Genomic DNA, 144,179 nt, shown 5'->3' with positions numbered 1-144,179 from the left:
GTTCCGTCTTCACTAAGGAAGACATAAATAATTTGCCGGAAATAGCAGGGGACCGCGGGTCAAAGGAGTTGGAGGAATTGAGTGAAATCCAGGTTAGCCGGGAAGTGGTGTTGGATAAATTGAATGGATTAAAGGCCGATAAATCCCCAGGGCCAGATAGGCTGCATCCCAGAGTACTTAAGGAAGTAGCTCCAGAAATAGTGGATGCATTAGTAATAATCTTTCAAAACTCTTTAGATTCTGGAGTAGTTCCTGAAGATTGGCGAGTAGCAAACGTAACCCCACTTTTTAAGAAGGGAGGGAGAGAGAAAATGGGGAATTACAGACCAGTTAGTCTAACATCGGTAGTGTGGAAACTGCTAGAGTCAGTTATTAAAGATGGGATAGCAGCACATTTGGAAAGTGGTGAAATCATTCGACAAAGTCAGCATGGATTTACGAAAGGTAAATCATGTCTGACGAATCTTATAGAATTTTTCGAGGATGTAACTAGTAGCGTGGATAGGGGAGAACCAGTGGATGTGGTGTATCTGGACTTCCAGAAGGCTTTCGACAAGGTCCACATAAGAGATTAGTATACAAACTTAAAGCACACGGCATTGGGGGTTCAGTATTGATGTGGATAGATAACTGGCTGGCAAACAGGAAGCAGTGAGTAGGAGTAAACGGGTCCTTTTCACAATGGCAGGCAGTGAGTAGTGGGGTACCGCAAGGCTCAGTGCTGGGACCCCAGCTATTTACAATATATATTAATGATCTGGATGAGGGAATTGAAGGCAATATCTCCAAGTTTGCGGATGACACTAAGCTGGGGGGCAGTGTTAGCTGTGAGGAGGATGCTAGGAGACTGCAAGGTGACTTGGATAGGCTGGGTGAGTGGGCAAATGTTTGGCAGATGCAGTATAATGTGGATAAATGTGAGGTTATCAATTTTGGTGGCAAAAAACGGGAAAGCAGACTATTATCTAAATGGTGGCCGATTGGGAAAGGGGGAGATGCAGCGAGACCTGGGTGTCATGGTACACCAATCATTGAAGGTAGGCATGCAGGTGCAGCAGACAGTAAAGAAAGCGAATGGTATGTTAGCTTTCATTGCAAAAGGATTTGAGTATAGGAGCAGGGAAGTTCTACTGCAGTTGTACAGGACCACACCTGGAGTATTGCGTACAGTTTTGGTCTCCAAATCTGAGGAAGGACATTATTGCCATAGAGGGAGTGCAGAGAAGGTTCACCAGACTGATTCCTGGGATGTCAGGACTGTCTCTTATGAAGAAAGACTGGATAGACTTGGTTTATACTCTCTAGAATTTAGGAGATTGAGAGGGGATCTTATAGAAACTTACAAAATTCTTAAGGGGTTGGACAGGCTAGATGCAGGAAGATTGTTCCCGATGTTAGGGAAGTCCAGGACAAGGGGTCACAGCTTAAGGATAAGGGGGAAATCCTTTAAAACCGAGATGAGAAGAACTTTTTTCACACAGAGAGTGGTGTGAATCTCTGGAACTCTCTGCCACAGAGGGTAGTTGAGGCCAGTTCATTGGCTATATTTAAGAGGGAGTTAGATGTGGCCCTTGTGGCTAAGGGGACCAGGGGGTATGGAGAGAAGGCAGGTACGGGATACTGAGTTGGATGATCAGCCATGATCATATTGAATGGCGGTGCAGGCTGGAAGGGCCGAATGGCCTCTACTCCTGGACCTAATTTCTATGTTTCTATGTTTCTATGGCAGAATAGACTTGATGGGCCAAATGGCCTTATTCTGCTCCATGAATTTATGAACTTATGAAGGCAGTGGGTTGCAGTGGAAGAGTGTTATTCTGGCTGGAGGCCTGTAACTAGTGGAGGGCTGCAGTGATCTGTGCTGGCTGGGACCCCCATTGCTGGTGATATATATAAATGACTTGGACACAAATGTAGATAGGTTGGTAGGCAAGTCTGCAGGTAACACCATCAATAGTAGAGTTGCGATCAGTGAGGAAGACTACAAAGTATACAGTGGGATATAGATCAGCTACAGAGACGGGGTTTAATCAGAGCAAGCATGAGATGTTGGGGAAGTTAAATGTAATGGGAAGGTATACAGTTAATGGCAAGACCCTTAACAGATTTGATGTGCAGAAGGATCTTGGGGTCCAAGTCCATTGTCCCTTGAAAGTGGCAACACAAGTAGGTATAGAGTGGTGAAGATATGCCTGCCTGCACAGTTGGGGCACAGAATATGAGTCAGGATGACATGTTGCAGCTTTATAGGTTAGGCTGCATTTGGAGTATAATGTGGAATTCTGGTTTCCCCGTTACAGGAAGAATCTGGAGGTTTTGAGAAGTGTGCAGAAGAGGTTTACCAGAATGCTGCCAGGATTAGAGGGTATTTGGTACAAGGAGAGGTTGGACAAACTTGGATTGTTTTCTCTGGAGTGTTGGACCTGATAGAAGTATATAAAATTGCGAGAGGCATGGAAAGAGTGGACAGTCAGAGGCTTCTTCCCAGGGAGTCGAAGATATCAAAGACTAGAGGGCATAGTTTAAGGTGAGGGATGAAATTTAAAGGACATGTGCGGGGGCAATTTTTTCACACATAGAGTGATGAGTGCCTGGAACCGTTTACCAGGGGAGGTGATGGGGGTAGATATGATGGTGGCATTTAAGAGGCTTTTTAATAGGCATATGTATATGCAGAGAATGGTGGGATATGGATCACATGCAGGTAAAGGGGATTAGTTTAACCTTGCATCATATTCAGCATGGATATTGTGGGCTGTGGGGCCCATACCTGTGCTGAACTATTCTATGTATCTATGAATAAGCTGACAGCACTTCAAAGAGTTGATTTCCTCTAAAAGAAAAGGTTTTTGTGAATAAAATGGAGGTGGAACCATATGCTTTGTCTGGGTGATCATGGTCAGCATGGCCCCGGTGAGCCGAAGGGCCTGTTTCCACACTGTATCTCTAAAATTAACTAAAATTAACGATTTTGCATCAATAAAGTTGTCCTTGTAAGCCCTAACATTTCCTGCCTGATTAAATTAATATGACTGAGGAAATAGCAACAGCTTCATGCCGTTTAACATAGCTGGAAGTCAGGTAGACAGGGAGGGGTTATTTTTGAAGTGTTGGAAGAACATTATGACTTGAAGAGTAACCTCATGATTCTTGCTTTTAACAGAGCATCTGCACTCACCAAACGTGTTGTTGTGTCACATTTCCATGTAATTAACTGACTTGCCTCCCTCACTGCTGTGTCTACCACAGTGTTTGAATTCACACACTGAACATCCTTGCAGGAGACGGCACTATGCTGTACAGCTTGTTAAGACCAACTTACTTCATGAATGAACACACAGCCCAAGAAAGTTCACATCTTCTTGAGTTTCAATGCATGTGATATCATTCTTGCAGTACTTGTTTTATAGTGCAAGGGCCCTCATTTCTGGTGTATATTTGAGGTGGATCTCTGGCATAATTTAATCCATCTCAGTCGGTTCAAGGTCCATTGATCTTGAAACTTTCCAGTTCAAAAGCATTTAATCTAAAATTGCAGGATGCTAAATATCTACTTAAAGTATAGATAGTTTTTCACTTGCAAATACAGGTTTGGACGTCACGATTGCAATACCGAATGTGCAAATCTCATACATTGACAGTAACACATGAAACTGAGAGCGATGTTTGCTATCTGCCCGTTTGAACATACATCTGGGATTGAGAAATCGCAATCAGTGATATCTTGGTGCTAAATCTGCAAACTTTAGTTTGGTTTTGAGATACAGCATAGAAACAGGCTGTTTGCCCAATTAGTCCATTCTGACCATCGATCACCCACCCATTCATACTAGTTCTCTGTTATCCCATTTTCTCATCCACTTCTTACACATTAGGGACAATATGACAATTAGGACAAGGACAAAGGACAAAGGACATTTATTGACCCGAAAACAAACATCTCTGGGATGTGGGAGGAAATCAGGAATGCCTGGAGGAATGCCCTGTTGAAAATTAGTTATTAATTACCCTTCAATAAAGCACTGATGGAAAAACTACACCATTCTTGAACAACTAATTTTATATTTGGACTCAAATTTCCTGAGAAGAATTATTTCAAAATTCTGTGTTTTCTAAAATAATTTTAAATGCCATTATTTACATTATTAATGTTTGATTATGTTATTTGGCTTCTACTTTAAGCAAGTGAATGCCTCAAACTTCAATGCATTCTCTAAAACACGGTTAAAAAATTAATTTACAAATTAGAGCATTTTTAACTTCCTGATCAGCTGCGCATTTAGCTTGAAGGCCTCACTTTTGATGGAAGCCTGATTTCACCATATGATCTGAAGAATTAATATAACGTCAGGAAAATTGCAATCCAAGCCACAAGACTTCTTGGGTCATTGTGTGCTGGTTTCTTTAAGATCAAGGGTAAATACCATCATTTAGCAGCTGAATGCAAAATCTGTGTCACAAACCCCAACTCTTTTTGTCATTCCCCCTTTCATGGGCAAGTTGCTTAAGGGATTACCAAGTTACTGAAGAAAATCTGACCCAAAGCAATAATTCTCTCCCTTTTTGTAACCAACTCTAACGTATCATAAAACATAGAACAGTACAGCACAAGAACAGGCCCTTCGGCCCACGATGTCTGTGCTGAACATGATGCCAAGACCATCACGGACTTATCTGCACATAATCCATTTCCCTCCAATTGTTGATTACCAAAGTGTCTTAAATGGTATCTCAACCACAGCATGTTCCAGGTACTCACCACCCTCATTGTAAAATAGTTGCCCCACAAATCTCTTTTAAACTTTGTCCCTCTCACCTCTCGCCTTCTAGTATTTGATTTTTTTTCTATTCTGAGAAAAAGGTTCTGACTCTATCTCTACTTCTCATCATTTGATATACTTCTATCAGGTCTCCCCACAAGCTCATCTCTGCATATTTATTATTTTCATTGTGGCAGCAACTCACCCAATCCTTAAGGAAAATAGCAAGTTTTGAAAATTGGTAATGGTCAGATTCTGTTCAACCCCGGCCAGTTTCCCCGGATCTGGTAGTATTAGTACCAAGGAAACATTTCCTTTGTAAGGAACCAGAATCACGGAACTGGACAGTTTGTCATCGTAATTCATTGCATATCTTCCTTTGCCTTTCATCATTTGAACTTTAACTGTTGTTGTATCATCGACGTGAAAGTCAGCTTCGTATGTGTTCAGGGGGTCGAAGGGTCTCACCCATTTACCTACAAACACAAAGACAGATCATGAAATACCACACGGAGCTGGTCACGCACTACTGTGAAAGACATGGGTGGCATAGCAGTGGAGCTACTGCCTTAAGGGCCTGTCCCACTTGCATGCGCTTGCGTGCGTTTGGCACAACCAACCGGAAGCGGAGTTCATGCGAAGTTCGCGCTAAGTACGTGTTAAGTTCGCGCGTGACGTCATTTACGTCGTAGACAATAGACAATAGACAATAGACAATAGGTGCAGGAGTAGGCCATTTGGCACTTCGAGCCAGCACCGCCATTCAATGTGATCATGGCTGATCATCCCCAATCAGTACCCCGTTCCTGTCCTCCCCATATCTCCTGACTCCGCTATTTTTAAGAGCCCTGTCTAGCTCTCTCTTGAAAGCATCCAGAGAACCTGCCTCCACCGCCCTCTGACGCAGAGAATTCCACTGACTCACCACTCTGTGAGGAAAAGTGTTTCTTCTAAATTCCTTCTAAAAGTACATCCCTTTAATCTGAGTCTGTGCCCTCTGGTCCTAGACTCTCCCACTAGTGGAAACATCCTCTCCACATGGTAATGCTTACCAATCAGCTGGGCAGGAGGCGGGCCGACTGAATTTGGGCGTTGCGCGGTGTCGGGCGGTGACGTCATCACGCAATGCCACACGCTAGGCATATGTCACCAAGACGCTGCATACGCCGTCAAAATGCTGCGTATGACATCAAGACGCCGCGTACGACCGCAATGGATTAAAGGCCGATAAATCCCCAGGGCCAGATAGGCTGCATCCCAGGGTACTTAAGGAAGTAGCTCCAGAAATAGTGGATGCATTAGTAATAATCTTTCAAAACTCTTTAGATTCTGGAGTAGTTCCTGAAGATTGGCGGGTAGCAAACGTAACCCCACTTTTTAAGAAGGGAGGGAGAGAGAAAATGGGGAATTACAGACCAGTTAGTCTAACATCAGTAGTGGGGAAACTGCTAGAGTCAGTTATTAAAGATGGGATAGCAGCACATTTGGAAAGTGGTGAAATCATTGGACAAAGTCAGCATGGATTTACGAAAGGTAAATCATGTCTGACGAATCTTATAGAATTTTTCGAGGATGTAACTAGTAGCGTGGATAGGGGAGAACCAGTGGATGTGGTGTATCTGGACTTCCAGAAGGCTTTCGACAAGGTTTCACATAAGAGATTAGTATACAAACTTAAAGCACACGGCATTGGGGGTTCAATATTGATGTGGATAGAGAACTGGCTGGCAAACAGGAAGCAAAGAGTAGGAGTAAACGGGTCCTTTTCACAATGGCAGGGAGTGACTAGTGGGGTACCGCAAGGCTCAGTGCTGGGACCCCAGCTATTTACAATATATATTAATGATCTGGATGAGGGAATTGAAGGCAATATCTCCAAGTTTGCGGATGACACTAAGCTGGGGGGGCAGTGTTAGCTGTGAGGAGGATGCTAGGAGACTGCAAGGTGACTTGGATAGGCTGGGTGAGTGAGCAAATGTTTGGCAGATGCAGTATAATGTGGATAAATGTGAGGTTATCCATTTTGGTGGCAAAAACGGGAAAGCAGACTATTATCTAAATGGTGGCCGATTGGGAAAGGGGGAGATGCAGTGAGACCTGGGTGTCACGGTACACCAGTCATTGAAGGTAGGCATGCAGGTGCAGCAGGCAGTGAAGAAAGCGAATGGTATGTTAGCTTTCATTGCAAAAGGATTTGAGTATAGGAGCAGGGAGGTTCTACTGCACCTGGAGTATTGCGTACAGTTTTGGTCTGAGGAAGGACATTATTGTCATAGAGGGAGTGCAGAGAAGGTTCACCAGACTGATTCCTGGGATGTCAGGACTGTCTTATGAAGAAAGACTGGATAGACTTGGTTTATACTCATAGAATTTAGGAGATTGAGAGGGGATCTTATAGAAACTTACAAAATTCTTAAGGGGTTGGACAGGCTAGATGCAGGAAGATTGCTCCCGATGTTGGGGAAGTCCAGGACAAGGGGTCACAGCTTAAGGATAAGGGGGAAATCCTTAAAAACCGAGATGAGAAGAACTTTTTTCACACAGACAGTGGTGAGTCTCCGGAACTCTCTGCCGCAGAGGGTAGTCGAGGCCAGTTCATTGGCTATATTTAAGAGGGAGTTAGATGTGGCCCTTGTGGCTAAGGGGATCAGAGGGTATGGAGAGAAGGCAGGTACGGGATACTGAGTTGGATGATCAGCCATGATCATATTGAATGGCGGTGCAGGCTCGAAGGGCCGAATGGCCTACTCCTGCACCTAATTTCTATGTTTCTATGTTTCTAACATGTTAAGTATCGGAGCAAAGAGGTCCTTCTGCAGTTGTACAGAGCCTTAGTGAGACCACAGCTGGAGTATTGTGCGCTGTTTTGGTCTCCAAATATGAGGAAGGACATTCTTGCTATTGAAGGAGTGCAGCGTAGGTTCACCAGGTTAATTCCCAGGATGGCAGTACTGTCATATGCTGATAGAATGGAGCGGCTGGGCTTGTACACTCTGGAATTTAGAAGGATGAGAGGGATTCTTATTGAAACATATAAGATTATTAAGGGCTTGGACACGCTAGAGGCAGGAAACATGTTCCCGATGTTGGGGGAGTCCAGAACCAGGGGCCACAGTTTAAGAATAAGCGGTAAACCATTTAAAACCGAGATGAGGAAATACTATTTCACACAGACGATTGTGAGTCTGGAATTCTCTGCCTCAGAGGGCGGTGGAAGCCGGTTCTCTGGATGCTTTCAAGAGAGAGTTAGATAGAGCTGTTAAAGAAAGCAGAGTCAAGGGATATGGCTCGAAGGGCTGAATGGCCTACTCCTGCACCTATTGTCTATTGCCTGTTTCCGCACTGTATCTCTAAACTAAACTAAAACAAGGACTTTTGCCAATGTTCATTTAAGGCTGTTATCAAATCTCATCTTGTTCTTACCCATCTTTAGATCTCTCTCGCAGTACAAACCATTATTATTCACAGGTGGAGATGTGTTCTTCGTTGTACATGGGAAATGCATTGTGCACTTGCAGCCAGGTCATGGATATCATGGACATTTACAGCACAGAAGGAAACTATTTGGCCAATCATATTCCTGCCACCCAAAATTCAAAGTCATGTTAACTCCAATTTGCAGCCCCTGCTTCAAAGCCCTGAAGGTTATGGCTGAAGATTGTGCTCATCTACAGACCATTTAAACATGGAAGAAATGTCTGCCCCAAGCTATAATTTGGGCAATGAAATGTTTACCACTTCAGTGTGATCATTTTATCTCAGTTTTCCTCTGAACCTTCTGCCAATTAACTTCGAGTTAAATTTAATACCCCCATTACTGACCTTCGCTAGGGGAAATAGATCCTTGAACTGTTTATTTTATCGACATTGAACATGGAACAAAGATCAGTACAGCACAGGACCAGGCCCTTCAGCCTACAACAAGATGCAGGCAGGCAGGTCTATTTCTGTAGGCCAACTTGGTCATATGGACAAGGTGGGCCGAAGGGCCTGTTTCCATAACTCTATGACTATGATTCTAAGTAGACTCTAAGGCATGGATGCTTGGATGCTTATGTTAGTAAAGAATCCATAAAAGCAGTTGCACCAGGAAGCGAGCGGGCAAGATCATCTCAGACCCCTCTCACCCTGGCCACAAACTCTTTGAATCACTTCCCTCTGGAAGGCGACTCCGGACTGTCAAAGCTGCCACAGCCAGACATAAAAACGGTTTTTATCCACAAGTAGTTGCTCTACTCAACAGCCAAAAATCTGTAGCCTCCCTTTGATCAGGTATTTTGTTGGTTCACATGCTTGATCAATGGTGTTTTATCATTAATGTTTTATTATTATTAATGTTTAGTGTTTTCTGAGTTATTCGTAACTGTCACTGTGTGTCATGTTGTTACTTGTGGGCGGAGCAACAAGGCAAATTCCTTGTATGTGAATACTTGGCCAATAAACTTACCTACTTACTTGGATTTCTAAATTTCCAAAGTTAAATACGGTAAGTAGCTGCCAACCTGATATGTCACCTATCCACAGATAGACACAAAATGTTGGGAGTAACTCAACGGGACAGGCAGCATCTCTGGAGAGAAGGAATGGGTGACGTTTCGGGTCGAGACCCTTCTTCAGACCTTAGTCTCAGTCCAAAACGTCACCCATTCCTTCTCTCCAGAGATGCTGCCCGTTACTCTAGCATTTTGTGTCTATCTTTGGTTTAAACTAGCATTTGCAGTTCCTTCACACACAGGTCACCTGTCCACGTTCTCCAGAGATGCTGCCTGATCCGTTGAGTTGCTCCAGCACCACGAGTCTTGTTTGTAAACCAGCATCTGCAGTTCATTGTTCCTGCCATTATATATTCTTTGCTTTGGGCAAAGCAACTGGGATTGAGGTTCCACCACACTTTGTTTTATATATTTGTTCCCACAGACTCCATACATGGCGTTGCATGAGGATGGATGGATTCCCTTGCTTACGTGTCACCAAATATTACTGGTCAATGGTGCATTTCCAATCACATTGCCCAAGGAGGGTTTTTTTTTTTCCTTTCTTGATGTAAGAAGACAAATGCGTTCTCTTAACTCTTTCAGATGGGAGCAGTAAGGCTGAGCTATCGAGATAAAACATTAATGTGTCTACGCTTCTTGGTATGTCAATATGATTTCTATCACGGTGAATTATTTAATTCCCACCTTACTAGTTCTCTCTTAAAGTGTATGATCTATCAAATGCTGCACCACAGAGAGCATATTAATGAATGGCATCTCTGTGTGGTATCTCAGCTGCACGGAGGCGGAGAGGAGAGCTCTTCAGCGCGTCGTCCACAGAGCGCGCAGAGGATCATTGGGACACAGCTACCAGCCTTGGAGGGCATCTACCACACACGGTGCCTCAAGAAGGCCGTCAGCATCCATAAAGACTCATCACACCCCTGTAACGGACTGTTCGAACTACTTCCCTCCGGCAGACGTTACAAGGCCATCTACGCCCGAACCTCCAGACTCAGAAACAGCTTCATTCCCAGAGCTATAGCGGCTCTGAACCGGCCCTGCTCAGTGCCCCCCCGCCCCCCCCCTGGACTCTCTCCCTCAGATGGTCACGGCACACAGCTTATTTATTTATTTTACTTTTGTTTTTCATCGGTTGGAAGCTGAAAACTAAATCTCGTTGCACTGACGTGCAATGACAATAATATATATATTATTATTATTATTATTATTAAATCAATAGGATGTGTATTTCTTATTGTTCCATTTATTCTGATCATATTAAAATAATCATTTACAAGATGTAGTACTGCCCATTTGGTAGCAACGACCATTGCTGGGAAAGTTTTCATGGAGTCTCACTCTAGTTAATATTCTGTTGGAATTACTGAGAAAGCATGTGTGTAGATCAGACAGTTTTATAAACCATGTCTGTAATATTCCTATACCTTGCTGAGTATTCCATGTGCCTGCAGCAATGTGCAAAGGAGGCCCTTGATGTAAATCTGATCAGGGCCATAATAAATGAAAGGTCTTCGGGCTAAATTTAAGACAATAGTTTTGTTGAAATGCACAGGGACATTGGGTGGCTTTGAAATATTCTCCTCTTCTCAGAAAATGTCCAGTTTCGATATAACTCACAGAATTAAAAATTCTAACTCCTGCACAACTAATGTCTGAAGAAGGGTTTCGGCCCGAAACGTCGCCTATTTCCTTCCCTCCATAGATGCTGCTGCACCTGCTGAGTTTCTCTGGCATTTTTGTGTACCTTTGATCTTCCAGCATCTGCAGTTCCTTCTTGAACACCTAATGTCTACAACTAACCGGTCTGCAAGATTGCCATCTTCCTTCTGCATGGATTAGAATTAATTCTGCTGTTGAATAGTGCCTGAGTGTTACAACTGTAGGTACTGGCCATTGTAGCTCACGGCTCTTGACAAAACATGGCAAACTACTAGAGCAACTTTTTCTGCCACAATCATGAAATACCCGGTTTAGGTGACTACATAGAACATAGCACAGTACAGCATAGAAATAGGCTTCTCAACCCATAATATCCTTGCTGAACGCAAAGCCCATTCACACTAATCTAATCTGCCTGCACGTGCTCCATGTCCTTCCATTCCTTGCATATCCTTGTGTCTATGGGAAAGCCACTTACTGTAAATGCCACTATTAAATCTGACCATCACAACCCCTGGTAGCATGTTCCAGGCACCCACCACCCTCTGTGTCAAACACTTGTGCCACACATCTCCTTGAACGTTTGCCGCTCTCACCTTAAAGCTATACCCACCTGTCTTTGACATTTCCACCCTGAGAAAAAGGTTCTGACTATCTACCCCATCTACGCCTCTCATAATTTTATAAACTTCTATCAGGTCTCCCATCAGCTTCCGATGCTCCGGAGAAAACATCGATAAATTGTCTTGGATATTCGTGAAATGCAGCTTCCCATTCTTTTCCAACAGTTCCTTATTCATTTTTGAGTTTGACTCCCAAAAAATAATCTGACCTACAAAAGAAAACAAATGAAACGGGAGCCATAAATGACGCAATGAAGGTAGACAAAATTGCTGGAGAAACTGAGCGGGTGCAGCAGCAATCTATGGAGCGAAGGAAATAGGCAACGTTTCGCGCCGAAAGCCTTCTTCAGACACAATGAACATCGTTTCAGCTGTGGGATTTCCGCTTAGATGCAATTGAAACTGCTGAGAGGAAACGCCTGAAATGTTGATTGGGATAATTTAGTCCCATTTCTGACCCATTATCAGATTGAAGTACCCAGTGAACGGTGCCTCAAATTCACAACTTGAGCTCCTGCGTTATTTAGTGACATTGAGCAGATTAGGACCTAATGCCTTGGAGCACAAAGGGCTGAAGGGGTGATCTTATAAAGGTGTTTAGGATTAGGATGGGAATAGATAAGGTGAAGGCACATAGACTTTTCCCCAGAGTAAGAGTATCAAGAACCATAAATCACAAGGTTAAGGTGAGAGAGAGAAAAGATTTAATAGAAACCTAAGGGGCAACTTTTTCACACAGAGAGTGGGGGGGGGTATATGAAATGAATGGCCAGGGGAGGTAGTTGGGTCACGTACTATAACAACAATTAAAATAATTTTGGACATGTATATGGATAGGAAAGGGTTTAGAGCGATATGTGCCAAATGTTGGCAGGTGGGATTAGAGTAGATGGGGCATTCTGGGCGGCATTGACAAGTTGGGCCGAAGTGTCTGTTTCTATATTGTGTGACCCCATGGCTATGATTCTAAATCTTTAAAATGAAGAAAGGTTTTAATCGTTTGGAGGCAGATAGAATATTTCCAATATGCAAAAGAGCACAACCAGAGTCTGGATTACTAGTCCACTAATTTAACCACTGCACAACCACCTTATTTTTTAATTGCAATGATTGAATCAATTTAACTAGTGATCAAATGAAGTGAGAGAGACCTCAGACATGGTGTTAACATGTTCTACAGAGCTAGGGAGAGCTAGAGGAGGAAGTGGTCACAGTGGGCAATAGATTTCATGTTTTATTTATTCCATCAATATGATAATCACAACAAGTCCTCAGAAAATTCCCAAGAAATTGTGTTACCCAAAGAGCAGTAGGAATGTGGAACTTGCCACATAGCAAGCAATTGGAGTTAATATCATGAATGTATTTAGAAGGAAGATGCATGAGAATTGGAAGGAAAAGGAAGGTTACATTGATAGGTATCAGTGAGAAAAGGCAAGGAAGGATTTTAACCGCAATATAAATGTTGGCCTGGACAGGTTGTAAGCGCTCTGAGTGAACCCGAGTCAGAGAATCATATAACAAAAAAAAAAGGATCTTCGGCCCACAGTGTCCATGCTAACTATCAAGTTTTGAGAGATACAACGCAGAAACAGGCCCTTCGGCCCACCGAGTCTGTGCCAACCAGTGATCCCCGCACATTAACACTATTCTACACACACTAGGGACAGTTTACACATACACCAAACAAATTAACCTACAAACCTGTATGTCTTTGGAGTGTGCAAGGAAACCGAAGATCTCGGAGAAAACCAACGCGGTCTTGGGGAGATCGTACAAACTCCGTACAGACAGCACCCATAGTTGGGATCGAACCCAGGTCCCTGGGTTCTCTTCTGTACTAATTCCATTTACCAACACTAGATCTGTAAGCTTCTATGTATTGATAATTCAAGTGGTCATCTTAAATGTTGTGAGTGTACCTGCTTGTATCCTCTCCTCAGGAAGTTTGGTCCAGATTGCAGATTGCCAGATTGCAAAAATCCTCCTCAAATTCTCTTTAACTACTCAACCCTCCCCTAAACCTATGCCTTTTGGTTTCAGACATCTGTATCCATTAAAATCAATATTTTATATAATAAATAATACATGTAATACCAGATACCCAGTACTCTTAAAGTTGCTAGAGAAACAACAAAAGCTCTAGTTCATTGATCGAGTCATAAATTGGAATCTCAGCTTGGAGCTGGGGATGTTACATTCCAGCACTATCTAGAATCTCAGCTTGGAGCTGGGGATGTTACAGTCCAGCACTATCTAGAATCTCAGCATGGTAGCTGGGGATGTTACATTCCAGCACTATCTAGAATCTCAGTATGGAGCTGGGGATGTTACATTCCAGCACTATCTAGAATCTCAGCATGGAGCTGGGGATGTTACATTCCAGCACTATCTAGAATCTCAGCATGGAGCTGGGGATGTTACATTCCAGCACTATCTAGAATTTCAGCATGGTAGCTGGGGATGTTACATTCCAGCACTATCTAGAAATAAGAAAAAGTCAATCCCTGTAGGTGGTAAATATGAGATTGCAAGATTATTGTTAAAACTCACCTGATTAATTGATGTTCTTCACATGTGGCCATAGAAAATACATGATGCCAGACCAACCAAAGTTGACTGTAAACTACCTTCTCATGTCAGGGATGGAGAACAAATGCCAACATAACCAGTGTTGACCACATTGAAACATATAAATAAGGTGCAGGAGTAGGCCATTCGGCCCCTCGAGCCTGCACCGCCATTCAATATGGTCATGGCTGATCATCCAACTCAGTATCCTGTACCTGCCTTCTCTCCATACCCCCTGATCCCTTTAGCCACAAGGGCCACATCTAACTCCCTCTTAAATATAGCCAATGAACTGGCCTCAACTACCTTCTGCGGGAGAGAATTCGAGAGATTCACCACTCTCTGTGTGAAAAAGGTTTTCCTCATCTCGGTCCTAAAAGATTTCCCCCTTATCCTTGAACTGTGACCCCTTGTTCTGGACTTCCCCAACATCGGGAACAATCTTCCTGCATCTAGCCTGTCCAACCCCTTAAGAATTTTGTAAATTTCTATAAGATCCCCCCTCAATCTTCTAAATTCTAGCGAGTAGAAACCGAGTCTATCCAGTCTGTCTTCATATGAAAGCCCTGACATCCCAGGAATCAGTCTGGTGAACCTTCTCTGTACTCCCTCTATGGCAAGAATGTCCTTCCTCAGATTAGGAGACCAAAACTGTATGCAATACTCCAGGTGTGGTCTCACCAAGACCCTGTACAACTGCAGTAGCACCTCCCTGCTCCTATACTCAAATCCTTTTGCTATGAATGCTAACATACCATTCGCCTTCTTCACTGCCTTCAATGCAAGAATAAATTAGAAAAAGAAAAAAAAACTATTGAAGTCATGGGTTACAATTATGGATGTCATAGAGATCTTAATTTTTCTATGTCCTCGTTTGTGCTTAAATATTTCCTGCAAATTGGCGTTAAATAAGCAGACGTCAAAGGTTAAAGGTTGGTTGCAATGGAATCATTGAGACATATGTCAAAAACGGGCCTTTCGGCCCATCCTATACATGTCACCCATCTGGTGTCAATTATACTAATCTGGTTTATCAAGTGAATCTACAAAATAGCAAATTTTACAATTACAGTAAAAATATAGATAACTGTTTGAAGGAACACAATGCAAATAGGATTTTATCTTCCCCGACATAGAGGTGTGTGCGTGTGTATGCGCGTGCGTGCGTGTGTGTGCGCGTGTGTGCGTGCGTGTGTGTGTGCATGTGTGTGCGTGCGTGCGTGTGTGTGCGCGTGTGTGCGTGCGTGCGTGTGTGTGCGCGTGTGTGCGTGCGTGTGTGTGTGCGTGTGTGCGTGTGCATGTACATATGCTGAATAACCACTTGTTCAAAATGTCTTTCCAAAAGTGATTGAATTTAAATTCCTGCGTTGACTCTTTTCTCAATATAACAGCAACCTATGAAACACAGATCCTTCTTATTTCCCCGAAGGCATTTTCCTTTCTTCCTCGAATTATTATTCCAAGGACTTGACCAAATGGCGAATAATTTAAAAACAGATATATCTCTTTTTTGTAAAGTTAACATCCTGAAACGTTTGCTCTTTTTCTCTCCAATCTGCTTTTATATCGGTCTCGTCTTTCATCTGATTGTCCAGGAGAGAGCGCAGAAGAGATGCACCAGGATGTTGCTTGGATTGGAGGACTTTAGTTATGGGAGAAATTGGACAGGCTAGGTGTGATTCCCTGGTGTGATGGAGGTTGAGGATGATTTGATAGAGGTGTATAAGATTCTAAGTGGGTTAGATAGGGTAGATAATCAGAATCTTTTTCTCATGGTTGGGGCGTATCAAAAACAAAAAAAAAACATGTTTGAAGTGCCAAGGAGCTTTAATGGGGAGTTGAGGCGAGAGTCTACATAGTTGCTGGTTGATATCAGGAACTCGCTGCTAAAGGATGTGGCAGTATCAGATCCAATAATGATTTTTAAAGACATTTTAGCAGGCACTGAAATACAAAGGCTAAGGAGGCTCTGATCTAGCATTAGTGGCCAAAACGATCGCTATGAATGTAGTGGATGAAAAGCCTATTTCTGTGCTCTATATTTTTCAATGATTCTAAATGATATTAATGGTGAATGTGTTTTGTTGTCATTTGCCTACAGGGAGCCCCCCCTCTCTGTAATTGGTGAATCTTATAGAAACTTAGGAGGGATCTTATAGAAACTTACAAAATTCTTAAGGGGTTGGACAGGCTAGATGCAGGAAGATTATTCCCGATGTTGGGGAAGTCCAGAACAAGGGGTCACAGTTTAAGGATAAGAGGGAAGTCTTTTAGGAGCAAGATGAGAAAATCATTTTTTACACAGAGAGTGGTGAATCTCTGGAATTCTCTGCCACAGAAGGTAGTTGAGGCCAGTTCATTGGCTATATTTAAGAGGGAGTTAGACGTGGCCCTTGTCGCTAAAGGGATCACGGGGTATGGAGAGAAGGCAGGGATGGGATACTGAGTTGGATGATCAGCCATGATCATATTGAATGGCGGTGCAGGCTCGAAGGGCCGAATGGCCTACTCCTGCACCTATTTTCTATGTTTCTATGTGAAGAGAGTCCATTAATGTTGCATCCTGAACTTAACTACAGTGATATCTTCAACAACATTGTGGTGGTGCTGAAAGATTTGACCAGTAATCCGGAATCCTTGACTAACAATCTAGAGAGCTGGGGTCAAATCCCACCGTGGAAGCTGTGGAACTTAAATTCAGGTAATCGTCTACAATTTGTTTAGTTTGTTTTAGTTTAGTGTCACGTCTACCCAGGTACAGTGAAAAACTATTTGCTGCATGCTATTAGGTCAGCGAAAAGACTATACATGATTACAATCAAGCCATCCACAATGTACAGAGATATCATCAACTAACCTACATAATGATAACTGGTTCACTGGTATCTTTCAGGGGAATAAATCTGTCACCCTTACCTGTATGTGACTTCAGACTCTCTCCATGAGGTGGGCTGTGACAAGGAGTCATTCATTCAAGGGGAATTTGATTAGTCAGGGGTTATGGGGAGAAGGCAGGAGAATGGGGTTCAGAGGGAAAGATAGGTCAGCCATGACTGAATGGTGGAGTAGACTTGATGGGCCAAATGGCCCAATTCTGCTCCTATCACCTATGAACCCATGAGATTGGAGTTGGGTTTTAAATGTTGGCCCTACCAGAGATGCTCAAATTAGGAAAAATTAAAAAGAGGAAACAAAAAGCAGTGTGTATGCGCTTGAAGTTAGCAGTAGTTACAGCTACAGAGAAAGGTTGAACAAGTTAGGGCTTTATTCTTTGGAATAGAGGTTTTTAAAATGATGAGAGGGATAGACAGAGTTGACGTGGAAAAGCTTTTCCCACTGATAGTAGGGAAGATTCAAACAAGGGGACATGGCTTGAGAATTAAGGGACTGAAGTTTAGGGGTAACATGAGGGGGAACTTCTTTACTCAGAGAGTGGTAGCTGTGTGGAATGAGCTTCCAGTGAAGGTGGTGGAGGCAGGTTCGTTTTTATCATTTAAAAACAAATTGGATAGTTATATGGATGGGAAGGGAATGGAAGGTTATGGTCTGAGCGCAGGTGTATGGGACTAGGGGAGATTATGTGTTCGGCACGGACTAGAAGGGTCGAGATGGCCTGTTTCCGTGCTGTACTTGTTATATGGTTATATGTTATATGGTTATAGTGGAGGTAAATACTACCATAACATTTAAAAGGAATTTGCACAAGTACTTAAATAGGAAATGCATTAGGCATACGGGCCTAACCCAGGCAGATGGCTTCAGCGTAGATAGGCATCGTGGTTGGCATGGATGAGGTGGGCTGTAAGGGTCCATTGTTGTGCTGTCTGATTCCATGATGATGTTACTATAACAATATACATCTGAAAGAGGTTATCATTGACTTTTAGTTTAAAACTTCTTCAAACATTGTGCTAAGACCTTATTCTTTCCCATTCAAATGACGTCCCTTGATTCTATGGCGAACGAGTGTGTATCATTTCTAAAAAAAAGGTCCTACCTTTGAACATGACATAATTGAGAAGTACCATTGTGGTGCCTGGATCCAGAGTTTTAATTAATTCCAGAATTTTGCCCTTTGTTCGTTTTCTCACGTAAGCGTTGATAATCTTTTTTGCTTTGTCAATTTTTCTGAAATCAACGTTCATCACCTCTGCATTGTAGAATTGTGTTGTGTCATCGTGGAATTTCTTTTGAAGAGTTAGTCCCTGCTGGATGTGGAGTGAGTTTCCCAGCTTCAACTGCAGTTCGCCATTCTCAGCGGTTAGGTCTTGCAAGAGGTATTTGAATGCTTCATGCACGTCTGCTGCATCATTTTGTGTCATATTACCGTACCCAAGGACCTGCAGAAGTTGATCTCGGGTGTTAACCCTTGCTCCCAGAGACAACATACTCAGAGCAGCAGAGACACTTATTGGTGAGAAGAAAATATTCTTGGAGACGGAAGTTGGTTGAGCGGCAATTTGTCTGTAAAGGCGTAAGGCAAAGTCTATGTTTGCAGCTGAAAGTCTGAGCACGGACATTTGTCTCTGCAGATTGTTCCGACTTTTTGTGCCAGTGGGTGTTTTTGGACTTGCAGCCTTCAGGGTAGAAATTTTTCCATCAACACTGGCTATTCCAATGAAGAGCACAGCGGCCAGTAACACAGCGACAGCAGTCAATTTGCCCATCTTTAACCTGTAAAAAACAAAGGACAAATTTGTAATGCGATGCTTCAAGATTGTTCAAAGTCTGAGCTCTCTTGACTCAAGTAACGCTCAGGCTCTGAACAGTGTTAGTTTGTTACATCCAGTCAATCACTGGTTCAAGGAGATTGCCAACTTAATTTCTAAAACAAGTCCATTTAGGAAGGAACTTCTTACTTGTCTAAAGTAAATCAGACTGTTGCCACTGTGGTTTTCCTCTCCCTTCTACATGGCCTGTACAACACCAACTTATACTGCAGCGAATGTAAACAGACCAGTTATGCATTAATCAGAGAGTGACCTTCACTCCGATGGTAAACATTACTTGCAATGATGTTTACATTGCAAGTGTGGTTCAAGCAACCTCAATAAGCTTCAAAATATGCACTTTGGAATATTCTTTTTGGTTATTTTTTCTTTCAAAAGAGAAAACAATCCTGTTTTAATGCCCATTTCTGTTGTCCGAAAAACTGTGTAGTTGTTCTGACCAAAATTCAATTAATTACCAGATAATGTCACGATTTAATTTGTTACTTCCCATAATCCTGCAGAAATTTACTTCTGTTATAAATATTCAACATTATAATTGCAATTAATTTTACACAAATGACTCATCTGGATATCGCACAGAATAATTAACAGCTTTGTGACAAAAAAATAAACCAATTGCAAAATTAATTTCCGTGAAAAAAATTGAGGATAATTCCTCTCAGACAGTACACCCACATATGTGTGTACACGCGCGCACACACACACACACATATACATTTGCACATAATATATACAAAGCAAGCTTCCACTAAAATATACCAGCAAAATGGAAAACACATAGCTAAACTTCCACAAACATTTTTACTTTTGGTCTTTTCTTGTCAGGTCGATATTAAAAATTGTCAAGACACTGACGTAATCATCTTTAGGATAAGAGACACACCCAACTGTGGTGACTACAAAGAGATCTTACTGCTAGGAATATTATTCACAAGGAATATTATTACCAGAGTCCTCATCCCAGCGACTGAAGAGTCCCTTCCTGTGGGGAATCAGCCCATCGAGAGACACAGAGAGCCTGATCTTCATGATGCAACCAGGCAAAGAGAGATGTAGGATTCAGCACCATCCACAGATGCTGCCTGACATGCTGAGTGTTTCCAATATGCCCTGTTTAAATGTAACCGTATGTGTCCTTTAACTCTGTCAAAGAGTAGGAACTATGGATTGTGCAGGGAGGAACTGCAGATGCTGGTTTAAACCGAAGACGAGCACAAAACGCTGGAGTAACACAACGGGTCAGGCAGCATCTCTGGACAAAAGGAATAGGTGTCGTTTCGGGCCGAGACCCGTCTTCAGACTGAGAGTCAGGGGAACGGGGAACGAGATACATAGACAGCACTGTGGATTGATTGATTGATTGATTGATTGGAAAATACAGCATGGAAAATGGCCCTTCAGTCCATCGAGTCCATGCCAACCATCCATCATCCATTCATGCTGGTTCTACATTATCTACTTTCAAATCCACTCCCTGCACACAGAGATTTTTATAGAGGCCGATTAACCTATAAACCAGCAGGTCTTTAGGATGTCGGAGGAAACTGGTGCACCCATTGAGGACCAGAGGACATTGGTTTAAGGTGAAGGGGGAAAGATTTAATAGGAATCTGAGGGGTAACCGTTTCACACAAAGGGTGGTGGATGAATGGAACAAGCTGCCAGAGAAGGTAGTTAAGGCTGGAACTATCCCAACATTTAAGAAACAGTTGGAGAGGTAGATTGATAGGACAGGTTTGGCGAGATATGACCATATCCGGGACAAGTGTATCTGGGACCTGTTGGCCAATGTGGGCAAGTTGGGCTGAAGGGCCTGTTTCTACACTGTATCACTCTATGACTCTATAACCCAGAAGGGAATGCACATGGTCACAGGGAGAACATGTAAACTCCAAACAGATGGCACCTGATGTCCGGATCAAACGCGGGTCTCAGGCGCAGTGAGGCAACATCGCTACCAGTTGTGCCACCCTGTGCATTCTGCCAGATTCATATTTGCATTCAGATTCAGATTAGTTTATTGACATAAACACTGGGGTGCAATGAGATTCCTAGCCCGGCATGAACCTCCAAGAGTTAGTAATAAAAACAATGTGCAAGAATAAATCCAATGACAAATACAAAGCAGCAGATTGATGCATTCATTGCAGTGCAACCTGATGTAGTGTAAAATAAAAGTTCACAAGTGAAATAAATGAGGGAAGTAAAGTTAAGAATAGGAAGGCACTACAACGGGTGGTGAAAACCACGCAATACATCATCGGTGCCCCGCTCCCTGCCATGGATGCCCTCCACCGAAAACGGTGTCTGAGACGGGCCGGGAAGATCATCAAAGACCCCTCACACCCCAACCATGGACTGTTTGCCCTCCTCCCATCAGGGAGGCGGTACAGGAGCCTCAGGTCACGTACTAGTAGGATGAGGAACAGCTTCTACAACAATACAATCACATTGCTGAACTCAGAGTCCCACCGATAGATTTCTCCGGTCCCTCCGTCCCCATTGTTTAATTATGCTGTATTTCCTGATTATTCTGTATCTTCTCTCTTTCTATTTTTTTATTTCTTTATGCACAACTACTACGGACTGACGCAAAACTGCATTTCGTTGTACTCATACTTGTATTTGTGCGATGACATTAAAGTTGAATTGAATTGAATTAAGAGTACATGGCAGCAACTCCAGGAAGGGAATGGGAAGGAGGAGATTGGTTCTGGAGTCTGAGAGCCATGCGGAATAAGTTGTTTTTTCAAGGTTTTCAAGTTCTTGCATCTGCCCCCAGAAGGCAGAACAGAGAAAAGGGAATGTCCGGGATGACAGACATCCTAGATGATACTTCCACCCTTCTCAATGCAAGGCAGCATGAAGGTAGACTGGATGGAAGGAAGTGATGGACTGGCCTGTGTTCCCCATGCCCTGCAGGGACACGTGGTCATAGAACATCAAAACTACGGCATAGCGATAGGCCCTTCAGCCCACAATGAGCCCAGCTGTTGCGATGCCAGGGTGATTTGCATCAAGAACAAAATACCTTTGATAGCGCATCTAAAAATGTTTGAGGGAATCCTCTTGGAAATGTAAATTTTTAGACATCTAAGACTTCTAATAAACATCATGCTTATAGCAACGTGACTAAACCTGAACACAATACAAATGATTGTGTTTATAATTTGTTTGGTTGTTTTGTTTGTCTTTTTGCTCAATAGTCCGTGAGCATTGCCACTTTCATTTCACTGCACATCTCGTATGTGTATGTGACAAATAAACTTGACTTGACTTGACTACTCTAAGTGCACCAATATCTTTTCCCAACTTCTATACTCAATACCATTACTACTGAAGGCCACAAAGCCTCTTCAACACCAATATGCCTGTGTCACCACTTTCAAGAAACTATGTACATCTACAGGGCATTCAGAAAGTATTCAGACCACTTCACTTTTTCCACATTTTGTTACGTTACAGCCTTATTCTAAAGTGGATTAAATTCATTTGTTTTATCATCAATCTACACACAATACCTCATAATATAAAAGCAAAAACAGGTGTTTAGAAATATTTGCAAAGTGATTAAAAATAAATAACTGAAATATCACATTTACATAAGTATTCAGACCCTTTGCTGTGACACTCAGAACTGAGCTTCGGTGCATCCTGTTTCCATTGTTTATCCTTGAGATGTTTCTACAAGTGGATTGGAGTCCACAAGTGGTCAATTAAATTGATTGGACATGATTTGGAAAGGCACACACCTGTCTATATAAGGTCCCACAGTTGACAGTGCATGTCAGAGCAAAAACCAAGCCATGAAGACGAAGGAATTGTCCGTAGACCTCCGAGACAGGATTGTGTCGAGACACAGATCTGGGGAAGGGCATAAAACAATTTCTGCAGCATTGCAGGTCCCGAAGAGCCCAGTGGCCTCCGTCATTCTTAAATGGAAGAACTTTGAAACCACCACGTCTATTCTTAGAGCTGGCCACCCAGCCAAACTGATCAATCGAGAGAAAAGGGCCGTGGTCAGGCAGGTGACCAAGAACCCGATGGTCACTCTGATAGAGCTCCAGAGTTCCTCTGTGGAGATGGGAGAAAATTCCAGAAGGACAACTATATCTGCAGCATTCCACCAATCAGGCCTTTATGGTAGAGTGGCCAGACGGAAGCCACTCCTCAGTAAAAGGCACATGACAGCCCGCTTGGAGTTTGCCAAAAGGCATGAGAAACAAGATTCTCTGGTCTGATGAAACCAAGGTTGAACTCTTTGGCTTGAACGCCAAGTGTCACGTCTGGAGGAAACCAGGTACCGCTCATCACCAGGCCAAAACCATACCTACGGTGAAGCATGGTGGTGGCAGCATCATGCTGTGGGGATGTTTTTCAGTGGCAGGAACTGGAAGACTAGTCACGATTGAGGGAAAGATGAACGGAGCAAAGTGCAGTGAGATCCTTGATCCCGTGTGAACATGGGACCCAACGGGTCCCACTTAGTCTAGTATATATTACATATATATATATATTACATATATATATATTACATATATATATATATATAGATAGATATAGATATAGATATAGATATATAGATAGATATAGATATAGTTATATAGATAGATATAGATATATAGATAGATATAGATATAGATATAGATATATAGAGATAGATATAGATATAGATATAGATATAGATATAGATATATATATATTAGGCTGGATAGACTATATATATATATATATATATTGTTTTGGCCTTATTCACCTACTTGGTTACTATGGAAAAACTCAATCAAATTTGTAAGACACGATTTCCCAGGCACAAAGCCACGCTAAACATCTCTAATCAACCTTGTCTTTACAAACGCATGAATGTATATATATATATATATATATTAAAGCCAAAATATCCAAATCAATTGCAATACTGAATAATGCCAGAGAGCTACTAAATCAAGCCTCCCTGTATATGTTGTACTGCTTCCTCATACTCCCATACATGATCTACTGTGTGGACGTATGGGGGGAACACATACAAAACAGATACACATCCAATCTTCATCCTCCCAAAAAGAGCAATATGAATTATACATGAAACCACCTACAGACAATCAACAAAACCATTATTTATCAGACTAAAAACATTAAAATTTCAAGATCTGACAGATTATAAAACTATCCAAATTATGTTCAAAGCAGCTAATCAGCAATTGCCTTGTAATATCCAGGGGTTGTTCCAAGGGAGAGAAAGCAAACACAAGCTGAGTGGAACCTATATATTCGAAAAGCCGGCAATAAGATCTAATGCAAAACTCCATTGTGTTACAGCAAAGGGTGTTGGTCTCTGGAATAACTGCCATGATGAGCTGAAAAAATGTAAGACTCTATTCAAACTAAAAACACTCTCCAGAAACACAAGATTGAATGGTTATGAGCTAGACCAGTGATTTTCTTTTCTGTTTGGTTATTTCTTGTTTGTGGACTGTTCAACAGATTTTGGGTCCATTTTGTTTTTCCATGAAAATGTATAGAAAATAAGAGTGGGTAGAGGACCAGAAAAGTTTTCAAACTTCTCCTTACCCCTTTTGAATATGAACAATATTATTTGTATTATTTGAGTTACTATTATGTAAAAGAATATGTGTGTTATGATTGTGTTTATAATTTGTTTGGTTGTTTTGGTGTTTGTCTTTTGCACAAAAGTCCGCGAGCATTGCCACTTTCATTTCACTGCACATCTCGTATGTGTATGTGACAAATAAACTTGACTTGACTTGACTTGACTTGACTTATTTGTTTGTTTCCTTTGTGTTTTATTTTCTTTTTTTGTTGCTTACAAGTTTATTTGTGTTTGTATTTTTTAACATGTTCAATAAATTAATAAAGTAAGTAAGTCAGTAAGTATGTCTTATTCCTCACAATCGATCCCCATTAGGGACTTATCTACCGCAGTTATTCGTTTTACTGATCCACAGTTTCCAGCTTTCTTTGCAACCATTTCTCAGCAACAAAGTACTTGCATAGATAGGTAATGCTGCTGGCTGACCCAGCGAAACTATCCTTCACTCTGTCACAGTCACAGTCTATAGGAATGAACTGCAGAGGCTGGTTTGAAGAAGGGTCTCAACGCGAAATGTCACCCATTCCTTCTGTCCAGAGATGCTGCATGTCCGGCTGAGTTACACCAGCATTTTGTGTTTTTCTTCTATTGTATAACGACTGGTGGGGAACAAATCATTTATTTACTGAGGTAGAACGCTATCTAACCAGAAGCCTCAATATTTTCATTTAAGTGATCAACAAAGATTGTGAATCCCTGTGTTACACTGCAAAGTTTGGGATATGAAAACCGATTTCCCTTGAGATTGCTAAATTAACTGTCATGTATAACCATATAACAATTACAGAACGGAAACAGGCCATCTCGGCTCTTCTAGTCCGTGCCGAACACGTATTCTCCCCTAGTCCCATCTACCTGCACTCAGACCATAACCCTCCATTCCTTTCCCGTCCATATAACTATCCAATTTATTTTTAAATGATAAAATTGAAACTGCCTCCACCACCTTCACTGGAAGCTCATTCCACACAGCTACCACTCTCTGAGTAAAGAGGTTCCCCCTCATGTTACCCCTCAACTTCTGTCCCTTAATTCTCAAGTCATGTCCCCTTGTTTGAATCTTCCCTATTCTCAGTGGGAAAAGCTTGTCCACGTCAACTCCGTCTATCCCTCTCATCATTTTAAAGACCTCTATCAAGTCCCCCCTTAATCTTCTGCGCTCCAAAGAATAAAGACCTAACTTGTTCAACCTTCCTCTGTAACTTAGTTGCTGAAACCCAGGCAACATTCTAGTAAATCTCCTCTGTACTCCCTCTATTTTGTTGACATCCTTCCTATAATTAGGCGACCAAAATTGTACACCATACTCCAGAATTGGCCTCACCAATGCCTTGTACAATTTTAACATTACATCCCAACTTCTATACTCAATGCTCTGATTTATAAATGCCAGCACACCAAAAGCTTTCTTTACCACCCTATCTACATGAGATTCCACCTTCAGGAAACTGTGCACAGTTATTCCTAGATCCCTCTGTTCAACTGCATTCCTCAATTACCTACCATTTACCATGTAAGTCCTATTTTGATTTGTCCTGCCAAGATGTAGCACCTCACACTTATCAGCATTAAACTCCATCTGCCTTCTTTCAGCCCACTCTTCCAACTGGCATAAATCTCTCTGTAGAAAATCTACTTCATTATCCACAATACCACCTATCTTTGTATCATCTGCATACTTACTAATCCAATTTACCACGCCATCATCCAGATCATTGATGTACATGACAAACAACAGTGGACCCAACACAGATCCCTGAGGCACCCCACTAGTCACCGGCCTCCAACCTGACAAACAGCCATCCACCATTACTCTCTGGCATCTCCCATTCAGCCACTGTTGAATCCATCTTGCTACTCCACAATTAATACCCAACAATTGAACCTTCTTAACCAACCTTCCATGAGGAACCTTGTCAAAGGCCTTACTGAAGTCCATATATACAACATCCACTGCTTTACCCTCATCAATTTCCCGAGTAACATCTTCAACAAATTCAAGAAGATTAGTCAAACATGACCTTCCAGGCACAAATCCATGTTGACTGTTCCTAATCAGACCCTGTTTATCCAGATGCTTATATATATAATCTCTAAGTATCCTTTCCGTTAATTTGCCCACCACTGAAGTCAAACTAACAGGTCTATAATTACTAGGTTTACTCTTAGACCCCTTTTTAAACAATGGAACAACATGCGAAGTATGCCAATCCTCCGGCACTATTCCCGTTTCTAATGACATTTGAAATATTTTTGTCATAGTCCCTGCTATTTCTACACTAACTTCCCTCAATGTCCTAGGGAATATCCTGTCCGGACCTGGAGACTTATCCACTTTTATATTTTTCAAAAGTGTCAGTACTTCCTCTTCTTTGAATCTCATAGTTTCCATAGCTACTCTACTTGTTTCCCTTACCTCACATAATTCAATATCCTTCTCCTTGGTGAATACTGAGGAAAAGAAATTGTTCAATATGTCCCCCATCTCTTTTGGCTCTTCAGATAGCTGTCCACTCTGACTCTATAGTGGACCAATTTTATCCCTAGTTATCCTTTTGCTATTAATATAGCTGTAGAAACCCTTTGGATTTATTTTCACCTTACTTGCCAAAGCAACCTCGTATCTTCTTTTAGCTTTTCTAATTTCTTTATTAAGATTCTTTTTACATTCTTTATACTCCTCAAGCACCTCATTTACTTCATGCTGTCTATAATTATTGTAGATCTCTCTCTTTTTATAATAATAATAATAATAATAATAATATTTATTTATATAGCACTTTTCAACAAAACCAGTATTTGAACCAAAGTGCTTTACAGAGATTGATTAAATTAATTGAACAGATCAATGTAATAAATCCATACAAATCAAAAAAAGAGAAAAAAGAGAAAAAGAAAAAAGACACAGAACAGTACACTATAGAAATCAACATGAAACGTCCCCCCACAGCAGAATTCACTGTGAGGGAAGGCACCAAAAATATCCAGTTCTCCCCCTCATAGTCCACCCGAGGTCGGGGCCTATATCTGGCCTCCTCAGCCAGCCCGGTATCTTCAGGCCCTCTTGCCGTGAAGCTGGACCATCGGCGTCGGTGAACATCCATCAGCGGCCAGGACTGAAGCGGCCGCTTCCCCCCCCGAAGACTGCAACGACCAAAGTTCACAGGCCGCGCCGGCCGAACCCCTGACACTGGCGATCTCGGATCCCAGGCTCCGCGGTGCCGTCAACGGTCACAGTGCCCCGGAGATTACCGCAAGGCGACCCGGTAAGGCATCGCCCGCTCCTTGTAGATGTCCCAGCATCTACACCGCCGTCGAAGCTGCAGTCCCCGCAGGTAACGCCGCTCCAGCGCTGCTCCAGTTCGACTAGGCCGCACAGAGAGGACGAAGATGCGGTTCGGAGAAAAACCGCATCTCCGACCAGGTAGAACTGGGGTTAAAATAGTTTCCCCCTTCCCCACCCCCACCCACCACATAAAAGAAGTCCTCCAATAAACATTTCATACGAGCAGGACTAAAAATAAAAATAAAAAAGGGTGAAAGGACGGACAGCAGGAGGAGCGGCCATACACAACGGCGCATCACCCCCGCTGTCCGCCATCTTGAATTTTTCCGAACCAAGTGTCCAATTTCCCTTGAAAACCAGGGCTCTTTACAATTTTTACTATTTCCTTTCAACCGAACAGGGACATAAAGATTCTGTACTCTTAAGATTTCACCTTTAAATGTCCTCCATTTCTCTTCCACATCTTTCCCATAAAACAAAATGTCCCAATTCATTTTTAAATCCTTTCGCATCTCCTCAAAGTTAGCCTTTCTCCAATCAAAAATCTCAACCCTAGGTCCAGTTCTGACCCTCTCCATATTTATATTGAAACTAATGGTATTGTGATCACTGGACCCGAACTGTTCCCCAACGCATACCTCCGCCACCTGACCCATCTCATTTCCTAACAGGAGGTCCAGCACCGCCCCTTCTCTAGTAGGTACCTCTATGTATTGCTGCAAAAAACTATCCTGCACACATTTTACAAACTCCAACCCATCCAGCCCATTTACAGAATGTGTTTCTCAGTCTATGTGTGGAAAATTGAAATCTCCCACAATCACAACCTCGTGCTTACTACTAATATCTGCTATCTCCTTACATATTTGCTCTTCCAATTCTCGCTCCCCATTTGGCGGTCTATAATACACCCCTATAAGTGTTGCTACCCCTTTCCCATTTCTCAGTTCCACCCAAATAGCCTCCCTAGATGAGCCCTCTAATCTATCCTGCCAAAGCATTGCTGTATTATCTTCCCTGACAAACAATGCAACACCTCCACCTCTCGCCCCCCACACTGACTGCTAGCTTCCCCTATTTGAGTCCCTCCCCCCAACCGTTCTAGTTTAAAGTCTCCCCAGTAGCCTTTGCAAATATCCCCGCCAGGATATTGGTCCCCCTGGTGTTCAAGTGCAACCCGTCCTTTCTGTACAGGTCGCTCCTTCCCCAAAAGAGGTCCCAATGATCCAGAAACTTGAATCCATACCCACTGCACCAGTCCCTCATCCACGCATTTATCCTCCACCTCGCTCCATTCCTACTCTCACTGTCGCGTGGCACAGGCAGTAATCCTGAGATTGTTACCTTTGCAGTCCTTCTCCTTAACTCTCTACCTAACTGCCTAAATTCTTCTTTCAGGACCTCTTCTCTTTTTTACCTATGTCGTTGGTACCTATATGCACCACAACCTCAGGCTCCTCTTCCTCCCATTTCAGGATTTCTTGGACACGTTCAGACACATCCCTGACCCTGGCACCAGGGAGGCAAACTACCATCCGGGTCTCCTGTCTACGTCCACAGAATCGCCTATCCGACCCCCTGACTATAGAGTCCCCTATTACAATTGCCCTCCTTTTCCTTACCCTTCTGAGCAACAGGACCGGTCTTTGTGCCAGAGGCCCGGCCGCTGTCGCTGCCCCCAGGTAGGCTGTCTCCCCCACCCTTACTCAAACATGAGTACTTATTTTCAAGGTGTACAGCCACCGGGGTACTCACTAGACCCTGCCACTGCCCATTGCCCTTCCTAACTGTGACCCAGTTTTCTGCCTCCCATGGTCTTGGAGTGACCACCTCCCTGTAACTCCTCTCTATGACCTCCTCACTCTCCCTGACAGAGGTCATCGAGTTGCTGCTCCAGGTTCCTGACACGGTCCCTTAGGAGCCCCATCTCGACGCACCTGGCGCAGATGTGGACGTCTGGAGGGCACTCCGACTCCATGACCTCCCGCATCTGACATCCAGAACAGTAAACTGCCCTGGCCCTCATTCTTCCCCCCCCCTCCCCCCTTATCCTGGATACAATACAAAGCCTTACCGGGATACAAGCCAATCAGCTGCTTCCTCTAGTCCGTTTGACCAATCAGCGGCTTTCTCAAGCCCACTTAATTTGAAGTGTGATCTGCGAATGGAACGTTGCAGATTTTGGCTCCTCCTCCCTCTGTAACGGCTCCAGGGCCTCTGTTGAAACAAGCCCCGCGATGGGTTTTACACTCACCACACGGACGTCGCTCCTGCCTCTGTAACGGCTCCTGGGCCTCTGCAAATTGACAAATAAGAGCATATTGAAACTTGAAATTACAAATTCTGGTGTAACTTAGTGAGTCAAGCATCATTTCTGTAGAACATGGATAGGTGACATTTCGGGTTGGGGCCCTTCTTGAGACTCTATAAGAGGATATATTGTCTTCAGACAAATAAGCGGATAGGTCTGAAGAAAGGTCTGGACCCGAAACGTCACCCATTCCTTCTCTCCAGAGATGCAATCTGATCCGCTGAGTTACTCCAGCATTTTGTGTCTACCTTAAATAAGAGGATAAGTTGTTTAAAAGGAATAAGCACAAGCTCAAGTTCTTACATGGCTAATATGTCAAGCCAGCTTAAAATGTAAAAAGAAATTGAGCTGCAAACATAATTATAATCTGAAAAGCGTTTAGTTCAGAGTCCAGCGTTGACTATTATATAGTTCCAGTAAAGGAAGGTTACTGAGCACAGTGACAGGTCAATAAATATTGTTTGTGGAGCCCATGGATTGAAAGCAAGCAAAGCCCTGCCAAAGAATGGGGCCTCAGTGCACAGAGATACTCTGCCCTTGGCTCACACGTGGAGTGAACAGTCAGTAAGATCTAGTATTGGATCAGCAGGTTAAGGGGAGGAGGGAGAGGGGAGAGAAGTGTAGGTGGCGGTGGTTAGGATGAGGGGAGGAATGTGGGAGAGGTTGGCCTGTAACATGAAGGTGGGATTGAGTGTGGTAGGGATGGTGTATGGGTTGATGATATGAATTAATAGTAGGGTAACTGAGATAGCAGTCAGGGAGGGGAGTCCTCCCCGGTCTGTAGTCATGGCAGCTGGGTGAGTTGACGGATTGGTAACGAGGGAGTCCAATGAGTTGGAAGATTGGTAGTGAGAGAGTCCAATGGGCAAGCAGATCAGTAATGAAGGAGCCAATGACTTGGCTGTTCATCAATTGAGGAGAAAGAGCCAGATCTTAATTTGGGTTAATGAGATCATGAGATAGGAGCAGAATTGGGCCATTCAGCCCATAATGTCTATTCTGCCATTCAGTCATGGCCGATCTATTTCCCCCTCCTAACTCCTTTCTCCTGCCTTCTCCCCCTAACCTCTGACACCCGTACTAATCAAGAAGGTAGTGAGAGAGTTTCTGCCTCTGCACTAGCTGCCTGCTCCACTCGCTAGTCACTCACCCAAGGTTCAAACTCTCATAAGCAAGGTCCGTTTGTTATTCAGCTTCTCTACCTGCCTGAGCCTTTGGTGCATTGAGCCCTTAGATGGAACATCATGGACCACTCAAATCGTCCTAAGACTCTTCTTTTCCACTTGACCTTTGCCTTCAGAAGCATGGCCCCACCATTCCAGATTCATTAACAAACTGGAAATAGTTCAGTAGTACAACCAGCAGTACTGTTTCCTCCCAGCTCCTGAGCCCCCGATTCAATCCTAACCCTGGGTACTGCCTGGCTGGATTTTGGACGTCCTGCTTGTGACAAAATGGGTTTCTCCGGGTGCTCTGGTTTCTCCCACATCCTGGTGGGTTCAATGGCCACTGTAAGTTACTGCTAAGTGTTGTTAAGTGGCAAAAATAATCGAAGGGGAGTGGATGACACGTGTGCGGGAATACATTACAATGGTACAGGGAAACACAAAGGGGAGAAAAGGATTGCCCTTTTGGGAGTCAACATGTAATAAGAAAGTAAGTTTGTGTCATACCTAAAGGACACAGTGCTGGAGAAACTAAGCAAGTCAGGCAGCATCTCTGGCGAACATGGATAGGCAACGTTTCAGATCGAGACCCTTCTTCAGACGGATTGTAGGAGGGGAGAAACAGCAGGAAAAACGGAGGCCGTGGTAGGTAAAAGGTTGATGTAGGCAAGTGGGTTTTCTGATAAGAAAATGGTTGGACAATGGCCATAGATAAGAACAGAAGGTTTCAAAGGTTTCAAAGGTCTTTTATTGTCACATGTACCAATTAAGGTACAGTGATCTGTGAATTACCGTACAGCCATATGAAGAAAAAAAAGCAACAAGACACACAACTACATCAACATTAACATAAACATCCACCACAGCGGATTCCCCACATTCCCCACTGTGATGGAAGGCAATTAAAAAGTCCAACTTCTTCCCCTTTATTCTCCCACGGTCAGAGCAGTCGAACCATGCATCGGGGCGGTCGAAACTTCCGCGTCGGGGCGATCGAAACTCCCGCGAAGGTGTGAGACAGGTTAGACTTGTGGATAGTGAACTCAGAGGGAAGAAAGTAGCAGGAAGGTTGCTGGGTACACTAACTATTCTGTGTATGGGTGAGCAGCACCACTGCAGTCAGAAAAATAGGAACAATATTGATGCCCAGCAAGTCAACCCCAGGCGATAGCTGTACACTATCACCAACACTCAGTTACATTTCAGCAACTAGTAACTGATCAGAATGCATTGTTCTCGTTGTAACCCAATAATCACAAGTTTAGTATCATCAGTAATCTACTCTGTAACATAATTTTAAATACTTTGTGTCCCACTAAATTATTGCAAATGACAACACTGAAAATGCATGGGGAGAGGAAGAATATGAGGTACACAAAAATGCTGGAGAAACTCAGCGGGTGCAGCAGTATCTATGGAGCGAAGGAAATAGGCAACGTTTCGGGCCGAAACCCTTCTTCAGACTGAACAAGAATATGAGGTATATTAGCAGAGTTAAATGAAGGGTGGGAGAAGATCAAATAGACATGAACACTGGTATAAACCTACTGCTAATGACTGCGTTAAACATTTAGGAGACTTTGTAATACTTCAAATCTTTCACTTAGAAAATTGACTCTTATAAGTTCATGTAGATAGGAGCAGAATTAGGCCATTCTACCTCTCCCTCCTAACCCCAATCTCCTGCCTTCTCCCCATAACCCCTGACACCCGTACTAATCAAGAATCTATCTATCTCTGCCTTAAAAATACCCATTGACTTATCTAGAAAAACATCAGCTTCTGGTGAAAATTGATTGATTTAAATATGATGTCTTATCAAGTCTCTATTTCACACAAATTACCTTTTAATGTTAAATCGAGGAATTTACTCTAGAATGATACCCGAACTGCTTAGATTACAACACTGCTCCGTGGATTGTCATCTTGTCATGGTGGAGAAGCTTGTGTGGTCCTGAGATCCTGAGAGCGATGCCGTCTGGAGCTATGCTCCTGGTAGGGCCACCCATGGCGGTAAGGTCGAGGGGGAGGTCTCTGACAAAGAGCAATCCAACCAAGACCTCAACGGTGGGACAGGCGGAGGACGATGGCTGAATTTAGTGGAGCTGTAATTGTTATATGGTTATAACAATCCGTGCTGTAATTGTTATATGGTTATATGGTTATATGGAGCGTCACAACGGCTGGGAAGGCGGATGAAGGCTGCAGCAGAAAAGGGTCTCCGGTCTTCTTGGACTTCATGCCACTGGATCCTGACCCAGATCTGTCAAGGACCGTGTGGTGGTTGTCTGTGCTCCAGTCTCCCCACGTTAAACAAAGTCACGAACAGGCGTCCTCCATATAGGAAATCCGCCCTAACACCCTGGATTAATTCCTATATCGATCAGCAAGTGGTGACGGGGACAGGATTGTGAGATCTGGAAGCCCCTAGTCATGAGCTGGTATATCAGGTGGTGGGTACTAGGTTCAGTCGCTGGACTCTGGGTAGCAGTGGTTTGTAAATCCCTCTACAATTGATTTTCAATAATAGGTTTGTGCAAAGAAGTGCATCAACATGCACCTGACTACATTTGTTCATGAATTCAGTCTGTGCTACGTGTAAGAAAAAGTATTCTGAGTATAGTTGAACCACAGTCGGCAATGAGAATTTATCTTTCAGGGATAATCAGAAAATTCACCTCGGTCAAGGGTTGTGGGATAAAGTGTTACCTTATGAACCACTTACGCGGGCAAAGATAGGATAAATAGCAGAAGATTTTATTTTTCTTGGTGGAGGTGTTTAAAACTAGAGGGCACTAGTTTAGGATAAGTGGTGAGAAGCTTAGAGGGATCTTGAAGAACTTTCTTTCCCAGAGAGTGGTTGGAATCTGGAGCATATTGCCCGAGGGAATAGTGGAGACAGGTTCGCCCACAACATTCAACAAGTACTCAATTGAAGATAAACATGAAATACTGGAGTAACAGGTAGCATTTCTCGATAGAAGGACGTTTCGGGTTGAAACCCTTCCTCAGTGTTCCATTGACTACGTATCACCGAGGTACAGAGGATTACATAGCCAGTGCTGGTAAATGGAATTAGGATAGGTACTTGATGGCTGGCATGGACATGGTGGGCTGAAGGGCCTGTTCCTGTGACGGAAAACTCCATAGTTTTCCCAGGGTGGGTTTGAGTCATAGACTCATCGAGTCATACAGCATGGAAACGGGCCTCTCAGCCCAACTTGCCCATGCTGACCAAGATGGCCCATCTACACTGGTCCCACCTGCCCATATCCCCTAAAGCTTTCCTACCCATGTACATGTCCAAGTGTCTTTTAAATGTTGTTATAGTACCTGCTTCCACGACCCCCTCAGGCAGCTCATTACATATACCAACCACCCTCTGTGTGAAAAGGTTGTCCCTCAGGTTCCTATTAAATCCTTCCCCACACACCTTAAACCCATGTCCTCTGCTTCTTGATTCTCTTACTCTGCATAATGGACTCTGTGATCACCCTTCATCCTCCTGCACTCTAACAAATAGAATCCTGCCCTAACCAACCTCTCCCTATGGGTCAGGCCCTCAAGTCCTGGCACCATCCTCGTCAATCTTCTCTGCACTCTTTCCAACTTACAACAAGTTCTTAAAACAATCAGAAAAATGATCCTCTCCAATTATGGAAGAACAATGAGTGCGAGTATAAATTATATTGTGTCAATAGCTTTCTTCTTAAGTCGAGTTTGACCTCTCCTTCAAGCTTCCAAGGACTCGCGGGAAGTATGTATCCATTTCTGCTGTGCAATGCTATACAAGCTCGAAGTTACTTATTTCAAGATTATCTTTGTAGATGGTTTATGCATGCAACCTATAATGTAGCTACCTCATCACCATTAACACACCCCATCATATCAGTATAACTATGATATCCTCCCCTTGCTTCCTCCCATTTTGGTCCCGGTATGCCTGTAGGCTGGATGCAGCCAGTGCTGGGACGCGTTTACCATGTGCTTTAATAAACGCTTTAGTAAAGGTTACAGTGTGTCAGACTAAGCACCTTTACATGGTGTCAGAAGTGGGATTCAAACCCACGCCTCCAGTTCCATAGGAGAGGCAAGTGTTTACACAGTCCTTCACAACCGATCTTGCCTCCCCGATCCTTCTGTGCTCATTACGGTGAACAACAAGTCATTCTCTGCTAAGCTGGATATGGGTGTAAAGGTGTTTAGTCTGACACACTGTAACCTTTACTAAAGCGTTTATTAAAGCACATGGTACACACGTCCCAGCACTGGCTGCATCCAGCCTACAGGCATACCGGGACCAAAATGGGAGGAAGCAAGGGGAGGATATCATAGTTACACTGATATGATGGGGCGTGTTAATGGTGATGAGGTAGCTACATTATAGGTTGCATGCATAAACCATCTACAATCTTCATCCAGGAACCTGGAGAAAAGGGTTAAAGAAACTTGATGTGTCCGATTTCCAACCCGGCTTGGACAGAAGCCAATGGTCTAGCTATTTGATTGGACTTTATATAAGAGTGGAGGCCATTCCAAGGAACGTATCTGGCTGGACCATGTGGTTCCAGTAAGTATGGTGCTTGACTCTTTCAATTGCCATGCCAAATGATAATACCAAGATCGTCTCGCTATGGAGACATGGTTCTTGCACTGGAGTGGAATTGCAGATTGACCCGGTCAAATTTATTTTAATTATTGAGTTCATTTGGACTATTTATGTCTAGATGACACAGAACACTAAAAATGCATTCATCAAAATGATACTATTTCTTTTAGCGAGCTTTGCTCAGATGCACGAGTGTAAATAAACACCGTCGGTTCATGTAGAGCTTACAATAGTTTGTCGTTAAATTCTAATAGAAAATGATGACACAAAGATGGGTTATTTTACTTGCAAATCACTAATTTAGATGATAGAATGCAAACTGACCACATTGAAAAAGAAGCTATTTTAGTTGCCAACTTGCCAATTGCTATCTCGAATGAGCAAACTTGTTTAATTTGCTCACAGTTTTTACCTACTGGACAAATTGCTTACTCCACATACCATCGCAAAGTCCACAGATACAATCAAATATTAACCCAAAACAAGCAGTACCACCCACCAACCCCCCCCCCCCCCCCCCCCCCCCCCCCCCCACCATATCTCTCTCATGTGCATGTGGTGAGTGTGTGATAGCTATTGGATTACTAAGCACATAAGAAGATTAGTTATCATATTACATATTCCCATACCAAATCCTTTCCCAATGTGAAAATAAGTTTTCTATGGTTGGAATAACTGCACAATTTAGGATAGTTGGATCAGCTCAGCTCAATCCTGAACCTGGTGCCAACACTTAACTGAGCCTCAGATTGAGGTCAGCCTCAACCATGCAAGGCCACACCAACGCTGGTCAGTTCCAATGTTGGCTCTAATTCCATGGTAGCTTGATGACGATGGTGCACTGGGCTCTGGCAATCCTCTGGAAATCCGCCCGGAAAAAATGTGAAGTTGATTTTGAAGAAGGGACATTCATTCCCCACTGTCCAATCTTATGTAACCACTATAATTACCAATCCTCTTCCTTAAAAACAACTTGCACGTTGAATGCCTAATAGACAAACAAAAATCACAAAGTCCTTCTGAAACCAATGGATAAAAACAATATGGGAGGAAACCAAAGATGGGGTTGGAAAAGAGGGTTCTGAGGAGAAAAATGATTGAGGTGTCAGAGAAGGAGTTGCGGTGCTGGAGGAATGTACACAAAGGCAAGGTGATGTATGATGGTGCATGTAAGAGCCAGGGCTTGGGAAATTGTGGAGAGGTGGGAAAAACAAAATTCGCCCTTTTATGGGGTGGAAGATTGCAACCTTCACCTGGTCCGCCCTGTTTCGACTAATGCAATCAACTCGACGTGCACAAACGTGAGATCAAATAGAACATGTTGTCCTACAACTTTAGTCTGTGCACGCCACACAAAAGAAGCAGAAGCCCTTTTATAAGGCTTTGAATGCTTATGCTTTGGGATCTACAGAGGTCAGTAGATTTCACTGTCAAAGGGGAAGAACTGAAATGCAAATAGTCGTGTTTACAAAAGTACACAGCTTGAAAAGTCAACAAGGACTTTGTCGGCTTAGTCAAGGCTCAGGGGTGATGATGGTGCAAGTGAGCGTTTTGAAGGCAGTGGGAGACAGGCAGTGTGGGCAACATTAGGCAGGCAGGCAGGCTTTGGTGGGTGGGTGGGTGGCCGGCTAAGTTGCAAAGGTTCTTACTCATTCTGAATTAATGCCTCATAAGCAGTTAGATGGCACAATGGTGGTTATGGATTTAAAGATGGATGGAAGCAAGACAGGCAGAATAGAAATACCAATTCTTCACACTTTTGAAAGAATTGCATGATTATGCTATTAAATGAAGCCGTTACATATTGGTACTAAAAGGTTTACAATAATTTTCCCAGTTATATTACTATTTCTACCACGCTCATTTAGTATCTTACCTTAAATTGATTCAAAGATACAATGGTTCCCTCTGAAAAAGGTCTTATGTGTAGACTGCTATCCCGCAACACAAAAGTCACATCCTAAAGGCATAAGATTAGAATGAGCTTTTATTCTGGGTTGAATCTTTGCATGACAAAGTAACCCTTCAGTGTAAATACTTGGAAGGAGATGTCATTTCTACTGTATGTTCTTCTCTTTCATATAAAGCCACAATTATAATCAAGCTTGTTTAATACTATCAGCACAGCTTAAGCAAAAATAATCAATTTGCTATTTGCATTGGCATTTTACAGGGTCATTATGATTATCTTACTAAAATGTGAACTTTTGAACCTAACAGCGGTGAAAGCATGACTTAAAAATACATGAATTGCCTGTTCGGCTAATTTAGTTTCACCCTATGGTAAGGTTAGGTTTAAGTAATAATCAAAGAATATCCACTAATGATTCCTTGTCAAAGAGTTTATGAATTCACGTTTCCAATGCTTGGTAAAACCTGTGATACTTTGACAGGCTGGTCTGCATTCTTTGCAGGTAGAAATTAATACTTTCAGTAATATTTCTACTGTTCATAGCAATGTTACAAAATTTTGAGATTAAAAAAATCAAGTCTGCAATTTATCCCATCAGATAAAGCATAACAATAAGTTTAATTTGACACCAAATTCACTTTCATATCTCAAGTATTAAAAAAGTTATGACCATTTTCATACTCGGAAATTAGCATCTTGTTCCCTATTGATTTTCAATGGACATTACAAAAAAGCTGTGATCTTGGATAGTCAAACGCCCATTTCTTAAGGAAAGATTAACATTTTTAAATAGCCTAAGTGTCCAAAGATTATTCACAAATAATTCACAATATAACATGATTTTTATATCTAATTTACATTAATTTATAGGCCAAATGGAAGGAATTTAGTGTTCAATTGCTGTAAATAAATGCCCATTTAAATCGGCTTTCTAGTGGGTTCATGTGGAACGCGCTGGTTTAGAACGTTGACATAGCGCTGGATTAGTGCCCTCAAATGCCGAGAAAAATACTGCGGGATATAAAAAGCCCAAAATGAACTATTCGTTATAGATAACTTGATATATAGGGTTATATATATGCCCCATTTAATGTAAAAATAAGGTACATACCTTTAATTGTTTGCTTTATAAAACCCTGGGGCTGCGAGAGGTTGCGAAATCAGAGAGTAATTTTAAAACTATTAGAACTATATTATCGAGGCCTATAAAACTAATAATACCTTTTGCGACCGGGTCTTGCAGCGATTTTTCGTTAATGATTTACTAGGCTGAACATGTGCGATTAGTACAGCCTAGTAAAAATCGCGTTTTAAACCCGCCCCCTCCAAACAGCGCCAAAATCGCCGACATGGCTGAGGGCAGATTCCCAATGACGATTCAGGTAGGTTTTGTAACATACCTACTGTTCATCGTGAATGAGTATTCTGAGAAATGTGGCTATTTTGACATTCCCCCAGTAAGATAGGTTTAGGTTTATTGTTATTGTCACATGTATCGAGGTACAGCGAAAAGCTTTGTTTTGCATGCTGTCTAAACAGATCAAACTCAAGTGCATTAGATAGAGTGAAGGGGAAGATACAGAGTGCCATGCCAAGCCAAGCCAAGTCAAGTCAATTTGATTTCTATAGCACATTTAATAACAACTCTCATTTACCAAAGTGCTTTACATCAGTGCAGCTGCTAACATGCTACATACACTGGTACATAGATCTAACAATACGTACAAAAATACATACATACAGCACTCCCTCAGAGGTCCTCAAGAAACACTTGTGAATAGAAATAAGTTTTAAGTCTAGACTTAAAGGAGCCAGTTTTGATGAGAAGAGGGATGCTGTTCCACAGTCTAGGTGCTGCAACCACAAACGCGAGGTCAGTATAGAGTGCAGACTATAGTTCTCAGTAATGTAATGATATACATCAGTTCCATAGACAACGTCCAATGTCCTTCAATGGGGTACAGGTAAATTGATCAGTACCAAAGCTTATGGAAGGACTGTTCAGAAACCTAATAGATTTTTATGTTTTTATTTATTTTTATTAGAAGTACAGTAAATGACAGTAATACACATCAGATATATCTTATTACATTTGTTGTACCACTTCGTTTTTCGAGCTTTTTTTTTTTTTTTTTTTTTTTGTTTATTTTATTAGAAGTTAATACAGTACAAAACAGTACAGTGGAACCTAATTTTAGGTGTCAACTATGTAATACCGTAATCCATTCTATGTACAACCTCTAGTTTTATGTTATGAGAAGGAAGTAAGTAAGACAAGAAAAAGAAAACAATAGAAAGAGGAAGAAGTGGAAAAATAGATGGTAGAGAGTAGAAAAACGTGAAGTGTGTATAAAAAATAAAAAAAAGTGGAAAGTAGAAATAGAAGAGAAGGCCCCTTAAAAGAGAATTTTTCAAATCTGTATTCGGAGATGTAGATCTATCCGCGTCATGAACTGAAATCAGCAATCCTTACGGCACCGCTGCATCACATGATTCCAAAAAGTCGATGAAAGGAGACCAACTCCTTAAGAATTGGTCATATTTATCTATTAGTCGGAGTCTCATTTCTTCAAGGCGTGCTATGTCCATCATATTCCTAATCCACATTTTAACAGTTGGTGTTGTTGTATTGTTCCAAAATTTAAGTATCAATTTATTTCCAATTATTAACCCATAATTAAAAAAAACATTTTGGTCTTTATTTAAATTGGTATCTTCTCCTATTATTCCAAATATAATCCATTCCGTTTTGGGTTCTATTCTTGACTTGAAAAGCTTTGTAAATATATCAAATATATCGCTCCAAACTTTATTCAACTTTGTACATCCTACGAATGAATGTGTTATATTAGCGTTTTGAAACAAACATTTATCGCATCTGGGAGAGACGTTTGGATAAAATTTATTCAACCTCGTTTTTGAATAATGTAGTCTATGTAATAATTTAAATTGAATTAAATTATGTCTTGCATTAATAGAACAGTTATGTGTATTCATCAAATACTTTTCCCATCTATCCTTCGAGATCTTTATCATTAGCTCATGTTCCCAATCTTCCCTTAATGCTTCTGTTGAGGGTAATTCTCTATTTAATATATTATTATAAAAGTATGATATTAATTTTTGTGAATCAGCCTTAATATTCATTGCTTCTTCTAAAGGATCTAAAAATATAGTTTGAAATCTATGTGTATATTTCTTCATAAAGTCACATACCTGTATATATTTGAAATATTGATTATCCTTCAGTTTAAATTTTAATTTTAATTGTTGAAATGATAACAGTTTGCCCACTTCATACATATCCCCTACTTTCCTAATCCTCAGTCTATCCCATTGTTGATATGTGTTGTCGATGAGAGAAGGTTTGAATGCGGGATTGTTCAATAGTGGGGTTAGTACTGATAAATTATTTAATTTCAAGGATACTTTTATTTGTTTCCAAATTCTTATTATATTGCGAATAATTGGGTTCTTCTTATATATTATACTATTCAATTTTATCGGTGAGAGCAGGATCGTTCCTATATCGTGCGGATAGCACTCCTCTTTCTCCATTCTTATCCACTCCAACTGCTGAGTGGAACTATCCAGCCAGTATATTATGTTCTTAATATGCACTGCCCAGTAGTAATACATAAAGTTAGATAATGATAAACCCCCAACTTCTTTAGATTTGCACAAATGCTTTCGTCGAGCTTTAAAAAAGGTAGAAATAAAAGAAGTAAGGAAAGTGAGCAAGAGTCGTGAAGGTGCAGGAAAGTGTTGGGAAAAGAAAGCCCCTTAGAGAAGAAGTTAGAGAAGGAAGTAAAGAAAGAAAATAGACCCTAGAAAGAAAAGAAAAAAAAGGAGAAACAATCGCTCTATTATAACAGGTCTAGAAACCTAATAGTTGAGGAGAAGAAGCTGTTCCTGAGTCTGGTGATGTGCTGTTTCAAGCCAAATGGGAGCAGGGAGAAGAAGGATTGACCAGGGAGGGACAAGTCTTTGATCATGTTGACTGCTATTCCGACACTGCTTTAAGTGTAGATGGAGTAAATGGTGGGAAATCTAGTCTGTGTGATGGACCAGGCTACATCTACAAGTCTCTGCAATTTCTTACTGTCATGAACAGATCTGTTCCCAAACCAAGCTGATGAAGAGAAAAATATTAGCTCACTATTTGAAAATAATGCTGGGGAAAAGGAAAATTGGTTCGAAAAACACATCTGAAAGACAACAGCTCTATCGGAACCACAAGCCCCATGAGCCACACTGGGGAGAAACTTACATACAGTACTTGTGTTAAAGAGTGAAACTGGAACCCACACCTTTCTGACTCCAGGATCGAGAAAGCTTCCAGATAATATCATTGGAAACGGCCATCTAGCTCCTTCAAAGTAACTTTATTGTCAATTCAATTATGCAACAGTAGTTACACAGAGGATCGAAATTACATTTCCCCATACTCCAAATGTGCAAGTAATATTAAAAACACAGACAGACAACATACCAATAAAAATAGACAATAGACATACATTATTTAAAATATTAAAATATTCACAGTGTGCCAAAATGTAGCAAAAACTTTGAGGTATTTTACACAGGGTGCAACAATGAAAGGTGCAATATAGAAAAAGTGCAAATTTCGTACTGGAGACATTGAGCCAAAGTTATTTTCACAGTTTGTTGTCTTTGTTTGGGGACTGTTCATGGAATTTTCTTGAGTGTGTTGAGTAGTCTGATGGCCTGAGAGTAAAAAGCTGTTTTTGAATCTGGTGGTTTTGCTCCGCATGCTGCGGTAGCGCTTACCGGAAGGTAGGAGGGTGAACAGTTTGTGTGCTGGGTGGGTGGTGTCTTTGATGATATTGCTTGCTCTCTTGCGACAGCGAGATGGGTATAGGTCCTGGATTGCAGGTTGGGGTGATCTGGTGATCTTCTCCATATAACCATATAACCATATAACAATTACAGCACGGAAACAGGCCATCTCGACCCTTCTAGTCCGTGCCGAACACATAATCTCCCCTAGTCCCATATACCTGCGCTCAGACCATAACCCTCCATTCCCTTCCCATCCATATAACTATCCAATTTATTTTAAATGATAAATATGAACCTGCCTCCACCACCTTCACTGGAAGCTCATTCCACACAGCTACCACTCTCTGAGTAAAGAAGTTCCCCCTCATGTTACCCCTAAACTTCAGTCCCTTAATTCTCAAGTCATGTCCCCTTGTTTGAATCTTCCCTACTCTCAGTGGGAAAAGCTTTTCCACGTCAACTCTGTCTATCTAATCTGTCTATCTGTTTCTCCGCTGTCCTCACCACTCTCTGTAGGGCCTTCTGGTCAGCAGCAGAGCAACTGCCATACCAGACTGAGAGACTGCTGGTAAGAATGCTCTCAATGGCACCCCTGTAAAAAGTGGTGAGGGCAGAGGGAGGGGAGGTCAGTTCTCCTCATCCGTCAAAGGAAGTGGAGGCGTTGCTGTGCCTTCTTGACTGATGAAAAGACCACGAGTTTTTTTAATGGTAATATGATCGGACTTGCATTTACCACAGTAAGCGTCATTGTTGAAAGGTTTCTATGGAGTTAGGAACTTTAAAAGTATTTGAGCAATGTACTGTCCATTCAAAGCACTGCAGTATTTTAAGCCTCTTTCTCTTGCTATCCACATGTTTTAATCTGCTTTGCATTCATTAAATATTTTAATTTAAGAAGCCATGCTAAATCTCAATATCTACACTATCCACAGCCATGTCAGCAAAAAAATAATATGTCTTCAAAACCCTGAGGAAGACTAAACCAGCTTTAGGTAAAATATAGGAAAGGATAAGCAGAATGCCTTGGAATCTCAGAATGTCTCTGTGAATGATTATCTCCTTCTTGAAATATATTTTCAAATTCATTTTCTTAAAATTAACGCAGGTTAAATCAAGAGTTCATTGTTTTCAGTAGATTTAGTGAGATTTCAGACTTGTTAAAAATATGTTCTTGTAATTTGCAGCATGCTGTGTTCTAAATCTAAGTCTTAAACTATACGTACTGAAAATTGCTGGGCGATTCTAATTCTCAAAACTCCATTGCATTAACAATATGCGATGATGGGAAAGCAATGGAGGGTTATGGTCTGAGTGCAGGTAGATGGGACTAGGGGAAAATAAGTGTTCGGCGCGGACTTGTAGGGCCGAGATGACCTGTTTCCGTGCTGTAATTGTTATATGGTTATAACAACATACATTAACAATAATTCAGTAACAATGAGCTTTCCAAGGACAATTGTTTGCATATTCCATAAAAGAGGAAGGGGGAGAAAAGGAATGATATATTTTAAATATATTTTACCTCTTTATAATCATTGCAAAATATAGTTTTATGATTTTGAATTTTATTGACACGAGTTAATCGACTTGCAAAATGGCAGAAATACAGACATTGTCAACTTGCATCAATGTTTAACTAAAAGAGCAAGGTTATTTGGCGTTTAATCAATATATTTCAACATGTTCCATCATGTATCCATGACGCATCCAGAGAGGAGAAGTACAAATAGCTTTAATGTACTCATTTCATAAAGCAAACTGCTGAAAGAACTCAAGGATTTAGAACAGGCAGACCAGAGGAGGCAGTCATACCGCCATCCATATCAACGGGACTGAGGTGGAGCACGTCTCCAGCTATAAATTCCTCGGAGTACATATCTCGGAGGACTTGTCCTGGTCCCTCAACACCTCCAAGCTGATCAAAAAGGCACAGCAGTGCCTTTACTTCCTTAGGAGGCTCAAGAAAGCCCACCTGTCCCCCCAGATCCTGACCAACTTTTACCGCTGTACCATAGAGAGTATCCTGACCACCTGCTTCACGGTATGGTACAGCAGCTGCACTGCTGCAGACAGGAAGGCACTACAACAGGTGGTGAAAACCGCGCAGCACATCATCGGTGCCCCGCTCCCTGCCATGGATGCCCTCCACCGAAAACGGTGTCTGAGGGGCTGGGAAGATCATCAAAGACCCCTCACACCCCAACCATGGACTGTTTGCCCTCCTCCCATCAGGGAGGCGGTACAGGAGCCTCAGGTCACGTACCAGCAGGATGAGGAAAAGCTTCTATAACAACACAATCACATTGCTGAACTCCGAGTCCCGACGATAGACTTCTCCGGTCCCTCCGTCCCCCTTTGTTTAATCATTCTGTATTTCCTGATTATTCTGTATCTTCTCTCTTTCTATTTTTTTCTTGTTTTTTTTCTCTTTATGTACAACTACTACGGACTGACGCAAAACTGCATTTCGTTGTACTCATACTTGTATTTGTGCGATGACATTAAAGTTGAATTGAATTGAATTGAATTGAATTGAATTGAAGTCAAGCAGCATCTGTGGAGGGAAATGGACAGATGATGTTTTGGTTAGGACCCTTCTTCAGACAGATGGAGTAGAGGGGAGATGACTGGTAGAGAGAGGTGAGGGGATGAGTGGGGCAAATGCTGCCAAGGAAAGGAAGATAGACACAAAATGCTGGAGTAGCTCAGCAGGTCAGACACCATCGCTGGAGAAAAGGAATAGGTGATGTTTCAGGTAGGGATCCTTCTTCTGAAGTCTAAAGAAGGGTCAGAAATGTAACCTATTCCTTTTCCCCAGAGAAGCTGCCTGACCCGCTGAGTTACTCCGGCCTTTGTGTCTATCTTCGGTATAAACCAGCATCTGCACCACGAGTGGATAAGCCAAAAGCGTGCAAATGGTGGAATCTAATAAAGGGCATAGTCGTGTCTCTAGATTTAGATTGTGTCAGGATTAATGTGATATAATTTCCCTGTGATGGGTGTCATTTATTCGTCTGTTATTGCTGCACTGTACACAAAAATACTGGATTCAGCTATCTCAGAGTTGGCAGTGCATTTGTTTCCTCTTTGTCTCCAGAACAAGGGGTCACAGTTTAAGGATAAGGGGGTAATCTTTTAGGAGCGAGATGAGGAAAACTTTTTTCACACAGAGTGGTGAATCTCTGGAATTCTCTGCCGCAGAAGGTAGTTGAGGCCAGCTCATTGGCTATATTTAAGAGGGAGTTAGATGTGGCCCTTGTGGCTAAGGGGATCAGGGGGGTATGGAGAGAAGGCAGGAACAGGATACTGAGTTGGATGATCAGCCATGATCATATTGAATGGCGGTGCAGGCTCGAAGGGCCGAATGGCCTACTCCTGCACCTAATTTCTATGTTTCTATGTTTCAGAGTCAGGTCTCAGCATTAGGGATTGCAAGGTCGAGGGAAGGGGTGCGGGGGAAGGGGTGGTTGGGGTTTGTCAAAATATCTTTGACAACAGCACAGAATGATGGGGAGATTCATTCTGTGTGAGCAAATGGCAGGACAATTAAAGGTGACTAAGGGACTTACCAGGCTAGCTTTGCATTTGGAAGATCAGTTATCCTAGCAGTAAGGATGTTTAAGAGAGAACTGCAGATGCTGGAAAAATCGAAGGAAGACAAAAATGCTGGAGAAACTCAGCGGGTGAGGCAGCATCTATGGAGAGAAGGAAATAGGCAACGTTTCGGGTCAAGACCCTTCTTCAGACTGAGGTGTCTGTGGGGGAGGCGGGAAAAAGAAAGGAAGAGGCAGAGACAGTAGGCTGTGGGAGAGCTGGGAAGGGGAGGGGAAGGAAGGAGAAAGCAAGGACTACCTGAAATTGGAGAAGTCAATGTTCATACCGCTGGGGTGTAAACTGCCCAAGCGAAATATGAGGTGCTGCTCCTCCAATTTACGGTGGGCCTCACTCTGGCCATGGAGGAGGCCCAGGACAGAAAGGTCGGATTCGGAATGGGAGGAAGAGTTGAAGTGCTGAGCCACTGGGAGATCAGGTTGGTTATTGCGAACTGAGCGGAGGTGTTGGGCGAAGCGATCGCCAAGCCTGTGCTTGGTCTCACCGATGTAGAGCAGCAGGGATAGTCGCTTTCTGGGCAACTTAGTCCAAGTTCTATAGCTCCAGTGTAATCCCATCTCCAGTCCCATTATCCCCTTTTTGCACAACGCAGGGAACATTCACTTCCTGACTCTTTGTTCCACTCTTCCTTCCCTTCCCTGCCCCAGGGTACATGTCCAGCAACCAGTGGAGATGCAACCTGTCCATTCATCTCTTCCCTTCCCACCATCCAGGGGCCCAAATAATCACTCCAATTGAAGCTGTGATTCACCAACCCTTCACCCAATATGGAAGAAACATTTGGACACGTACATAATGTGTTTGGGTTAGAGGGATATGGACCAGCAGCTTCTCATTTTCACCCAACAGCTAACAATGGCCTGTTTCCTTTATTCATGGCATGGACTTGTAGGGCCGAGATGGCCTGTTTCCGTGCTGTAATTGTTATATGGTTTATATGGTTATATATGGTTTATCATCGTGACTTTTTTGCGTATCTTTAATTCTTTGTTCTTTATCTCTCTACATCATCGTCTATATCTCTCGTTTACCTTTCCCCTAACTGGTCTGAAGAAGGGGCTCGACCCGAAACGTTACCCATTCCTTATGTCGAGATTCCGTTGAGTTACTCCAGCTTTTTGTGTCTATCTTTGGGCCAAATACAGGTGGGTATGACTAGTGTGGTTGAGGTATATTGGACGCCATGGGCAAGTTGGGCAAAGGCCTGTTTCAATATACAGTCATTAATCGCCAGAAAACATTTTATTACTAACTTGAGAAATACATTGATTATATGGGCGATTTTACACAAGGTAGGACTTCTGTAATTTGGGTCATCAGTAACCCAGGAAATCCCTGCAATGGGTGATCAACTTGGGAGTGTGAAAGGGGTGCCCCGTGGAACACATCCTGGGTGAAGAAAACTGCGGACACTAGGAAGGGCACCCTTAGCTTTTGAAATGTGGTTTTAATCAACTTGAAGAAGGGTACTGACCAAAAAAGTCACCAATCCATGTTCTCCAAAGATGCTGCCTGACCCACTGAGTTACTCCAGCATTGTCTTGTAGTGAAGAGTTAACATGGTTATATTTAAGACTATATTCCTTAGAGCATAGGGTGAGGGGTGACCTTGTAGCAGTGTTTAAGATCATGAGGGGAATAGATAGAATAAACACAGTCTTTTATCCAGAGTAGGGGAATCAAGAGGACATTGGTTTAAGAGGGGTAAGATTTACTGTAATAGGAAGCTCATCGTCAAGTTTATTGGTCACATACACATACGAGATGAACAGTGAAATGAAAAGTGGCAATGCTCGCGGACTTTGTGCAAAAAGACAAACAAACAAACAACCAAACAAACTACAAACAGAATGGAACAGAATCACATATTCTTTTACATATTAAATATTGTGGGCAGAAGGAAAAAGGGAAAAAGACAGCAATTTTTAAAAAAAGCAGTAGAGTGGTACAGTAAAAGTTAGTCCCTTGGTGAGACAGGCGTTTACAGTCCTAATGCCTCTGGGAAGAAACTCCTTCTCAACCTCTCCGTTCTCACCGCATGGCAACGGAGGCGTTTGCCTGACCGTAGCAGCTGGAACAGTCCGTTGCAGGGGTGGAAGGGGTCTCCCATGATTTTATTGGCTCTGGAGTTGCACCTCCTGTTGTATAGTTCCTGCAGGGGGACGAGTGAAGTTCCCATAGTGCGTTCGGCCGAACGCACTACTCTCTGCAGAGCCTTCTTGTCCTTGGCAGAGCAATTCCCAAACCAGATGGTAATATTTCCGGACAAGATGCTTTCCACAGCCGCTGCGTAGAAGCACTGGAGGATCCTCGGAGACACTCTGAATTTCCTCAAATTCCTGAGGTGGTAAAGGCGCTGCCTTGCCTTACTCACGAGTGCTGCGGCGTGTGATGTCCATGTCATATCCTCAGAGATGTGGACTCCCAGATATCTAAAACAGTTCACCCTATCCACAGTATCCCCATTTATCGTCAATGGTGAGTACGTCCTCCGATGATGTGCCCTCCTAATTTTTTTTTTTACACAAAGCGTGGTAGGTATATGGAATGAGCGGCCGGAGAAGATAGCTGATGGAGGTACTGTCACAACGTTTAAGATAGGATAGGTTTAGAGGGATTTGGGCCAAATGGGGGCGGATTTGTTGTACTTCCGGTGGCGCTGGTGTTAGCAGCCTCCACCTACAGCCCGGTATCTTTTTGTTTTTTTGTTTATTTAGTTATGTAAAAGTGTGTTTTTTTGGTGTTTTTATGTGGGGGAAGAGGGCACGGTGCAGGGGATACCGTCCTTCAGCCGCTTCCTGGTGAGGACGCGACTATTATTCGAGTCGCCCCCCCCCCCCCCCCCCCCCCCCCCCCCCCCCCCCCACAGTGGCCTACCTACCTGGATTGGCGCGGCATTTCCTGCCAGGATCGACCAGAGCTCCAGCAGCGGCGGGACAGCGCTGAAACATCGCGGGGCTGGCGATGCCTTACCGGGGGTCGCCGTCTGGAGCCCGGAGTGCTGGACCTGCACCAACATCATGGAGCTGCGGTTTGCAGAGCTCCCAACGCGGGCGGCGCTGATGGACAGCGCGGGGTCCTGCGACTCTGCCCGGCTCGGCCTGTGGACCAGGAGCTGCAGACTCCGGCAGCGGGAGGCGGCTGATCAGGAGGTCCGGGCCGCTGAGGAGGAGGATGTTCACTGTCGGGGTTCGGCGTCGGCGTTCCACCAGCCCGGCGTGAGGGCCTGAACATCGGGCCACCCGGGGCGGTGACTGCGGGTGCACGGAAGGCCCCGACCACGGATGAACACGGAGGGGAGGCTGGCTGGACTATGGTGCCATCCTCACCTTGGTGCCATTTATGTTATGTTGTGTCGTGGACTTTCTGTGTTTGTGCTTTTTTTTAATTCAATTTCAATCTTATTTTTAATATGTTTTATTATTTATTTATTATGTATTTATTTTTTGTGATTTTTTTTTTTATGATACTGCCTGTAAGGGAAATTCATTTTGTTGTCTCAAATTGAGACAATGACAATAAATTTGAATACAATACAATACAAGGATGGGACTGGGGCAGATGGGGCATGTTGGTCAGCATGGGTAAGTTGAGCCGAAGGGCCTGTTTCCACCCTGTATAACTCTACACACAAGAGAATTAGAAAGAACATCAGGATAGGGGTGAGGTGCCCACACCAAGCATGAATCACAGCAGAATCTGCAAAGTATAAGGTGCTGGCACCAACATTGCTGACAAATTGTAGACAGGCAGATAAGTAGTTGGCATGGAGTTAGATTATTTGTAAAACAGTGCCATCCTGTGGGAAGAATGCATAATTACATTGCAATGTGTCAAAAAACAGAATAGGGACCATTTTGGTAAGATCCATGGAGCATAGAAATAAACTGTTTGACCCAACTTTCCATGCCAACCAAGATGCCTAGTCCCACATGCGTTTGGCCCATATCCCTGTAAACCTTTCCGATCCATACACCTCTCCAAATGTTTTTTAAATGTTGTTATAGCACCTGCCTCAACTACCTCCTCTGGTACTTTGTTCAATATAACCACCACCTTTTGTGTGAAAATGTTGCCCCTCAGGTTCTTATTAAATCTTTCCCCTCTCACCTTAAACCTATATCCTCTGGTTCCTGATTTCCCTACAGTGGTTAAAAGGCTATGTGTATTCCCCTCATGATCTTATACGTCTCTATAAGTTCCCCCTCATCCTCCTACGCTCCTAGGAATAGTCGTGGCCTGCTCAAACTCTCCCTCTCGCACAGGCCCTCGAGTCCTGGCAACATCCTTGCACCCTTTCCAGCTAAACAATATCTTTCCTATGTCATGATGACCAAAACTGAACACAATACTTCAAAAATGCTGGAGAAACTCAGCGGGTGAGGCAGCATCTATGGAGCGAAGGAAATAGGCAATAGTCTGAAGAAGGGTTTCGGCCCGATAACTTTGCCTATTTCCTTCGCTCCACCCGCTGAGTTTCTCCAGAATTTTTGTCTACCTTTGATTTTCCAGCATCTGCAGTTCCTTCTTAAACAATACTTCAAATGTAGCTTCACTAGTCTTGTAATAATAATAATAATAATAATAAATTTTGTCATTGCACATATGCACAACGAGATTTGGTATGCAGCTTCCATCCGATGTCATAACATAAATAACTAATAACATTTAGATTTAGATACCCCGAGAACATGGATTGTTAAAAGTGCAGTGAAATAGTCAAAACAGTTCCAACAGACTAAAGTGCAGATGTGTCTGTGTGTCGTGACCATCTGAGGGAGACAGTCCAGGGGGGATGGGGGGCACTCCGCTGGGCCGGTTCAGAGCCGCTATAGCTCTGGGAATCAAGCTGTTCCTGAGTCTGGAGGTTCGGGCGTAGAAGGCCTTGTAACGTCAGCCGGAGGGAAGTAGTTTGAACAGTCCATTACAAGGGTGTGAGGACCACTGTAACATAACATCCCAACCTCTATACTCGATACCCTGACTGATGGAGGCCAATGTGGGGGTGGGAGATTGCAACCTTCACGTGGTCCACCCTGTTTCGACGAATGCAATCAACCTGGCGTGCACAAACAGAAGATCAAACAGAACAAGTTGTCTTACAACTTTAGGCTGTGCACGCCATACGCAAGAAGAAGAAGAGGCCAATGTGCCGAAAGCAACCTTGACCACCTTATCTAGCTCTGATGCCACTTTCAGGGAAGTATGTACATGCACTCCTAGACCCCTCTGCTCTAAACTATTTGCCAGAGCCCCACCATTCACTGTGAAGATGCTGCCCTGGTTTTCAACTATACGCAAGAGAAGGTCTCAGAATATGGTTAAAGTGCAGCAGAGCAGCAGGAATCAGAGAAGTACTGCTCTTTGACCATGTTCAGCCAGTACTAAATATGGCTTAAAAGCAAGAGTTAAAATGCTGGCACAGGAAATAGGGCAAGAGATTCATGTCTGATAATGGTGATGATACATTAATCTAAACAAAAGACATAATGCTCGTATAATCCAAAGGGTTTCTACAGCTATATTAATAGCAAAAGGATAACGAGGGATAAAATTGGTCCATTGGAGAGACAGAGTGGACAGCTATCTGCAGAGCCAAAAGAGATGGGGGAGATATTGAACAATTTTTTTTCTTCGGTATTCACCAAGGAGAAGGATATTGAATTATGTGAGGTAAGGGAAACTAGTAGAGTAGCTTTGGATACTATGAGGTTCAAAGTAAAAGAAATACTGACACTTTTGAAAAATATAAAAGTGGATAAGTCTCCAGGTCCTGACAGGATATTCCCTAGGACATTGAGGGAAGTTAGTGTAGAAATAGCCGGGGCTATGACAGAAATATTTCAAATGTCATTAGAAACGGGGATAGTCCCTGAGGATTGGCGTACTGCGCATGTTGTTCCATTGTTTAAAAAGGGTTCTAAGAGTAAACCTAGCAATTATAGACCTGTTAGTTTGACTTCAGTGGTGGGCAAATTAATGGAAAAGATACTTAGAGATAATATATATAAGCATCTAGATAAACAGGGTCTGATTAGGAACAGTCAACATGGATTTGTGCCTGGAAGGTCATGTTTGACTAATCTTCTTGAATTTTTTGAAGAGGTTACTAGGGAAATTGACGAGGGTAAAGCAGTGGATGTTGTCTATATGGACTTCAGTAAGGCCTTTGACAAGGTTCCTCATGGAAGGTTGGTTAAGAAGGTTCAACTGTTGGGTATAAATGCAGGAATAGCAAGATGGATTCAACAGTGGCTGAATGGGAGAAGCCAGAGGGTAATGGTGGATGGCTGTTTATTGGGTTGGAGGCAGGTGGCTAGTGGGGTGTCTCAGGGATCTGTGTTGGGTCCTTTGTTGTTTGTCATGTACATCAATGATCTGGATGAAGGTGTGGTAAATTGGATTAGTAAGTATGCAGATGATACCAAGATAGGGGGTGTTGTGGATAATGAAGAGGATTTCCAAAGTCTACAGAGTGATTTAGGCCATTTGGAAAAATGGGCTGAAAGATGGCAGATGGAGTTTAATGCTGATAAATGTGAGGTGCTACACCTTGGCAGGACAAATCAAAATAGGATGTACATGGTAAATGGTAGGGAATTGAAGAATACAGTTGAACAGAGGGATCTGGGTATAACCGTGCATAGTTCCTTGAAGGTGGAATCTCATATAGATAGGGTGGTAAAGAAAGCTTTTGGTATGCTAGCCTTTATAAATCAGAGCATTGAGTATAGAAGCTGGGATGTAATGTTAAAATTGTACAAGGCATTGGTGAGACCAAATCTGGAGTATGGGGTACAATTTTGGTCGCCCAATTATAGGAAGGATGTCAACAAAATAGAGAGAGTACAGAGGAGATTTACTAGAATGTTGCCTGGATTTCAACAACTAAGTTACAGAGATAGGTTGAATAAGTTAGGTCTTTATTCTCTGGAGCGCAGAAGGTTAAGGGGGGACCTGATAGAGGTCTTTAAAATGATGAGAGGGATAGACAGAGTTGATGTGGACAAGCTTTTCCCTTTGAGAATAGGGAAGATTCAAACAAGAGGACATGACTTCAGAATTAAGGGACAGAAGTTTAGGGGTAATATGAGGGGGAACTTCTTTACTCAGAGACTGGTAGCGGTGTGGAATGAGCTTCCAGTGGAAGTGGTGGAGGCAGGTTCATTGGTATCATTTAAAAATAAATTGGATAGGCATATGGATGAGAAGGGAATGGAGGGTTATGGTATGAGTGCAGGCAGGTGGGACTAAGGGGAAAAAAAATTGTTCGGCACGGACTTGTAGGGCCGAGATGGCCTGTTTCCGTGCTGCAATTGTTATATGGTTTATATGGTTATAATCTTCAGATGGAGTACAATTTATGGAAACAATTCTGAGGGTGATGCTGATGCATTTGTGAAATGGGTGAAGCAATGACTGATGGAATTTAATCCAAACAAATGGGCTGATGCATTTTGAAAATATCTTCACCCAGAGTGTTGTGAATCTGTGGAATTCTCTGCCACAGAAGGCAGAGGCCAATTCACTGGATGTTTTCAATAGAGTTAGATTTAGCTCTTAGGGCTAATGGAATTAAGGGGTATTGGGAAAAATCAGGAACTGGGTACTGATTTTAGATGATCAGCCATGATATTGAATGACGGTGCTGGCTCGAAGGGCCGAATGGCCTACTCCTGCACCTATGTTTTATGTTTCTTTGTCTCTTTAAAGTGCAATACGGTAGTCCATGTGAGGAGTCGTAGGAAATGGGTGAGGCCTTAAATGGATATTTTTCATCTGGGGAAGGGAATGGCCTACTCCGAATGGCCTACGCCTGCACCTATTTTTCTGTTTCCACGTTTCTAACTATTTCTAAACCATATCGGTCTCAAGTGGTACCACTGGTAATGCACCCTTCCCTGCCAACATTAGATCAAATCTTAATTTCATAATCAAAGATTAAATATATAATCTGTATATAGAATCATAACCACAACAGTTGTAATTAAAAAACAAACAGCAAGGGTTGGACGAGATCATTTTTTATTGGCTCAACACAAACCTTTTTATAAAATGTAAGACTTTTTTATTTGCAAAATGACATGTTATGTTTGCATTAGAAAAACAATGTTGAACATTTAGAGTAAGGCTTGATATTAAACATTGGATTAAAAATAAACCAAAACTTTATACAAGAGAATGAACAAGTCAACAAATTATTCCAGACTGGATACTTGCAACAATCCAGCGTGGATTAACAGCAACAACAATGACACCAACATTACCACAATTTAAATAGCCTGTTACATATAAAAATAATTGGCAGTGCTTCCCAGGGGTATCATCATATTAATTCACCATGTTGAGACTTAAGGGATGCAAATTAAACTTGGTCAAAGGCAGGGATTAAGCAGCACCTTAGAAGGAACCATGCCACCAGAGCAAAGCTATTTAGGGAGGGAATTCTGCTTTTTGGCAAGAAGGCGCATGTACCATTGGTGAAACAATAAACACGAGGGATTCTCACCAGGTGGAAAGAGGAGGCATTGGAGGAAGAAGATCATAGAGAGGAGTAGGAATGAGGCCGGGTGTTGGTCAGAAAGTTCAGGCTGATGGCTAAATGGTGCAATCTAAGATGCTTGAGTTTTTGATGAAGTGCTGTCTATGGGAGGTAGATCATGGAAACTGGCTAGATGAAAGTTGGAGAGTTCAAGTCTATGGTTGGTTAATGAGCATATGGGTTTAAGCAGGAATGGAGTTGAAATGATATCACAAAAGACGGATATAATTCTTCGGTAATTGCATAAATATCTGGTCCAAAGCTCGTGAGAGGTTCGTATTTGATAGTCAGGTTCAGCCTCAGTCAGTTGCCAGGGAGACAGAGGGTTTGGTAGTTCACTCCCAGGGTTAGTGGCCCAAACTGAAGACAACTTTATTTCCAATGTATATTTAACTGGAGGAAATTTCTTAACATCCAGTAGGGATCTCGGCAAACAGCTCGACAGTTATAGATTGAGGAGGAAGATGTTTTACCTTTCCCAGTCACACAATACCTTCATTTTGTTGCAATTCATACCTAGTGTAGAAGTGAGCAAATAGTTGTGTTAAGTAGTTAAATGCAAACATTTGCTTGAAAGGTAATGTCATGAATTGTGGCTGAAGCAACATGTCTTGTAACAATTACCATAGAATTGGCACCTGTGAGGAAATCATCAGATTTACAATTTTAGGAGAGAGTGGAGCTCGGAGAAATATTTAAGCACTCTGTGAAGATTTCATTAAGCAGTTGCCTCCGATGCCTAAACGTACAAAAGTGGGGAAACATACCCGTGCTCAGTTAAGGCACTTCAAAACTGCAGAAGCCATTGTGCTTAGATTTGCAGGAGTGGGTTTACTTGAGATTAACCAGCCTGTACGTGAAAATTATCAAACTGAGCCAGTTCGAAGCCACGCGTTCCAATTGCAGCCCATCCATTTTGAGGGTGAGTGACACGGACATCTTTCCACAGTGGGTAGCCATTCAATAATCCATACGCGGAATCACCCTGAATGGGAATTTAAATAAAAGTGTAAATGCCCTCTTCAAAATACTATAGTTCATAGCAACCGGCTTCATACCAGTTCTTACTCCTTATAAATGCAAATTTACAAACAGAACAAAATCCCTCAAATAGTTATTTTTTCGCATTCTAGGAAAATATGTTATCCTGCCAGGGAAAAGGTCAGATTGCTCAATGACCTTTTTATCCAAGCATTGCAGCAACATTAGCAATATGGTCTGGCCAGACCAAACAGTGCCAGAATAAAAGAACAGCTACATCTGAACAATGACTCGGTCTGAAGAGTGGTTTCGGCCCGACACGTTGCCTATTTCCTTCGCTCCATGGATGCTGCATGGAGCATTTTCTCCAGCATTTTTGTGTACCTTCTAAATCTGACCAATGACTTTGATCTGAAGGGAATAAATAGGACAGGTAGCAACAACTCATATGATTATAGTTGGATCCAAGGTTTCTGCTAACAACCCCAAAGAAGAGTGTTAAAGATATGATACCAAGGGAAGTAAACTACAACTAAACTAGATTAACCTCTCCAACACTTCCTAGTTTCCTCAGTTCAAATTATAAATCAGACAAGTGAAAATGCTACAAAATTCAACAGGCAAGATCATGCAGGTGATACCAATCATGGAAATCAAGTAAAAGCACGGGCTGTTGCAATGTTGGTGCTTTGGAGAAGCAAATTGTTTATTAATTTGGCACCTTGGGACTGCTCTAACATCCTTTAGGGTGGAAATTTGTTATCCCTATCCAATCTGGCTGAGAGGTGAATACACCCACCACATGCAGTTAACTGTTAAATGCTCTTTGTAAACATCTAACAAGCCGCTCAGCAGGAGACTACACCACCTTTGCAAAGGTAGTTAGGAATGGACAATATGTGCTGGTCTTGCTAACATTACCCAGATCTGAAAGCGAGTCAAAGAAAATGCTAAAGCCTTAATATATTATTTACTAATTTAACCTGCTAGTAAGATCATACTACTTTAGTTTATGTGAAGAAATTACAATAAATTAAATCAGAAAGTAAAGAGAAACGAGCATTTTAAATTTAATTTGCATCACCTTCACAAAGGTCAGAATCCCAATCACATAGGCTTCAGTTTACTAAGCAAATGCTGCAGGGAATTGTTCCCCTTGCAGAAGTTAAAATAATTCATCAATAATGTAATCAGCAGACAGTCCCCATACATCCTCCCAGTTTGAACAATTGAATTTGCGTACCAGCAAACAACCATAGAAAGGGGCAAACTATTTGAACTGAAATCTGTGACACTTACCTGAATCCTGAGAGTGAGCGTGTGCCATTTCCACGCACGTGTACCCGATTTGCCTGAAGCCAACACGGTTTTACCAGCTGCAAGGTGGAAATTACTCATTAACTCCTCCAGTAATTCTTAGTACCAAATCTAATTCTGTGCTGTTCTGAGATCACAACCTTCCAGTTTATATTATAAAAAAATCACTCAGAAATATCAAAATGAAGAAGTGCCATTTTCTCTTATTAAAAGTCTGTTGTTATGGCACGTTTTTAAAGTAATTATACTCTGCTAATTTTGTCAAACAAACTATTAGTGGCGGGCCAAAAGACATTTTTCTGTTACACAGGAAATTCAATGTTTATTGCTATTATCCATCAGTAATGGTCAAAATGAAAATTTAATGAAGGGACTTTGAATAGAAAGTACACAAAAATGCTGGAGAAACTCAGCGGGTGCAGCAGCATCTATGGAGGGAAGGAAATTGGCGACGTTTCGGGCCGAAACCCTTGAATAGAAATGTTGACACGGTTTCTCTTCTCACAGATGTGGACTAACCTGCTGAGTATGTCCAGCATTTCTGTTTTTATTGAAGTTAAAATGAAATAGTGGGAAGAGATTACTTTGGTTAGAAATATTTCTTCCTCTGGGGTCAAGATATAATGCAAGTTACATTAAACTGTTTAATTCTAGACCTTTAAGCACTTTGAAGTAAATTATGCAAGCAAACTGGTTCACCAGAACGGGGCAAGTCCCCAAATAACGTCAGCAAATTACAAGGTCATTAATATAATTTGAAAGGTTGTGTGAAAACACATTGCTCATGTTGTATAAGCAAACTTTTATACTGCTCAAAGCTTTTTCTACACCCGATGTAAGATTGCTTGCCTGATGTGGCAAAAAGTCTGTGCTTAGAAGTATCAGGAGACACAAGGAACCGCAGAAGCTGGAATCCTGCTTGCAACACAATGTGCTGAATGGGACTGAGAGCATCTTTGGGGAACATGGATAGGCAAAGAATGGTCCTGACCCAAAGATGCTGCCTGACCCACTGAGTTACTCTAGCACAATGTGTTCTCAGGAGTATCACCCTCTACACTCACTGGATGTCACAACTGAGTGACACAAATTAGCTATGCTCAGTACTCCAGAACTTGAGATTTGTACTAGAAAAAAATCACATGTGGTTCAAGTGCACATTGTCCGATTTTAATAAAGGCCATTTTTATACATTTTGGTTTCACCATGTAGATATTACAGCTATGTTTATACCCCCCATTTCAGGGCACCATAATGTTTGGGACACAGCAATGTCATGTAAATGAAAGTAGCCATATTTAGTATTTTGTTGCATATCCTTTGCATGCAATGACTGCTTGAAGTCTGTGATTCATGGACATCACCATTTGCTGGGTGTCTTCTCTGGTGATGCTCTGCCAGGCCTGTATTGCAGCCATCTTTAGCTTATGCTTGTTTTGGGGGCTAGTCCCCTTCAGTTTTCTCTTCAGCATATAAAAGGCATGCTCAATTGGGTTCAGTTCGGGTGATTGACTTGGCCACTCAAGAATTTACCATTTTTTCGCTTTGAAAAACTCCTTTGTTGCTTTAGCAGTATGTTTGGGATCATTGTCTTGCTGTAGAATGAACCGCCGGCCAATGAGTTTTGAGGCATTTGTTTGAACTTGAGCAGTTAGGATGTGTCTATACACTTCAGAATTCATTATGCTACTACCATCAGCAGTTGTATCATCAATGAAGATAAGTGAGCCAGTATCTTCAGCAGCCATACATGCCCAGGCCATAACAACCACACCACTGTGTTTCACAGATGAGGTGGTATGCTTTGGATCTTAAGCAGTTCCTTCTCTCCTCCATACTTTGCTCTTGCCATCACTCTGATATAAGTTAATCTTAGTCTCATCTGTCCACAAGGTCCAAAAATATGGTGCCCTGACTGCAAGGCACAATAACGGATACTTTGACTTTTGACTTTTTGACTTGACTATGTATAAACACAGCTGTCATTTCTACATGGTGAAACCAAAATGTATAAAAATGGCCTTTAATAAAATCTGACAATGTACACTTTAACCACATATGATTTTTTCTATTACATATATCAAATTGTGGAGTACAGAGGCAAATAAATAAATGATGGGTCTTTGTCCTAAACATTATGGAGGGCACTGTTTGAGTGACCATAGCTCTGCCTTTAACACCTTAATTCCACAATCTCTTGGACCTAGGACACAGCAGGGAGCTGCAACTGAGTCTGTGGCTTTCTGACCCATAGAACGCAATCAACAAAGATGGGTGACAAACCGCCTGCATGTTAATTCTCAAGACCAATGCCCTACAAGGATGAATATTCCGCCCCTGACTATACTACCGATACGCACACAACTGCGTTATCGCATTCTGCTTTAACAACACCGCCACTAGTTAGCTGGATTTCAAGCAATGGTGGGACAAGTACAGGAAGAAGATAGAGATCTTTGCTATACAGTGCCAAGACAACACCCTGTCCATCAATATCACTAAAAACAGTAGCTGGTTATTGAGTTCAGGAAGTGGTGGAGTACGCACCCCAGTCTTCTTCAATGGTGCTAAAATGGAGATGGTCGAGAGCTTCAAGTTCCTGCGTGTAAATATCACTACCAACTTGTCTTGGTGTAACCACACCGACACTACGGTCAAGAAGAAACTCGAACACCACTTTTTTGCAATGCTATAATTTTCAGTGTTTTAAAATAGTTTTAAAGTGCTGATAAATTAAAATAAAGATGCCAAGTTGCACTGTATAACAAAAGCCATCTCATGGTAAGCCATAAGAGTTGGAATGGCCTGCTTTGCTTGTTAGACAAAGTCTCATCAGTTTGTGATGCGTTTTCACCCTCTTCAATTACAACTCATTCGTTTATGGCAGTAAGTAAATGCACAGGGAAAGGATTTCCTAAAAATAATGTAATGGAATATAAATCAACTCAGCTGTAAATGAAGTGTGAGGATGTAATAAAGAAAACTCACGCAGGTCATTTGTAACTTTGTACGTCCCATCCGCAAAGATCCAGTAGTACAAGCCTTCTGCATGTCGAATAAGTTCCCCGCCTTTATTAACCCTCCCAGCAATAAACACACCACCAGTGTTGGCCGTCTCAATGAGTACATCACAGGTTATGTTTACATCTTGCCTGGGAAAGCAAATTCACACTTAGGCTATGACAACTAAAATCAGCATGCCTCACAAATGATCAAGACAATACAATACAATACCATTTATTGTCATTTGAGCCTCAGTGAGGCTCAAACGAAGTTCTGTTTCCACAGCCATACAAACAAAGACAATTTCCTACAGACATACACACAATTTAATTCACACAAACATCCATCACAGTGAACCCACTGTGATGGAAGGCAAAGTCTTTTCTCTCCCGATGTCCAAGCCCCAGACGGGCGATGATAAGTCCCACGGCCATTTTAGGCCGCGCGGAGCGATGTACATTGCTGATAAAGATATAGCACATTGGTAAAGACATGTATAGCTATTTTGATTGTATCACAGGCCCAAAATACTACCAGTTATTTCTCAAATACATTTCATCAGCTTTTAAATGTTTGATCTAACATTAATACCAATTGACAAATATACAGCTTGTTATAACTGCATGCATACATCACAGTATATCTTATTTCAATTAAAATTGACTATTTCAACAATTCCAACAAGCAGATCTCAATACTTATTTTAAGTTTTAGGACAAAGACCCACAAAACCAAATTGAGGCCAGTCATCCTCAGAGACTGCCGAAGACGAGATCACATATAAAATGTTCTGTATGTTGTGCTGATGTTTGCAGCTATCCTACTGTAAAAGGCTCACTATTTCAGCAGATGAACACAGCAAAGTGATAGCTTTTCCACACTCAGAACCATTTAGAGTCGTGACACATGGAAACAGGCCCTTTGGCCCAACTTGTCCACGCCGACCAAGATGGCCTATCTACACTAGTCCCATCTGCCCACGTTTGGCTCATATCCCTCTAAACCTTTCTGGTCCATGTACTTGCCCAAATGTCTTTTAAATGTTGCTATAGTAGTACGTGCCTCAGCTAACTCCTCCGGCAGCTCTTTTTCCATGTTATGTTAATATCCATTGAGTGTAATTTTGCCTGGCAGGAACCTAATCAGGTTGGGCTGGGCTGGGCTGGGCTAATATTAATTCAAGGGCTGGGCTAATATTAATTCCCTGTAAATAAGTTGAAGCGACGCTTGAACGGGATCACAGAGTCAATTCAATTACAATCCCATTGGGGACGTTAATGGGACGATTTTAACAACAGCCCTTCTGGACATAAAAACAATTTTGAATCCTGCAAATGGCTGCTCAACACAGTTATAAGAAAGGGTTTAATTCCGATGAATATTTTGGATAGATTGTAGACTAAGGCTTTTATGATTATAAATCTAATTAGGCATATAATGTTATCTAGATATATGGTCCTCCCTACAGCCCTCTATGCCAGTGAGAAATGGAGAATCAACGTGAAGATGAAAAATGAATTGGATGCATTCCAGCAACTCTGCTTGAGGAAGATCCTGAAGACTAGCTGCAGAGACCACATCACAAACAGGGAGATATACCGGGAAACTACAACAAAGCTTCTCAGCCAGGACAGAGGTACGCAGGATGAAATTTGCAGGACATGTACTCAGAATGTCACCAGAACGTACACCTTAGATAGCAACGACATGGCAACCTGACGGACGAAGGAAAAGAGGTCGACCAAAACTCACATGGAGGCGAACATTCCAGAAGGATTTGGAAGCCCGGGACGCTAACCTATCGAGGGTGGAAGATGTCGCACATGACCAAACAGAATGGCGAAAGCTTGCTGCCCAATGCACTCAGCAGTGTGGGAGGAACTAAGTCTAATTCTGTCTTTAATTTCTGTACTAGTCATGTCTCTACTATTTATTTAATTCCGCTTACATGTTTTTCCTCTACTTGCTAAATTTTTGTAAGGTGTCCTTGAGACTCTTGAAAGGCGCCCATAAATAAAATGTATTATTGTTATTATTAATATATATAGGTCTTCCTATATTTAAATATCTTCTCCTCTGCCAGGACCTTGGGATTGAGAATGACTTGCTGCTAAAATCTTTTGGGTTGATTGGCTAGCAAGGACAAAATGGGAATCTCACACTGTACCACTGATAGGGCAGGAGGTCACTGACAAGTGGGCAGCTTGTGAGGCCGTCTGCTCCTTCCATCACTAATGAAGGGCTTCCATGTGTTTCTGATACAAGGCCCACAAGGTACTCAATGCCATCTCAAAAAGTTGCCACTGTAAATTGAGCTTTTATGGGCCAGAAGTTCTCAGGATACGATGGGGATGTTGCCTACAGTGGGGAAGTTTTGAGCATTTCTTTAAACCTATTTCTCCATCTGCCTGGTAATGTCCCACCACAGAGTAAGAATTGGCCCTAATATGAAGGGAGTTTGTTGAGCAAAATCACTGGTTGACATGGACTCATAAAACCTTGTGTACAGCAGCCTGATGGGCACATAGATTCAGACAAACGTACAAAAGCATAAATGTTACATAAAAATCATAAAAGAACAAAGACTGCAAGAATAACAAAACATTAGTGCAAAACACAAGTAGAATAAAAAGTCCATGGCAGTGCAAGAGGTGCAACATAGTGCTCTGTTGTCACAGTAGCAACCTTCCTCATGAGGTGTAGCGGGGATTTAATCTAGTTTCACTTGAATAGTTCCCAAATTTTCACTGCTCAATTGAAAGAAACTTTATGAACCATGAGGGGACACAGTGGTGCAACAGCAGAGTTGCTGCTTCACAGCACTGGAGACCCGGGTTTGATCCCGACTAAGGGTGTTGTCTGTACGGAGTTTGTACGTTCTCCCAGTGACTGGCGTGGGTTTTCACCTTCCACTCCAAACAGGTTTGTCGGTCAATTGGCTTAGATAGATTGTAAAAACTGTCCCTGGTGTGTGTAGGTTAGTGTAAGGGGTGATTGTTGGTCGGTGGACAGAGGGGCTTCTTTCTGCGCTGTATATCTCAAGTCTAAATCTGCCATTTTAACGTAACCGACTAATGGAATTGTAAAAACGTATACAGTAGGAAGTGATCACAAGGAGATTAATCTCCCCAGGCTTCCATGAGTCACCCGAGAATGGAAAGCGATCAAAATCCAGTAAAAAGATCAACTGGCAATATAATCTTGTGAATATATTCAATTAAAAGATCATTCATCTGAAGAAGGTTCTGTTTCGAACATTTTATGAATTAAAATAAGCAAAAACCTTACCACTTGTAATCACCAATAACACTAATTGTTTGGTCAGCATCACTTGCCCAAGTTATAGGTCGCTCAGTTACGACCTGTCGCAGAGTAAATACATGGTCACCAGGATCGTTGTAGTTTATGAAATATTCAAACACTCCAGTCTGGTCAGCAAAATTAGGTGCTTCACTGAATGGCGGAGTCTCTAAATCATAGCAAGTTCAAAAAGATTAGGTTTCGAAACATAGAAACATAGAAATTAGGTGCAGGAGTAGGCCATTCGGCCCTTCGAGCCTGCACCGCCATTCAATATGATCATGGCTGATCATCCAACTCAGTATCCCGTACCTGCCTTCTCTCCATACCCTCTGATCCCCTTATCCACAAGGGCCACATCTAACTCCCTCTTAAATATAGCTAATGAACTGGCCTCGACTACCCTCTGTGGCAGAGAGTTCCAGAGATTCACCACTCTCTGTGTGAAAAAAGTTCTTCTCATCTCGGTGTTAAAGGATTTCCCCCTTATCCTTAAGCTGTGACCCCTTGTCCTGGACTTCCCTAACATCGGGAGCAATCTTCCTGCATCTAGCCTGTCCAACCCCTTAAGAATTTTGTAAGTTTCTATAAGATCCCCTCTCAATCTCCTAAATTCTAGAGAGTATAAACCAAGTTTGTTTTTGTTTTTTTTAATTCCAAGCACATCAGCACCCAGCTCTCCAAATTCAAGCTAACACCACATCTATAGTAAAAGCATAATCCAAACATTTGAAATGGCAAGAAAGCAAAATAACATTTGCCGATTTTCATTATCTAGCATAAACTTACGTCTTTAACTTTTAAATCAAACAACTAGTTACACTGAAAAAAACGTTTTTTTCATGATCAATATATAAACACATATTTCAATAGTTGAATCTTCTTTTGTACCAGAAATTCAGCAGAACTTGTAACTGGTATTTGGATAATTTATTGTCAAGTCTCAAATATTTTTTTTTCTTTTTTTTTCTTCTTCTTTTTAAATTTTTTTTTTTTTTTTAGTACTTTTTGTTTCGTTTATCTTACCATATTTGTGTGGATGTGTATGTATGTGAGTGTTGTTTGTCCCAGTTTGGTTCCGACCTGATTCGGGTGGGTTGAAGGTGGGTAAGGGTAAGGGCTTTGAGGGTCGCCTACATACTGTTGCACAATTATGCCTTGACTGTCACTGTCTGTTATCATTGTATGTATAATACGCAAATTGCTGTGAAATTCAAATAAAAAGATTTAAATCAAGTCTCAAACATTCCAGAGCAATATCTTCTTCCCCCCCTCCCCCCAAAAAAATGTGTTTTTAAACAGTAAAGTGACAAGGCTTTGTGCGGAGTTTCCAGATTGCAATCTGACTGACAATGTGTCCATTTTTTTGTAGAATTACAGTGTGGTTTGAAACACTGAAAGGTTTTATGTCTGCAGAATATTGAGTATAAGAGTCAGGAAGTCACGATGCAGTCCATTGGGGTTAGGGTTCCAGGACTTTAGTTAGGTTGCATTTGGAATGTTGCAGTTCTGGTCACCCATTCCAGGAAGGATGCAGCGGCTTTTATCAGGATGCTGCCTGGTTCAGAGGATATTTATTACCTTTAAGGAGAGGTTGGAAAAACTAGGATTGTTTGCTCTGGAGTATCGGCGGCAGAGGAGAGACCCGATGAAACACAGAAAAATAGGTACAGGACTAGGCCATTCGGCCCTTCGAGTCAGCACCGCCATTCAATATGATCATGGCTGATCATCTAAGATCAGTACCCCATTCCTGCCTTTTCCCCATATCCATTGATTCCTTTAGTCTTAAGAGTTAAATCTAACTCTCTCTTGAAAACATCCAGTGAATAGGCCTCCACTTCCTTTTGTGGCAGAGAATTCCACAGATTCACAACTCTCTGTGGAAAAAGAGTATATAAAATTATGTGAAGCATTGATAGGGTGGACAGTTAGAGCCTTCTTCTCCATGGTGGAAATGTCAAACTCTGGAGGGCATAGTTTTAAGGTGAGGGGGGCAAAGTTTAAAGGCGATGTGGGGGGCATATTTTTTTTAACAACTGGTGGTGGGTGTCTGGAACATGCTGCTGGGTGGAGGCTGATAAAATAGTGGCTTTTAAAAGGCTTTTTGATGGGCATGTGGATATGCAGGGAACGGAGGGGTATAGATCATGTGCAGGCAGATGAGATTAAGTTTAACGTGGCATCATGTTTGGCATAGACATTGTGGGCCGAAGCGCCTGTTCATGTGCTGCCCTTTACTATCTTTTATGTTCTAAAATGGTGCACCACATTCATAATTAGTGTTAAAAAATTGAATGCAAAATAAGTATACATTCAGATTCCAGCAATCACTGAATAGTTCAGGAATTACAATCAGTATCATTGAAATTGTTGCAAATCATGACAATGAGAGAGTCAATACTCTTAAGTTGTGGGGAAAAAATTCAATTGAACAAGTCCAACAGCTTCATGCATGAAAAATATCATATATTGTTTATTTTTCTTTCCTTAAAATTTACTATATTATTCTTTTGGCCTTAAGTATATATATGTCTGTAGGTATTATGGGAAATTGCCTGGGGTAGTATTATTATTATTAATTAATTGATTTTTAAATATGGTAGAAGTGTTGGGGAAAAGGGGTGAGATTTAATAAGTTATTCTTCTTCTCACTCCTTTTGGAGCTTGTACAGACACAGTTGGACATTGGAAATTTGCTTTTTGTTCTTTTCATTGCTTGTAAATATTGATTGTAATGTCCAATTGTTTGATAATTTCGATTTTGTTACTATTAATGTCTTTATGTCTGTCTTTACTTGTTCGGAATAAATAAAATAAATAAATAAGTGACCAGAATATAAAATAATATATTGTATTTATCTTCGTATACCCTCTTGGACATGAACGACAAAATGTAATGTCGTAAATCTTGTAAGGGGGTCACTTACTGACATTAAAGTCATCCTTGTAGTCCTTAGGAAATGATCTGGAGGGAGGTGGCTGAGGAACAGTGCCTCGTTTCCCTGTGCTGATTGTGGTCATGGTCCATATTTCATCCACCCCCACAGGCATCGAAAATGCTCCATTGACTACCTGTAGAATTTAAATTTAAAAGGTTTTCAATTTTCTATACTTTTCACTTTATAAAGTGTGATTTGGAAGTCTAACTCAGCATATGCCACATATATTTCTTGTTCTCATTTCTGGTGAGTCTGTTGTATATTCAAATGAAAGGCCACCAGTGAGGGCTGATTGTTATCTTCATTAACGATTTGGATGACAATGTAGTTAATATTGTTAATAAATTAACAGATGACACTCGCCCGGATTAGTGGTAGTGAACTAGTGAACGGTGAGGAAGGATATGCAAGTTTACAACAGGATCTTGATCATTTGGGCAAGGAATAGCAAATGTGAGGTGTTGCACTTGATGTCAAACCAGGCAGGACTTGCACAGTAAATGGTAGATCCGTGGCGAGTGTTGTAGAACAGAGAGATCTGGAAATACAGGTGCATGACTCCCTGAAAGTGGCAAGTCAGGTGGCCAGGGTGGTGAAGACTACATTTAGCATGCTTCCCTTCATTGGGAAGAGTATGGAGTACAGTTGTTGAAATACTATCATACAACTGTAAAGTCACTGGTAAAGTCATTGGAGCGTACAAGTCTGGTGCGACCTTATTGAGGTGTATATGACCATGAGGGGCATGGATAAAGTGAACACACAATCTTTTTTGCAGAGTAGAGGATTCTAAAAATAGAGGGAATAGACGAGGTTAGAGGAGAGAAATTTAAAAGGGACCCTCTTTTTCATGATCAATTTTTTCACCTGGAGGTTAGTCGATAGCTGGAATTAATGAGATTAGTAAACATGTGAATTACCTTGATGTCAGAATGTTGAGAAAAAAACTTGGAGGAATTCTTGAAGAAGTCAAATTTTGTATACCAAACTTTTAAAGTCTCGATCTGTTTCTGAAGAGAGTTGCAAGCATTGAATGATATTTAACAGAAATTCCAAGACAAATAACTCCATGTAGAAATTCAAGGATAGAAGGCTAATGTAAACCTACAATTACACCCAATATTAATAACATCCAAACACCACCCCACAAATCTATCATAAAGAACAAAATAAATAAAAGCAAGAAATGGGAAATCACCAATATTTTGATTCATGTAGATATTTAAAATAACAATATTCTCTCTTTTAAAACTTCGAAAATAAATGAAGAAGAATAACCTTTAATAATCCTTTACAGGAAATTACAGTGCCACAACAGCTTCAAGACAGACATAACACCACACATTTCAACAGATATCTCCAATACATAATAAGTTAAAATTTTTGTGCATTATAAAACCTTATAGCAGCTGGTATACAAGACTTCCTATGTCTCTCCGTTTTGCACATTGGTGCAATCAGTCTCTGACTGAAGATGCTGCACTTGATCACCTTCAGGGCGTGGAGTGGGTGAGTGGGGTTGGTCATTATTGAACCTAGTTTGTTCAGAGTTCTGGCCTCTGCCACCTGCTTGACCGTTAGTTGCTCAGCCCCGACCACTGAGCCGGCCTTCCTGATCAGCTTATCCAGTCTGTTTTTGTCCGCTATTCGGGCGCCTTCTCCCCAACAGGCCACAGCAAACAACAGAGCACTGGCCACCACTGAATGGTAGACACTGCACAGTAGGGGTTGACAGATATTAAATGACTTTAGCCTCCTTAAAAAATACAGTCTACTTTGTCCCTTCCTGTACACCGCCTCCATATGACTCTTCCAGTCCAGCTCACTGTCAAGCTGCACACCAAGGTACCTGTGGTTGGCGACCACCTCCACCTCAGTGCCCCTGATGGTGATTGGTGTTGGTTGAGTCCTCCTCCTCCCCCTCCTGAAATCCACAACTATCTCCTTCGTTTTTTTGGTGTTGAGATGGAGATTATTGTGTGCACTCCACTCCACAAAGTTGTTAATTGTGTCTCTATACTCCTCCTCATTGCCCCCTTTGATGAGGCCTACAACAGCTGTGTCATCTGAAAATTTCTGCAAAAAGCAGCTGTTGGTGTTATATTGACAATCCGCTGTGTAGATGGTAAACAGGAATGGAGCCAGCACAGTTCCTTGTGGAGCCCCTGTGCTGCTCAGGATGGTGCTTGAGACATTGTTCTGTAGGCGCACGTACTGTGGTCTGAGGAAAAGGTAATCCAAACACCACAGTACCAGTAATGGATCCACCTTCATCTTCTCCATCTTCTCCCCTAGCAGTCGAGGCTGAATTGTGTTAAAAGCGCTAGAGAAGTCAAAGAATGTAATTCTTACAGATGCATCAGGGATGTCCAGATGTGTGTACGCCCTCTGCAGCATGTAAATAAGGGCATCATCGACACTGATGTTGGGCTGATATGCAAACTGTAAAGGATCCATTTGAGTTGACACACTAGTCCTGAGGTAGGAGAGGACAAGTCTCTCAAATGTCTTCATAATATGTGAAGTGAGCGCTACTGGTCTGTAGTCATTGTGGTGAGTGGGATAGGTCTTCTTTGGGACAGGTACCAGGCAAGATGTTTTTTTTGTAATCTTGTCGGGCTTCAGCTGGGTAAAAACTTTCCAAAGGGGTTATATTTGCTCTGTGATCCATTGTTTAAGAAGGAACTGCAGATGCTGGATAATCTAAGGTAGACACAAATGCTGGAGAAACTCAGCGGGTGCAGCAGCATCTATGGAGCGAAGGAAATAGGCAATGTTTCGGGCCAAAACTGTTCTTCAGACAGTCTGAAGAAACGTTGCCTATTTCCTTCGCTCTGTAGATGCTGCTGCACCCGCTGAGTTTCTCCAGCATTTTTGTCTACCTGTAATCCATTGTCTTTTATTATACTCATAGAGTCATAGAGTGAACAGTGTGGAAACAGGCTCCGCGGCCCAACTCACCCACACTGGCCAACAATGTCCCAGCTACACTAGTCCCACTTGCCTGCGCTTGATCCATATCCCTCCAAACTTGTCCTATCCGAGAGTCAAGAGTGTTTTATTGTCATATGTCCCAGATAGAACAATGAAATTCTTACGCTGCAGCACAACAGAATATGTAAACATAGTACACTGTAAACAATATGATAAACGAGAGAAAAAAAACAGTTCAGTGTTTATATATACATATATACAGCAGCGCTCCGATAAATCCCTTCGATGGTGGGGAGGTAAGAGCCTTTGATGGATTGGGCAATGTTCATAACTTTTTGCAGTACCTGTCCAACTGTTTCTTAATCGATGGGATAGTCCCAGCCTCAATTACCTCCTCTGGCAGCTTGTTCCATACACCCACCACGCTTTGTGTGAAAAAGTGACCCCTCGGATTCCTACCAAATCTTTTCCCCTTCACCTTGAACCTATGTTCTCTGGTCCTCGATTCCGCCACTCTGAGCAAAAGACTATGCATCTACTCGATCTATTCCTCTTAGATCCCTCTATCTTACGCTTTGGCTCACTGGAGTTAACCTGGCATATGACGTCCCAAACCTTACCTTGGGTCATTTCTCCACTGAAACAGAGCTTAGAAAAGTCAGCCTACTTTTTCAAATACACCTATATCATTGAAAGGAATTCATGTATCTGGATACTGCGGACGGCTCGATTGTAATCATGAGTAGTCTTTCCGTTGATTTATTAGCACCCAACTAAGCTTTTCACTGTACCTCTGTACTTTGGACACAAAAAACTAAGCTAAATACAAGATTCCACGTGAGCATGTTCAAGTTGCAACCTATAAAGAAGAAAAAGTCCCCTCTCACATGTTTCTTTAAAAAAAAGGATCTCTTAATATCCAGCAAGCATTTAGAGCTAATATTCTATCGAAAATTGGGATGCAATTTGAATTAAAAACATTAAACGCAAGGCTTGGCGGGGAAAAAAAGGGATTTTTAAATTTTCAAGAATAAGTAGCATTCGGTTAGCTGGAATATTGAAATATTAAGATTTTAATCTTAAAAGCAACTTTAATACATCCCTCCCACTTTAATACATCCCTCCCACAGAGATGGCAATATAGATGTCATATTAAGTCGTAGATTCACCAAATTTTCCCAGATCATGGGAAGTCCAAAGGCAAGGCAAGGATTGGATTCAAGAGGCAAATATCTTGCATTCATATGAACAAACAACTATTAAAGGGCATAGGTTTAAGGTGAGAGGGCAAAGTTTAAAGGTGATGTATAAAAATCAACAAAATACCAGGTCGTGATTATCTTTGTTACTTACAAATGATCCTTGCAACTGGAAGGTTACATTCTGCGGGGAAACCTTAAAAGGTGGCAGTGGAGGCCGGATACAAACCGAATGATCGTGGCTCTAAGTTTAAAAACAACAGTTTTAAAAGATTGCTCAATAAACAAATGAACCTGTTATAAGACACAATGCTGTGTAATGACAGATATAATTGTAAAGTTACATTTAAATCAGTGTCCAAACATTGTTTTAAAAAAAATCAACTCTTCTGCAAATTACAAAGTTATACAAATGAATATCAGCATTGAAACAAAGCATTCAGCTGTCCATAAGTTATAGGAGCAGAATTACGCAATTTGACCTATCAAGTCTACTCCGTTATTCAATCATGGCTGATCTATCTTTCCCTCTCAACCCCATTCTCCTGCCTTCTCTCCATAACACCAGACTCCCTTACTAATCATATTATCGTGTTAGTTGACACATTATCATGTAATTGTGTCCATGTTTCTGCTCCCTACAGGCTTCGCTCCCCTCCCCCCCCCCCACCCCACCTCTTCATCTTACCTAGTTGACCTATCCCATTCTTTAGACCCCCCTTAGGTTTACCTAACTTCCCCATTGATATAAGTTCCCCATTGTTAAGTTGTCTCAACCTTTTTTGGTGACAGGTAGCTACACATTCCAACTATTCCAGAGGCATGCGTCTAGTCTGTTGAATATTCCCATATAGATACAACCATGCAGTACTATATCCAGGCTTTCATATACTTTGAAATTATCTGGAGTGCTGAAATGGTTACAGTATTCTAACAAACTTCTTTACATGTTTAATAAACTTTGTAATCTTAAGAAGTAAATCTGTTTGTTTTACTTAAAAAATAAATGGCATTACTAGACTACATCATTATCAGCAGATATGAGATCTTTTTGCTTCTTTGTTCATTGTGAATGCTACAACAAAACAGAACAGCAAAGTGTGACCTTGCTTGCAAGCCTGCAGAAGATGCCCAGCACTGAGATGGAGTCTATCTCCAATCTTGTGCAGGACTTTGCACTGATCCTGGATTCCGTACTTTCTACAAAGGAAGTGGAGGACAGCTCCACGACAACACTTGTAAACCTGCCGTGTTGTGGCATCAGATCACCAACTCTCCACTTCCTTTGCACGATTCCTTTGCGGAATGAGCAAAACTCATTCAGTGTTTTGAGTGCCTCAATGGAGGCTCCGAGCTTCAAAATTACAGCCCAGGTTCCATCCACAATTGTTGCAATAGTATGAAAGGACTTGTACTAGATAGGACAGAATTGGAGAGGATAATTTGAGTAGTGGGAAAGTCTAGGACCAGACCATCCAGCCTCAGTATAAAAGGATGTACCTTTTGAATGAAGATGAGGAGGAATTTCTTGAGCCAGAATCTGTGAATTCATTGCCACAGACAGGGGGGGGCCAAGTCATTGGATATTTTTTTTAATGTGGAGATTGATAGGTTCGTGATTAGTAAGGGTGTTAAAGGTTATGGGGAGAAGGCAGGAGAATGGGATTGGGAGGGAAAAATAAGATCAGCCATGATCGAATGGTTGACTTGATGGGCCGAATGTCCTAATTCTGCTCCTATGTTTTATGAATTTATACTTATTTGTCGTCCAGTCTACTGTGATCGTTGATACTTTTCCCAGAGGGACCAGTGGCAGGTCGGCAGAATAGCAGGTTGGTGCCATTTATCCTCCTGTCCTGCCGTTTGCAAAAATGTCCCTTGTGTGCTGGGGTAAACTGCTGAAATGGGATGTCGTTGCCCGAAACCTTACAGCTATTTGCCTTCATCCTCATGGTCATTGACAACATTTCCCATTGCAAGCTAACAACCATCCATCACCTTGGCTACAGTCCATTGTGTGGAGTAGTAGATGAGGGGCACAGAAGACAGGTACCAAGGGCATGAAGGTGATTAGTCAAGTAATGGATAGTTTTGGTGCAGAGTTGATGCATGAAGTTGCTTGGCATTTTGAATTGTTTGGTTCCTTGTCGTCAGGGAATTCAGCAACAGAAAGATGGTAACAAGAACGATTCATTGTCTATTTATTTGTAATCAGTCATAGGATGCGGGCAATACTGAGAGGTCAGTATGCAATGCTCGTTTCTAACTGTCACTGAAGATGGAAAGAACGTGCCTTGCTGCCTGCTGCATTTGTTCAGGTAAACAGTCGCTCACTGTACTATTAAATCAATAGCTCCAATTTTGTGAATGAACAAGCATGTTTGAACAGGGAGCTATATATGCCAGTTGGGGTGGTGTCCAGAGTTGGCAAGTTATTTATATATGCCCATTGTCAGTCGAGGTGGTAGAGGTCTAGGCTACCCTGTACACATGAAGACACCTTTGAGGAACAGTGCAACACAGGATCAGGCCCATTTGCCCCATCAAGTCTGCACTGATCACAATGCCAATCACAATCATTAATCTAATTTACTACACAAGATCAATTTCCATTCCCTCTATTCCCTAACTGTCCATGTGTCTGTCTAAATGTCCCTTAAGTATTGCTGGCGTATCTGCTTCTACCACCTTCCCTAGAAGAGTGTTCCAGACACCTAACATTCTCTGTTAAAGTTTAAACTTTCCCCCCTCTCACCTTAAACATTAAAAAGGTTAACCGGGAAGTTGCCTGGATTGGAGCGTATTTGTTTTCAGGAGAAACTTGGATTGATTTTTGTACTGAGGCTGGAGGACGACCTGATAATAGTGCAGACTGGATAGACTCGGCTTGTACTCGCTAGAATTTAGGAGATTGAGAGGAGATCTTATAGAAACTTACAAAATTCTTAAGGGGTTGGACAGGCTAGATGCAGGAAGATTGTTCCCAATGTTGGGGAAGTCCAGGACAAGGGGTCACATCTTAAGGATAAGGGGGAAATCCTTTAAAACCGAGATGAGGAGAACTTTTTTCACACAGAGAGTGGTGAATCTCTGGAACTCTCTGTCACAGAGGGTAGTTGAGGCCAGTTCATTGGCTATATTTAAGAGGGAGTTAGATGTGGCCCTTGTGGCTAAGGGGATCAGGGGGGTATGGAGAGAAGGCAGGTACGGGATACTGAGTTAGATGATCAGCCATGATCATATTGAATGGCGGTGCAGGCTCGAAGGGCCGAATGGCCTACTCCTGCACCTAATTTCTATGTTTCTATAAGATGAGGAGAGTTGTAAGTTCTTCATCTTTGCGGTTCTATTCCTTCAATAACCACAACTAGTATCTTGCAAATGCTTGGAAGTCTTTGCAAAGGCACGAGGAAGTCAGGTGTCAAGCCCCATGCTGCACAATGCAGTTTCCACAGCAATTAGGTGATTTGTCCAGGTTGGCTTCTGATCAATGATAACCTCCAGAATAATGCTGGTGAAGCACTGGAAAAAAGTAATGACGATGAACGTCAGAGACAGATAGCTATACTTCTTTTGTCGTTCGTTGCCAGGCTCTTGAGTATCCACTTGTCTTTGCAACTCTGATTGGTGCTCAGATTCATGCTGTAGAAGGATTTAGATTGTCTCATCCTAGCTTCCATCTGAGGGATGGGATCATCAACTAATGTGTGTGGCAATAAGGCTCACCTTGAATCTTGTTTGGACAAGGCCTCTTGACAGTTGTCATTTTTCCTCTTCCCAGGAAGTATGTCCCAGCAAGATTGCAAAGGTGCAGCAGTTGACAGGAATGGTCGACCATCTCCAGTGTGTGGTGCAGGGTGGCATCCAACTGTAATCTATCTGGGAAAGTCCCATTGCCCGAGAAGGAGATTCATTTTCCTTTCCTGGGAGAATGTTATGGTGAGCGGGATGTGGCAGATACCATTTGTCCTTGAATAATTGGGAAGCTGACAGATTGGCCACCATGACCACTTGCTTCACATAGACTGATCCAAGCAAAGGTGCAAGCATGAACTCTGGTAGTTGATCCGAGCAGTCCTTTACTTTTAAATCTCAGTCCCACAGACACGTGAAGAAAGGAACAGTGATTTCCTGGAATCTTTGCGGACTAGACGAGCTAGAACCTTTCACCCATTCCTCCTTTGCCTAGGTCTCCCATGGTGGCTCTGACTTTGAGGAATCTGTTCCTGATAATAGTGGTGTCCTAGCCGACCCAACATTAAAGCATCCCACACTGCTCCCAATATTATTACAACCTTCAAATGATTGATTATTAAACGAGATCACTGGAGATGTGTGGATTTGTAATGAATAATCCAAAGAACATAACCGAAACAAAACTGAACTGCAGGTAATATAATGAAAGTTGGATACCATGGTCTCTACGATAATGGTGAGGTTTCCCTTCCCATCCGTAAGGGCTACATTACTGCCACCCTTCTTCAGGTGACCGACATTCTTCAGGTAATGCCATCCTGGCTGAGTGAACTGCGTAGTATGTGCTGGAAAAGATAACATTGAGTTTAGCCAGCACTTAATACAAGCGGGGATTTGTAAAAACATGATCCAACTCAGGAAAGACTCAAGTCCATATATTGCTGCTATATGTCTACAATTGAAAAGTATACATTATTCTTTTACTTTATTATGGATACACAAAACTGGCAGTGCCAACTCGTTTCATAAAATGCACCTCAACAGAACATAAGAAATCATTTAAACTCATTCATCCATAATCACATAATTTCCTTTAAATCGTAGTCGTCCATCATTCTAAAATGAATTCATTTAATTCATTCACCATGTTCTTCATTTCTGATTTTGTAATTATACTGTCTTGCTTGTGTTTTGACAGACTTGAAACATTAATTTGAAGAAATATTAAAACGTTTAAAATTCTTAAAATTGGCCAGTGGAGATTGGTGTATTATGTAAAAACTCTTCTGCGAAGACTCTGAGAGATGGGAAAGTTACGTTGAAAATGTTAAAACATAACTCCACAGATTTTAATTGAAATGTGTTGATTCTGTAACTTGACTCAGATCTTCAACATATCTTCAACCACTCTATCTTCAACATGCTGTGATTTAGTGAACTGCTTTGTTCATGAGCACAGACTGTGCATCAGGAAAACTGAATAATGTTGGTAGCCACAATAGTACATTTTTAAAATGTAAAATATAGCCAGCTATTTTTTTCCTTCAATCCAGAACAGATTTGAAAATGATCAACGCTTAGGCTGAACAGCTGAAAAGGCCAAGATAGGTTAACAGACAAGGGATAAAGAAGGCAAGGGTAAAATTGAAAGGATTACATGAAGGATGCGAATGGTATACAAATATTGGGCCAAAATAGACTGTGAAGGGCCTGTCCCACTTTCACGACCTAATTCACCACCTTTTTTACTCGTGGACATTTTTCATCAGGCTAGGAAAACGCCCCGACCTACTTGATGCCAAGAGTACCTACGACCAAGAGTACCCCCGGTGGGCGGCGCGACTCTGGCCAGCAGCGGCCTCTGCAGTCTGTCCGCGGTTTATTATTTTCTGTCTGTGTTTTAATGTAGTTTTTGTTATTTTTTGTTGGAGTGTGTGTGTGTGTGTGGGGGTGGGGGGTGGGTTGGGAGGGGGGGGGGAAACTTTTTAAATCTCTCCCTGCACGGGAGACCCGACCTTTTTCGTCGGGTTTCCGTTGTCGTTGGGGTCGCAACGAGGAGCGGCCTCCAACAGGAAGAAGCCGGGGACTCTGGTGCTACGACTCACCGTCGCCGTCGCGGGGCTGGCCGAGTCCGGAGCGGGTGGAGCGGTGGAGGAGCGCTGCTGCTGCTGCTGCTACCGGAGAGTCGGAGGCTCCAACGGCAGGTCTGTGGACGGCGGCACCGGGAGCCCGCGGGTCCCTGGAGGGAGACCGCTTTTCAGGGCTCCTGCAACGGCGACTTCTCCCGCCCGAGTTGCGGGGTCGAAGAGCTCCTGGAGCGGGGCCTGACATCACAGCCCCGCGCAGCTTGGAATGGCCGCGGGACTCTGCGAGCGCACGCCGGGGGGCTCTAACACCAAGACCCGGTGTGCGACCTCGCACCACCCGGCGTGGCTTTAATGGCCGCGGGACAATCGCCATCGCCAGCCGGGGGCTTTGACTTTGACTTTGACTCTGACACGGGGGGGGGGGGGGGGGGGGGGGGGGGGTGGGCGAGTGCAGTGGAGAGATAAGTGTTTTTGGCCTTCCATCACAGCGATGTGATGGATGTTTATGTAAATTATGTTGTATCTTGGGTCTATGTGTTTGTAATGTATGACTGCAGAAACGGCATTTCGTTTGGACCTCAAGGGGTCCAAATGACAATTAAATGTATCTTGTATCTTGACTAGCATCACGACCTACCTACGACCATGCTGCGAGTGTACGAGTCAAGGGCAAACCCGGCAGAGGTCGTGAATCAGGTCGTGAAAGTGGGACAGGCCCTTTACTGTACTGTCCAAATTACATAATATATCGCCAGTGGTTAATAAGATTCATCTTGATCAACTACCTAGACCTATGGTTCCAATATTTGGAATATTCAAGCACATGCAAGATTGTACTATTACATGTGCTGATGGAGGAATGTTGGAGCTGGATAAAGGTTGGTATCATGTTACTTATGAGTCAAGTTACAGAATCAACACATTTCAATTAAAATCTATGGAGTTATGTTTTAACATTTTCAACGTAACTTTCCCATCTCTCAGAGTCTTCGCAGAAGAGTTTTTACATAATACACCAATCTCCACTGGCCAATGACCCCCCAGGTGATGTAAAGCTCTGAGAGCATGCAACAGAAAATTAGCAAGACTGATAATTCTTTAAAAAATCAAAAACATGAAATATACGATGCAGAAAATGCATTTATGTTTAAAGTGAAATATGACAATTCCCTTCGGTCAGGCGTAATGTAATGCCAGAGATGTGGACTTTTTGAAATCCTATGAATTTTACATTAATGTTTACCTGTGACCCAAATGGGTGACTGCACTTCGTAGTGCCCACTCCATGGTTCATCTGCTGTCATCAGCCCATCCTGGCCAAATGGTAACTCTTTGTAGTAACTTGCCAACAGATTCCATGCGATTGTGCTAACAATGGATTGGAATGTAATTTAGCTTCACAATAAACATCAAAAACATTTTAACCTTCAGTGGTCTGATCATCTTATTATGCAAGCATCTTCATGACCACCATTACAATAACTACATTTGGAATCAAAACATTACTTCGCAAAGCAATTCAACCTCGGGTCAATCCTAGTTCTCAATGCAGAAATCCCGTAAACCCAAATACCCACTCATTTCCCGTAGCCCCTGCACCTTTCTCCCAAATGCCCATCAGTTCCCCTTGATTTTTCTTTGGCACTTATCTGCACTAAACAGTAATTTGCAGTTGCCAGTTACTTCGCCTGGACATCTCCAGGAACTGGAGGAAACACATGCGGTCACGGGGATAACGCACAAACTCCATGTGGACAGCATTGGACATTGAAACATTTTCTATGTTTCTATGTCTCTTCTTAATTCTGATATTCCAAAGAAACTAACCCAAGCCTGGAATCTTCTCTGCACCGTTTGTACTGAAACACCTTCATCCTATATTATGGCAACCAGAAATGCCTACAATATTTCAGAAGTCTCTTGTACAACAAGATGATGTTCCACCTCTTGAAATCAATGCCCAGCCCAATGAAAGCCAGCATGATTTAGATACGAGGCATTAAGAAAAACATTCTCACCAGCTGGATATATTTAAATATGTTGATCCTCACATCTATCTTGCATAACATTTCAAGACTCCCGACATAATAGCTTTGTGGGAATACATAACCATAAAAACTGCAAAGATTCACAAATAGACAGACTTAGATTGAAGAAATAAAGTGCATGACTACTTCTTCATGCCATGCCGAGCTAGATGACCAATGCAGCCCTATCATCATTGTCTACATCCTAAGAACCAGTTTGCTTTTGAACGTTGTACAAATGTTATGTTGCTGATGTTCTTCTTTACTTTATCTATCAATTCAATTCAATGAACTTTATTTATCCATTAGGAACTTTGGTTTCTGCAGCCATACAACAAGAAGAAACAATTTTACAAGACACACAACCAACTCAAATTCACACAGCCGTCCATCACAGTGAATCTCCTCCTCACTGTGATGGAAGGCAAAGTCTTGTCTCTCCCCACTCTCCATCCACTCCCGATGTTAAAGCCCCCGGCGGGCGATGGTAAGTCCCGTGGCCGTTAAAGCCGCACCGGCAATGCTCCGGGTCTTAATGTTGGAGCCTCCGGCTGGCGATGGCAAGTCCCATATAACCATATAACAATTACAGCACGGAAACAGGCCATCTCGACCCCTCTAGTCCGTGCCGAACACATAATCTCCCCTAGTCCCATATACCTGCGCTCAGACCATAACCCTCCATTCCCTTCCCATCCATATAACTATCCAATTTATTTTTAAATGATAAAACAAAACCTGCCTCCACCACCTTCACTGGAAGCTCATTCCACACAGCTACCACTCTCTGAGTAAAGAAGTTCCCCCTCATGTTACCCCTAAACTTCAGTCCCTTAATTCTCATGTCATGTCCCCTTGTTTGAATCTTCCCTACTCTCAGTGGGTAAAGCTTTTCCACGTCAACTCTGTCTATCCCTCTCATCATTTTAAAAAACCTCTATCAAGTCCCCCCTTAACCTTCTGCGCTCCAAAGAATAAAGCCCTAACTTGTTCAACCTTTCCCTGTAACTTAGTTGCTGAAACCCAGAAACTCCCGTGGCCGTTAAAGCCGCGCTGGGCGATGTCAGGCCCCGCTCCAGGTCGTTTTCAGCCACGCAACTCGGGCGGGAGAAGCTGCTGCTGCGGGACCTCCGAAAAGCGGTCTCCCATCAGGGACCCGTGAGCTGCCGATGTCACCGTCCACAGGCCTGCAGCTGGAGCCTCCGAAGCCCGGCCACAGCCGCGCGCCGTCACAGCTCCCCACGCTCCGAGGCCGGCCAGCCCCACGATGGTAAGTCCGCGACTGGAGCCCCCAGGTCGTTCCGGCTGGAGGCCGCTCCACGGGTCCAGGCCGCAACGAGAATGGAGACCCGACAGGGAAAAAGTTGGGTCTCCCGTGCAGGGAACGGATTCCCCCCACCCCCCCCCCCCCACCCCCCCAACATATACACAGTTAAAAACAATATAAAAGCCACAGCAAACTACACATTGAACGGGACAAATTTTTGTAAAAAGGACAGACAGACTAGGGGCCGCTGCCGTGAGGCGCCGACATTTTACTACATTTATTACTTACTTATTATTTATGGTAATAAATCTACATTTATTACTTACGAAGTTATGTTGCCATTGACATAATTCTGGTTAAGTATCCGAGCCCAACACCCTCCTCCTATGTCATTATTAACAGTACTGTAGTCTTCAGAAGACCATAGCTTCTTGCCAGTCTTCCTGGCATTGCTGCTTGAAACGGTTCCTGGATAATGGGCTCTGAGATATACAATGAAACATCCATAATAAATAACATTTATCTCAGTTTTAAACAACCTGCATTTATATCCGACTTGCATATAGCAAAACATTCCAAACTAGATAATAAACTGAAATCAATAAAACGGATGTTCACATTGAACCACGTAGGAACAAATACAATTTGGCTAAAAAGGTCTGTTTTTATATGCATTTTTACAGTGACAGAATTGGAGGATGTAGGCCGTGGCAGGGAAACGGAGCTATAATTTGAATGGTGAGCAGAATATCACAGTTGATGAGAGGATATGATTTAGCAATTTCACAAAAATGTCATTCTGAATTGCGAGCTAAAAGCTAGATGGCTGCAAGTTCGAAAACACAGTAGTTAAGTGACAAGTTAAAGAGTCTTTTGCATCAGATAAACGGAGGGAAGAAGAGTCTGGTCAGATAATGGTACAAGGAAAGGATCAGAGTGTGACAATTCTGAAAGATGCACAGAAGCAATGCAAAACTGTCAGCCAAAGAGACAGATTGTTACTGGAAATATCTGGGCTAATGATCGAGGGACACAAAATCAAACCTGACAAGGACGGCTGAAGAATTCAAATTCAGCCAATTAAATACAAAAGGCAAACGCAAACAGCAAAAGTGCGTACCATGAAACAACTTAATGTGATGAAAACTTAACTGGAAGGAACCTTCCAAGGGAGGGAGTTGCCCCTCTTATCACCTTATGTCTCTTAAAGACAAGGGATATGTAGGCAATACACATTGGCCTGGTTAACAACACTTGTCATGTGGGGATGAAAAGAAGGAGGGAGTGTGGTGAAAATAGATGAAGAGATTTAGGGAAGAAACATAAACCTAGAGTTAGTTACAAGTTTAAAATCACCCAACAATGTGAAGTAATTCAGTACCAAATGTAAAGAAAATATCTGCAAGAAACTTAAGTGGACACTGCAAAATATAAAGGTGATTACATGCAATAATACAAAGGCATGGAAAATGATTGATACTCAAATCACATGAGGAATTCAGTGTAAATCTGAAATTGAAATCTACAGTGCCCTCAATAATGTTTGGTACAAAAGACCCATCATTTATTTATTTGCCTCTGTACTCCACAATTTTAGATATGTAATAGAAAAAAATCACATGTGGTTAAAGTGCACATTGTCAGATTTTATTAATTTACATTTTGGTTTTGATCATTGGCCCAGATATTTCCAGTAACAACATGTAGAAATTGCAGCTGTTTTTATACATAGTTCCCCTCATTTCAGGGCACCATAATGTTTGGGACACATGGCTTCACAGGTGTTTGTAATTGCTCAGGTGTGTTTAAATGCCTCCTTAATGCAGGTATACGAGAGCTCTCAGTACTTTAAAAGAGCAACCACAGTTCTGGAAAAAGGTCTTGTGGACAGATGAGACGAAGATTAACTTATATACAGAGTGATGGCAAGAGCAAAGTATGGAGGAGAGAAGGAACTGCCCAAGATCCAAAGCATATCACCTCATCTGTGAAACACGGTGGTGGGGGTGTTATGGCCTGGGCATGTATGGCTGCTGAAGGTACTGGCTCACTTATCTTCATTGATGATACAACTGCTGATGTTAGTAGCATAATGAATTCTGAAATGTATAGACACATCTTATCTGCTCAAGTTCAAACAAATGCCTCAAAACTCATTGGCCGGTGGGTCATTCTGCAGCATGACAATAGAAACATAGAAATTAGGTGCAGGAGTAGGCCATTCAGCCCTTTGAGCCTGCACCGCCATTCAATATGATCATGGCTGATCATCCATCTCAGTATCCTGTACCTGCCTTCTCTCCATACCCCCTGATCCCTTTAGCCACAAGGGCCACATCTAACTCCCTCTTAAATATAGCCAAATGAACTGGCCTCAACTACCTTCTGTGGCAGAGGATTCCACAGATTCACCACTCTCTGTGTGAAAAATGCTTTTCTCATCTCAGTCCTAAAGGATTTCCCCCTTATCCTTAAACTGTGACCCCTTGTTCTGGACTTCCCCAACATCGGGAACAATCTTCCTGCATCTAGCCTGTCCAACCCCTTAAGAATTTTGTAAGTTTCTATAAGATCCCCCCTCAATCTTCTAAATTCTAGCGAGCACAAGCCGAGTCTATCCAGTCTTTCTTCATATGAAAGTCCTGACATCCCAGGAATCAGTCTGGTGAACCTTCTCTGTACTCCCTCTATGGCAAGAATGTCTTTCCTCAGATTTGGAGACCAAAACTGTACACAATACTCCAGGTGTGGTCTCACCAATACCATGTACAACTGCAGTAGAACCTCCCTGCTCCTATACTCAAATCATTTTGCTATGAATGCTAACATACCATTTGCTTTCTTCACTGCCTGCTGCACCTGCATGCCTACTTTCAATGGCTGGTGTACCATGACACCCAGGTCTCGTTGCATCTCCCCTTTTCCTAATCGGCCACCATTTAGATAACAGTCTACTTTCCTGATTTTGCCACCAAAGTGGATAACCTCACATTTATCCACATTATACTGCATCTGCCATGCATTTGCCCACTCACCCAGCCTATCCAAGTAACATTGCAGCCTCCTAGCATCCTCCTCACAGCTAACACTGCCCCTCAGCTTTGTGTCATCCGCAAACTTGGAGATGTTGCATTCAATTCCCTCGTCCAAATCATTAATAATCATTGTAAATAGCTGGGGTCCCAGCACTGAGCCTTGCGGTACCCCACTAGTCACTCCCTGCCATTCTGAAAAGGACCAGTTTACTCCTACTCTTTGCTTCCTGTTTGCTAGCCAGTTCTCTATTCACATCAATACTGAACCCCCAATACCGTGTGCTTTAAGTTTGTATACTAATCTCTTATGCTTTTTCTGGCTAATTTGTACGCTTGATCTTTTGTTTTGATACTATCATTGATTTCCCTTGTTATCCACGTATGCACTACCTTCCCTGATTTATTCTTTTGTCAAACTGGGATGAACAATTGTTGTAGTTCATCCATGCAGCCTTTAAATGCCTTCCATTGCAAATCCAGTCAACCCTTTAAGAATCAATTGGCAGTCAATCTTGGCCAATTCACGTCTCATACCCTCAAAGTTACCTTTCTTTAAGTTCAGAACCCAATGTCACTCTCCATCCTAATGAAGAACTCAACCATATTATGGTCACTCTTGCTCAAGGGGCCACGCACAACAAGACTGCTAACTAACCCTTCCTCATTACTCAATACCCAGTCTAGAATAGCCTGGGTATTCTATGATCCCCAAACATACTGCTAAAGTAACAACATTTTTTTCAAAGCTAAAAAATGGTAAATTCTTGAGTGGCCAAGACAATCACCCGATCTGAACCCAAGTGAGCATGCCTTTTATATGCTGAAGAGAAAACTGAAGGGGACTAGCCCCCAAAACAAGCATAAGCTAAAGATGGCTGCAATACAGGCCTGGCAGAGCATCACCAGATAAGACACCCAGCAACTGGTGATGTCCATGAATCACAGACTTCAAGAAGTTATTGCATGCAAAGGATATGCAACAAAATACTAAACATGACTGCTTTCATTTACATGAAATTGCTGTGTCCTAAACATTATGGTGCCCTGAAATGGGGGGGGGACTATGTATCAACACAGCTGTAATTTCTACATGGTGAAACCAAAATGCATAAAAATGGCCTATATTACAACCTGACAATGTGCACTTTAACCACGTGATTTTTTCCATTATTAATCTCAAATTGTGGATTACGGAGGCAAATAAATAAATGATAGGTCTTTGTCCCAACCATTATGGAAGGAACTGTACTTATCAATAATGGTGGTCACAAACTACATAAAATTATGCACTTCACCCTATACAATGAAATATTTGTGCTTACCCATCCTAAGCTAGAAGCCATTTACTCCACCCATCTGGCAATCCACCCCACCCCCCACCTGTATCCACCCATCACTTGCTAGCCTTCACCTCTCTTTCCCAGCTTTCTCCACAGAGTTACTCAAGACAGTGTTGGGTTGTAGAAATTGAATACAAAAGGATCTATCATCCCATTCTCCAACTTTTCCCTTTTCAGCTATTCACTGCCATTTATAACTTCATATGGAGGGTTCACAGTAAAAACCGGAAAATGGTAGAAATTGGAGAGCAACACTCGAGAACCGTCAACATGGAGATAAAACATGGAGATAAAGTTTAAAGATGCAGAGAAGTGAAATGGAGGGAACAAAAGGCAAGGAACGTAAGAGTGGAAGGCAGAATATATGACAAAATGGATGACGCTGGAAATAAAAGGGGGGGATAATGGGACACGTGAAGAAATAAAAGATGTCAAGAACGGGAGTAGCAGAACTATGATGTTATTCAGTCTCGCCTGCTCTTTTGCTTCTTTCCCCCCCAATTAATCTGCATTTTAAATATGTTCCCAATTGGAGCACTAAACACACGATAGATTAACATCAGAATAGAATATTCTCTTCCATCCTCCTCCCCGCCACACCACAATCGGTCTGAAGAAAGGTCCAGACTCAAAACTCAATCCATGTTCGCCAGAGATGCCGTCTGACCCACTGAGTTCCTGCAGTACTTTGTGTGTTTTTTTTTTATAAACCAGCATCTGCAGTTCCTTGTGTCTCGATAGAATACTCTGCGTCTGGTATTAATCTACTCACTTCAATGGATTAAAACACAAGAGGAAATTACTGATGTTGCCTCGTAACACGGTTACTGCAATCAATCATGGGTAATTCTGCACAGGAATTTTTCCTCAGTTTAGATAACGACCACCAATAGGAGATGCTAATGCACTGACTTTCCAGGAAATATCCAGGTACTTGTAACCCGATTGTAAAAAATTCTTTAACCCCTGGAAAAACTGCACTAACATTGCAAATATTATATTTTAAAATATTATCTGAGAATAGAGGGCACAAATGCCTACCCTATAATGTCGACCACATCACTGAGCTCAGTATGAAGCACAGACCAAGATATCGGTTCCCAAAGATTATCGCTGGCTATGATTTTCACCTGTTCTAGACCCATTTTGTCCATGGTATATCTCAGCAGCTTGGCAGAAAAAGACAGAAAGTTATAGGAAATATTAGCATTTTAAACATGTTTGTGTATTGTAATTAAAATAAAGAATGAATAAAACATCTCCAAGACAGAATTTGGAGGGTGCCTGTAGACATTGTACTATCATTCATGGTTGCAGTGAGATTTTGAAAACTCTTCTAAAGATGTGGCATACATCAAATCAAAGGCTGCTTGATGGTGAAACACTCTTTTACAGTGTATGGCACTCCCTGTGTAACATCCTGCAATGAAAACTTTATTTATATGCTTCCAATTTCAATCAAAATTAATTCCCGATTCGTTAAATGTGAGTGGGGAAAAAAACCAAACAGATCAAGTCATATATGCTTTCCATACAACAGTGAGCAGAACAGAGCACTGCAGAAACAACAGATCACATATAATAATATGGTTTTTACATGTGGATGACACCAAATAAAGGTTTTCAATGGCCAAGCTGAATTGGTGTGTTCACATTTAATAATTGACAATTTTGCAACATCAATGGAAGATGAAAGAGCTAGGGCAAACAAAAACATTTCAATTAACGAGAAATAATTTAAAATGCAGCAACCATAGCAATCTTTCATTTAAAAAAAAAACATTTAAAAATGGAGCTGCAAATTTCCAAAGTATATAACTGTGAAATTAAACTGGACTGGACCATGGAATATAGGTAATGGATTGAGAACCGAAAGATATAGTGTTGTAAAGCATGTGAATATATGACTTACGAGAATGGTGAGGTCCCTTGACCTCTGTGTGCATAGTTCAGCTTACCGTAACCTCAATTACCTATTCTACCTAGTCTATCGTAGCAACCTACACCCCATTGTTTATCAAGAATCTACCTCTATCTTCAAAATGTTCCAAGACCAAGCTTCTATCACCCTTTCATTTACAGTGTGGAAACAGGCCCCTCAGCCCAACGTGCCTACACCAGCCAACATGCCCCATCTACACTAGTTTCACCTGCATGCGTTTGGCCTAAATCCCTCTAAACCTATCCTATCTATGTACCTGTCCAAACGTTTCTTCAACGTTGTGAGTGTACCTCCAGCAGCGTGTTCCATATACCTACCACCCTTTGTGTAAAAAAAAAAGTTGTCCCTCAGGTTCCTGTTAAATCTCTTCCTTCACACCTCATGCCTATTTCTAAGAGTGCAAGAAAGAACTGCAGATGCTGGTAAAATCAAAGGTGGACACAAATGCTGGAGTAACTCAGTGGGTGAGGCAGCGTCTATGGAGAAAAGTAATGGGAGATGTTTTGGGTCAAGACCCTTTTTCAAACCGATGCAAAAACTCTATTCCCTAATCCCAATACCTCCGTCTATGCCGCTACTGCGCCCAAGATGAGGTGTTCCACACCAGGGCATCAGGTATGTCCTCATTATTTAGGGAATGGGGGTTCCCCTCTTCCATTATAGATGAGGCTCTCACTAGGGTCTCCTCGATATCCCGCAGCTCCGCTCTTGCTCCCCCCCCCCCCCCATTCGTAACAAGGACAGAGTTCCCTTGTCCTCACCTCCCACCCCATCAGCCGTCGTATACACCATTTAATCCTCCAACATTTTCGCCACCTCCAACGGCATCCCACTACTGGCCACATCTTCCCATCTCCACCCCTTTCTGCTTTCCGCAGAGACCATTCCCTTCGTAACTCCTTGGTCAACTCGTCCCTTCCTACCTAAACCACCCCTTCCCCAGGTACTTTCCCCGGCAACCACAGGAGATGCAACACTTGTCCCTTTACCTCCCCTCACTTGCACCTCCTCCAACCTCATCTACCGTATCTGTTGTTCCAGATGTCAACTTCTCTACATCGGCAGGACCAAGCGAAGGCTCGGCAATCATTTCGCTGAACTCCACTCAGTCCGTTTTAAATTATATGATCTCCCGGTGGCCCAGCACTTCAACTCCCCCTCCCATTCCCAATCTGACCTTTCTGTCTTGGGCCTCCTCCATTGTCAGAGTAAGGCCCAGTGCAAATTGGAGGAACAGCACCTCATATTTTGCTTGGGTAGTTTACACCTCAGCGGTATGAACATTGACTTCTCTAACTTCAGATTGCCCTTGCTTTCTCTCTCCATCTCCTTCCACTAGTTTTACTGTCTCTGCCTACATTCTATCTTTGTCCAGCACCTCCCAACATCAGTCTGAAGAAGAGTCTCGACCCAAAACGTCACCCATTCCTTCTCTCCGTAGATGTTGCCTCACCTGCTGAGTTACTCCAACATTTTGTGTCTACCCTCATGCCTATGTCATCTGGTTCTAATAAAGCCCTAACCAGCTCAACCTCTCCCTGTAGCTCAGGTCCTCGAGTCCTGGCAACATCCTTGTAAATCTTTTCTGCACGCTTTTCAGCTCAGCAACATCTTTCCGACAACATGGTGACCAAAACTGAACACAATACTAAATGTGGCCTCGCCAATGTCTTGTGCAACAGTAACATGACCTCCGAACCTCTATACCCAATACTCTGACCGATGAAGGGCACTGAGCCGAAAAAGCCTTCTTGAGCATTCTATCTGCTTGTGACTGCACTCATAAATCCCTCTGCTCTACAACACTCCCCTGAGCCCTGCCATTCACTGCTATGTCCTGCCCTGGTTTGACTTCCAAAATGTAACACCTCGTACTTCTCTGTATTAAACGCCATTAAATATTCCTCAGCGCACCTGCTCAATGCGACAACCATCTTCACTATTTACTGCGTGCAAATGTCAACATCCCGCAGGATAATGTTTCAATCAATATTAGGAAAAGTTAGAAGGGGTTAAGCATCTATAGAGGTACTAGACTAAGTGGGACCCGTTGGGTCCCATGTTCACACGGGAGGGCTGGACCCCCAACGCAATATTCCACCTCTCCACCAATTCCAATATTGGTGGCCCGTGGGGGGGCTTTCTGGAGTGCTGGTATGGGTTCTTGTGGTGGCAGCTCAGTCCCTCAAGCCTGATCTGCTGGCAGCTCACTCACGGCTGGTGGGCTGGCAGTTGACTCATGACTATTCCTTGAAATTCCATTTCAAGCAGGGTGCAAGGCCACCAAATTCAATTCCATGTTCCTACCATTTCAAGCAGGGTGCAAGGCCGCCAAATTTAAGTGCAGTTTCTTACCACTACGACCAGGGTGCAAGGCCGCCAAATTCAGTGCAGTTTCATACCACTTCAAGCAGGGTCCAAGGCCACCAAATTCAAATGCAGCTTCAAACCATTTCATGCAGGGTGAAACCACCACAAAACCACACAAAACACCAAACTCACAGTTCAGTAGACATTCAGTGTGTTCAGTTGATTCACAGCTCAGACAGAGTCATTACCTCTACCTCTCCCTCCCCCATCATGCAGAGACTGAGCCACACCCACACTTCCGGGTTTTATAACCCCTCCCCCTCTCGCAAGAAAAGGTGTGGCTTTCAGGGCGTAATTGACAGGAGAGAGATTCTCAAAATTTTTTAAACACTAATAACACTTTTATTTTTAATTGATGGGAAGAATTCTCTGCACCTGTTCAGCGGAGGGGGAACTGAGTAAGATGGCCAAAAATCACAGCCTTAAGAGGTAGCGTTTTATCTAAATCCAATATACAGTGCAAACAGTAAGTAAGTGCATTTGCAGTAGTGCCTTTCAACTTCAAGCCAAAGCACCCAAGCCACCATTTGCAATAAGTAGTGCCTTTCAATTTCAAGCAAAGCACCCAAGCCACCATTTGCAGTAAGTAGTGCCTTTCAACTTCAAGCCAAAGCACCCAAACAACCATTTGCAGGCAGTGCCTTTTTACTTCAAACAAACCATATTTTCATTTTCAAACCACATTAAGTGTACTCAGTTGTGTAGACATTTATTCAGTGTTATTCAGAGCTCAGAGACGTGACCCTTGACTTCATCCATCTTGCAGAGATTGAGTGAGGCACACCACTTCCTGGTTTTATAGTCCCTCCCCTTCCTTCCAGCAGGGGCAGCAGAGAGAATGGTGAATTTGTTTCAAACATTAATATCTCTCTGATTTGTCATCGATGGGATTAATCCTCCGCACCCGTAAGGTGGAGGGGGGGTGCTCTGAGCGAGGTGGCCAAAAATGACGGCCGTAGGTGGCGGCATTCTGTCGGAAATCGCAGCACAGTGGGCCAAAAGCAGTCAAGATCAGAGATTTAGTAATATAGATATAAAACTATGAGGCATGGGTAGGATGGACACTCAGAAACTTTTTTCCCTAGGAAGGAAATGGCAAATACCAAAGGGCATAGGCTTAAGGTGAGGTGGGCAAAATTTAAAGGAAATGTGCAGGGCGAATTGTGTGTTTTTTTTTTTTTAAAAACACACACACACACACACACACACACACACAGTGCGGAGCGCATGGAGCATGCTGCTGGGGTTGGTGGTTGAGGCAGATATGGCTTTTAAGAGACTTTTGGATAGGCATATTGAAATGCAGGAAATGGAGGGATGTGGATTATGTGCAGGTAGATAACATTTGTCTTGGCATCATGTTCGCATATACATCGTGGGCTGAAAGGCCTATTCCTGTGTGGTACTGCTCTATGTTGGGTTTTTTTACATGCCGAGAAGGGCGAGGTGTAGGGATATAATGGGAATGTCAATGAATGTTGTGGTGACCAAGAAACAACGAATGAAAGAATGGTGATAATGCTGTCTGAAAATGAGCAGTGAGGGATTTTTCATTACACTGATTCTTTTGGGTACAGTACAACCGAAAGGCAAGGAAGAACAGGAGAGACAAAACAAAAATACAATGCTGGTAAAGCACGATACTAAACTCTGCAGATGACAGAAATATTCATTAACATAGAATGCTGGAAACACTCGGAAAGCATTGTAAGTCAGAAGCATTTATGGAGAGGGAAAAATGGTGCTAACATAACTTTTTTGATACAGACTAAGAAGTTTAATATCTGAAATTGTTGAAATAAACATTGAGTGCTGAGTGTAGCAACACACCTGCTCAGCGTTTGTGATAACATTCCTTGAGCTTACACTGGGCTTTGTCAGAACATTGTCATTGTAATTCTCCATCTATCTCCCCCTCCCCTCTGACCTTTCTCTTTGGTCTCTTAAAATGCTGTAATGAAGCTTGATGTAAGCTTGAGGAACATGATTCTATCCTTATTTAAGCATGTTGGCGCCATAGGATTTGGCACTGAATTCAGATAACCATCTGTCTGTCTGCTCATTCGATCATAAAATTCTCTGTAGCTTCTCCTCTTAAGCCCCTCACTTCTCTAACACTTAACACCTCCTTTATTTCGAAACGTTCCTTTTACCGAAGACTGGTCATCGATTTTAAACATTAAGTCTACAAATGCTGCCAGATTTGTGAAGCATTTATTCCTATTGTTTTAAATTGGCCCACCACTAATCCATTCTCGTTTTAATTATGAAATAAATGAGTTTATTTTTGGATGAAAAGGTTAACAGGCCAGAGTTAGAGTTGGAAATCAGTTACGTTTTAAATTCCAAAATTCAATGCAGAGGAGATTGCAAACACTTTTACAAAGACATGAGACACCTCACAGGCAAGGGAGTTGGCGAGGGTTTGGTTGATATTAATTATTATTAATTGTAGTCCTTGGTCTCGGTATTTACATTGAGATACTTAGAATAATTTTAAATGAAACAGAAAATCAGCATTGCACCTCAATTATGAACCAAGAAAATAAATAATGTCTTATTCCGTAAAAAGTACATTTTATATAAAGATCACTGGCCATGGAAGATGTTCTTAACGTGGAAGATATTCCCATCACAGGTGAACAAGAAAAGGGTTTTTGCCATAAAAAACAAAGTTTCAACTACAGTGCCCTCCATAATGTTTGGGACAAAGAGCCATCATTTATTTATTTGCCTCTGTACTCCACAATTTGATATGTAATAGAAATGTGGTTAAAGTGTACGTTGTCAGATTTTATTAAAGGCCATTTTTATACATTTTGGTTTCACCATGTAGAAATGACAGCTGTGTTTATACATAGTCAAGTCAAAAGTCAAAGTATCCTTTATTGTGCCTTGCAGTCAGGGCACCATATGTTTGGGACACATGCTGTTTGTAATTGCTCAGGTGTGTTTAATTGCCTCCTTAATGCAGGTATAAGAGGACTCTCAGCACCTAGTCTTTCCTCCAGCATTTCAATCACATTTGGAAACATTTATTGCTGTTTATCAACATGAGGACCAAAGTTGTACCAATGAAAGTCAAAGAAGCCATTATGAGATTGAGAAACAAGATTAAAACTGTTAGAGATATCAGCCAAACCTTAGGCTTACCAAAATCAACTGTTTGGAACATCATTAAGAAGAAAGCGAGCACTGGTGAGCTTACTAATTGCAAAGGGACTGGCAGGCCAAGACCTCCACAGCTGATGACAGAAAAACTCTCTCCATAATAAAGAAAAATCCCCATACACCTGCGCGACATCAGAAACACTATTCAGGAGTCAGGTGTGGATTTGTCAATGACCACTGTCCACAGAAGACTTCATGAACAGAAATACAGAGGTTGCACTGCAAGATGCAAACCACTGGTTAGCTGCAAAAATAGGATGGCCAGGTTACAGTTTGCCAAGAAGTACTGAAAAGAGCAAACACAGTTCTGGAAAAAGGTCTTGTGGGCAGATGAGACGAAGATGAACTTATGGCAAGAGCAAATTATGGAGGAGAGAAGGAACTGCCCAAGATCCAAAGCATATCACTTTATCTGTGAAACATGGTGGTGGGGGTGTTATGGCCTGGACATGTATGGCTGCTGAAGGTACAGGGTTCACTTACCTTGATTGATGATACAACTGCTGATGGTAGTAGCATAATGAATTCTGAAATGTATAGACACATCCTATCTGCTCAAGTTCAAACAAATGCCTCAAAACTCATTGGCCGGCGGTTCATTCTACAGCAAGACAATGATCCCACACATACTGCTAAAGCAACAAAGGAGTTTTTCAAAGCTAAGAAATGGTCAATTCTTGAGTGGCCAAGTCAATCACCCGATCTGAACCCAATTGAGCATGCCTTTTATATGCTGAAGAGAAAACTGAAGGGGACTAGCCCCCAAAACAAGCCTAAGCTAAAGATGGCTGCAATACAGGCCTGGCAGAGCATCACCAGAGAAGACACCCAGAAATGGTGATGCCCATGAATCGCAGACTTCAAGCAGTCATTGCATGGAAAGGATATGCAACAAAGTACTAAACATGACTACTTTCATTTACATGACATTGCTATGTCCCAAACATTATGGTGCCCTGAAATGGGGGGGACTATGTATAAACACTGCTGTAATTTCTACATGGTGAAACCAAAATGTATAAAAATACCCTTTATTAAAATCTGACAGTGTGCACTTTAACCACGTGTGATTTTTTTTCTATTACAAATCTCAAATTGTGGAGTACAGAGGCAAATAAATAGATGATGGGTCTTTGTCCCAAACATTATGTTGTGTATTATTATCGTGCTGTAATTGTTATATGGTTATATGGTTATTATGGAGGGCACTGTCTATAGTAAAGCATTGGATAAGCACAATTGTCGCAGAAGAGATGTCTCCTTGACCCTGTTTTGAGGATGAAGGAGTTGAATGTGACCAGACTATTCCTCTCAGGGCAGAGCAACTAGTCCTGCAACATGGGGTTGATTTCTCACAAGAGCCACAGTGGCCCTTGACCCGTTGACAAAGTGACTATCACCAGGTGGCACCTAGGCCTGCAGCTGCTCCATTTTATTCCTTTTTACTTTTGACAGCCAAACTACTGCATTGTCCATTATACATATGAGAGTAATTCGGTCAGTCTACCCATTCTGTCATATATATGTCTGCAGCTTCTCCTCTTTAATCCCCCACTTCTCTGAAACTTAAAATCTCCTTGATTTCTAAACGTTCATGGTATTGATGACTGGCCATCGATCTGAAACATTAATTCCACAAATCTCTCCACATAGGCTGCCTGAGATTTTCTAGGGTTTTTTTTCCATATTATTTGAAGTTGTCCCACTCTCGTTTCAAGTATGAAATAAATGAGCTTACTTATGGATGAAAAAACAGGCACCTTGGTTGATACCTTGCATTCTTTTACACTAATACTAAACTAATATCACTATATTTTCCCTGCATTCCTATCATCTTCCCCTTCTTGCCACCACCCACCCCCTTCACCTGATTCTACCATTCACCTGCATGCTAGGGTCAATTTACAGTGGACAATTAACCAACAAACCTGCATGCTTTTAGGAGGTGACACACCCTGAGGAAACCCATGCAGTCTCAGGAAGAATGTGTAAACTCACTCTATTGTTAACATTGTAAAATATTATCAATATATCTCATTCTATCGGTTAAACAGCCAATATTTGCTACCTTGCGAAATCACCTTGTAGAAAGTAAGTCTTGCATGGTTGAGAAAGATTCCTTGTTCAATCCACAGCCAATATTAATTTAGCTGGCATGGCATAGTGTCTTATTGACATAGAGTTGGAGAGGAGAAAGTTGCCAAAAGTAGAGATGAGTGGAAGGAGGGGAATGGAACAGGTTGCCAGTACAGGTGCACAACCTTTTATCCGGAGTTCCAGAAACCGAAAAGCTCCGAAAACCGGCCATTTTTTCCAGATGTCGTCTGCGCACCAAAGCTCGCGTTTGGCACCAAACTTGACCCAAAACGACCCACGGTCAACCCAGGCCTGTACTACTGTAGCAGCTGCCTCCTCCCTGGAGACCGGGAGACGCTTAAACATCTGTAAATCATTGCTTAAATGTTACGTCAGTTAGTTTGGAGGGCTTTTATGTGAAGGGGTAAACTTTAATTCTTAGTCCCCTACCTGGTCGGAGAGGCGGGGAGCGGTCAATGCCTTACCGGGTCGCTGTGCAGTAAGCTCCGCAGCGCTGTGGCCGGTGGGGCCGCGGGCGGCGCCGGTTGTAGCTCCGACCCCGGCAACTCTACCCCTGGCTGCGAGGCGCTCCAAATCCAGCGCGGCCCGCGGCCGGACGCCCCAGCTCCGCAAATGTCGGGAGTCGGCGGCGTCGCAGCGCTGGGATACCAGCAGGGAGCGGGCAATGCCTTACCGGGTCGCTGTGCGGCAAGCTCCGGAGCGCTGTGGCCGCCGACACACAACATCGCAGAGCGTCGCTGGATTTGGAGCCGCGCAGCCAGGGGTAGAGTTGCCGGGGTCGGAGCTCCAACCGGCGCCACCCGCGGCGGGACGGAGCCCCCAGCTCCGCGGCTCCAAATCCAGCGACGCTCCGCGAATGTTGGAAGAAGGCGGCCACAGCGCTCCGGAGCTTGCCGCACGGCGACCCGGTAAGGCATTGCCCGCTCCCCGCTGGTATCCCAGCACTGCGACGCCGCCGACTCCCGACATTCTCGGAGCTGGGACGTCCGGCCACGGGCAGCGCTGGATTTGGAGCGCCTCGCAGCCAGGGGTAGAGTTGCCGGGGTCGGAGCTAGAACCGGCGCCGCCCGCGGCCGGACGGAGCCCCCAGCTCCGCGAGGTTGGGAGTCGCCGACCAGGTAGGTAGGGGACTAAGAATTAAAGTTTCCCCCTTCACCCCTACACCACCACCACCACATAAAATCCCTCCAAACTAACTGACTAACATTTATGCAATGATTCTCCCGGTCTCCGGGGAGGAGGCAGCTGCTCCACACTTTTCAAGCCGCCCGCGCTACCTACCTAATCTACGCTAAAAATCTTCCATTCTGAAATCCGAAAATGTCCGAAATCCGACAAGTGTCTGGTCCCAAGGCTTTCGGATAAAAGGTTGTGCACCTGTAGTGGGAGAAATGTGTCAGGGGTAGAGGGCATATTCGGGGGTTTCATTGAAATTTGAGACTTCAATGTTCATGCTATTATTGGTTTGTAGGCTACGTATGAGGTGTTGTTCTTCCAGTGTGCGTGTTGCCTTACTCTGGCAATGAAGGTGGTTGAAGAGAGAAAGGTCTGTAAAGGAACGAGAAGGGGTGTTAAGTGGGAAAGGGTTAGCAACCAGGCGCTATAAAACTGTCCTTGTCAAACTGAGCTCAAGTGTTCGAGGAAAGTCGACTAGTCCACTCTTGGTTTCGCCAATTTAGAGGAGGTCACAACAGATGCAACGAATGCAATGGACGAGACTAGGAAGATTTGCAAGTGAACCTCTGTCTCACCTGGAATGGAGGCGAGAGAGATTTTATAACACAGATGCAGAAACTGAGTAACAGAAAAACGGTAATCCCCGAGTGTCTTGTTTCATTACTTGATTTATAATGTTAATATGTCCCTTTGAAGAATTTTTATTTCAGGCCACAGTCCATTGATAAATCCTACTAAAGTACTTTATTGAAATAACTCAAATCTACTTTTAAATCTGCTAATGGGATCAACAAAAGAAAACTGTCAGTCGTTCAAGATGCCATCAGTTGTTATTCGTAATTCAGTTCTTTGCTTGTTTTTTTTTGTGGTATGTTCAAGTTAAAAGGTTTTTAAAAAAAACGAATTTGTCTTTAGTTAGTCTTTCTTCCTCGCCATCTGCATCCCCGTACGATAAAAATCAAAACATGAAAACACCCTTTGAATTTAGGCTAGAAATTTAAGCCAGCAATTGTCTCATGGAACAAATGTCCACTTTTGAGCAAATGGAACATATGGTTAACTTATCTCAAATTACATATATTGTCTATTTGTATTGTAGCTTCTTATATTTGCGTGTGGGTAGGCTGAAAACTAGAGATGTGAGAGTTTTGATGCCTCTGTGATAAATTAGACAATTGAGGCAGAGTATATTAATATTAAACAATTAAGTATCTCTGGTATTTCAGGAGAGTGAGATGTAAAAGATTAAACTAGCAGTACATTTTATTTGGCTTCATTTTCTATAATATTTCATTATTACCGTGACAATCTAATATCTAAAAAAAAAAAGCTTCTTGACTCTTGGAATCAGTTCAAGCAGATAATGTACATGTTTAAGAAGGAACTGCAGATGCTGTAAAATTGAAGGTAGACAAAATTGTTGGAGAAACTCAGCGGGTGAGGCAGCATCTATGGAGCGAAGGAAATTGGGCCGAAACGTCTGAAGATCGGTTTCGGGCCGAAACGTTGCCTATTTCCTTTGCTCCATAGATGCTGCCGCACCCGCTGAGTTTCTCCAGCACTTTTGTCTACCTCAGATAATGTACATGTCTGCTGTGTCTAACCATTCTGTAGCTTGATTCCATTTCACAGGGTTTCCAAGTGCACGTGATTCATATTTTAAACTTAGAGAGTGGTCTGTTGGCAATGGTGCAGCATACTAATGACTCATAACAAACAGTAGTGGGAAGATTTAAAGCAGCAGCGTGAAAGTTTAGAAGAGCGTTGTGAGAACACAGCTGAGGTAGCGTGTTTCCAGGTGGAGCAGAGCAGGTGCTGGAATGTTTGAAAGAGTGCCAAACACAAAGTGCTGGAGGAATTCAGCAGATCAATTCACATCAGTGGTGGAATGGACAGGCAACCTCGTTGCCAGTCGGGAATCTTGTTCAGACAGATAGTGACATTAAAATGATCTGAAGAAGAGTCCCATTCCGAAACTTCGTGTCCATTCCCTCCATAGATGCTGATGACACACCGAGTTCTTCCCGCACATTGTGAATTACTCAAGATTCCAGCACCTGCTGTTTCTTGTCTCCATTTAAGAGTGCCATTTGATCACAAAATGCTGGATTAGCTCATTGAGATGCACAGCAGCCAATAATAAGTGGACGTACAGTGGAACGGCCTCTTTGGAGTGGGTGTTTTGGGAAAGGCTGAGTTTTGTGGTGCTGTCTTTGGAGGGTAAATGTTGGCTTTGTGGAAGGAGTGTAATGCCCCTGCCCCACTTAGGAAAGCTGAACGGAAACCTCTGGAGACTTTGCGCCCCACCCAAGGTTTCCGTGCGGTTCCCGGAGGTTTTTGTCAGTCTCCCTACCTGCTTCCGCTACCTGCAACCTCCGGTAACGACCTGCAACCTCCGGCAACCTCCGGGAACCGCACGGAAACCTTGGGTAGGGCGCAAAGTATCCAGAGGATTCCGTTCAGGTTTCCTAAGTGGGACAGGGGCATTATAAGGGTAGCCGTGGAGGATTGTTTTTCTGACTGTGGAGGTCTGAGACCAGTGGAATGCACCAGGGGTTGGTGCCATGTCCACTGTTGTTTGTTATTACATTAACAAGTTGGTTGACAATGCACTTAACATTATTAGTAAATATGCAATGACACCAATATTGGTGGTATAGTAGACAGTGAGGAAAGATATCTACGTTTACAATAGTTATTAGATAAAAAAGAATCAATATGCTGCACGAATGCTGCATCTCTGGGAGACATTTTTCTTCGGAGCTTAGGCTGAAGCGTGACCTTATTGAGGTGCGCAAGATTTATGAGGAGCATGTACAAGGTGAACGCTCACACCATTTTTCCACAGGGTAGAGGATTCTAAAACTAGAGGGCATAGACTTAAGGTGAGAGGGCAGGTATTCAATAGGGATCACATTGGCAACTTTTTCACTCAGAGGGTGGCCCATATATGGAATGAGCTGCCGGAGGAAGATACAATTTCAACTTTCAAAAGACGTGTGGACAGATATATGGATAGGGAGGGTTTAGAGTGATACGGGCAAATGGGACTAGCCAGAATATGTGCTTGAATAGCATGGACAAAGTGGGCCAAATGCACGTTTCCATGCAACATAGCTTTATGGTTATAAGCGTTCATTTGCGTACTCTGGAGCTGGGTGAAGGGCATGTAATTAAAATGCAAAGCCATTGAGCTGTTCCCTTATGATCTGTTTTTTTTTTGATGATCCAACCTGGCTTTTTGTTCTTAACCCATCAAATTTAAGCCTATTCTTCCTGAAAGACCACAAAAAGGTCCAGCAGAAATATATTCACGCTGAGGATAAAATATCATGAAAAATACAACTCAAACCAAAATCAGATTGTACACTACTGCCAGTGAAACAAGATATCAAATGCCCATAATCCACAATAGTTCTCAATAAAATCCTGTACGTCAATTCAAACTCTGCCTGCACCATGAAGAAAGAAAAGATTCATAAGAGCTGACATTTTATGATGCAATTTAGCCCCAAAAACTTACCCTATAATTTCAACTGCGTCACTTAGGTATGGATCAACTATTAAATCATTTGCGATTCCCCACTTTCCATCTGCAGCAATAATACCAACATTCTTTAAACCAACTTTATCCAGTGATTGACGCAGCACCTTTGCAACAGATAAGAATGTAAATCACTGGACTAACAATGAAAATAGGAACTAAAAGTCACCCTGAAAACTCACACATGCGAGGCATCTTACAAGGGCAGAACCTGGGAGCAAACAGAATTCAAACTAACGTAGTTGTTGCCTTAGGGGGTCAGAGATCCAGGTTCAATCCTGCCCATGGGTGCTGTCGGTACAGAGTTTGTATGTTCTCCCCTGACTTGCGTGGGTTTTCTCCTGGTGCTCTGGTTCCCTCCCGCACTCCAAAGACATACAGGTCTGTAGGTTAATTGGCTTTAGTAAAATTGTAAATTGTCCCCAGAGTGTGTAGGATAGTGTTAGTGTGCGGGGATCGCTGGTCGGCACAGATTCTGTGGGCTGTAAGGCCTGTTTCCGCGTTGTTTCGTCAAACTAAACTAAACAAGGCTCATCACCATAGTTAGAGGGCAAAAGAAAGTACAGACAAATTAGGAAATGCCAAATAAGCGACATATGGGACTTTAAATGACTTAAGTTTGTAGAATGGAAGGAAGTAAACAAAGTGGCCTCACCACTGTGAACTACCGGGAAAAATCACAGAGACTTCATGATGATTTGTACAATGTAATAAAGCTGAAGAAAGACAGTAAGTGAGAAAGAATAAGCAGAGTGATGATAAGAACAAATAACAGACAGAAAGGCAGCTGGAATGGAGATAGCCTGGAAGACAGAAGGGGAGAAGGATCAACTAATTCACTATTTATTGTATCTAGGTAGAATTATTTGGCAATCATAGCTCTGGACACTATCCTGGCTCTGGTGCTGAAGAACAGTACTGCAGAAATAGCCACAGCTTGTCCATTATAGCTCCAACCGTTCTACCATCTTATAACGTGGAATATTACCTAGCATGTCTTGTCGACATGATAGGATGACAACTACTTTTTAATCTTTATAGTACAACAAAATACCATGCTGCCGTTTCCCATCTGCGCCATTCATATGGTGAAGGTGTTCACATGTTGTTAGCTTGTGTGTTCCAGGATTAAGACTTGGTAATAACATACATCAAGGGCTGGATGGTGTGTGCCTTGGAGAATGTGCAGCCAGGAATGCTACAAAGTGTTTTCTACTCTCGACCTTCTAGACAGAGGGGTTTTAGTTTTGTGAGCTGTTCTGTGTTTTTGGCTCATTAACATGCATCCAGGGTTGGGTGGTATGTGCAAGTTACTGTAGTACAATTTGTAAATGGCTTGCACTAAAACGAGTTATCATTGTCTAAAGGAAGATGTTCTTTCTGGCAGCAAAAGAGGTGCCAAGCAAGCAGGCTACCATCTTGCATATTCTTGGGCTTCCTGAAGTGATGCACTTCTAGCGCTCTTGAAATGCTTCTTGAAAGCATTGTACTACTTCATCTGTGATTTCTAACAAATTACAATAATTTACAAGTTATATCAAATGAATATATAATCAGTTGAAGGAAAAAAATATGGGGAGTTTAATTGAACAAAAGATTGAGGAACCAACTGATGAACATTCACATTCACTTGTCTTATTGACTCTATTCGAATACACAATTTTCCAAAACATTGCTCAGTCATAAAAAATCATCCTTCATTACAAATTCAGCATTTATCAGTGTGGTAGTGACAATATATTGAACTTTGCAACTAAATTTGAAGTCTATTGAGAATAAAGCAGGGAGGGAAGGCTGATGCTACTATGTAAGCTGCTCAGTACTGACTGGATTTGAAATTCTTGGTACACCTTTCCAAATGTAAACGTGGTAAACATTGAAAATTCTTCTCACACGAGGCAAAATCTACATTATATACATTTCCATAAATAATATTAAAAAAGCCAGTGACACTTGCTACAGATGAAATAGGAGCAAAAACAGCCAGAGCTCTTCTACTTTCTCAAAACAAATGGAATCAAAGTTTGTTCTGGACATAATGATAACCTTAATCACAGAAATCATCTCTTTGTATCGTGCTAAAATATAAAACCAGTTGTTGTAATTTTATATAATCGTTTTAAATGTTGCCTACAAAATGCTACCATTTTAATAAATATAAATAAATTTACTCTTGGGATTTTGACATTAACATACACACATGGCTAGATGGCATGCGCAAGTTACTGTAGTACAATTTGCCAAATAATAAATGTATATATAATTTTTTAATAAATTTGCACAAAGTTTTTTGGGTAAACCAATCAAATGTAAAACAAAGTTTAAAGAAAACTTCATATACTTGCTCAAAATATAAATGTATTCAAAACTTATTAAACATTTACATTTCATAAATTAGGCTTAAAAATTAAATTAAAAATTAGATATAAATATTTAATGGAGGAAAATCAAAAAATAGTCTGCAACAAAAATTACTGTAAGAGCTCCCTTTCCCACCAGCTCAATAGTCTGGTTTCCTCCTAAATCCAAACGATATGCTGATAGTTTAGCTCAGTGGTTCCCAACCTTTTTTTGGCCATGCCCCACCTAATCACCTCTAAAATCCTGATGCCCCCCCTTGCTTTCCCTTGAGAGAAAACAGAGGAAATAGATATTATAAGGGTAACTTAGCAAAAGCTCTTTGAATCGCATTTCTAAATCCAATTCAATAAATAAGGTTCTCCCATGACCTTGCGCGCTTCGTGCGACGTGCATGAAGAGCGATGGCGCGGTGATTGTGTAATAACTACACAATAAAGACCTTTGTTACCCAAAAAAAAATATTTACTTAAAATAACATCTGAAACATAAACTACACATGTTTACCTGGAAAATCCAAAAAAATAAAAATCGAAAATTTTGACCCAGACCTCCTCAGTCGCGCTCAATTGCCCCCCTTAAAAATCAAATTGCCCCCCTGTGGGGCGTACGCCCCACGTTGGGAACCACTGGTGTAGCTGGATGCAAGGGAATCAGTGCGGAGTTGAAGGTCATGTGGGAGAGAATGGGTTACCGGGAAATAAGTGGCAGGATGGGAATACTCAGTGTTAAAATGGCCTACTGGGTAGAACGGCTGTCTTCTATGTCTTAAGAATATAAGTGAAAAAAAAGGAGAAACTTACCATTATATATTTTCTGTTATAACTTCTCTCATTCCAAATCTAGGACAGAAATGTAAAATAATCATATTAGGAACATTATTATTTGATTTTGCACATACTATTCTTAAATAAAAACTAGTGCCTACCTTATAACATCATAAACTTCACCACCAATTGTTTCGCATTTAAAATAAAACGATATCTATGACCATGTACACTTAGGAACACATTTTCCTTCCAGACAAAACTCCATTGACCTTTCTTCCACATTGGAAATATCAGAATAAGTTTAGCGTGAGAAAGACAGTTTAAAAGTGTGGGGCAATTTTTTTTACAGAGAATGGAGGGCACCTGAAACACGGTGCCAATGGTGCTGGTGGAGGCAGATACAATAGTGACATTTAAGAGACTTTTAGAGAGGCGCATGGGTATGCAGGGAATGGAAGGAAATGGATCACGTGCAGGCAGATGAGATTAGTTTTATCTTTGTATCATGTTTGGCACAGACTTTGTGGGCTGAATGGCCTGTTCCTGTTCTCTACTGTTCCATGTTCTATTGTATTAATAGCTTGACCCACTTATTAGAAACATAGAAAATAGGTGCAGGAGTAGGCCATTCGGCCCTTCGAGCCTGCACCGCCATTCAATATGATCATGGCTGATCATCCAACTCAGTATCCTGTACCTGCTTTCTCTCCACACCCCCGATCCCATTAGCCACAAGGGCCACATCTAACTCCCTTAAATATAGCCAATGAACTGGCCTCAACTACATTCTGTGGCAGAGAATTCCAGAGATTCACCACTCTCTGTGTAAAAATTGTTTTTCTCATCTCAGTCCTAAAAGATTTCCCCTTTATCCTTAAACTGTGACCCCTTGTTCTGGACTTCCCCAACATCGGGAACAATCATCGGGGTTGGACAGGCTAGATGATTGTTCCCGATGTTAGGGAAGTCCAGAACAAGGGGTCACAGTTTAAGGATAAAGGGGAAATCTTTTAGGACTGAGATGAGAAAAACATTTTTCACACAGAGAGAGTGGTGAATCTCTGGAACTCTCTGCCACAGAAGGTAGTTGAGGCCTGTTCATTGGCTATATATAAGAGGGAGTCAGATGTGGCCCTTGTGGCTAAAGGGATCAGGGGGTATGGAGAGAAGCCAGGTACAGGATACTGAGTTGGATGATCAGCCATGAGCATATTGAATGGCGGTGCAGGCTCGAAGGGCCTACTCTTGCACCTATTTTCTATGTTTCTATGTTTCTAAAACAGTTCGTTTTGAACTTAAATTTCAGTATTTCTCCTTAATTGTACTGACATGCCAGGGTAAATTTCCTGGGATTTAGCATGTTTCCAGTACCTCCCTCCAGTACAATTCTTCATGAAAGAAACAATTTAGCTGCAGTTAACATATACAGTGAAACTCTGTTAATCTGGCATGCGTGGGATTTTAGTGTTACCGGAATTGTGGTATCAGATTCTCCAGGCTTTTGGCTGTTATTCCAATTAATACTCCAATACTCTTTCAATTCACTTTTTTTTTTAAGGTGTGACACAATGATATCCTTGCAATTTTCTTGCAAACCTGGTAGGTTTAAATGTAGTGTGGAAGCCATGGCCTTTCTATGTTCATGGAAGACACCAATCTACACACAGTGAGCCAGATTTCAAACCATCAGTATTTCCATTCAATTGGCTATATTTAAGAGGAAGTTAGATGTGGCCCGTGTGGCTAAAGGGATCAGTGGGTATGGAGAGAAGGCAGGTACAAGATACCGAGTTGGATGATCAGCCATGATCATATTGAATGGCGGTGCTGGCTCGAAGGGCCGAATGGCCTACTCCTGCACCTATTTTCTATGTTTCTATGTTTCTTTGTAAGATCCCCCCTCAATCTTCCAAATTCTAGCGAGTACAAGCTGAGTCTATCCAGTTTTTCTTAATATTATCTTTGAGAAATTTGTGAATACGTTAACTAAAATCCCTTCAATGTTTGCACCTTACTAAATATAGTGCCATTTGGATTACATTTAATCTCCAAGCTGTTTCTTCTGAAAGGATATAATTTCACACAAAGCCATTAAAGCAATTCACTAGCCTAAATTCTGCATTATTCACAAAAACTTTAAATTTGTACTTGCTGCACCCAATTCCACAGCATTTGTATTAACAAGAAAAGCATCTGTCTAATTGCATAATTATTGCCAGGGACAAAACCATCTGCTCTCTTTTTTCTATTGCTTGAAAGATTGTACCACCCCTTTTCAATCTTATCCGTTCATTTTCTGAATAAACTGTATGTAACACTTCATCAAATGCCTTTTACAGAATAATAATAAACTTTATTTCGGACTCATGGTCCAGACAAGGGACAACAATACATAAAAATACATTGCATATAAAAAACATCATAAAATACATATAAAATCTTAGATCACTTATAAAAGCATCATAAATTATATATTAAAAAAACAATACATTAATTAAAATCCAGAATAAAAAAGAATGATAAATGTCCTACAACAAGACAGCTATGCCAGCGTCTCCACAACTGGGATTGGTAGCGTGTAGTGCTAACCCTTACGCTTGACAATGTCACGTCACATACACCATATTTATTGCACTACCTCATTAAAAGACCTTGTTATTTCATCAATGTGAGTAACTTTTAAATAAAATATGCTCAACTTCAAATTCTTCAAACTCTGTTATGTTTTTCAATTGATTTAGTAATGCTCCATAAAATCTATGTAGTCATTTAGCATCATTGCTCTCTTTGATAATTTTATGAATTTTTCTGGAGTGCTACAAAAAAGTCTGATGTTTACTTTCCCAGTGCCATATTCTCCTAATTTCTGAAACTACATACCCAACACGGTATAATTAAATCTTGCTAATAAAAGGTAGGTTTTTATCCTACAATCATCAGTGATTCCATTTTGGAATTGTGTCTCTGAATCAGTGAATTAATTCAACATCATCTGCACATTAACATTTATGTGATATTATTGCAAACTAAACAACATGAGATAAGCTCTATTTCATTAAATATTTCTACTAACCCCAACATAATCAATATCGAGATTATGATACAATTTAGCGCCATGAATCCATGAAGAAATATAAAAGGCAGTTCTGTCTGGGTAAACATATGGCCAATTCTCTCCACCACTAATCCAAGCAGGGAAAGCCCAGGGTAGTCCTGATAAGTGAAAGAAAAAAATTGCTTAAAACACAAATAACAATCAGGCAATATTAAATGGATAACAAGGGAAATCAGGGATATCAAAACAAAAGATGAAGCGTACAAATTGGCCAGAAAAAGCAGCCTACCAGAGGACTGGGAGAAATTCAGAAGTGTTTTCCAGCAGAGGAGGACAAAGGGCTTAATTAGGAAAGGGAAAATAGAAAATAGATTATGAAAGAAAAGTGGCAGGGAACATAAAAACTGACTGCAAAAGTTTTTAAAGATATGTGAAGAGAAAGAGATTAGTTAAAACAAATGTAGGTTCCTTGCAGTCAGGAACAGGTGAATTGATCATGGGGAACAAGGACATGGAAGACCAATTGAATAACTACTTTGGTTCCGTCTTCACTAAGGAAGACATAAATAATCTGCCGGAAATAGCAGGGGACCGTGGGTCAAATGAGATGGAGGAACTGAGTGAAATCCAGGTTAGCCGGGAAGTGGTGTTAGGTAAATTGAATGGATTAAAGGCTGATAAATCCCCAGGGCCGGATAGGCTGCATCCCAGAGTACTTAAGGAAGTAGCCCCAGAAATAGTGGATGTATTAGTGATAATTTTTCAAAACTCTTTAGATTCTGGAGTAGTTCCTGAGGATTGGAGGGTGGCTAATGTAACCCCACTTTTTAAAAAGGGAGGGAGAGAGAAAACAGGGAATTACAGACCAGTTAGTCTAACATCGGTAGTGGGGAAACTGCTAGAGTCAGTTATTAAAGATGGGATAGCAGCACATTTGGAAAGTGGTGAAATCATTGGACAAAGTCAGCATGGATTTCAGAATCAGAATTCTTTATTGTCATTGCATGTGTCACATAAAACGAGATTACTGTGTCTCTCCATTTAAAAGAACTTCAAAACATTCACATACTTTTTACACTCCCTCCCTCCCCAAACCCATCCATGGATTTACAAAATGGATTTACGAAAGGTAAATCATGTCTGACAAATCTTATAGAATTTTTCGAGGATGTAACTAGTAGAGTGGATAAGGGAGAACTAATGGATGTGTTGTATCTGGACTTTCAGAAGGCTTTCGACAAAGTCCCACATAAGAGATTAGTATACAAACTTAAAGCACACGGTATTGGAGGTTCAGTATTGATGTGGACAGAGAACTGGCTAGCAAACAGGAAGCAAAGAGTAGGAGTAAACGGGTCCTTTTCAGAATGGCAGGGAATGACTAGTGGGGTACCGCAAGGCTCAGTGCTGGGACCCCAGCTATTTACAATATATATTAACGATTTGGACGAGGGAATTGAATGCAACATCTCCAAGTTTGCGGATGACACGAAGCTGGGGGGCAGTGTTAGCTGTGATAGTGATAGAAAGATCATAGTGCATTTTACTGTGGCCAATCAACCAGCAAGCCTTTTGGATGTGGAAGGAAACTGGAACCTCTAGGATGTGGAGGGAAATCCACATGTCAGAATCAGAATCACACTTTATTCGCCAAGTATGTTTGCAACATACGAGGAATCTCATTGGCCAGGTCAGTCATACAATTAAGAGTAACAGATCACTTCAAAACACATTTTAACATGAGCATTCACCACAGTGACTCCTGCACATTCCTCACTGTTCTCTCATGTTAATATATATATAGTGTTATGCAGAGTTATATAATGTTAGGCATTGAGGGGGGCGTGGGATGGGTGGGGGAGGGGGGGTAAAGTTAAAGAACATAAAGAAAGGACCAGGAGGAAATAATGGAGAAATTGAATTGATTTGACAGGAATTATGAAAAGAGATAGAAAATGGAAAAAATTGGATGGTCATATAAAATGTTTTACTGACGTCACCTCTTTCTGCAAGTACATTAAGAATAAGCAAATACATACAACTAATGTTAATAATAATAATAAATTTTATTTATGGGCGCCTTTCAAGAGTCTCAAGGACACCTTACAAAAATTTAGCAGGTAGAGGAGAAACATGTAAGGGGAATGAAATAAATAGTAGAGACATGACTAGTACACAAAGTAAAGACAGAATTCAATTCAAAACACAATATGAGGCAATTAATGCACAGATGAAAAGGGAGGGGGACGTGGGGCTAAGGATAGGCAGAGGTGAAGAGATGGGTCTTGAGGAGGGACTGGAAGATGGTGAGGGACACGGAATTGCGGATCAGTTGGGGGAGGGAGTTCCAGAGCCTGGGAGCTGCCCTGGAGAAGGCTCTGTCCCCAAAACTGTGGAGGTTGGACTTGTGGATGGAGAGGAGGCCGGCTGATGTGGATCTGAGGGACCGTGAGGGTTGGTAGGGGGAGAGGAGGTCAGTGAGATATGGGGGGGGCAGATGGTGGAGGGCTTTGTAGGTGAGGATCAGGATTTTGTAGGTGATCCGGTGGGAGGTGGTGAGTGATGGGTGCTTATTAGAATTAAAGCACCAAATTCTCAGTTCAATGGTCAGTTTTTGATGATCCGTTTATCTACCTAAATTCCATAAATATGTCATTTGGTGTTAAGCCACAAAGATTTCAACCAGTTGAACATTGTTATTATACATACCAACTAATTTAATATTAGGATTCCTTTTCTTTGCTTCTTTCATCAGCCACCACTCATATCCTCGGAAATAATTTTCATCATCTTCATAGTGCATATGTGACGGTTCTGTCCCATCTGTAAAGAAATATTATAGATTTAGATTTTGTTAAGTGATGCAACTATATATATTAAAATATGTTAGATGTCTTAAGTTATGAAAGCTTATCACACTGATGGTGACAACATACACCAGATAGATTGAAAATAGATGACTGTCAGTTAACACTTAGGAAAAGATCCCAGCAATATGAGAAAGTTTTCCAAAATTGATTTGAAAAATAGGGTATATCTGTGAGAGACAGAAAGTGGAAGAAAGAGTGCGCATGCACAAAACTATGCAGATAAAGGACAAGAATTTGTTAGGGTTATTGACCGATTACATTTATTTACTTATTTAAGTGGAAAGTCATGATCTTTCTATCACTATTTTATGTTCTCTCATGTTTGCACTCTTAATTTAATTCTGTCTTATATTTAAGCAACCAGTACGTATATCGCTGACTCATTTCCAATCTCATTTCAGTCAGTCTGATAATCTGTCAGGTTATCAGGGATGTCAAGGCAGACTTCCAAAACAAGCTGGATTCTTACCAGGATGTGTGAGACAGAGCCAGTGGGATAGGGGGATGCACTCAGGTGAAGCATGTGATGGCATTCTGACCATATCAGTCGCCTGGCATCCACCGATTAAACTGAGCTTCCAGCTTGTTTTGGTAGCCTGTCTTGACATCCTTGATAGAAGGGTCTCGACCCGAAACGTCACCCATTCCTTCTCTCCAGAGATGCTGCCTGTCCCGATGAATTACCCCAGCATTTTGTATCTATCCCTGATAGCCTTGCAGAGAGTTGTGAATTTGTGGAATTCTCTGCCACAGAAGGCAGTGAAGGCCAATTCACTGGATGTTTTCAAGCAAGAGTTAGATTTAGCTCTTAAGGCTAAAAGAATCAAGGGATATGGGGGGGAAAAGCAGGAACGGGATACTGATGTTAATGATCAGCCATGATCATATTGAATGGCCTACTCCTGCACCTATTTTTCTATGTTTCTTGAGACTATTCTTGGCAGCAGGAGAAGGGCCGTAGGTGTGGTAATAACAAATTAAGCCAGGCTGTATTCAAATATTCTGCTGTTGCTCGTTTAGACTTCTAAAGCAACAAATTGTTATTTCTCCATATTCCGTTCCGTCCTTTTTAAGTTTGTAGTTTTATTTCTGTTGTCTTTTATATTTTCATATCAATCCTAAACTTGAGGTGTGCTTTGTCATTTGAAAGGTACCTGTCAATACTGTCAATCTTCCTCGGATTAGCGTGCAGTTTTGGTCTCCAAATCTGAGGAAGGACATTATTGCCATAGAGGGAGTGCAGAGAAGGCTCACCAGACTGATTCCTGGGATGTCAGGACTGTCTTATGAAGAAAGACTGGATAGACTTGGTTTATACTCTCTAGAGTTTAGGAGATTGAGAGGGGATCTTATAGAAACTTACAAAATTCTTAAGGGGTTGGACAGGCTAGATGCAGGAAGATTGTTTCCGATGTTGGGGAAGTCCAGGACAAGGGGTCACAGCTTAAGGATAAGGGGGAAATCCTTTAAAACCGAGATGAGGAGAACTTTTTTCACACAGAGAGTGGTGAGTCTCTGGAACTCTCTGCCACAGAGGGTAGTTGAGGCCAGTTCATTGGCTATGTTTAAGAGGGAGTTAGATGTGGCCCTTGTGGCCAAGGGGATCAGAGGGTATGGAGAGAAGGCAGGTACTGGATACTGAGTTGGATGATCAGCCATGATCATATTGAATGGCGGTGCAGGCTCGAAGGGCCGAATGGCCTACTCCTGCACCTAATTTCTATGTTTCTATGTTTCTATAAGGCTAAACTCTCAGAAAGTGACTGCCTAGATCGATACCCTATATGGGTTCTGAATTTGTGCCCCAATCAACAGGCCATTCTTCGCTGATATTTACCTTTCACTTCAACAGTCTTCTGGGCCAGCTTGCTTCAAGGAAACCTCCATCATTCCAGTTGCCAAGAAAAATAATGTGACCTGTCTCAAAAATTGCTGCCCAGTAGTTCTAACATCGACCATAATGAAGTGCTTTGAAAGATTGTTAATCACTTGCATTTGCCCCAGATGTCCGGACAATATACACCCCCTGCAATTTGCAGACAGATAAAATAAATCTTTGGAGACACCATCTCCCTTGCATTCAGCCATGGATCACATTGATAATATGAACAACTACACTGACCCAGCAGGCTGAAGAAAAGTTCTGACCCGAAACGTCACCTATTCTCCAGAGATGCTGCTTGACCCGTTGAGTTACTCCAGCAGTTTGTGTCCATCTTCAGTATAAACCAGCCTCTGCAGTTCCTTCCTACACAATAAGAATGCCTATGTCTGGATGGGGCTCCGTCTTCAACTGGCTTCTGGATTCCCTGACCGGCCGACATCAGTTGGTTGGAATTAGTCTTAAGTGCTGGAGTAACTCAGCGATCAGTCTTAAGAAGGGTCTCGACACGAAACATCACCTACCCATATTCTCCAGAGATGCCACTTGACCTGCTGAGTTAATCCAGCTCTTTGTGTCTTCTTCTGCTGAAAATCCCCATCATTTTCTGTTTTTTATTTCAAATGGTTAGCATTTTTATTCTTCCCAATGCATTGTTTTCTTTCCATATTTACAATGTTTGACCTGTTCTGCACTACCAAGCACTGTCAGTTTATAGGATGATAAGTATTTCAAAAACTGGAATGACATCAAACAGTTTGCTTTTTCTGTTTCAACTACCTGAATGTAAGATTAAAATGGGAGTTGATTTTTCTGCAGGGATTTAGCCCAGCATTGCTCATAACTTTCACAGTTGATCAGTGGAAACTTTACAGAAATGCTGCTTGGCGGATCTACCATGCAACACTAGACAATTTGGAGAACACAGGCAGAGAGACAACCTTGATAATGTCTTACTCAACGTCACAGTCAAGTAAATAGACTTTGACAAAAAGAATTCCTACCTGTTGTTTGGGCATCACCACCAATCTCCACTTTCAAGATATGCAAAGATGCGCCGAAGTTTGGCTGACAACAGAAAACACATAATCTTAAATGGTTAGCGTGATTAGGTTATTAAATGCCAGAATTGCATTTCTATTCATCACTCTATAGTTTAATGAATTGCTGAAGGCGGATGCAAAACAATATTAACCATATAACCATATAACAATTACAGCACGGAAACAGGCCATCTCGGCCCTACAAGTCCATGCCGAACAAAATTTTTTTTTCCCCTTAGTCCCACCTGCCTGCACTCATACCATAACCCTCCATTCCCTTCTCATCCATATGCCTATCCAATTTATTTTTAAATGATACCAATGAACCTGCCTCCACCACTTCCACTGGGAGCTCATTCCACACCGCCACCACTCTCTGCGTAAAGAAGTTCCCCCTCATATTACCCCTAAACTTCTGTCCCTTAATTCTGAAGTCATGTCCTCTTGTTTGAATCTTCCCTATTCTCAAAGGGAAAAGCTTGTCCACATCAACTCTGTCTATCCCTCTCATCATTTTAAAGACCTCTATCAGGTCCCCCCTTAACCTTCTGCGCTCCAGAGAATAAAGATCTAACTTATTCAACCTATCTCTGTAACTTAGTTGCTGAAACCCAGGCAACATTCAAGTAAATCTCCTCTGTACTCTCTCTATTTTGTTGACATCCTTCCTATAATTGGGCGACCAAAATTGTACACCATACTCCAGATTTGGTCTCACCAATGCCTTGTACAATTTTAACATTACATCCCAGCTTCTATACTCAATGCTCTGATTTATAAAGGCTAGCATACCAAAAGCTTTCTTTACCACCCTATCTATATGAGATTCCACCTTCAAGGAACTATGCACTGTTATACCCAGATCCCTCTGTTCAACTGTATTCTTCAATTCCCTACCATTTACCATGTACGTCCTATTTTGATTTGTCCTGCCAAGGTGTAGCACCTCACATTTATCAGCATTAAACTCCATCTGCCATCTTTCAGCCCATTTTTCCAAATGGCCTAAATCACTCTGTAGACTTTGGAAATCCTCTTCATTATCCACAACACCCCCTATCTTGGTATCATCTGCATACTTACTAATCCAATTTACCACACCTTCATCCAGATCATTGATGTACATGACAAACAACAAAGGACCCAACACAGATCCCTGAGGCACCCCACTAGTCACCTGCCTCCAACCCGATAAACAGCCATCCACCATTACCCTCTGGCTTCTCCCATTCAGCCACTGTTGAATCCATCTTGCTATTCCTGCATTTATACCCAACAGTTGAACCTTCTTAACCAACCTTCCATGAGGAACCTTGTCAAAGGCCTTACTAAAGTCCATATAGACAACATCCACTGCTTTACCCTTGTCAATTTCCCTAGTAACCTCTTCAAAAAATTCAAGAAGATTAGTCAAATATTCTATTTATATAGAAAATGCTGAAATTACAGAGATTTTGTAGCACCTGCAAACAAAAAGAGCAGTGTTAAACTTTCAGGTAAATAAGCATTTATTAAATCTGGAAAACAAAAGACATAACTGGGAACAAATTATTCATAATAAAATGTCGTCAAGGTGGGCAATGATCTTTTGACCTAACATATCAAGCTTTGAGATGGAGACTGAGAGGAGAAGGGAGGAAAGAACAAAGGAGGCATGAAATTGTCACGTTAAGAAATCATAAGGATCCACAAGAAATTGATGAAAATTATCCTTGAAGGATTTCAACTATGCGGACAGACTAGAACATTTGATGTGTTTCATGCAGTAGTACAACCCGATTAAGAAACCGGCTCTTGACCCTGCAGTTCTTGGGAATTTCAGGCCTATCTCCAAACTGCCTTTTTTATCAAAAGTCCTAGAGAGGATCGTGCACAGGCAATTGATGGCCTTTTTGGAGGAACATGACGTTTTGGAGGTTTTCCAGTCCGGTTTTAAGTCCCGGCACAGCACAGAATCGGCCCTTTTGAGGGTTTTTAATGATATTTTTTTGGCTACTGATCATGGTGACTGTGTTGTCCTCGTGCTTTTAGATTTGTCAGCTGCCTTTGACACAGTGGATCATGAAATTTTGATCTCCCGTTTGGAGCAGTGGGTGGGTATCAGGGGCATAGCACTGGAGTGGTTCAGGTCGTACTTGGCTGATCGAACTTTCTGTGTCAGCCTTGGGGACTCTGTATCCTCCTCTGCTCCTCTCTCGTGTGGGGTCCCACAGGGCTCAGTTCTTGGCCCTCTCCTCTTTTCACTCTATTTGCTCCCACTCGGTTCCATCCTTAGGAAGCACGGGATTTCATTCCACTTTTATGCTGATGACAGTCAGCTTTATGTGCCTCTGGGAAAGGGGGGTGTACACTCTGTCGGGCTCTTGCTTAAGTGTCTCAGTGACATAAAGGCCTGGATGCCACTGAACTTTTTAAAATTTAATGATGACAAGACAGAGGTAATGATCTTTGGTGGCACCTCTGGGGCCCCCCCTGTTGATCTAGGCTCTTTGTCTGCATATCTCAAACCTAACATCACGAACCTGGGGATTAAAGTGGACCCTGAGCTTAGATTTGACTGTCAGGTGAGGGCTGTTGTTAAATCTGTTTTTTTCCATATGAGGCAGCTGGCAAAAATAAAGCCGATTTTGTCAAGGCAGCACTTTGAGACGGTAATCCACGCCTTTGTTACCACCCGGCTGGATTACTGCAATGCACTGTATCTGGGGGTTAGTCGGTCCTCCATCGCCCGTCTCCAGATGGTACAGAATGCAGCTGTTCGTCTCTTGACTGGCACACGAAAGCATGATCATGTTTCTCACCTTTTGGCCTCTCTCCACTGGCTGCCTATTCAGTATAGGATTCGTTTTAAAATTCTTTTATTTACTTTTAAATCCCTAAGTGGTCTTGCCCCGTCCTACCTATCTGAGCTTCTTCACCCTTATTCGCCCTCCCGCTCTCTCAGGTCAGATGATCAGCTGCTCCTGATTGAGCCAAAGACTAAGCGGAAGGTCAGAGGGGACCGTGCCTTTGCTGTGTCGGCTCCGAGATTGTGGAATGAATTGCCTCTGCACGTTAAACAGGCCCCTTCTCTAGCTGTTTTTAAGTCACTCCTGAAGACATATCTATTCTCCATGGCCTTTGTAGACCAGTGAGGTGTTGAATTGTTTATTAACTTTATTTGCTTGGTTTTGCTGCGTTGTTCGTACTCGTGTTTTATGTTTTTTAATTTATTGTTTGGATTTTTGTATGTAATTTATGCGCCTCGTGTTAGTTGTATGTTCTGTTGTTCTGCCTGTTTTATGATGTCTTGCTTGTTTTCTTTTTTTCTGTACAGCACTTTGGTCAGCTTTGGTTGTTTTTAAGGTGCTTAACAAATAAAGTTATTATTATTATTATTATTATTATTATTATTATGAAGGGAAAATTGCAATGGAACCCAATGACATTATTTTTTATTTTTTTTAATATTTTATTTTATTAGAAGGAAGTACAGTCATATGGCACCCAATGACATTATTGAAATAAGGATATAAGAAATATATAATTAGAGTAGATAAAAATAAACTATTCCCAATCGACAGAGGGATTAAGGACTCGGGCACTTAGAATGAAGTTATAGAATGAAGCAAAAGGAACACTAGAAAAAACTTTTTATGCATCGATTAGTTAGGATTTGGGATGCATTGCCAGCGGAAATTCAAATGTAGCATTCAAAAAGGAGCTGAATAAACATCTGAAAGGAAAGAATTTGCAAGGCTGTGGGAGTATTTGGATTACTCCTGTAGTCGGCATGGATTCAGTGGGCCAAATTACTCCCTTCTGTCCAGCAACTATGTGTGATTCATTAGTGGGAATTCCAAAAACCCAGTTAATCTGGAATCGACAATCTTTCGAATAACAATTGAGTTTATTTCTACCCAGATACAGGGCAGGTTATGACAGGGCTTCGTTCTCGAGAACTGTTTATGACCTGTACAATTGACAAGTCAGAAATGAGGTTGCCTGACAATATATTTAAATAAAATCGCAGGCCAAACAAGGGCCACGTGTAGTTACACTGGAGCGTGTCATTCAACCAGACTTCTCTGCAAGATACAATGATATTGTTGTGAACGGAATTACCACACAGCAGAAGAAGGCTGCTCAAATACAGAGACTAAAATAATTAATTGTATTAATTAATCTAATTACCAGCAAAACAAATCTACTTCTTTGTATAGTTGTTGATAATCTAACAGGAAGTAAATTGAAGATAGACACAAAATGCTGGAGTAACTCAGCGGGACAGGCAGTATCTCTGGAGGGAAGGAATGCGTGACGATTCAGGTCGAGGCCCTTCTTCATGGTAAATTGGTTGCCCAAAAGAAAGAAAATAATCTCCAAGTGACTTCTCCTTTCATCGCGCACACACACACACATCCACGCTCACTGACTTGTTCTAGTTGCTTTCATGAGATTGGTACAAGGACTGCCTTGAAAAATATCTCTTACTGATGAGGTATGAAAAACAAAACAATTTTAAAAATAATTTAAATAGTTAAATTAACTATATTATGAAAATACTCTATAAATTTTGTAAATCTAAAAAAAATAGAAAATGCTGACAACACTCAACAGAAGGTAGACAAAAATGCTGGAGAAACTCAGCGGGTGAGGCAGCATCTATGGAGCGAAGGAATAGGTGACATTAGGTCGAGACCCTTCTTCAGTCTTGACCCAAAACGTTTTCCTTCGCTCCATAGATGCTGCCTCACCCACTGAGTTTCTCCAGAATTTTTGTCTACCTTTGATTTTCCAGCATCTGCAGTTCCTTCTTAAACACTCAACAGAAGTATCACCGAAAAATTGTATTATTTTTCAGTGATACAGTTAGCATCAGGTATCACTGAAAAAAATTGTGTTACAAAAATGATAACTATTCTAGTCAAGCGTGTTTAATTGTCATATGTACCGAAACAATACAATGAAATTCTTGCAGCAGCATAACAGGTCTGTAAAGACAATTCTCAATAGATAACAAAATGAACAATCAAAAAAAGTTCATTAAATTTAAAAAATGTGTATAAATGTCATTAATATTCACAATCTATGTATCACTGCTTTCTTTATAGAAAACGAAATCATGCAAAACAATTCCTAAAATGCGATTAACATTACAAAGTTTCATAAAGTAAAACTAAACCGAATCTAATCATTTCCACAATAACCAATGCATGTTAACTATATCAATTGTTATAATTATCTGCTGCACCAGGAAGGAAGCCTTTTAAACTTTATTGCTTTTTCAGCTGCAATTGGAAGCAATTTAAAAGGCTGAAATCACCGAGACAAACATCAAAGCAAATTTCATTTTAACTTTTAAACTTCTATTAACACAGAACTGTTTTCTTCTGTGCATCAATTGTCCCCTATACAATTAACATAATAGCTAAGTAAAGATTTAAATGTAAGATGCAAGTGTCCCATAGCTCAAACACTGATCATGCAATTTTAGGCAACGACATGAAAATTTACTTAAATGAACAATATTACTGTGCCGTGTTCAACGTTAAACTATTCCAATGCTTGCTACAATGTTGTTTTCAATCAGGCAGCATCCATTCTCCAACTTCAAGTAACCCCCGGCATTCCCTCTCTCTCTATCCCTCCCACACCAAAGTTGTACTAGCTTCTCGTTTTCACCCAACAAACAGCTAAAAATGGCCTGTTTAATTTATCATCGTTACATTTATTGTTCTGTATCTCTCTCCACATGATCTGTGATTTCTCCACATCACCATCTATATCTCTTGTTTCCCTTATCCCTAACCAGTCTAAAGAAGGGTCTCGACCCGAAACGTCACCCATTCCTTCTCTCCAGAGATGCTGCCTGTCCCACTGAGTTACTCTAGCTTTTTGTGTCTATCTTCGAAATTTATCATACACTTTCTTTACCACTCTACCTCCTACTGTGTTTCAGTGGGCTATGAACTTGGATCCAAAGATCCCCCTGCACATCAATACTTAAAGGTCTTGCCATTATCTGTATACTTTCCCTTTACATAATTGCCCTCCTAAAGTGTATTATCTCACACATGCTCAATTTATAATTCATCTGCCATATCTCTGAAATAAGCCATGGGACTTAACTATTTGGTTTGACATTGAGCTACAGTTAAATTCAATTAAATCAGAATAGTATAAATACCCCCTTTTGCACACAAAAAATAAAACCTACCCACAGCATTATCATTTTTTTCAGGTTGTCAAATATTGCAAACTTTGCTTAATCCGCAATATTCACCAATTCATCAATCTGAATTTAAATCCTACCTTGAATAAATAGTCCAAGATTTGACTGCGATAAGGCTCTTGGTAGTTTACAAGAAGTCGTGAAGTTGCCTATACCAAAATAATTTAACAATTCTTAATCATTACTTAAAATGAAAATGCAACATCAATTATAGATAGATCATTTAATTTCTGTAAATTAGACCATTATTGTTCAACATAAATGCAAAGTACATAGTTGTTATGCTTGAAGTTCCACATCTGAAATGTGGGCATATTAATTGAAGGCTAATTATATTTCAAAAGAAAAATAGGAAGGTTTAAAACAGATGGAAGTGAGAAAAAAATTGTGATTACTGGAAATCTAACTTAAATGCAGAACAATGCTGGACAGGTTTTAAATTATGACAGTAGAGAAATTATTTTTTTGCTGATATGAGTTATTGATTTGACATGTTGACTTTCTCTCTCCGACATTGCCTGCCCTTCAGAATGTTTTTGTTTCAGACTTTCCGAATACAAAATTTTATTTGAGATGTACTCACACTGAATGTTATCGTCCATATTATTCATTAATAATGGCAAATATCACAGCAGTGCAGTGTATCACTGCACGAGTATTAGCAATGTGGGCTGATTATTGAGAGTCTTGCTATGGCAGGTGGGGAATATAAATTCAGGTACTTACATAAATTTGACATTTTCTATAAAACTAGTATTCTCTACATCTAGACACAAGGAACGAAATGTAGAGGAAAAAACACAAAGTGCTGGAGTAATTAGGTCAGGTAATATCTCTGGGAAAAATGGATTGGTGACTTTTCAGGTTTGGACCCATCTTCAGACTTCTCAGAGACTGAAGAGTCTCAAACCAATACAACACGATCCATGTTCTCCAGAGATACTGCCTGACATGCTGTGTTGCTCTTTTTCTCTCAGAAAAAAAAAAGAAAAAAGAGAAAAAAAAAAAGGAAGAAAAAAAAAAGAAAAAAAAAAAAAAAAAAGGAAAAAAGGAAAAGGAAAAAAAAAAAGAAAAAAAAGATAAAAAAAAAAAAAAGAGAGAAAAAGGAGGAAAAAAAAAAAAAAAAAGAAACATCTAGTTTATCTTCGCGTCAGGTTCAGCACACATTGAGGGCCAAAGGAATGTTCCTGTTCTATTTTATGTTCTAAAAACTACCACTAACAATGGATATCAACTATTCACACAAAGGGCATCTGGTTGGTTGACTGATATATTTCAGAGAGGGAAATCTATGATATTGATGTGTTCAGGCTTGTAAGGGACTCCAGAGTAACCTATGTGGGTATCAGGAGATGCACAATAAATGTTGGGCTTTCCAGCAACATACACATCATGTGGATGACATTTTTCTTAAAAGAACAAAAATCTTCCGATGTTTTAAAGTGTTTAAAAGAAGCAATCTTGCGAAATTGTTAATTCAAATCGGAAAAGCCTGTGATTTGAAACCTATCATGTCACCTATTCATACGATACACACAAAAAGCTGGGGTCTCAGCAGGTCAGGCAGCATCTCTGGAGAAAAATAGCTGGTAGACCTTCCTCTGCCACCCATCCATGTACTTCAGAGATGCTGGCTGACCTGCTGAGTTACTCAAACAATTTGTGTTATTTTTTTGTGCAAACCAGCATCTGTAGTTCCTTGTTTCTCCATCTGAAATGCAGATAAACAAGTGTAGGCTTTAATGGCAATACTCAGGTGTGTGGATATAAAGGGGAACTACAGATGTTGTTTACACCAAAGATAGACACAAAATGCTGGAGTAACCCAGCGGGACAGGCAGCATCTCTGTAGAGAAGGAACGGGTGACCCCCTTCAGACTGAGAATCAGGGTGGAGGGAGACTAGAAATATGTGGACGGGTAAGGTGTGAAAACAGCAGTTCAAAGGGGACAAAGATGTCTCTCTTCAGATCAAAGAGGACAATCATCAAGAAAATGTAGAAGGATCATTGTTGGCCAAGGGGAAGGTGACAAGGATGCATACGATCAGTAGAATTAATCAGGACAGAGAAACTGGTCAAGAGAACTAGGGTGTGTGAGGGATGGAGAGAGGGGGTGCAAGGGTGCCTTGAAGTTAAAGTCTTAACTCATTTTAAAATTCAGATATACATTCTCCTTTATTCAAACATGCAAACCATATCAGTAGTTTGTGAGAGTGTAAAATGTACAGTAGAGTTACTATATTCAACAGTGAAATTAACTAAAGATTTGAAGAATATTGAAGGAATCAATATCCGTAGCGAAATATGAGGCTCTGTTCCTCCAATTTGCGCTGGGCTTCACTCCGACAGTGGAGGAGGCCCAGGACAGACTGGTCGGTGTGGGAATGGGAAGGGAGTTATAGTATTAAGGGGGTTAAGTATAGTATCAGTCTGAAGAAGGGTTTCGGCCCGAAACGTCGCCTATTTCCTTCGCTCCATAGATGCTGCTGCACCCGCTGAGTTTCTCCAGCTTTTCTGTGTAACCTTCGATTCTCCAGCATCTGCAGTTCCCTCTTAAACATAGTTTAAACATACTTAAGGGGGTTGCAGCCGGGGGGGCAGAAGCTTGCACTGGACTGGGACAGCATTGGCACGATGGGCTGAACAGCCTCTCCCCCGTGTCGTGTCGTGTCGCGCCGGCTAACTAACATTGCCCTGGACTCACCCCGCCGCCGCTCAGGCCGCCGACGCCGTCAAACTCGGGGCCCAGGCCGGGCTTGTCGTCCAGCCGGTAGACGGCGGCCCCCGCCCGCGGACACACAGCGGCGCACACAAGCAGCAGCGCCGCCATGACAGGCACCCGCCCGGTCACATGGTCACAGGCGGCCCCCGTCACATGGTCACAGGCGGCCCCCCGTCACATGGTCACAGGCGGCCCCCGTCACATGGTCACAGGCGGCCCCCGTCACATGGTCACAGGCGGCCCCCGTCACATGGTCACAGGCGGACCCCGTCACATGGTCACAGGCGGCCCCCGTCACATGGTCACAGGCACCCACCCCCGTCACATGGTCACAGGCGGCCCCCGTCACATGGTCACAGGCACCCACCCCCGTCACATGGTCACAGGCGGCCCCCGTCACATGGTCACAGGCACCCACCCCCGTCACATGGTCACAGGCGGCCCCCGTCACATGGTCACAGGCGGCCCCCGTCACATGGTCACAGGCGGCCCCCGTCACATGACCCCGCGCCATCGTCACTGAGGGGGGCGTGGCAACTGGAGCTCCACTGTACACTGTGGGGGACAGTGCAATAGCACCACTGGACACTGTGGGGGACAGTGCAATAGCACATCTGTACACTGTGGGGGACAGTGCAATAGCACATCTGGGCACTGTGGGGGACAGTGCAATAGCACATCTGTACACTGTGGGGGACAGTGCAATAGAACATCTGGACACTGTGGGTGACAGTGCAATAGCACATCTGGGCACTGTGGGGGACAGTGCAATAGCACATCTGGACACTGTGGGGGACAGTGCAATAGCACATCTGGACACTGTGGGGGACAGTGCAATAGCACATCTGGGCACTGTGGGGGACAGTGCAATAGCACATCTGGGCACTGTGGGGGACAGTGCAATAGCACATCTGGACACTGTGGGGGACAGTGCAATAGCACATCTGTACACTGTGGGGGACAGTGCAATAGAACATCTGGACACTGTGGGTGACAGTGCAATAGCACATCTGGGCACTGTGGGGGACAGTGCAATAGCACATCTGGGCACTGTGGGGGACAGTGCAATAGCACATCTGGACACTGTGGGGGACAGTGCAATAGCACATCTGGACACTGTGGGGGACAGTGCAATAGCACATCTGTACACTGTGGGGGACAGTGCAATAGCACATCTGGACACTGTGGGGGACAGTGCAATAGCACCACTGGGCACTGTGGGGGACAGTGCAATAGCACATCTGTACACTGTGGGGGACAGTGCAATAGCACATCTGGACACTGTGGGGGACAGTGCAATAGCACATCTGGACACTGTGGGGGACAGTGCAATAGCACACTGTGGGGGACAGTGCAATAGCACATCTGGACACTGTGGGGGACAGTGCAATAGCACATCTGGACACTGTGGGGGACAGTGCAATAGCACATCTGGACACTGTGGGGGACAGTGCAATAGCACATCTGGACACTGTGGGGGACAGTGCAATAGCACATCTGGACACTGTGGGGGACAGTGCAATAGCACATCTGGACACTGTGGGGGACAGTGCAATAGCACATCTGGACACTGTGGGGGACAGTGCAATAGCACATCTGTACACTGTGGGCGACAGTGCAGTAGCACATCTGGACACTGTGGGGGACAGTGCAATAGCACATCTGGACACTGTGGGGGACAGTGCAATAGCACATCTGGACACTGTGGGGGACAGTGCAATAGCACATCTGGACACTGTGGGGGACAGTGCAATAGCACATCTGGACACTGTGGGGGACAGTGCAATAGCACATCTGGACACTGTGGGGGGCAGTGCAATAGCACATCTGGACACTGTGGGTGACAGTGCAATAGCACCACTGGACACTGTGGGTGACAGTGCAATAGCACATCTGTACACTGTGGGGGACAGTGCAATAGCACATCTGGACACTGTGGGGGGCAGTGCAATAGCTCATCTGGACACTGTGACAGTGCAATAGGTCAACTGGACACTGGGGGACAGTGCAATAGCACATCTGTACACTGTGGGGGACAGTGCAATAGCACATCTGGGCACTGTGGGTGACAGTGCAATAGCACATCTGGACACTGTGGGGGACAGTGCAATAGCACATCTGGGCACTGTGGGGGACAGTGCAATAGGTCAACTGGACACTGTGGGTGACAGTGCAATAGGTCAACTGGACACTGTGGGTGACAGTGCAATAGCACATCTGTACACTGTGGGTGACAGTGCAATAGCACATCTGTACACTGTGGGGGACAGTGCAATAGCACATCTGTACACTGTGGGTGACAGTGCAATAGCACATCTGTACACTGTGGGGGACAGTGCAATAGCACATCTGTACACTGGGGGACAGTGCAATAGCACCACTGGACACTGTGGGTGACAGTGCAATAGCACCATTGGGCACTGTGTGGGACAGTGCAATAGCACATCTGGACACTGTGGGCGACAGTGCAATAGCACATCTGGACACTGTGGGTGACAGTGCAATAGCACCACTGGACACTGTGGGTGACAGTGCAATAGCACCACTGGACACTGTGGGTGACAGTGCAATAGCACATCTGGACACTGTGGGGGACAGTGCAATAGCACATCTGTACACTGTGGGCGACAGTGCAATAGCACATCTGGACACTGTGTGGGACAGTGCAATAGAACATCTGGACACGGTGGGGGACAGTGCAATAGAACATCTGTACACTGTGGGGGACAGTGCAATAGAACATCTGTACACTGTGGGTGACAGTGCAATAGCACATCTGGACACTGTGGGGGACAGTGCAATATCACATCTGTACACTGTGGGTGACAGTGCAATAGCACATCTGGACACTGTGGGGGACAGTGCAATATCACATCTGGACACTGTGGGGGACAGTGCAATATCACATCTGTACACTGTGGGGGACAGTGCAATAGCACCACTGGACACTGGGTGACAGTGCAATAGCACATCTGGACACTGTGGGGGACAGTGCAATAGCACCACTGGACACTGTGGGGGACAGCAAAGATCTTAGAGCGAAGCAAGATAGGTTACTCTCACGCAAACGTGAGGTCCGCTCATGGGCGGTTTCATGGGTGATTACAGGACACATTTTAGCAAGCTGACTCCGCCATCTTGCTCCGCCATCTTGCTCCGCTTTCTTGCTCCCGCCTTCTTGCTTCCGGCCAAAGATTGGATCCGCAGCGGGGAGAGGGAGTGCGGGGCAGTGGGGAGAGGGAGTGCGGGGCCCGGGGCAGCGGGGAGAGAGAGTGCCCCAAGACAATGTTTCTTATTTACAATGTTTCTTATTTAATGTCCCTTGTCTAGTCTGAAATAAAGTTCATTATTGGTTTAGAAGAAATATAATTGTGTGTGTTATATACATTTATATAATTTTCATGTATGTGTGTTTATAAACATTTTATTCCTTAACAAGAATCAACAGAATTATGAACTAATTGAATTATGAATCTAACCCTATATCACGCACAAAAAGTCCCCCCCCTGTCAATCACCCTGCGAGTCGGGTCGGTTCCGGTTACTACAAAATCAACTCAAACACTGCTTGTGAACCATTTAAAAAGAAATGATTTAAAAAACATTAAAAAAGACAATTACCAGAATCAAATTTTATTCTTGACAAGAAGTTTGAACTGACAGATTTATGAATCTGACCCACACAAACTGTTGCCCCGCAACATTGATTACAGTGCGAGTCGGGTCGGGTTAGGTAGGCTCAGGTTGCTAAAATGGGCGTGGAAAATGCCCATGATCCCCTCCATAGCGTACTACACGTCAGTCCATTGCATTTAGCAGGAGTAGCCTATCTTGCTCTGCTATAAGATCTTTGGGTGACAGTGCAATAGAACATCTGGACACTGGGGGGGACAGTGCAATAGAACATCTGGACACTGTGGGGGACAGTGCAATAGCACATCTGGGCACTGTGGGGGACAGTGCAATAGCACCACTGGACACTGTGGGGGACAGTGCAATAGCACATCTGGACACTGTGTGGGACAGTGCAATAGCTCAACTGGACACTGTGTGGGACAGTGCAATAGCACATCTGGACACTGGGGGACAGTGCAATAGCACAACTGGACACTGTGGGTGACAGTGCAATAGCACATCTGGACACTGTGGGTTACAGTGCAATAGGTCAACTGGACACTGTGGGGGACAGTGCAATAGCTCCACTGGACACTGTGGGGGACAGTGCAATAGCTCCACTGGACACTGTGGGGGACAGTGCAATAGCACATCTGTACACTGTGGGTGACAGTGCAATAGCACATCTGTACACTGTGGGTGACAGTGCAATAGCACCACTGGACACTGTGGGGGACAGTGCAATAGCACATCTGGACACTGTGGGTGACAGTGCAATAGCACATCTGGACACTGTGGGTGACAGTGCAATAGCACATCTGGACACTGTGGGTGACAGTGCAATAGCACATCTGGACACTGTGGGTGACAGTGCAATAGCACATCTGGACACTGTGGGTGACAGTGCAATAGCACCACTGGACACTGTGGGGGACAGTGCAATAGCACATCTGGACACTGTGGGTGACAGTGCAATAGCACATCTGGACACTGGGTGAGTGCAATAGCACATCTGGACACTGTGGGTGACAGTGCAATAGCACATCTGGACACTGGGTGACAGTGCAATAGCACATCTGGACACTGTGGGGGACAGTGCAATAGCACCACTGGACACTGGGTGACAGTGCAATAGCACCACTGGACACTGTGGGGGACAGTGCAATAGCACCACTGGACACTGGGTGACAGTGCAATAGCACATCTGCACACTGGGTTACAGTGCAATAGCACATCTGTACACTGTGGGGGACAGTGCAATAGCACATCTGGACACTGTGGGGGACAGTGCAATAGCACATCTGTACACTGTGGGTGACAGTGCAATAGCACCACTGGACACTGGGTGACAGTGCAATAGCACATCTGCACACTGTGGGTTACAGTGCAATAGCACATCTGTACACTGTGGGTGACAGTGCAATAGCACATCTGGACACTGTGGGTGACAGTGCAATAGCACATCTGGACACTGTGGGTGACAGTGCAATAGTACAACTGTACACTGTGGGGGACAGTGCAATAGCACATCTGTACACTGGGCGACAGTGCAATAGCTCAACTGGACACTGTGGGTGACAGTGCAATAGCACATCTGTACACTGTGGGCGACAGTGCAATAGCACATCTGGACACTGGGTGACTGTGCAAAGCGCTGGGCAGGACACTGCAATAGCACGTCTGTGCACTGCCACTGTTGGCGATAGTGCAACAGCACTACTGTGCACTGTGGGCGACTACAATAGCACATCTGCACCAAAGAAATTAGAGCTCTAAGATCTTTGGTCTGCACTGTGGGTGACAGTGCAAAACACTGGCGGATGGGGCAGCGTAATTATACATCTGTGGGCAACAGTGCAAAGCGCTGGGCAGATGGACAGTGGTATAGTATAGCACGTCTTCACTGGTTGACAGGGCAATAGCACGTCTTTGGGTGACAATGCAGAGCACTGGGCAGATGGACAGTGCAGTAGCACGTCTGCACTGTGGGTGACAGTGCTAAGCAAAGATAATAGAGGAATCTTTGGTGCTAAGCGTTGGACGGACGGGGCAGTGCTATAGCACGTCTGTGCGCTGTGGGCGGACGAGAGTTTAAAAGCACGTATGCACTATGGGCGACAGTCCTATAGTACAAAAGATGCACAAAGCGCTGGAGTAACAGCGGGCACATGGATAGGAGACAGTTCGGATCGGGAACCTTCAGACTAGAATAAACCATAGTATAAACCAGACATAGTATCAACCAGCATCTGCAGTTCCTTTTTATTGTATTTTGAGTGTAATAGTACGTCTGCGTGCAATATAGGCAACAGTGCATCTGCGTGCACTGGCTGACAGTGCAATAGTGCATCTCTGCACTGTGGGAGAAAGTAATATTGCAATAGAATGTCCAGAGTGACCAAATTAAAAATGTATCTGGCTCTGTAGCCCGCTCAGTTACCAAGCCCCCCTGGGTGGGTTTATGGATGAGGCTGAGGCAGACCCTGAGGTCAGGCCTCCAGTGCCTTCAGTTCTGCTGTGCAGCAAAGCGCAGGTGTGGCGATCCAGAGCGGGCAAGTCAAGTCAAGTCAAGTCACTTTTATTTCTATAGCACATTTAAAAAACAACTCTCGTTGGCCAAAGTGTTTTACATTGGTGGAGGTACTAACGTTATAGAACAGTGGTTCATAGATTACAATAATACGTTGTGTGGAGAGTGGCTAGCTATCGGCTCTGATTCTTTGCACAGTTTTATTATCTGCCATTTCATGCTTTGTTCAATATTGCTTGGCCATTGTCTATTGTGATAATCTAATTTATAGCTGTGCAATTGCAAAGGCAAATTTAGCTAGCCCCTGACCTCGTTCAATTGCTGTCCAACAGTAGAGCAGTGCACATGGCTAAGTCACAAAGCCTTGACCTTTCCTAAGAGTGTGTTAATATAATTGGGAACAGACAGAGGACGATGTCCCGGAAAACATGTGATCACTGCTATATAAAAAGACAGCAAATGCAATGGCACCCTAATCATATTTTCAAAATTTTCACTCTGACAAATGAGAGAATAACAAAAATACGTAGTTAATAATAATAATAATAAATTTTATTTATGGGCGTCTTTGAAGAGTCTCAAGGACACCTTACAAAACCTTACAAATAGAATAAAAACATGTAAGCGGAATAAAATAAATAGTAAAGACATCACCAGTACACAAATTAAAGACAGAATTCAATCTAAAGACAAAAATCAAAAACACAATATGAAGAGAGAGCAGCGGCAGCTAAACCGCGCCAGCGTACGATTTCCCTTCCGGCAGCCATCTTGGACACAGAATAAAATAATCATTTACGCACAAAAAAACATCCCCCCACAATGGTTACCACTGTGGGGGAAGGCACAATGTCCAGCCCCCATCCTCAGTTCTCCCACAGTCAGGCCTATTGAGGCCTCCACAGTTGCCTCTATGGAGGCCCGATGTTCCTGGCCGTTCTCGCCGGGTGGTGTTGCTCCGGCGTCGGGAGAGTCCTCACAGCGGCAAGAAGTATGTGCAAAGATATAGCACTGAGAGATCCTTTATCTTGTCAATATATAACTTCAAACTTTATATTTATGGGCCCCTTACATACGGATCTATTTAAGTTATTTTGTTTATTAATATTTATTTCCCCTTGTGGTCAGGGCCTAGCACAAATAGCAGATATCAGCTGAAATAGTGACTCTCACATTCAGTGATGATATTCTTTCATAGAACACAGAAATGTACAGCAAAGGAACAAGACCTTTGGTCCACAATGCCCGTCCAACATGATGCCAAGTTAAATTAATCTCCTCAGCCTGCCCGTGACCCATATCTCTCCATTTCCTCCCTATCCACTTACCTATCTAAAAGCCTATTAAATGCCACTGTAGTATTTACCTTGATACTATAGTGTATCATCCCTACAGCGCTTTTGAGGCCATTCTGTGTAAAAGAAAACTTACCCTGCACATCTCCTTCCAATTGTTCCCCTCTTACCTGAAACTATGCCTTCTAGTCCTTGATATTTCCACCTGGGGATAAAAGGTTCTGACTGTCTACCCTATCCACGCTTCTGATAATTTTACATACTTCTATCAGGTCTCCCCTCAACTTCAGACTTTCCAGAAAAAAACAACTCAAATTTGACCAACCCTTCCTTATAGGAAATACCTTCTAATCCAGGCAGCCACACAGAAGGCTGTGAAGGCCAAGTCGATTGATATTTTTAAGGCGGAGATGAATATATTCTTGATTAGTACGGGTGTCAGGGGTTATGGGGAGAGGGCAGGAGAATGGGGCTGATAGAGAAAGATAGACCAGCCATGATTGAATGGCAGAGTATATTTGATGGGCCGAATGGACTAATTCTGCTCATATAACATGACCATTCCAGTAAACCTCTTCTGCACCCTCTCCAAAGCCTCCACATTCTTGCTGTAACGGGGCGACCAGAACTGCACACAATACTCCAACTGTGTACAAGTCCAATAAAGTCCTAAAAAGTCCTTCAGCTTGATCATTCCTGCATCATTTGACTGGATTCAGATTCAGATTCAATTTATTTGTCATTTGGACCCCTTGAGGTCCAAACGAAATGCCGTTTCTGCAGCCATACATTACAAACAAATAGACCCAAGACACAACATAATTTACATAAACATCCATCACATTGCTGTGATGGAAGGCCAACAAACTTATCTCTCCCCCCCCCCGATGTCAGAGTCAAAGTCAAAGCCCCCGGCTGGCGATGGCGATTGTCCCGCGGCCATTAAAGCCACGCCGGGTGATGCAAGGTCGCACACCGGGTCTTGGTGTTAGAGCCCCCGGTGTGCGCTCGCAGAGTCCCGCGGCCATTCCAAGCCGCGCGGGGCGGTGATGTCAGGCCCCGCTCCAGGAGCTCTTCGACCCCGCAACTCGGGCGGGAGAAGTCGCCGTTGCGGGAGCCCTGAAAAGCGGTCTCCCTCCAGGGACCCGTGGGCTCCCGGTGCCGTCGTCCGCCAGACCCGCAGTTGCAGCCTCCGAATCTCCGGAGGTCGGGCCGCAGCAGCGCTCCACCACCGCTCCACCCGCTCTGGACTCGGCCAGCTCCGCGACGGTGAGGTGAGTAGTCGGCACCAGAGCCCCCGGTTTTCCTCCTGTTGGAGGCCGCTCCTCGTTGCAGCCCCAACGACAACGGAGACCCGACAAAGGAAAGGTCGGGTCTCCCGTGCAGGGAGAGATTTAAAAGTTACCCCTCCCCCCCACCCCACCCCCCCCCCCACCCCCCCACACACACACCCCAACAAAAAATAACAAAAACTACATAGAAACATAGACAAAAAATAATAAAAACGCAGACGGGCTGCAGAGGCCGCTGCTGACGAGAGTCGCGCCGCCTACCGCCTACACAATATCAAGCTTGCTTACTATTCATGATTTCAGACGAGCACATTTCAGCACTTTCATTACTCATTGCAAGGGCAATGTCAATCTATAGTGGGACTGTGCTTTCACTAAATTGTCCCATTGCAATACCACTACAGAACAATATTATAATTTCAGTACACGCTACCATTATGACCCTTTTGCCAATAATAGTTGTGATGGCTCGTGTTATTTGAATCAGCCCTGCTCAACTGCAGTACTGATATTCTCTATCATCCCCCCGGTGCTTGAAAGTGCCACTCAGACAATATTAAACATCATTCTTAATAGGGCATAATCCAAATCCCCAAAGGTTAAAGCTATTAAATGTATTCTAGCAGCAGATTAGCATTTAAATCTCAACCAATGTGGATCCTGTGAGTAAAGGATTAAAGCAAACACATCTACAAATGTATTAATGGGTCAGATGCAGTTTTGATTAAATTGTGCTTATAATGTATAAATAATCCTCCTGCAAGTCATAGTTTCTCAATTAAAATAAGAATTTGGAAGACCAATGCCGGAGGGGAGCGTTACTTTTAATTGATGAAGGCCTCATAAGCTATGTTTCATGCCATAGAAATGAAAGCATATAAAATTATATTAGAAACATGCAAGCTAATCTTTATGCATAAGTAAGTTTTTATTGAGCATGATTTCCATTGATGGCCTTTCGTCAAAATGCCTGTTTTGTATTTTGGTAAATATTTATCACAACCAACCTCACTGTTAGTTCAATGAGATAATTATGATTTTTATTTACAATCTCGGTTAAAGGTTACCCAGGTACTACCAACTTTTCTCCAGTTGCTAACGTCAATTTGATCTATGAAGGATGTTATTCAGAAGATAGACACAACTAACTGGAGTAAATCAGCAGGACAGGTAGCATCTCTGGAGAGAATAATGGGTGATGTTTTGGGTTGAGACCCTTCTTCAGACTCGACCAGAAACATCACCCATTCCTGCTCTGCAGAGATGCTGCCTGACCTGCTGAGTTACCCCAGCACTTTGTGCCATTTTGATGTTGTTCAAACACTGTCCAACTGCATTGAAGGGAAACATGCAGACACTATTCCCAATGCTGATGAAAAATCATTGGCACTAAATGGTTCACTTCCCATAGATACAGGCTCAATATTTTCCAGTTCTTTTTTTTCTTTTTCACAACTATCTGGCTTACTTTGTTATCCACCACAGGGATAGTCCCATAGGTCTGAAAGTCCCTGGGTACAAGATGTTGCAATCTCAATATGGAAAATATGACTGTTCTATCCAGTCAAAGCTTCACGTTTCACATACGATTCATGGATTTGTCAAGAGTCAAGAGTGTTTTATTGTCACATGTCCCAGAGAGAACAATTCCATTTTTACTTGCAGCAGCACAACGGAACACGTAAACATAGTACACTGTAAAAAATATTATAAACAAGAAAACAAAAAGTTCAGTCTGTGTCATGCCATTGGCCTGAGGCGGCAGACCCGACTTGGAGCTGTGGCGGCGTTGTGACGTTCCAGCGGCGGACACGACTTCGGAGGCTCGGCCGCGGGCCCAGTGGACGATAACGCCGGGAGCTCGCAGGTCGCAGGTTGGTGACCTGTTTTTCCGGAGCTCCCGCAACAACAGCTTCATCCGCTGGACTGGAGAGTGGCAGCTTCGACCACCTTGGGCCGCGGAGTTTGAACTGGCCCGTTCGCGGAGCACGGTTGAACCGCGGGACTGACTTACCATCACCCGGCGGGGTCACAACATCGGAGGCCTGGATCGCCTCAGCACAGAGGGAGAACCAGGAGGGAGGAGACAAAGACTTTAAGATTTTTGCCTTCCATCACAGTGAGGAGGTGCCCGGTGAACTCACTGTGGTGGATGTTAAATTTGCGTTTATTGTGTGTTTTTGTTATTTTTATTATATGTAGGACTGCAAGGCAACGGAATTTCGTTCAGACCGAAATGTGTGAATGACAATAAAGGATACTTTAACTTTTCTGTATGCACAGGATCACATTCACCTATGTTACATTCCAAAGGCACAAAAAAAAATCCTAAACAGAGTAACGTTATCATTAGCAAGAAACAAGTGAGTAAGAAACAGGCACAAAGGAGGCTCAAGATTCCAGCACCTTCAGTCTCCTCCATCCGATACTGTTGCAACTGCAACTGCAACAGCACACAATACTCCAGCTGTGGCTTCACCAAAGTGTTACAACTAACCATATTAAGAAGAGCAGATTTCCTTTCCTGAGGCACAATAATGGATCAGATGGATTTTTAATGATAATCCAGCAGTTTCATGATTTGTATTAAATAAATACCATAATTAATGACTTAATTTTCCAACTGCAGCAACAGATTAAACTTTACATTTCCAGACCCATTGAAGAGGAGCAGGCGTGCAGTATTAGCCGGGTCTTCCCAACCATTCAATATTATCCTGCCTGAATCTCCATTTCAACATCATTTTCTTGCTCTCTCATCAGAGACCATAATCCCTTTTTTTGTCTAATAATCTAACAATCACTTTCTTAAATATTATAAGTGACTTGGCTTCTGACTTGGCTTGCGGATGACACAAAACTGGGTGGCAGTGTGAACTGTGAAGAGGATGTTAGGAGGTTGCAGGGTGACCTGGACAGGTTGAGTGAGTGGGCAGATGCGTGGCAGATGCAGTATAATATAGATAAATGTGAGGTTATCCACTTTGGTGGCAAAAATAAGGGGGCAGATTATTATCTCAATGGGGTTAGGTTAGGCAAGGGGGAGGTACAGCGAGACTTGGGTGTCCTTGTACACCAGTCACTGGAAGTTGGCGTGCAGGTACAGCAGGCAGTGAAGAAAGCTAATGGAATGTTGGCCTTCATTACAAGAGGATTTCAGTATAGGAGTAAAGAGGTTCTTCTGCAGTTGTATAGGGCTCTGGTAAGACCGCATCTGGAGTATTGTGTCCAGTTTTGGTCTCCGAATTTGAGGAAGGACATCCTTGTGATTGAGGCAGTGCAGCGTTGGTTCACGAGATTGATCCCTGGGATGGCGGGACTGTCATATGAGGAAAGATTGAAAAGACTAGAAACATAGAAGCATTGAAAATAGGTGCAGGTTGTCCAGTCCTTTTATAATTTTATATGTTTCTATAAGATATCCCCTCATCCTTCTACACTCCAATGAATACAAGCCTAGTCTTTTCAATCTTTCCTCATATGACAGTCCCACCATCCCAGGGATCAATCTCGTGAACCTACACTGCACTGCCTCAATCACAAGGATGACCTTCCTCAAATTGGGAGACCAAAACTGTACGCAATACTCCAGATGTGGTCTTACCAGAGCCCTATACAACTGCAGAAGAACCTCTCTACTCCTATATTGAAACCCTCTTGTAATGAAGGCCAACATTCCATTAGCTTTCTTCACTGCCTGCTGTACCTGCATGCCAACTTTCAGTGACCAGTGTACAAGGACACCCAGGTCTCACTGTACCTCCCCCTTACCTAACCTAACCCCATTGAGATAATAATCTGCCCCTTTGTTTTTGCCACCAAAGTGGATAACCTCACATTTATCTATATTATACTGCATCTGCCTCGCATCTGCCCACTCACTCAACCTGTCCAGGTCACCCTGCAACCTCCTAACATCCTCTTCACAGTTCACACTGCCACCCAGCTTTGTGTCATCCACAAACTTGCTAGTGTTCATTGGATTCACTGGAGTGTAGAAGGATGAGGGGATATCTTATAGAAACATATAAAATTATAAAAGGACTGGAAAAGCTAAAAATGTTCCTAATGTTGGGTGAGTCCAGAACCAGGGGGCCACAGTCTTAGAATAAAAGGTGAAGCCATTTTAGACCGAGGTGAGAAAAAACATTTTCACCCAGAGAGTTGTGAATTTGTGGAATTCCCTGCCACAGAGGGCAGTGGAGGCCAAGTCACTGGATCGATTTAAGAGATAGTTAGATAGAGCTCTAGGGGCTAGTGGAGTCAAGGGATATGGGGAGAAGGCAGGCACGGGCTATTGATTGGGGACCATCAGCCATGATCACATTGAATGGCGGTGCTGGCTCGAAGGGCCGAACGGCCTCCTGCACCTTTTTTCTATGTTTCTACTGCTCCTGTATGGCAGATAATTATACAAGTTCACCACTCACCGAGTGAGGACATTTCTCTTCCTAGTTCAAAATATCTTACCAAATATTCTGAGGCCAGCCACTGGTTCTGATCTCCATTATCTGGGGATACATCTACCACGTGGCCCGTTGAGCCCTGTTAAAAATTTAGATCTTAGTACAGTCCATGAGCTATGGAACAGGCTATTTGGCCCATCGTGCCTGTGCTGTACATGATGCCAATCCAACTAATCACATCTGCCTGTGTATGGTCCATACCCAAAACGTCACCCATTCCTTCTCTCCAGAGATGCTGCCTGTCCCGCTGACTTACTCCAGCATTTTGTGTCTATCCCCTATATTCCTTGCCTGTTTATGTGTCTTTCTAAATGCCTCTTAAATATTGCTATCGTATCTGCTTCATCCATCTCCTCTGTCAGGTACTCACCACTATTAATGTAAAACAAATGATTCACACATTTTCTTTAAATTCACTCCCTCTCATCTTCTAGTATTTGTTATTTTCACTCTGGGGGAAAAAAGATTCTGACTGTAAAGATATTTACCCTCTCCATGCTTCCCAAGGTTTTATATATTTCTATTAGGCTGCCGTTCATTCACTGACACCAGAGATGTCCAGTCTCATTTCTCTTCCTAGTTCAAAATATCTAGTTCATTAATACCCTCCAACCCAGGCAACATCCTGGTGAAATTCTTCTGCACCCTGGTTGAACGATAGTTGACATGGATTAAATGGGCCAAAGGGTCATTTTTCCAAAACTAGTAAAATCACATTTGTAATAACCACTTAATGTGTATAGAAGGAAATTGTTACAGAGACTCATAGCATTTGGATAGAAGTAGTGGCTGTATGCAGAGGATAGGGTGGAGAATGGAAATAGTAGAGGACTAAATTAAAGTTTGAAGTTCTCAGGTCGACTAGTTTGGGTACTAGATGGAGCCATCAAGTCCGAAACGTGGCCTTTTCCTTCTCCCCATAGATGCTGCCTCTCCCGTTGAGTTTCTCCAGCATTTTCTCCAGTCTACCTTCGATGTTTCCAGCATCCGCAGCTCTTTCTTAAACATATATGGGTACAATACTTGCAGCATTTTCTATTGTGTCGTTTTCTGCCACTATAAAAAGTCAGATTATTTGTATTCAATTATTTTGTGACATTTCCTCGATCGTAGGGGCAGATAGAATGGTTGTGGAGAGGATGTTTCCAGTAATGGGAGAGTCTAAAGCCAAAGGGCACATCCTCAGAATAAAAGGACATACATTTTGAATGGAAATGAGGAGGAAATTTCTTTAGGCTGATTGGGGTGAATCTGAGGAATTCATTGGGTGTCGTTCAAGTGGAAATTGATAGGATCTTGAAGGCAGGAAAATGGGGTTGGGAGGGAAAATAAATCAGCCATGATCGAATGGCAGAGCAAACTCAATGGGCCGAATGACCTAATTCTGATGAACATATAAAAATTAGGTCTTATGGTTATATGGTCTTAATAAACTGGTGAGAGTTGTGGTTTGTCTGGCCCTGGGAGCCTTGGCTGGTTTTACCTCACCCAAATGAATTCAGGTTGAATTCCAAGAACAGATGTGGCCCTTGTGGCTAAGGGGATCAGAGGGTATGGAGAGAAGGCAGGTACGGGATACTGAGTTGGATGATCAGCCATGATCATATTGAATGGCGGTGCAGGCTTGAAGGGCCGAATGGCCTACTCCTGCACCTAATTTCTATGTTTCTATGTTTCTATGACAGATTTGTTTTGTTTAGTTTCATTTAGTTTAGAAATACAGCACGGAAACAGGCCCTTCGGCCCACCAGGTCCGTGCCAACCAGCGATCCCCGCACATTAACACTATCCTAGGGACAATTTACATTTATACCAAGCCAATTTACCTACATATCTGTACGTCTTTGGAGTGGGAGGAAACCGAAGATCTCGGAGAAAACCCACGCAGGTCACGGGGAGAATGTACAAGCTCTGTACAGTCGGGTTCAAACCCGGGTCTCCGGCACTGCAAGGCAGCAACTCTACCGCTGCACACCTTGTAGGAGATGGAGGAGAAACTCTTTTGAATTCAGCAGTAGACAGTGACTTTGTTTACTGCCCTGGTCATTATTATAAAATAAGTCAGAGGTAGCTGTATTGGAAGGTGCAAGATAAGGTCATCAAAGCAATTCTCTCTCCCCAGACACTGGCTGACCCGCCGAATATTTCCGGCAGCTTGTTTTTATTTTGAGTGACCGAGTTCATGACAGGCGTCAGAATTTTTATTATAAAGAGAGATAGATTGTAACATGTCAATGATAAAGAATCTCAATGCTGCTGTAAGGCAGATATTTTCAATTCAACATCCATCTCTGAGTTATCATCGTATAGATTTTTCACTACCTGGCTTGCTTTCTACAATGAGATTGTTATTGTCAGGATGAAACGACCTCAATCTTAGCCACTGGGGTTTTGACTGGATGTCACTCATGATCAGTGAAGGGTGATAAAAATCAAGTCACTGAAGGAGAGGTGCTTGCAGATTGCATAAAAACTAATCATGTTGAATGTGAAGAACACTAAAGGAGTGTTAAGCGTTGGAATTTAACTGTTAAGTACCATGTTTAAGAAGCTTGGAGTCCCAAAATTACAATTGCATAAAGTCGCAAGGAACCATAAGAATGATCGAGTAAAATACGATGTAAAACATATTTAAACAACTGTCAATTAATGTATTTGAAACAATCTGTGGACAATTATAAACCAAAACTATCACAGCTGTGTTTGAACATCTGTGATCAGATACCAAGTAGAGTGTCAGGGGACAGGCAGCATCTCTAGAGAGAAGGAATGGGTGACGTTTCGGGTCAAGACCTTTCTTCAGACTGAAGATTGGTCTCAACTCGAAACGTCACCCATTCCTTCTCTCCAGAGACGCTGCCTGTCCCGCTGAGTTACTCCAGCATTTTGTGTCTACCTTCAATTTAAACCAGCATCTGCTGTTCTTTCCTACATAGTGTCGGGGAGAATGTGCGGAGAATAAAATATGGATGGGATTAGTATAAATCGGTATCTGATGGTCAGCATGTACTCTGTGGGCTAAGAACCTTTTCACTTCTTGTAACGGATCTAATCAAGCATGAATTATATCCTTGAGGACAAAAACCTGCTGTCAACCACATGTCTGAAGAAGGGTTTCGGCCCGAAACGTTGCCTATTTCCTTCGCTCCATAGATGCTGCTGCACCCGCTGAGTTTCTCCAGCATTTTTGTGTACTGTCAACCACATGGTTCCCTTCTAAAACTACAGTCGTGCAGCAAACCATCAGAAACATCAAAAGCTGCAATGGAAGGCTAAATATTGTTCTGCCTCTAAATAGCTGTGCCAGGTTGGCAATGTACAGGCAATCTAAGCATAGTCCTGTAGGAACAAAGAACTACAGACACTGGTTAATACACAAAAGGACGCAAAGTGCTAGAGTAAGTAATTCATGCTGCATCTCTGGAGGACATGGAGTTTCTGGTCAAGACCCTTCTTCACACTGATGTTTTGGGTTGAGACCTTTCTTCAGTTTGAAGAAAGCCCTTCATCAATTTGTAGAAGTGTCTTGACCCAAAACATCACCTATCCATGTTCTCCAGAGATGCTGCCTGAGCTACTCCAGCAGTTTGTGTCCTTCTATGCATGCTTTTCCTGCCTTTCGCTTGTCATTCTACTGCAACAAGTGTGTTACAGACATGATGGTAACATCCACCAGAGAAGTGGCTTGGCACCTCACCAAAGGCCTTCATTGTAGCTGGGAAGCTCCTTCACTGGGCCCAGGCAACTTCTGATCTCCTATGCAACCCAATGCACTTCACAGTGAGAAGTGGTTGAATGGCCCTTGAAATAGCATAACCAATCTGTACAGGTCATTGTAATAAGCCAGCTCCTCAAGATGCCTCATCGTGTTTTAAATCAGAGAGCCAAGATCTGATTTAACTCTCCAAACATGTGTTGAAACACAATTGGCATTTCTACATTCAATGTGCTGAGTGTTCTGCATTTACTGGTGTGTAAAACACACCAAATGCCAGGTGCAATATTTCAGGCTGTTTTATGATGTAACATGAAATCATTGTGATTAGCCAACTTAGTGTAGAATATTTTGAGATAAGTGAATGCATTCTCAGCCCACATGCCCCTGGACATGGCCAACTGCTGATAGTTACTGTATATCATAAAGATTGTGCATGGTGTGTGGTCAACAGGCTGTAATCTCCATTGATTGGCAAGTCTTCGATGCTCCTCACTCTTCTGGAGCAAGCTCACAGAGCCAGCTCCTGAGAGGCAAGACATTCCCAAAGCACATCTTCCCCACCATAAATAGCAGGCTCTTCCACGGCCAGCAAAACATGCTGCGGCTTTAACAGAGGTCGAATCATGGGAGAAGATTCCAACATTAATAAAAGGTTACCGTATTAAACATAGAAAAAACACAGAAGAGTATTGCACAGGAGCAGGCACATTGTGCTAAACATAATGTCAAGATAAACTAATCTCACCTGTCTACACATGATCCATACTCTTGCAGTCCCAACATATCCATGTGCCTATTTAAAAGCTTCTTAAATGCCACTATCGTTTCAGCCTCCACCTCCACCCCTGGCAGCGCATTCTAGGCACAAAACATTCTTGGTGTAAAAGCTTGCTCTGCACATCTGCTTTAACCCTTGCCCATCTCACCTTTGCACTAAATGTTGTGTTATCTGTGCACTGTGGATGGCTTGATTATATTCATGTATAGTTATTTTTTTCACAGGATGCAATGCAACAAAAGCTTTTCTCTGTTCCTCAGAACACGACAATAGTAGAAAACTAAACTAAATTAATGTTATGCCTTAGTCTTTGACTTTTCCTGGGAATAAGGTTCTGTCGACATTAATGAAAATAATCTGAAAAAGTTAAGAATTAAAACACTTAGGAATACGCAAACAATGAAATGATTTGGATGTATACGAGTTAAAATTATTTGATTGATGATAATAGAATTAATTGAATGAATAGTTGGAAATGTCTGTGCCTAACCTGGTGCAGGTTTAGCACCTGGTGAACTCACCTCCACCAGCTATGCTACGGTGCTGCCCAGAAATGTGTCAGAGTGCATTCTCATGTTGGAGCACAGTTGGATTGAAAGCAGTGTTTGCCTTTCGGAGAAAGTGGAAAATAGAGAGTGCAGAATATAGTTCTCAGCATTGCAGAGCACCAGTTCCAAAGACAAAGTTCAATGTCCACAATGAGGGAGAGGTAAATTTGATAGTGCCCTTGCTTATGGAACTATATCACAGAAAGTTTGAAATGTCTGTATGTGCATGTTTGTCCCTCAGAAATGATAGGGATTGTGCAGGAAGGAACTGCAGATGGTGGTTTATAATGAAGATAGACGCAAAATGCTGGCGTAACTCAGCGGGTCAGGCAGCATTTCTGGAGAAAAGGAATAGGTGATGTTTCGGGTCAGAGCCCATCTTTCAGACCCCACTATGTTCTGTACTTGATATTTTTCCCTTTGCTCTCACTATTGTATTTGAGTTTGGATTGATTATATTTATGTATATTATTATCCGATTTGACTGAACAAAACAAAGCTTTTCAGTGCATCTCTATACACGTGATAAGAATAAAACTAAACCCAATAATTTTGGGGCTCAATTGTGGGGCGGCACGGTGGCGCAATGGTAGAGTTGCTGCCTTACAGTGTTTGCAGCTCCGGAGACCCGGGTTCAATCCTGACTACGGGTGCTGTCTGTACGGAGTTTGTACGTTCTCCCCGTGACCTGCGTGGGTTTTCTCCGAGATCTTTGGTTTCCTCCCACACTCCAAAGACATACAGGTATGTAGGTAAATTGGCAAGATAAATGTTAAAAAAAAATTGTCCCTAGTGTGTGTGTGTAGGGATAATGTTAAGGTGCAGGGATCGCTGGTCAACGTGGACCCGGTTGAGCTGAAGGGCCTGTTTCCGCACTGTATCTCTAAACTAAACTAAACTAAATTGCTACCGGATTGCACGAGGGGGCACTGTGCACCAGTTTGTGATAACTACCCAATAGAGATATATTGCCAGAGTATTGCTTGCGATGATCAACAGATGACAGCAGAGTGCAATTTTCATGAAAAAATATTATTATATATCTTTATCATTCTAAGAACTAATAGATTGAACCTTATTGTATTTACTTAGATTTTAATCTGCTTAGGCATGCCAGCAGTATGTGAAATCTTTGGCAAGTGGTTAGAAAAATAAGCGTGCAAATCTCCTTCTACCCTGGTGAATTTCATTATGCATTCCTACATATGCATATTTTGTAGCAATTTCAATGTATTATTCATGTAGGTTTAGATATAGGTTACATGCGGTGACTGTAGGGATTTAAACAATATATGTGTCAAATAACTATTTTAAGATATCTCAGCTGAAATTAATTGTTGTTATATAAATCATTATTTGACAGTACAAATGTGGGAAGGAATGTAGGCAATGTTATTTCTCTTTGGTTGTGTGACACTGATGTTTTGGTATAGTCAAAGTCGTCTATTACAGCCTTTTAAAATGTATCGCTGCAAAATATGTACCAGAATCTTTATATCATTTATTTGAAAATGTTGTTTCTGATAATCTTTGACTGCTCACTATATGGATCCTATTTTATGACGGATTCATTTTCAGTACTTCAAACCAATGTTGTTCCTTCTTTCCTAATAATAAGGAACATCTGTATACCATTATCTCTTAGGTTTAGTAATGATACCGGCTGTCATTTGCCTGTGTTTATTATCTTAGTGATAACTTTGAAGTTGCAGAAACCTTTAGCAACAAAATATATGTTATCAGAGAGTTTAATAAACATTAAAAAAAAAACCTTGTTTGCTATTGTGCTTTTTGCTTATTGTAAATGTTTATCACTTGTTCAGACAGTTGAGCAGTAATGAGCTTCCAATGTTATTAATTCATCACGGGGAACTAATACATGATAAATGGTTATGTTGTGCTTTCAATTCTAAACTCATTCCAATTACATTTTTTTTCAGTGGCAATCTCTTAGGATTCACTGAAGCAAAATAATGATTATCTGCAAAACCAGGATTTTCATGATAACACAATTAGTGCTTGTTTTGCCTTTTTAAAAATCACTTTTAGCACGCTAACTATGAGATCCTTAAAATGTCTAATATAAGCAAAAATGCTTTTTTTTTGCCAAGCAACATATAACAAATTAAATTTGTAATTGCAATTTAAAATTTCTGAATGTCACAAAATGACAACAATGTAATTCTGGCTGCCTATCAACCTATGTGCCGTCTAATCAAAGAAATTCATCGTTTTTTTTAAGTTTCCAAAACATTAATTTAATGAGTTGTTTTACGATGATTCAACACTGCGATATCGATATTTATTTAGGCAAATTTTCTCTTAGAAAACTAACAATATTATTCACATCATTAATTTTGGAGCTTGGTTTCAAAGATTGTTGGTGGAGTATCCTAAGTGAATGAGGTGAGAAGTTACATGATGTATGTCCTACTTTCCCATGCTGGTATACCTATGGTGCTAAGGAGATGATAGAGAAGGGATCGGAAGGATTTAAGTTTCCTTGCTCCATTTCACTCTGATATTGTGCACTGAAATAGGCTCAGAAGACTCAGCTCAGAAAAAAAAACATGCATTAAACAGACACAGTTTGGGTATTAAGTCTAGATATGTTTGCAGCACCACTTGTTTGGTCAATACAGGATGAGGGTATCTCGAGGAACTGGCTTCTTACAGTGCCCTGTACAGATGCGCTATTTAAGGGCCATTCAACCAAATTCTCACAGAGAGGACGGGCAGTGCAGAGGAGGGTGGGGTGATGACAAGGCCAGGAACACAATTAGACCATGGTTATGTAAATGAACAGGACAGGTGGTGGAGATGGTCAAGAATTGGGTGGGTGATGGGATAGGAATAGGCCAAAAGATTTACCAAGGTATGCTGATCAGTTGAATTAAGTCAACGTTAGTCAAGACACCAAAAGCCTTGAATCGTGAAAGGCCTGGGTAGAGTGAATGTGGAGAGGATGTTTCCACTAGTGACAGAGTCTAGGACCAAAGACCACAGCCACAGAATAAAAGGACAAAACTGTAGAAGGAGATCAGGCGGAATTTCATTGGTCACAGGGTGATGAATTTGAGGATTTCATTGCTACAGACAGTTGTGGAGGCCATGTCAATGGATGTCAATGGATGCTTCTAAGGTGGCGATTAATAGATTCCTGATTTGTAATGGCCCTGTCCCACTTACGTGTCCTTGACACGCAAATTACGTGACCTCATGGTCGCGTTGAGGCGCACGGGCATCGTGTGGCCGCGCTGGGCCGGTCCCACTGAGAAGCGCGGAGTGGTATGTATTTGTGCGCGATATTGCGCGGCGCTCCGAAATTTTTGTAGCGAACAAAATCTTCGCGCGCCAGCGGCCTGTCACGGAACTGATGGCCAAAGTGGGACAGGCCCAAGACCCTTGCGCGACGCAACGTCTCACCTCCAACAGCAGCAGAAGCAGGGAAACCATCGCCAAACTCAGCCTGGGGCTCACGGCCGTTGTGGTCCAGATCCGCCTCCACTCTTACTCCCAGAGCACAGCCAAGAAAATTGAAGATAGACACAAAATGCTGGAGTAACTCAGCGGGACCGGCAGCATCTCTGGAGAGAAGGAATGGATGATGTTTCGGGTCACGACCCTTCTTTCAGGCTGAAGAAGTCTCGACCAGAAACATCATCCATTCTTTCTCTCCAGAGATGCTGCCAGTCCCGCTGAGTTACTCCTGCATTTTGTGTCCCTCTTCAAATGACGTCACGCGCTCCAGACGGCTGTGCGGACGCATGAAATCGCGCTCGAACTTCACGTGGCCGACGTGCCTCAACGTGACCACGAGATCGCGCAATTAGCGGTGCCAAGGACACGTAAGTGGGACAGGGGCTTAAGTGTCAGGGGTTATGGGGAGAAGGCGGGAGAATGGTGTTGAGAGGGAAAGATAGATCACCCATGATTGAATGTCGGAGTAAACTTGATGGGCCGAATGGCCTAATTCTGCTCCTCGAACTTATGAAAGTCAAGGAAGGCTTTACATCTCAGGAGGAAAATGGAGCCACCAGGCTAATTCACTGCTGGTGGAAGGATATACAATTGGAGCTGTAGGCGATTTTACTTAAAGATATCACGACAATATTATCTAGATTATTTCAGATTTAAAATTGAGCAAATGAGATGGATTAGCACAAGGAAAGCCTTGATTAAAATTGCAGGCAGTGGTATAAAAATGATAGGTTATTGGTTTTAACATCTGTCTGTCTTTGATAGCTGAAGCACCACCACATGAACCACACGAATCTTGTGCAGAATATTAATCATACATAAAATGTATTTACCTGACCAGCATTGTCATTGCATTTTAAGCGATTGAGAGGTCCAGGAGTCCCTGTTTAAAACAACCAACTTCTGTCATTTTTCATTTGTGCTTTCATCACTCATGATTTGCTGACCTTTAACAATGATAAAAGGATATTTGTAATTCAATAAGCCATTTTTAATCTTCCGTTTGTTTTTGTGATCCTAACCATTGCTGCACCGCCAACAGAATAATGCAATGTTGTTTAAAGCCACGGATTTGTAAGGAGATACAACCTACATTAATATGAGCTGAAAATTGCTCGATGGTCACAGTGGCGGTGGTGCAGCAGGAGAACTGCTGCCTTACAGCGACGGAGACCCACATTTGATCCTGACTATGGGTGCTGTCTGTGTGGAGTTTGCACCTTCATCCTCTGACCACGTGGGTTTTCTCCGGATGCTCTGGTTTCCTCCCAAACTCCAAAGATTTTCAGATTTGTAGGTTAATTTGAACTTTGGTAAAATTGTAAATTGTCCCTAGTGTGTCGGATAGTGTTAGTGTGCGGGTGATCGCTGGCCAGCATCGACTCAGTAGGCCAAAGGGCCTGTTTCCGTGCTCCATCTCTAAAGTCTAAATTAAAGTCCAGTATATGAAAGAGAAATTGCAGTGATGTATTCTACATCTGCCTTGATCATGTCTATTAGTGAACATGTTTTCCAGTCAGAGTTGCTCCTGTATCAATGCCTGATATAACCATATAACAATTACAGCACAGAAACAGGCCATCTCGGCCCTACAAGTCCGTGCCCGAACAACTTTTTTTCCCTTAGTCCCACCTGCCTGCACTCATACCATAACCCTCCATTCCCTTCTCATCCATATGCCTATCCAATTTATTTTTAAATGATACCAATGAACCTGCCTCCACCACTTCCATTGGAAGCTCATTCCACACCGCCACCACTCTCTGAGTAAAGAAGTTCCCCCTCATTTTACCCCTAAACTTCTGTCCCTTAATTCTGAAGTCATGTCCTCTTGTTTGAATCTTCCCTATTCTCAAAGGGAAAAGCTTGTCCACATCAACTGTCTATCCCTCTCAACATTTTAAAGACCTCTATCAAGTCTCCCCTTAACCTGCGCTCCAGAGAATAAAGACCTAACTTATTCAACCTATCTCTGTAACTTAGTTGTTGAAACCCAGGCAACATTCTAGTAAATCTCCTCTGTACTCTCTAGATCTAGCTATTTTTGTTGACATCCTTCCTATAATTGGGCGACCAAAATTGTACACCATACTCCAGATTTGGTCTCACCAATGCCTTGTACAATTTTAATATTACATCCCAGCTTCTATACTCAATGCTCAGATTTATAAAGGCTAGCATACCAAAAGCCTTCTTTACCACCCTATCTATATGAGATTCCACCTTCAAGGAAATATGCATGGTTATTCCCAGATCCCTCTGTTCAACTGTATTCTTCAATTCCCTACCATTTACGTCTTATTTTGATTTGTCCTGCCAAGGTGTAGCACCTCACATTTATCAGTATTAAACTCCATCTGCCATCTTTCAGCCCATTTTTCCAAATGGCCTAAATCACTCTGTAGACTTTGGAAATCCTCTTCATTATCCACAACACCCCCTATCTTGATGCGTTTGTACGGTAGGATGAATCCCAGCAAGGAACAGAGCAAGTGTGTGGAGGCCAGAGATAGGTCTGATGTACCATGGCAGTGGCCATCAGTGACATGAAATGGTTGTACAGAAAGAGGCCATGTGGCACATTGAATCACAGCAAGCATTTACACTTCCTGATGGATATCCTGCCAGGGATGCACAATCAAAAATAAAATGTTAATCAAAGAAAATGCTGCAGATGCTGGAAAACTGAAATAAAAACAGAAAAATTGAACTGCTAATTAACTTGTTTTCACTCCTTCACTGTTCTGATGAAGAGTCTTTGACATGAATTGTTAACTCTGTTTCTCTTCCCACACACGCTGCCTGAGAGGAGAAGCAGCCCGAGATAATTAAAAAGCAGCCCTTGGTTTCCTGGAGGACTGCTGGGTTTCCTAAGTGACACTACCCACATTCCTTCCTCTGGCTTCACAATTCATACTACTTCTATCCTTATTTCACACTTTTTGGTCTATTCATCTCTGGCCCTTGTCCAACCATTTGCTGATCACCCACCACTCATGCCTCACCTGTATCCACCTATCAGTTGCCATATCTTTGTCCTGCCCCCCCACCTCTTATCCAGTTTTCTTCCCCCACCCCCCCTGCCCCTCACCGCAATAAGCCCGATGAAGGGTGGCCAAGCCAATACGTCACCTACGCATGTTTTCCAAAGATACTGCTTGATTCACTGGAATTCCCCAGCACTCTGTGTTGTTTTTGTAAACCAACATGTGCCGCTGAGTTTCTCCAGCTTTTTTGTGTAACCTTCGATTCTCCAGCATCTGCAGTTCCCTCTTAAACACTGTGTATACTCTACTGCGTTATCTCTTCAAGATATGCCCACCTTGAAGAAGTTCTCCTCTTCTCTCCGGAGACAGTTTCACAACCGCCTCTCGAACTGTCCCCCATCTGTGATCCTCTGCCCTCCAACTGTACTCT

The 144,179-nt window shown here is 42.5% G+C and overlaps 2 protein-coding genes across 3 annotated transcripts in view; both read right to left on the bottom strand.

The window, feature by feature from the left end:
* The window catches only part of LOC129693402 (alpha-1-antiproteinase-like), a 28,795-nt gene extending 9,698 nt beyond the window's left edge, over window positions 1–19,097 (bottom strand). Inside the window, exons 1-3 of the mRNA XM_055630228.1 lie at window positions 18,972–19,097; window positions 18,110–18,786; window positions 4,966–5,236 (exon numbers count right to left, since the gene is read on the bottom strand). Of these exons, the coding sequence (XP_055486203.1) occupies window positions 4,966–5,236; window positions 18,110–18,779 (941 nt within the window). The 5' untranslated portion in view covers window positions 18,780–18,786; window positions 18,972–19,097. The remainder of the gene's footprint in view (window positions 1–4,965; window positions 5,237–18,109; window positions 18,787–18,971) is intronic.
* A 35,066-nt stretch (window positions 19,098–54,163) lies between these two features.
* LOC129693404 (galactocerebrosidase-like) lies at window positions 54,164–119,176 on the bottom strand. 2 transcript variants are annotated; one of them, XM_055630230.1, is made up of 17 exons: window positions 119,023–119,176; window positions 116,398–116,466; window positions 110,065–110,128; window positions 107,018–107,131; window positions 104,327–104,466; window positions 101,287–101,325; window positions 98,105–98,232; window positions 79,777–79,932; window positions 77,400–77,524; window positions 74,787–74,914; window positions 70,528–70,617; window positions 67,161–67,250; window positions 66,229–66,373; window positions 63,287–63,467; window positions 59,984–60,147; window positions 56,978–57,054; window positions 54,164–55,682 (listed from the first exon to the last, which is right to left on the bottom strand). In XM_055630230.1, the coding sequence occupies exons 1-17, from the start codon at window positions 119,146–119,148 to the stop codon at window positions 55,539–55,541; spliced, it is 1,980 nt and encodes a 659-aa protein (XP_055486205.1). In that variant the 5' UTR covers window positions 119,149–119,176; the 3' UTR covers window positions 54,164–55,538. The 2 variants fall into 2 exon arrangements, with proteins under 2 accessions (XP_055486205.1, XP_055486204.1); XM_055630229.1 differs by lacking the exon at window positions 98,105–98,232 and adding an exon at window positions 84,867–84,994.
* Between the last annotated feature and the right edge of the window lie 25,003 nt (window positions 119,177–144,179).

This window comes from Leucoraja erinacea, unplaced genomic scaffold (assembly GCF_028641065.1).
Source record: "Leucoraja erinacea ecotype New England unplaced genomic scaffold, Leri_hhj_1 Leri_278S, whole genome shotgun sequence".
NCBI lineage: Eukaryota > Metazoa > Chordata > Chondrichthyes > Rajiformes > Rajidae > Leucoraja > Leucoraja erinaceus.
The sequence above is the reverse complement of the archived record's forward strand: the minus strand, read 5'-3'. Positions and strand labels throughout refer to the sequence as shown.

Excerpts from the sequence above, each read along its gene's own strand:
- LOC129693404 (XM_055630230.1), bottom strand. The coding sequence starts at position 119,148 with ATGGCGGCGCTGCTGCTTGTGTGCGCCGCTGTGTGTCCGCGGGCGGGG. Across the intron at positions 101,326-104,326 it reads TCGATATTGATTATGTTGGG|ATTTGGAATGAGAGAAGTTA; the intron begins GTTAGTAGAAAT and ends TTTCTGTCCTAG. Across the intron at positions 79,933-98,104 it reads GACGCAGTTGAAATTATAGG|AGCCCATTATCCAGGAACCG; the intron begins GTAAGTTTTTGG and ends TGTATATCTCAG.